Source organism: Oncorhynchus mykiss, chromosome 15 (genome assembly GCF_057628025.1).
Source record: "Oncorhynchus mykiss isolate SJ-2025 chromosome 15, ASM5762802v1, whole genome shotgun sequence".
NCBI lineage: Eukaryota > Metazoa > Chordata > Actinopteri > Salmoniformes > Salmonidae > Oncorhynchus > Oncorhynchus mykiss.
Window position 1 is genome coordinate 60,798,278 of NC_143036.1, and position 140,513 is coordinate 60,938,790.

Consider the following 140,513-nt stretch of genomic DNA (forward strand, 5'->3'; position numbering starts at 1 on the left):
TTCCCGTTGTTATTTTGTATTTGTGTTCAGTAATAAAACATCATGAACACATACCACGCTGCGCATTGGTCCGATATTTCATACTCGTCGTCAGAAGACGAAGACAACCGTTACAGTGAGGCTAGATTTAGATTTGACTATGTTTTACTAATGCAAAATACAATTATAATCTAGATGTTTTGTTGGTATTTGAACATATTGTGATAAAAAAGCTTGTTGGGCAATTTGATTAGTGAAGAGAAGTGGATTTTTAAGTTTGTAGTTAAAACATGTATAGTGACAGTGGAGGATTGTCAGAGTGTAAAAGTCTTCATAATGATGTTACACACTCACTCATGGATGTAACTGTCGACATTCTGACATAAAATATGTTTGATTAGTTTGACATCATTATTTTCACCCTCCAGCAAGAATGGTGAGATGGGGACACAAATCACAACAATGTAGAATTAAGTGCCCACTTCCAGGTGGCATGGTTCAGAGAACTGTAAAGAAGGAGACAGACAAACTCTCGTAGGTGCAACAGAATCCATGTTATGAAGATAATCAACGTTTGTATGTTCATTAGTTTTCCCTGGTGTGATGGTTTGTTGACTGTCAGCTATTACAGTCATAAACACTGACTCATGGATTGCTGGGGAGAGGTGTGGGGTTCTTGCCCTTATTCATGTAGTTGATGGCTGTTATACATTAATCAGTGAAGGTTCAAAAGATTTGACATTTCTTGAATGATGTAGTCATTTAGCATTTGTCCAAAGTGACAAAAAGACAGGGAAGTAAAACCATATACTAACTACTTGTAACACTAAACTCCAACTAAGTAAACTATCAGGAACTATGGGCTTTGGAAATACAGAAAATACAGAATTGCACTTTGTTAACACAATTGGGTATTAGGCTGCCATAGCCCTGCAGGTACCACAAATAAAACAGGACTTAATATACAATCACTGGAAGGTCTATGATACTCACGTATTCAAACAGCAAGTTTCTAGCTAAAGGCATAGACAGGGATAATTGTAATTATACTGCAGTATGCTATGCAGTATGCTCTTATTGTAGCATGTACAGGCTACTGAGGTCTACTTTTGATCAACTGACCTCTGATGTTGAACTCCCTCCTTCTAGTAAATAAAACTGATTGATTGGTCTGGCTGGGGCCCCAATGCTTTCCCTCACCTAGACGCTCTGAACACTGAGGTGTGTGTTATTGTAATGTAATATGTGGTTATCATATTGTTCAATATGTGTGTCCATGGCCTTAAAAGGCAAATGGCAATGGCCATGCATGCTTGATATGTTATTTAAAGTCACTAAAGGAAACCCAACCTAGTCAAGAGGGCCCAAAAAATAGTATACCTCTTCCAGAAAGACAGATTTAGGGTTAATACCATTATAGGGGAAGAACTGACATGAACATTTTCTACTGAGATTTACCCATTTCCCTAAGCGCAAAGTCTTGATTTCCCAATCAAATGAAGAGCAGAACATATCAGGTTATCTGAACTGAGTGGACAAATTATTAGGAACACCTTCCTAATATTGAGCTGCAGTTCTTGACACACTCAAACCGGTGTGCCTGGCACCTATTACCGTACCCCTTTCAAAGGCAATTAAATATTTTGTCTTGCCCATTCACCCTTTGAATGGCAGGCACACAATCCATGTCTCAACTGTCTCAATGCTTAAAAATCATTATGTAACCTGTCTCCTCCACTTTATCTACACTGATTGAAGTGGATTTACAAGTGACGTCAATAAGTGGATCATAGCTTTCACCTGGATTTACCTGGTCAGTCTATGTCATGGAAAGAGGAGGTGTTCCTAATGTTTTGTGCCCTCAGTGTATATCTCCTTGGGGATTGGAACTCTTGTCTTGGTCATATGCCAACCCAAAAATAAATTGTTATCTTCATGTAAATGTTGGAATTTTTCAAATGTTTTGGCTCCTACCAGAACTTAAAAATTGTATAAAGTGACACTAAAAATAAAAAATAAATCTATTACAGACTACAACATATTTATTAAATACAATTTACTCAATGTCCATAAGTGGAGTCTCCCTTTTAGGTCATTTGATTTACAATATAGGGACATTAACACAGTCTTGGTGGGTCCACTCTTTCTAGAAGGATCTTTCAGCAAGACAACAGGGAGGCTTGATGATGTTGACTGACACAAGGGTGTGTTCAAAGGAGGAGGAGAGCAGATCCTCTTCATAAATACTCCAGCTACAGTACTTCTCCACCTGTCTGCTCATCAAAACCAAACAAGCCTTGCAGAGAGAGAGAGGAGGAGCCATAGCGGTATGTTTAATTTTACTTTAACTAATGGGATATTACAAGCCCTTTCTCACTATAACATCTCACATCATGACCGATATTTTGGTGTCAAAAAGCATTATTTTAAAGTTGTTATCTAGTAAATATGCCTAGGTTGGATCACAGTGACTCTCATAATGGAATATTTATCAAGCAGAGAGTAAGTCAGAAAATGTGTTGTTTAAAAATAATTATGTAATGGCATGTAATACTGCAACAGCATGCCAGCTATAATTTTATCATATCACTTAACTTGATCAATGACATACGGTACTGTTTGTTTCTAATCTATATAGCTCAAGTAAAAAAAAAAAAAAGGATTCTGTCCGCAAAATGTATTGTTTTACTTAGATAGTTAACAGAGCATTAATTTATGATCCCTAGGGTAACGGCTGTTGGAAGGAGAGGACCAAGATGCAGCGTGGTAAGTGTCCATGTTAGATTTATTTGATAACTGAACACTGAAACACAAAGTAAACAAAAGAACAACCGAAACAGTCCTGTCTGGTAGAGACACAGAGACAGAAAACAACTACCCACAACTCAAGTGGGAAAAACAGGCTGCCTAACTTTGGTTCCCAATCAGAGACAACGATTGCCAGCTGCCTCTGATTGGGAACCATACCAGGCCAAACACATAGAAATAGAAAACATAGAACACAAGACATAGAATGCCCACCCCAACTCACGCCCTGACCAAACTAAAATAGAGACATAAAAAAGGAACTAAGGTCAGGACGTGACACCTAGCCAGCTTGGGTGGAATTGAACTCATATATCAGGGGTCAGCACTTAGTCCTACATAAAATTTGGCTCACACAGTCTGCAGCTAAACCCACTACAATGACACACAAGATTGTGTGTCACTTGATCAAATATTGGCATTAATAGATTGATGCCTCATTACCGAGGTAGAATTTGAGCAAAACAGACGTTTTCCTGTTAAAGGTGAAAGGCAAAGGTACAGTTACTCCTGATTTCACTCAAAATCATCCAAAACAGTACATTTTATGTCATAATATGAATATTTAAAAGCATCACAACACAACAAACGTTTCATATTTCTTGAGGACAGAAGGGGGAGGAGAAAGGTTGAATCAAGTCACTTTAGTCACTCTTTCCCTGTCAAATGAGTCAGAGTATCATACTCTATTTGCCTAGTTAAATCCACTGGCTATTTTACATACTGTAGTTTTTACATTCATCTCGTTCATCCAGAACCAAATCAGCTGCTCAATGTTCAGGCTGTCACGAGAGACTTCTCTTCCATAACAGTTTGCATTCGGCATCTCTTTTCTCTATCACAAAATCCTTATTTATCATCTTGTTTCTTTTACATATTTATAAAATATTTTCTAAAACAGACAAACACCTTCTTGCCCCTTTTACATCTTTTCAGTGGCTATGTGGCTCCCAACAGTGTTGGCAGTGTTTCTGGGTAAGAATTGTCTTCCCTTTTCTCCAACATCTTTAAACTAAAAACATCAGCGAGAACATGTACACTGACCACAGTATGCTGATATAGTTACCTTATTTGCTCTACTGTGATACATATCCATGTTTTTAGATCTCACTATCTATGTACAAGTTATACATGTGTAACAGATACAACATACACATTACTTTTTGTGATCTTTCTTGTTAAATTTACAGTGTGGGAATGTTTTCTTTGCCCAGGTGCAGCCCCTGACCTCTTCTTCAGCCAGCAGTCCTTGGATGAGTCCTTCAGTGACACAAGAGGAGTTGAACCATGTGAGTGAACATGCTAATATGCTTTATAAGATAAGACATATCCTTCATGGTTTAGTGTAAATCAATCTAAACTTGTAATATTGAGCATGGACAAAGCCATTTCTGTCTCTTTTGTGGTAGTCTTTTTTATTTACTTGTAATCTAATTGAAAACCATATTTGCCCCTATTCAACAGCTCACTGCTCACATGGATTCCTGGTTGACAAAGACTCTGGTGGGAACGACATTCTGATGGTGTATGAACGGGACCACCATCATTGCCAGCTTGCCTGCACTCAGAACCCTGGATGTTCCTACTTCAGCTACGTGGTTAAAGAGTAATCTATTTGAGTATTTGGGTTGCCTGTTTGGGTGGTGGTCGCACCACTTCTTTCCGTAAATAGTTGAAGGATAAATAGTTGAAGGCTAGAGAAATGTCACCTCTCTCATGGACTGACTATGCAAGAGATCAAAATGATAAACAGTATTTGTTTACAACTACATTGATTACAACTTTTTTTAAATGTAAAATAGAAATGACATAGGAAGTGCATCATTATTGTCTTTTACTTTCAAAACAGATTCCATTGCTATCAAAAGTATTCCTTCGGTCAACCAACTATGACAAACAATCCAGGAATCATATCTGGTTACACTAGGAAGGGCTGCAGTGAAGGTATGGACCAATATAACAAACTGTACACATATTACTTACAATACTTTAAACGTGTTTTCAGCATTCACATTGTCAAGGAGTTGTAAATTAGCTCTAAATTGAGATGATGGAGTGATCTAGCTCAACAACATTGGTATGAAATGAGGTTTATTGAGCTTCAAATAACTTCAGCTCCATTTTAAATCCAAAGTAGTTTTATATTAACATTGATGTCAGGTCATGGGTGATTCCTACCAAAACCCAAACAAAAGTTTCATCCATAGAGGTGTCCTTTGGAGGAAGGATTGTTGAATTGAACAGTATTTGGCATTTGTACATTGAAGCAGAGTTGAGAAGTATCTTACTGTAGTTTGAACATTTATGACATTTTGGCCTTACACTGACTTCCTTTAAGACTCCAAGTGGAATTATGTTTATCGACATTTTTTCAAATTAATATAAAATGAAAAGCTGTAATCTCTTGAGTCAATAAGTATTCAAACACTTTGTTATGGCAAGCCTGAATAAATTCAGGAGCAAAATGTCCTTAACAAGTCACATAATAAGTTACATGGACTCACTCTTTGTGCAATAATATTGTTTAACATGATTTTTGAATCCCATAACGCTAAAAGTAGCAGAGATCCCAGTCTGGAACTTTGATATGAACGTAGAGTATATTATGAGTTGCACCCCATTTTGCCCTCAGAACAGCCTCAATTCGTCCGTACAATTCGTTGGGGAATCTACAAGGTGTCGAAAGCGTTCCACAGGGATGCTGGCCCATGTTAACTCCAATGCTTCCCGTAGTTGTGTCAGGTTGGCTGGATGTCCTTTGGGTGATAAACATTGTTGATACACATGGAAACTGTTGAGCTTGAAAAACCCAGCAGCTTTCCTGTTCTTGACATACTCAAACAGGTGTGCCTGGCAACTACAACCATACCCTGTTCAAAGGCACTTCAATATTTTTTTTTGCCCATTCACCCACTAAATGGCACACATAAACAATCCATGTTGCAATTGTCTCAAGGCTTTAACATCCTTCTTTAACTTACTCCCCTTCATCTACACTGATTGAAGTGGATTTAACAGGTGATATCAATGAGGGAACATAGCTTCACCTGAATTCACCTGGTCAGTCTATGTCAACAATCCTTCCTCTAAAGGACCATTCTATGGATTATATTTAGTGATAATCCCCAAAAGTTCTGAACTTTTTTGGTTCAAGTTTGATTAGGAATCACCCCGTGCTTTGTCTGTCCACACAGGTCCAGCAGTAGAGATACCATTGTTTACTCTGGTTAGTGAGGGGAGGAGCATGGCAGAAGCCCAGAAGTTCTGCAGGGAGTACTACGAGGAACTGGCCACCATCTTCAATGCTGAGGACCAGATAGCAGCTCTGAGAGCAGTGTCAGCACAGAGCCTCACTGACGCTGTCAGGGTCCACTCCCAATACAATGCTTTTTGTCCCAGAGTGGGCTATTGGAATCCACCATATGCAAAGTGTGTTGTTCATGGACAAAGTGCAAAAGTATGGGGTTTGAGAGATTGCACAAATCCATGTCACTTTGTGTGCCAGAAAAGTAAGTTGATTTTGCATCCATTCTCTCCCTTGTTTGATATTTGTAAACTACTTCTCCAAAGTAATGTAAACACTTTACATGAAGGGGGTTATTAATTCAGAACACCTTGGTAAAGTACATAGTACATGTCAAATAATGTATCCTTTGACAACCGTTTAGGTACATTTATTTAACATCAATGTCCATGTCTTTCAGACATTTTTAGGACAATTGTGTATCTTCTGTCCTTAGGCACACAATCAAAAAATTCATCAGAGCTTAAATATTACATGGGTCAAGGTTCATTGACGTGGGAGGGGGCACAGACGGCTTGCCGAGCCAATGGAGATGACTTAGCGAGCATCCTCACCCAAGAGGATTACACAGCATTCCAAAGCATGACAGAAACACAGCAGGTTGATATGTGGATTGGACTCTACTGGAAGACTTCTACCAGAATGCGGCAGTGGTCCAATGGGGACCTCTTCCCATACTGTGTGTCTGAGCCTCAACTGGGTGCTAGTAACTGCTGCTCCCTGACCCGTCAGGGCCATGGACAGACTGAACACGCCTCCCTGGACAAGATAGACTGCTCTCTGAAGAGACCATTCCTTTGCACTGGAAGTAAGACTGACATCTTTTATTGAACAGATAGAGAGAGGAAAATACAGGCAGAGGTTGAGTCAAAGGGCACTAGACTGGATTCAAACCTTTTCTGACACCATAGACGTGTTCCAGAGGCTGTGGCATTACCACTAGACCAGACAGACCACAAGACTGCTATCTTATTGGGGACATTGGGGGTCATAATACAGGGACAGGGACGGCATGTTTGCCCCAGTAGGGTCCCACTGCAGTAAACACTGTCACATGGGACATTGAGATGCTCCATGTAGACTACTCCAGCCACCTCTCTCTTCCCACTCTCACTAGGAACAAATGCAAATGTGTGTTCATGTGGTTTCCAATATGATATGATAGTTCCATACTGGTAAAACATAGAACACAGAGGATTGCTACCACACAGATAAAGTAATTTACAGCCTTTAAAGAACAGTGGAAGAAAAGTTCATTATTTATTGACAAATAAGCTGAATCTCATTTGAGTGGCTTTCTCATCGTATCATTCCTATGTTCCTCTAGAAAAGAGAATCAAGCAGACCATTGTAAGGATGTCTCTGAAATCTAACACAGGAGCTGACCTCAATGACCCAGTGGTAAAGGAACAGATGTTGGAGCAGGTACAGTAGTCCTACATCTCCCACATCAGAAATCAATGTCATCCTCACTCATTTCACTCTTCTCATGATAAAACTGAATAAATAACTAATGAATAAAACTAAAATCACATAGAATTACATTTAGGATGCTGTATTAAAATGAGGGCTGCTGACATTATCTGGTTTGATCATATCTCACAGATCAGAAAGGAGTTTGCCAAGAACGGGAACTTCCTCAAAGACCTGCGCTGGAGAGAACTGCCTAACGGAGACGTTTTTCACAAAAGAGTTGAACTTGGAAGCCCTGAAGAAGGTAAACACTAAACACGAAAATGACCCTCCTTAAGATTAGTATGCTGTTCAGAGTCCCTTGTACAGTGTGTTAGGTGTTGCATCCCATTGACAGTATGAAAATCAAGCAAGGTGTTCATGAACTAATACCAGTGAGGGTCTTTGTACTGTTGTGTTTGTTTTCTTAGGTCAGTGTGGGTCTGGATGAAGAGGACCAGCCATGATGCTGCAGCAGGAAATGGATGGAAGGTCCAAGAAAACTAGGCTAGTTTTAAACTCTACAATGTTTTACAATTGTAAAATCGAATTAGAATCTATGACTTGTTGGTGTATGAATGTAATGTAATAATGTTTGTTGTACATAAGGTCAATTTGATTAATGAAGAGAAGTTTGTAGTTTAAACATGCATAGTAACACGTTTTAGTGAGGGATCTGCATTGTATAATTCTTCATAATGATGTTACACACTCACTCATGGATGTAACTGTTGACATAAAATATATATAAAATATAAAATATGTTTGATTAGTGACATCAGTATTACCATTATTTTCACCCTCCAGCAAGAATGGTGAGATGGGGACACAAATCACAACAATGTATAATTATGTGCCCACTTCCAGGTGGCATGGTTCAGAGAACTGTAAAGAAGGAGACAGAGAGAATGTTGTGGGTGTGACAGAATGACACTATCCATGTTATCAAGCTAACCAACGTTTGTATATCATAGTTTTCCCCTTTGTCATGGTTTGTTGACTGTGTCAGCTATTACAGTCATAAACACTGGCTCATGGATAGCAGGGGAGAGGTGTGGGGTTCTTGCCCTTATTCATGAAGTTGATGGCTGTTATACATTAATCACCTTGATAAAACAAATACCACAGATCAGTTAGTGAAGGTTCAAAGATTTGACACCCTACATTTAATTTATCATGTTGTTATTTAGCATTTATCTAAATTGACATAAAGACAGGGAAGCACATCCTAACTACTTATGACACTAAACTCCAACTAAATAGGATATCAAGAACTATAGGCTTTTGTACGTCCAGAATGACATTTCACTTTGTTAACACAATTGGGTATTAGGCTGCCATAGCTCTGCAGGTACCGCATAGAAAACAGGACTTTCCTTATGATCACTGGATACTATGATACTCCTATATTCAAACAGCATGTTTCTAGCCAAATGCATAGACAGGGGTAGTTGTAATTATACTGCAGTATACTATGTACAGGCTACTGCTGTCTCATTTTGAAATATCTTGATCAACTGACCTCTGATCTTGAACTCCCTCTCTTTTATAATCAAAATACTGGTAAATATTTTTCAGACCGAAGATATCTACTCTGATGCATGCTTCACCTCACCTAGCTTCTCTAAACACTGAGGTTTGAGTTATGATTGTAATGCAATATGTGGTTATCATATTGTTCAATATGAGTGTCTATGGTCTTAAAAGGCAAATGAAAATGGCTATGAATGCTTGCTAAGTTATTCAATAGAGTCACCAAAGGAAAATTAGCAAAGAGGGCCCACAAACAGTGTACCTCTCCCAGGAAGATAGGTTTAGGGTTAATTCCATTACAGGGGGAGAACTGGCATGAAAATTGTCAATTGAGATTTACCTATCATTTCCCTGAGCCAAAGCCTTGATTTACCAATCAAACGAGGAGCAGGACATATTGTTGTTGTCTACATTGAGTGTACAAAACATTTAGAAACAACTTTCTAATATTGATTTCCAACCCCCCCTTTTCCCCTCAGAACAGCCTCAACTCTACAAGGTGTTGAAAGCAGGGGATGCTGGCCCATGTTGACTCCAATGCTTCCCACAGTTGTGCCAAGTTGGCTGGATGTCCTCTGGGTGGTGGACCATTCTTGATACACACAGGAAACTGTTGAGCACGAAAAACCCAGCAGCGTGACAAATAATGACACAAAACGGCACGCCTTGCACCTACTGTTCAAAGACCCTTAAATGTTTTGCGCTGCATATTTACACACTGAATGCACACACATACAATCCATGTCTCAATTGTCTCAAGGCTTAAAAATCCTTCTGTAACCAGTCTTCTCCCCTTTATTTACACGGAAGTGGATTTAACAAGTGAGATCAATAAGGGCACATAGAATTCACCTGGATTCACCGCGTCAGTCTACAGTATGTCATGGAAATAGCAGGTGTTCCTATTGTTTTGTACACTCAGTGTATAACACCTTGGTGATTTGAACTCTAGTCTTGGTCATATTCCATCCAAAGAATAGCTAATTGTAATTTGATTATTCCAAGCATAAGTTGTTATGTTTATGTGTACAGTATTTGGGAAATGTTGATCTTAGGTTATGTTGATCCTACATGATCTTAACAATTTTTTTATAAGATATTATACCACCTAGAGCCCTGGTGCATGAAGTTAAGCAACATAATCAAAAAATCACCATCAAAATATGTCAGTTTAATTTAGAGATGTCTGTTTATTTATGTGTCACACACGCCTATGTCACACTTCCATATCTGTGGTGGAAAGTGGCAGAGCTACACCCCTGTTTGTCAGTCCAGGAGACATCCTGAAAATCGGTCTTCTCATGAAAAATATCTGTAGCATCTGAACGGTTAGGCCTACAACTAATATGACCGCAGATACGGAAGTGTGACATAGGCGGATGAGGTGGATTAAGATGCAGAACATGTAAATAAACAGATATCTCTAGCTGAAACTGACATATTTGAATGGGATTTTTTTATTATGTAGCTTAACTTGACGCACCTGTGCTCTAGGGGTATAATATATTATAAAATAATTGTTAAGATCCTATAGGATCAAAAGGTCCTAAGATCAACATTTACTAAATACTTCATAGAAAGGAGACATTCTCACAAACACAATGTTGTTTTGCTCTACAACCCACACAAGCCCCACAGGACCCGTCTGAAGTTGGCAATACTGATGTGCCAACTTTTGTCTGTACATTCCAAACCATTTGGGTTGCAATCTGCTAAACTGAAAAAGCGCAACATGCAACAATTTCAAAGATTTTACTGAGTTACAGTCCATACAAAGAAATCCATATAAAGAAATCACATGACTGGGAATACAGATATTCATCTGTTGTTCACAGATACCTTAAAAAAAAGGGCAAGGCATATGGATCATAAAACCAGTCAGTATCTGGTGTGACCACCATTTGCCTCATGCAGTGCCTGTGTTGCCTGTGGAATGTCGTCCCTACTCCTCTTTAATGGCTGTGCGTAGTTGCTGGATATTGGCGGGAATTGGAACACGTTGTCGTACACATCGAACCAGAGCATCCCAGTTTAGAACTCCCCCCTCTCCAACAGCTTAGATGCTTATGTCACGCCCTGACCATAGTTTACTTTGTATTTTCTATGTTTTGATTGGTCAGGGTGTGATCTGAGTGGGCATTCTATGTTTCATGTCTTGTTTGTCTATTTCTATGTTCAGCCTGATATGGTTCTCAGTCAGAGGCAGGTGTTCGTCATTGTCTCTGATTGGGAACCATATTTAGGTAGCCTGGGGTTCACTGTGTGTTTGTGGGTGATTGTTCCTGTCTATGTGTTTTCACCAGATAGGCTGTTTAGGTTTTCGTTACGTTCATCACGTTCTTTATTTTGTAGTGTTTGTATTGATTCGTGTTTTACGTTTGTTCATTAAAACATGGATCGCAATCTACACGCTGCATTTTGGTCCGGCTCCTTCTCACGAAGAAAACCGTTACAGAATCACCCACCACCAACGGACCAAGCAGCGTGTCAACAGGCAGCAGCAGCAGCGTAAAGAGGAATGGACATGGGAGGACGTTTTGGATGGCAAGGGCTGTTACACTTGGGAGGAGATACTGGCTGGAAGAGATCGCCTCCCATGGGAACAGGTGGAGGCACTTAGGAGAGCAGAGGCAGCCGGAGAGAGGAGCCGGCGATATGAGGGAACACGGCTGGCAAGGAAGCCCGAGAGGCAGCCCCAAAAATTTCTTGGGGGGGGGCTAACAGGGAGTATGGCTACGCCAGGTAGGAGACCTGGGCAGACTCCCTGTGCTTACCGGGGGGCTAGAGAGACCGGACAGGCACCGTGTTATGCAGTGGTGCGCACGGTGTCTCCAGTGCGGGTGCATAGCCCGGTGCGGTATATTCCAGCTCCGCGTGTCGGCCGGGCTAGATTGAGCGTCGAGCCTAATGCCATGAAGCCGGCTCTACGCAGCTGGTCCCCAGTGCGTCTCCTTGGGCCGGTTTACATGGCACCAGCCTTGCGCTCGGTTTCTCCGGTTCGCCTGCATAGTCCAGTGCGGGCTATTCCACCTCGCCGCACTGGCAGGGCGACCGTGAGCATTCAACCAGGTAAGGTTGGGCAGGCTTGGTGCTCAAGAGCTCCAGTGCACCTGCACGGTCCGGTTTTTCCAGTACCACCTCCACACCCCAGCCCTCCGGTAGCAGCTCCCCGCACCAGGCTTCCTGTGCGTGTCCTCGGCCCAGTACCACCAGTGCCAGCACCACGCATCAGGCCTACAGTGCGCCTCGCCTGTTTAGCGCTGTCGGAGCCTTCCTCCTCTCCAGCGCTGTCGGAGTCTCTCACCTGTTCAGCGCTGCCAGAGCCTTCCTCCTCTTCAGCGCTGTTGGAGTCTCCCGCCGGTTTAGCGCTGTCAGAGCTTTCCGCCTCTACAGCGTTGCCGGAGTCTCCCGCCTGTTCAGAACTGCCAGTTAGCATAGAGCTGCCAGTTAGCATAGAGCTGCCAGTTAGCATAGAGCTGCCAGTTAGCATAGAGCTGCCAGTCTGCAAGGAGCTGCCAGTCTGCAAGGAGCTGCCAGTCTGCAAGGAGCTGCCAGTCAGCAAGGAGCTGCCAGTCTGCAAGGAGCTGCCAGTCTGCAAGGAGCCGCCAGAGCTGCCTGTCTGCAGGATGCCGCCAAAGCTGCCAGTCTGCAAGGAGCTGCCAGTCAGCAAGGAGCCGCCAGAGCTGCCAGTCAGCATGGAGCAGCCAGGGCCGCCAGTCAGCATGGAGCAGCCAGGGCCGCCAGTCAGCATGGAGCAGCCAGGGCCGCCAGTCAGCATGGAGCAGCCAGTCAGCATGGAGCAGCCAGTCAGCATGGAGCAGTCAGTCAGCATGGAGCAGCCAGAGCAGCCAGAGCTGCCAGTCAGCATGGAGCAGCCAGTCAGCATGGAGCAGCCAGAGCTGCCAGTCATCATGGAGCAGCCAGTCAGCATGGAGCAGCCAGAGCAGCCAGGGCCGCCAGTCAGCATGGAGCAGCCAGAGCTGCCAGTCAGCATGGAGCAGCCAGAGCAGTCTGCCAGCATGGAGCAGCCAGAGCTGCCAGTCAGCATGGAGCAGCCAGTCTGTGTCGACCAGTCTCTTCCAGATCTGCCAGTCGTCCAGATTCTTCCAGATCTGCCAGTCGTCCAGACTCTTCCAGATCTGCCAGTCGTCCAGACTCTTCCAGATCTGCCAGTCGTCCAGACTCTTCCAGATCTGCCAGTCGTCCAGACTCTTCCAGATCTGCCAGTCGTCCAGACTCTTCCAGATCTGCCAGTCGTCCAGACTCTTCCAGATCTGCCAGTCGTCCAGACTCTTCCAGATCTGCCAGTCGACCAGACTCTTCCAGATCTGCCAGTCGACCAGACTCTTCCAGATCTGCCAGTCGACCAGACTCTTCCAGATCTGCCAGTCGACCAGACTCTTCCAGATCTGCCAGTCGACCAGACTCTCCCAGATCTGCCAGTCGACCAGACTCTCCCAGATCTGCCAGTCGACCAGACTCTCCCAGATCTGCCAGTCGACCAGATTCTCCCAGATCTGCCAGTCGTCCAGATTCTCCCAGATCTGCCAGTCGTCCAGATTCTCCCAGATCTGCCAGTCGTCCAGATTCTCCCAGATCTGCCAGTCGTCCAGATTCTCCCAGATCTGCCAGTCGTCCAGATTCTCCCAGAACCGCCAGCCAGCCAGGTTCTGGTAGTTTCTACTACCTGCCTGGGCTTCTTCTCAGTGCTGAGCTTCTTCTCAGTGCTGAGCTTCCTCTCAGTGCTGAGCTACCCATCTGTCCCGAGCTGTCCCTCTGTCCCATGTTATCATTGTGGTGGGTAACCTATTTAGGGGTCCACGTCCAGCGCCAGAGCCGCCACCGCGGACAGATGCCCACCCAGACCCTCCCCTATAGGTTCAGGTTTTGCGGCCGGAGTCCGCACCTTGGGGGGGGGGGGGTACTGTCACGCCCTGACCATAGTTTACTTTGTATTTTCTATGTTTTGATTGGTCAGGGTGTGATCTGAGTGGGCAGTCTATGTTTCATGTCTTGTTTGTCTATTTCTATGTTCAGCCTGATATGGTTCTCAGTCAGAGGCAGGTGTTCGTCATTGTCTCTGATTGGGAACCATATTTAGGTAGCCTGGGGTTCACTGTGTGTTTGTGGGTGATTGTTCCTGTCTATGTGTTTTCACCAGATAGGCTGTTTAGGTTTTCGTTACGTTCATCACGTTCTTTATTTTGTAGTGTTTGTATTGATTCGTGTTTTACGTTTGTTCATTAAAACATGGATCGCAATCTACACGCTGCATTTTGGTCCGACTCTCCTTCTCACGAAGAAAACCGTTACAGCTTAAGAATTTTAGACTAACAATATATCAAATTATTATAACTTACTATACTACAACACATTTATTTCATATCATTTACTCAATGTGGATAAGTGGTGTCTCCCTTTCAGGTTGTTTGATTTACAATATAGGGACATTAACACAGTCTTGGTGGGTCCACTCTTTCTAGAAGGATCTTTCAGCAAGACAACAGGCTTGATGATGTTGACTGACACAAGTGTGTGTTTAAAGGAGGAGGAGAGCAGATCCTCTTCATAAACACTCCAGCTACAGTACTTCTCCACCTGTATGCTCATCAAAACCAAACAAGCCTTGCAGAGAGAGGAGGAGCCATAGAGGTACAGTATGTTTTAATTTAATTTTACTAATGGGATATTTCAAGCCCTTTCTCACTGTATAACATCTCACATCATGACCGATATTTTGGTGTCAAAAAGCATTATTTGTTATCTAGTAAATATGTCTAGTTTGGATCACAGTAGCTCTCACAATGGGATATTAATCAAGAAAAAAAAACAAGTCAGAAAATGTGTTTTGTTGCAGCATATGTAAAGTGAATATGTATTGACATATAATACTGCAACAACATACCAGAAATCATCACTAATCACTTCAGTACAGTTTGTTTCTAATCTATATAGGTCAAGTAAAAAAAAGGAAATCTGCCTGCAAAATATATTGTTTTACTTAAATATTCAACAGAGCAGTCATTTCTGATCCTTAGCCAGGTTGGGTGGAGTTGAACTCATAAATCAGGGATCAGTCCTTAATCCTAAATAACTTTTGGTTCACACGGTCTGCAGCTAAACCCACTACAATGACACACAAGATGATGTATCACTGACATTAACAGATTATATAATTATATAATATTTGTTCCAGAGGATGCTGAGGAAGAATTTGAGCAAAAAAAATAGTTTTCCTGTTAAAGTTGATGTTACGGATACAGGTATCCTGTGTGTGTGTGTATCCTGTGTTCTTTTCTCTCCTTCTCCCCTCACAGGTGAAAATCATCACTCCCCAATCAGTCACCAATCCAATCATCAATCAGAAGACACACCTCCTCCTGTTTCCTACCCTATCACAGTTCCTTTCCCTTGGTTTAAAAACCCCATCAGTTGTTTGCTCTAGAGCTCAATCTCTTTGTAAATGCCATGTTTGTAGATCTGTTTTTCCCCACTCTCTTTGTGTATTGACCTCTCTTTTGTTTGAGCACCTCCATAGCACTTTGTCATCACCTGTGAGTATTGTTTTTGGTTATGGTGTTTGTTTGATTGCTGGTGGGAAAAGGTGGAACCAAGACAAGTCGCCCATGGGCATACACTACCCGTAGGTAGACTTTGTTAACTACACTAGTTAGAACTGGGTGGACCACCCACTGTATTTTTGGTTAGTTAGCTGTTGTTAAAGTAGGCTAGTCTACCTTAGGGTTTTTTTGAATACTTGTTTCTTTCCTTGGGTCCAGCTCATCCCCTTTTCCTGCTCCCTCCATTACCGTGTGTTTATTAATAAACCCTGAGTTTGACGGTAGATTTCAGTTGTCGTAGTTATTTCGTTCTCACTTAGTCACAATTAGAATTTGCATAAGTGATGTTACGGGTCTCATTACCATCCCCCCCCTAGACTGTCGGGCCAAACGGGATTCGTAACATAAGTGGGGGCTCATCTGGGATATGTCTTTACTGACACCCATGCCGCTCATGTAGATTGTTGTAGTGGTATAGTTCAGTGTTGACCGTTATAGCTGAGATAGCATTAGTGTTTGCTATTTTTGTTGGCTCTTGTGAAGTAGTTAAGATGGCTACTTTTGAGTTGAAGTCCTTTTTGGATGGCCCTTCGTGGGAGGTTTTTGACAAATGTCGTAGAGTTGCTTTAATGACCTTGGCTGACCATTATTCAATATTGATTCCGCAGAGTTTAGTTAAAGCGGAGGTTGAACAGCTGGTGTTGGGTGTATTGTTGGAAGAGCAGGTGCTTGTTACCGCTGCCTGAGCCTACTACCCCTGTAGCGGATGTTGCTGCTCCTGTAAGCCCATTGGTGTCTGATAATGAGGGTGAGGCTAAAACACCAGCCACATTGTCCCGTTTTGATCCACTCTCCCCACTATCAAACGGTGATGCCAGGAGGGATGTAGCACAGTTCCAACTGGAGGCGGAAGAGAGCCCAAATTAGGTGAGAGACTCTCCAGTTGGAGATGTGTAAAATTGAGGCAGAAAAAGAACGCGAACAGCGGCAGATCACATTAAAAATGCGCCAGATGGAACTGGAGGCAGAGACAGCGAGGCTAGCCTCCGGTCCTACTGTGCCTGTTTGTGAGCCGTCCTCACCAGCTGTGTCCTCAAACACGTTTGACATTAGTAGGCAGATTGCCTTAGTACCTTTGTTCAGAGAGTCAGAGGTTGACTCCTATTTTTGTATTTGCGTAGCTTTGAAATGGCCTGAAGAGGTATGGTGCCTATTGCTTCAGTGTAAATTAACTGGTAAAGCCCAAGAGGTTTTGTCAGCGCTACCTCTGGAGGACAGTTTGAATTATGAAGTGGTCAAAGCTACTGTTTTTCGTGCCTATGAGCTTGTGCCTGAGGCATACCGACAGAGATTTAGGTCTCATAGAAAGTCTTCTAGTAAGACTTGTGGAATTTGCTAGAGACAAGGGAAATCTTTGATAAATGGCATGCTGCTAGTAAGGTAACTGATTTCAACTCTCTCTGGGAGTTAATCTTGTTGGAAGAGTTTAAAAATTGCTTACCCGAACGCATTGTAGTTTACCTAAACAAACAGAAAGTATCCTCCCTGGCGTTAGACGTTAGTCGCGTCTGTTGGCAGACGAGTTTGTGTTGACGCACGAGTGTTTTCGGCTCATACTGAGAGTAGAGCCACTGAGTTTCCTACCTTTAGCCCTAGTCGGCCAGTGGTAGTATATCACGCATGCCAGAATGAGCGTCCCTGTTTCTATTGTCATAAAGTGGGACATATGATTAATGATTGCTTCATGCTTAAACGCAAACAAGGGATGCCTCTTCGTGCCAAGCCGCCAACAGGTGTTGGTCTAATTCGTACAGTTGTGAGGTCTGCAACAAAACAGGTGCCTCAGGGTAACTGCAGTTTGAAAGTCTCAGTCCCCGACCGCAGTTATGAACCATTCATTTGAGGGGTTTGTGTCCCTAACGAATGATGAAGAGTCTCAGCGTCCGGTTAAAGTCCTTAGAGATACTGGTGCGGCGCAGTCGTTTGTATTGTCTGTTGCACTTATCTGACGATACATACTGTGGTTCCAGTGTGTTAGTGCAGGGTATTGAAATGGGTTTTGTCCCAGTGCCATTGCACTTTGTGAAAGTACACTCTGAGATAATCAGTGGAATATTCAGAGTGGGGGTACGTCCTATGTTGCCAGTGAAAGGTGTGACCTTTATAATGGGTAACGATATTGCCGGAGGAAAGGTAGTACCCGTATTGGAAGTATTGGATAAAAGTGACCATTCTCTCTCAAATGAGTTGGCACAGAGTTATCCACATGTGTTCCCCGCTTGTGCTGTCACTCGTGCTCAGGCACGACCAGAGGGTGACGTGATAGATTTGTGGAACTCTGTTCAAAGAGGTTGATCAAGAGGATGGATTGTGTGATACCTCTGAGAAGCTGATCACCTCTGACAAACAGCCCAGGAAAGAATCAAAGAAGGTTGAACTTATTGCTGATGCAATACAGTTACCAGTCACTTGATTGCTAACCAAAAGGTTGACAACAAGCTTGCTAAATGTTTTTCTAGTGTTGTGTCCTTGGAAGATGTAAAGAAGAAGAACGTGGCTTACTTCATTGAAGGTAATCTCCTCATGCGTAAATGGAAATCCCATGTTGACGCGGATGGAGATTGGAATGCTGTTTACCAAATAGTGATTCCTACAGCCTTTCGACAAAATGTATTATCCCTTGCTCATGATCACCAGTGGTCTGGTCATTTAGGAATTACAAAGACTTATGATCGGATCCTTCGACATTTCTTTTGGCCGGGTTTAAAACAAGATGTAGCTCAGTTCTGTCGGACATGCCACACATATCAGATAACAGGAAAACCAAATCAGGTTATTCCTCCCGCTCCTCTTTGTCCCATACCTGTCATAGGTGAACCATTCAAGCATGTGGTGGTTGATTGTGTCGGACCATTACCGAAGACAAAATCGGGTAACCAGTTTTTGTTAACGATAATGTGTATGGCTACAAGATACCCCGAGGCCATTCCTCTGAGAAGGATTACAGCTCCGATAGTGAGTAAAGCCTTAATAAAATTATTCACGACATTCGGGTTACCTAAGGTGGTACAAAGCGATCAAGGTACCAATTTCCTATCCAAGCTCTTCAAGCAGGTGTTAAAATCCTTGTCAATTACGCACCGTGTGTCAAGCGCCTATCACCCAGAGTCTCAGGGTGCGCTTGAAAGATGGCATCAGACACTGAAGTCTATGCTACGTAAATATTGTTTGGAATCTGAGAAAGATTGGGATGAGGGAGTTCCTCTAGTTTTGTTTGCTGCTCGTGAAACGGTGCAGGAGTCCCTAGGTTTCAGCCCGGCTGAACTAGTGTTTGGTCACACAGTGAGAGGACCAATGAAAGTCCTTAAAGAACAGTTCTTGTCCCAAGAGTTGTGTACGGGAGACGAGAATGTGTTGGACTACGTTAGTCGCTTTCGTGAGCGCCTACACCAAGCTTGTGCTCTCGCAAAGGAAGCTCTGTCTTCCTCACAGAGGAGCATGAAAAGACACTATGATAAAGAGGCTGTTTCTCGTCCACTACAGCCAGGTGACCAAGTACTGGTGTTATTGCCTGTTCCAGGATCTTCACTGTCAGCTCGTTTCTCTGGTCCTTATTTCATTGAAAAGAAAATAAGTGAAACTGACTATGTGCTTCAAACTCCTGATAGACAACGCCAATCTCGTGTGTATCACATTAACATGTTGAAAGCTTACCACACCCGACCCATCACACAGTCAGAGAGTTCAAAAACAGAGGAAGGTACTACTGTCTCCTCTGCTACTACTGCTATCATAGTGGACTGTCATATTGATGATGTTGATGGATTGGAGTTGCACAATACTCAGCAGCAGTGTGTTAGATTGTCCAACTCAGAAATGCTGCTGTCTATCCAATCTGGTCTGGTTCATTTAACGGACGGACAGGCCGACGATATTGTTAGGCTACTACAGTTTTCCATGTCTCTTTAATGACGTTCCTACTCGCACAAACGTGTTGGAACATGACATTAATGTTGGAAATGCTACACCTATCAAGCAACCCCCATATCGTATCAACGCTTCCAAGAGAAAGATAATGAGGGATGAGGTGAAATATTTGTTGGAGAATGACCTGGCTACGCCAAGTTCCAGCCCTTGGAGTTCTCCTTGCATTCTGGTTCCTAAACCTGATGGTACGTCCAGATTATGTACGGATTATTGAAAGGTAAAATCTGTCACAATGCCAGATTCGTTCCCATTACCCAGACTGGACGACTGTATCGACACTATTGGTGCTGCTAAGTATGTAACTAAGTTGGACCTCTTAAAAGGTTACTGGCAGGTTCCGTTAACTTCACGTGCTTCTGAGATTTCTGCCTTTGTGACCCCAGACAACTTCCTACAGTACTCAGTCATGGCTTTTGGGATGTGAAATGCACCAGCCACTTTCCAACGACTGGTTAACTCCGTATTAGCTGGCGTTCCTAATTGTAGTGCATACCTTGATGACCTAGTGATTTATTCGTCTGAGTGGTCAGATCATGTTGACTCTCTAAGGGTAGAATGTGAACGGTTGGCAGCTGCTTCTCTAACCCTGAACTTGGCAAAGTGCGAGTTAGGTAACAGTAGCCTTCCCAATCTCGGTAAAGAGGTTGGCCATGGACAGGTGCGCCCTGTTGATGCCAAGGTCTTGGCTATAACTGCATTCCCTGCACCTACCACCAGACGAGAGCTACGCCGCTTTTTAGGGATGGTTGGCTACTACCGTAGCTTCTGTACACTGACTGATTTGCTTAGTCCGGCTAGATCATTTGTGTGGTCCCCTGATTGTAAGAGCTTTTGAATCTGCGCAAGCACTCTTATGTAGTACACCTGTACTTGCTGCTCCGGATTTTGAACAACCATTCAAACTTGAGGTAGATGCTAGTGCCAGAGGTGCTGGTGCTGTTCTACTGCAGCAGGACAAGAGTGGAGTGGATCATCCCGTTTGTTATTTTTCCTGTAAATTTAATAAATGTCAAACAAACTATGCGACAATAGAACAAGAAGCTCTTGCTTTGTTGTTGGCTCTGCAATACTTTGAAGTATACATTGGTTCCAGTGCCCTACCAGTGATTGTATATACTGACCATAACCCCTTAGTTTTTCTCCACCGAATGTACAACCAGAACCAGCGCCTTATGCGTTGGGCGCTGATTGTACAGAATTATAATTTGGAGATCCGCCACAAAAAGGGTTCTGATAATGTGTTTGCGGATGCTTTCTCGTGTGTAATTGTTGTAAGGTTGACTTTGTTGTTGTTCTTGTGAGTATTTATTGTAATACTGTGGTCGCAACCCCTAGGGTTGCTCTTTTAAGGGTGGGAGTGTTACGGATACAGGTATCCTGTGTGTATCCTGTGTTCTTTTCTCTCATTCTCCCCTCACAGGTGAAAATCATCACTCCCCAATCAGTCATCAATCAGAAGACACACCTCCTCCTGTTTCCTACCCTATCACAGTTCCTTTCCCTTGGTTTAAAAACCCCATCAGTTGTTTGCTCTAGAGCTCAATCTCTTTGTAAATGCCATGTTTGTAGATCTGTTTTTCCCCACTCTCTTTGTGTATTGACCTCTCTTTTGTTTGAGCACCTCCATAGCACTTTGTCATCACCTGTGAGTATTGTTTTTGGTTATGGTGTTTGTTTGATTGCTGGTGGGAAAAGGTGGAACCAAGACAAGTCGCCCATGGGCATACACTACCCGTAGGTAGACTTTGTTAACTACACTAGTTAGAACTGGGCGGACCACCCACTGTATTTTTGGTTAGCTGTTAAAGTAGGCTAGTCTAGCTTAGGGGGTTTTTGAATACTTATTGTTTCTTTCCTTGGGTCCAGCTCAGCCCCTTTTCCTGCTCCCTCCATTACCGTGTGTTCATTAATAAACCCTGAGTTTGACGGTAGATTTCAGTTGTCGTAGTTATTTCGTTCTCACTTTTACTTTGTCACAATTATAATTTGCATGAGTTATGTTACGGGTCTCATTACCATCCCCCCTAGACTGTCGGGCCAAAAGGGATTCGTAACAGGTCACAAGCAATGGTCAAGTTAGTCCTGAAATCACAGAAAATCATCCAAACCACTATTTTATACAATAACATTCATATTTATAAGCATGAAAAAGGTTTAATTCATCCACTTCAGTCACTCTTTCCCTGTCAAATGAGCCAGAATAACATCCTCTATTTGCCTAGTTAAATCCACCGGCTATTTTATGAAATATATTTTAAAAAATGTATTTATTGAATATTCGAAACATACAAAATACTTGCAGTGAAGCCGCTCAACAACTACATCATACCAGTCATCCAACAAATTCCCATTCATTGCGACACACAGAAGCATCCAGGGTCAATGCCCTGCTCAAGGGCATGATGACCGCTCTACCACCAGGCCAACAAAAGTAAACCCGATTTTTTTTTTTTTTTTTTTTTTTTTTTTTTTTCCTTCTCCCCCCACAGTTCCCCAATAGATGTCCCTCAATCATTCAAAACCCCTCCCACAGTCCCGTCCCCCCCCCCCCCCCGCCGGAAGAAAAATAAGAAATAAAAAATACAATTAATTCCATTCCCCACCCCAAGAACCCCCCCCCCCCAATGCGCTAACAACCAAGAGAATTAACTAAAGAGAAAAAAGGAAAAGACAGACGACAACGCATATATATAACACTGGCTATTTTACATACTGTAGCTTTTACATTAATTTCGGCACCCAGAACTAAATCAGCTGCTCAATGTTAAGGCTGTCACAAGACACTACTTTTCCATAACAGTTTGCATTCAGTATCTCTTTTCTCAATCACAAATTCCTAATATAATCTTATTACTTATACATCCTCATAAAATATTTTGAATTTCAAGGTCTTTAGAAATTGTAGAGAAAAAAATTAAATGAAATCCAGAAATATTTCATTTACATAGGAATTCACACCCTTGAGTCAATACTTTGGAGAAGAACTTTTGGCAGCGATTACAACTTTCTTTCTGGGTAAGTCTAAGAGCTTTCCACACCTGGACTGTGCAACACTTGCCCATTATTATTTTCAAAATTCTTCAACCTCTGTCACATTTCTTGTTGATCATTGTTAGAAAAACCAAGCAAACTGAACCAGGTTTTCCTCTAAGATTTTGCCCATGCTTAGCTCTATTCCATTTATTTTTTATTTGTAAAAACTCCTTAGTCTTTAATGATTACAAGTACACCCATAACATGAGGAAACGACCACTATGCTTGAAAATATGCATAGTGCTTCTCAGGAATGTGTTGTATTGGATTTGCCCCAAATATAACAATTTGTATTCAGGACCAAAAGTTAATTGCTTGCCACATTTCTTGCAGTATTACGTTAACACCTTGTTGCAAACTGGATGCATGTTTTGGAATATGTTTTATTCCGTGCAGGCATTATTCTTTCACTTCCCAATTAGGTTGGTATTGTGGAGTAACTACAATGTTGTTGATCCATCCATCAGTTTTCTCCGATCACAGCCATTGAACTCTGTAACTGCTTTAAAGTCACCATTGGCTTAATGGTGAAATCCCTGAGCAGTTTACTTCTGCTCTGTCACGCCCTGGCCATAGAGAGGCTTTTATTCTCTATTTTGGTTAGGCCAGGGTGTGACTAGGGTGGGCATTCTGTGTTGAATTTCTGTGTTTGGCCAGTGTGGTTCTCAGAGGCAGCTGTCTATCATTGTCTCTGAGAACCATACTTAGGTAGCCTTTTTCCACTGGTGTGGGTAGTTATTTTCTGTTTAGTGTGTTTTGCACCTGACGGCGCTGTTTCGGTTGTTCTTTTGTTACTTGTTGTATTTAGTGTTCAGTTTAATAAATAACATGAACACATACCACGCTGCACCTTGGTCCTCACCTTCTTCCACCAACGGCCGTTACAGAACTACCCACCACCAAAGGACCAAACAGCATGGTAAGGAGGAGCAGCGCTATCTGGAGAAATGGACATGGGAGGAGATACTGGAAGAAAAGGGACCCTGGGCACAGGCTGGGGAGCCGTCCACAGGAGGAACTGGAGGCAGCTAAGGCTGAGCGGCAACACTATGAGGAGTTGGCACAGCTGGCAAGGAAGCCTGAGAGGCAGCCCAAAAAAAAATATTGGGGGAGGCACATGGGGAGTGTGGAAGAGTCAGGATTTAGACCTGAGCCAACTCCCTGTGCTTAGCGTAAGGAGCCGAGGATGGAACCAGAGCCAGTCTGGGTGGAATTGGAGGTGAGCGACGGGAGCAAAGCAGAGACAGTGAAGGAGTTAATGGGGAGATTGGAGGAGAGTGTAATGAGGTAGTTGCTGTGTTGGTACATGAGGCACAGCATCCGCCCGATGGAGCGTGTCTGGGAATTGATGTCACCTGAGTCAGCTCTCCATACTCGTCCTGTGGTGCGTTTGGTGAAGACTGTGCAGCTCTCCAAGACATGCCTCCCATGGTGGGCAACGTACTGGTCAGGCACCGTGTTATGCGGTGGAGCACACAGTGTCTCCAGTATGCATTCTTATCCCAGTGCGCTACATCCCAGCTCCCCGCATCTGCCGGGCTAGGGAGATGATCCAGCCAGGATGGATTGTGCCAGCCCTGCTCTCCAGACCTCTAGTGCATCCCCTCGGGCCAGGATATCTCCCGTGTGTCTGCACAGCCCAGTGTGTCCTGTGCCTGCGCCCTGCACATGCCTGTCTAAAATCACCATCCAGCCAGGACGGGTTGTGCAAGCCCTTAGTTCGAGACCTCCAGTACGCCTCCACGGCCCGGTCTATCCTGTGCCTACAAGGACCAGGCTGTCTCTCCGTCTCCTCCCTCCAGAGTCGCCCGCCTGTCCGGTGCTGCCAGAGTCGCCCGCCTGTCCGGCGCTGCCAGAGACACTTTCTGAAGGCAATGTATGTACAAGTTATACATGTGTAACAGATACAAAAATTACTTTTTGGCGTCTTTCTTGTGAAATGTACACTATGGGAATGTTTAGACTTTTCTTTGCCCAGGTGCAGCCCCTGACTTCTTCAGCCAGCAGTCCTTGGATGAGTCCTTCAGTGAAACAAGAACAGTTGAACCATGTGAGTGTATATGCTATATCAAATCAAACTTTATTTGTCACCTATGAGGAATACAGCAAGTGTAGACCTTACTTACAAGCCCTTAACCAACAGTGCAGTTCAATAAGAGTTAAGAAAATATTTACCAAATAATCAAAATAACATGACAATAACGAGGCTACATACAGGGGGTACCGTTACTGAGTCAGTGTGCGGGGGCACAGGTTTGAGGTCATTTGTACATGTAGGTAGGGGTGAAGTGACTATGCTATACAGAAAATACCCGAGCTCTGAAGCAAGCTTCCAGAAAATTGGAACGGAAATGGCGCCACACCAAACTGGAAGTCTTCCGACTAGCTTGGAAAGACAGTACCGAAGAGCCCTGACTGCTGCTCGATCGTCCTATTTTTCCAACTTAATTGAGGAACAATAAGAACAATCCAAAATATATTTTTGATATTGTCGCAAAGCTAACTAAAAAGCAGCATTCCCCAAGTGAAGATGGCTTTCACTTCAGCAGTAATAAATTCATGAACTTCTGAGGAAAAGATCATGATTATTAGAAAGCAAATTATGGACTCTTTAAATCTGCGTATTCCTTCAAAGCTCAGTCCTGAGTCTGCACAACTCTGCCAGGACCTAGGATCAAGAGACAAAAGTTGTTTAGTACTATGTCACTTGACACAATGATGAAAATAAACATGGCCTCTAAACCTTCAAGCTGCATACTGGACCCTATTCCAATTAAACTACTGAAAGAGCTGCTTTCTATGCTTGGCCCTCCTATGTTCAACATGAATAGCTCTCTATCCACCGGCTGTGTACCAAGCTCACTAAAAGTGGCAGTAATAAAGCCTCTTGAAAAAGCCAAACCTTGACCCATAAAATATAAAAAACTATCGGCCTATATCGAATCTTCCATTCCTCTCAATTTTTAGAAAAGGCTGTTGCGCAGCAACTCCTGAAGACAAACAATGTATACGAAATGCTTCAGTCTGGTTTTAGACCCCATCATAGCACTGAGACTGCACTTGTGAAGGTGGTAAATTACCTTTTAATGGCATCAGACCGAGGCTCTGCATCTGTCCTCGTGCTCCTAGACCTTAGTGCTGCTTTTGATCGATCACCACATTCTTTTGGAGAGATTGGAAACCCAAATTGGTCTACACAGACAAGTTCTGGCCTGGTTTAGATCTTATCTGTCGGAAAGATATCAGTTTGTCTCTGTGAATGTCTTGTCTTCTGACAAATCAACTGTAAATGTGTGTTCCTCAAGGTTCCGTTTTAGGACCACTATTGTTTTCACTATATATTTTACCTCTTGGGGATGTCGTTCAAAAACATAATGTTAACTTTCACTGCTATGCGGATGAGACACAGCTGAACATTTCAATGAAACATGGTGAAGCCCCAAAATTGCCCTCGCTAGAAGCCTGTGTTTCAGACATAAGGAAGTGAATGGCTGCAAACTTTCTACTTTTAAACTCGGACAAAACAGAGATGCTTGTTCTAGGTCCCAAGAAACAAAGATCTTCTGTTGAATCTGACAATTAATCTTAATGGTTGTACAGTCTCAAATAAAACCGAAGGACCTCGGCGTTACTCTGGACCCTGATCTCTTTTGACGAACATATCAAGACTGTTTCAACGACAGCTTTTTTCCATCTACGTCACATTACAAAAATCTGAAATTTCTGTCCAAAAATGATGCAGAAAAATTAATCCATGCTTTTGTTACTTCTAGATTAGACTACTGCAATGCTCTACTTCCCAGCTACCCGGATAAAGCACTAAATAAACTTCAGTTAGTGCTAAATACGGCTGCTAGAATCCTGACTAGAACCAAAAAATGTGATCATATTATTCCAGTGCTAGCCTCCCTACACTGGCTTCCTGTCAAGGCAAGGGCTGATTTCAAGGTTTTACTGCTAACCTACAAAGCATTACATGGGCTTGCTCCTACCTCTCTTTCTGATTTGGTCCTGCCGTACAGACCTACACGTACGCTACGGTCACAAGACGCACGCCTCCTAATTGTCCCTAGAATTTCTAAGCAAACAGCTGGAGGCAGGGATTTCTCCTATAGAGCTCAATTTTTATGGAATGGTCTGCCTACCCATGTGAGAGACGCAGACTTGGTCTCAACCTTTAAGTCTTTACTGAAGACTCATCTCTTCAGTGGGTCATATGATTGAGTGTTGTCTGGCCCAGGAGTGTGAAGGTGAACGGAAAGGCTCTGGAGCAACGAACCGCCCTTGCTGTCTCTGCCTGGCCGGTTCCCCTCTTTCCACTGGGATTCTCTGCCTCTAACCCTATTACAGGGGCTGAGTCACTGGCTTACTGGTGCTCTTTCATGCCGTCCCCCCCCCCTTGGGCTGTGCCGTGGCGGAGATCTTTGTGGGCTATACTCGGACTTGTCTCAGGATGGTAAGTTGGTGGTTGAAGATCTCTCGCTCTCTCAGGACTACCTGGCATGATGACTCCTTGCTGTCCCCAGTCCACCTGGCCGTGCTACTGCTCCAGTTTCAACTCTTCTGCCTGCGGCTGTGGAATCCTGACCTGTTCACCGGATGTTGTATCTGTCCCAGACCTATTATTTGACCATGCTGGTCATTTATGAACATTATAACAGAACATGGCCAAGATGTTCAAATCTCCACCTGGCACAGCCAGAAGGACTGGCCACCCCTCATAGCCTGGTTCCTCTCGGTTTCTTCCTAGGTTTTTGGCCTTTCTAGGGAGTTTTTCCTAGCCACTGTGCTTCAACTCATGCATTGCTTGCTTTTTGGGGTTTTAGGCTGGGTTTCTATACAGCACTTTGAGATATCAGCTGATGTACGAAGGGCTATATAAATAGATTTGATTTATGCAGTATACAAAACAAATGGAGGAGGAGGGGGGTGTGTCAATGTAGTAGTCCGGTGGCCATTTGTGACGTATCCTTCATGGTTTAGTGTAAATCAATCTATTATTGTAATATTGAGCATGGCCAAAGCCATTTGTCACTTGTGGTAGTTTGTTTGTTATCCAAATTAACCACATGTGCCCCTATTCAACAGCTCACTGCTCACAGGGATTCCTGGTTGACAAAGACTCTGGTGGGAACGACATTCTGATGGCATATGAACGGGACCACCATCATTGCCAGCTTGCCTGCACTCAGAACCCTGGGTGTTCCTACTTCAGCTACGTGGTTAAAGAGTATAATCTGAGTATTTGGGTTGCCTGTTTGGGTGGTGGTCGCACCACTTCTTTCCGTAAATAGTTGAAGGATAAATAGTTGAAGGCTAGAGAAATGTCACCTCTCTCGTGCACCGACTATGCATGAGATCAAAATGATAAACAGTATTTGTTTACAATTATTGATTACAATTTTTTTATGTAAAATAGAAATGACATAGGAAGTGCATCAGTATTGTCTTTTACTTTCAAAACAGATTCCATTGCTATCAAAACTATTCCTTTGGTCAACCAACTATGACAAACAATCCAGGAATCATATCTGGTTACACTAGGAAGGGCTGCAGTGAAGGTATGGACAAATATAAAACTGTACAAATATTACTTACAATTGTTAAACATGTTTTCAGCATTCACGTTGTAAATTAGCTTTTTAGTTTTTGGGTTGCCTGTTTGGGTGGTCACCACTTGTTTTGGTAAATAGTTGATGGATGGGGCTAGAGAAATCACTTTATGGATTCAAGGACTGACTATCCATGAGACACAATTGTGTCAAATGGTCTGGATGTCCTTTTGGTGGTGGATCATTCTTGAAACACACAGGAAACTGTTGAGCTTGAGAAACCGTGCAGGGATGTAGCTCTTGACACAAACAAACAGATGTACCTGGCACCTACCATACCCTGTTCAAAGGCACTTTAAATATTTTGTCTTGACCATTCACCCTCTAAACGGCCCACATACGCAATTCATGTCTCAATTGTCTCAAGGCTTAAAAATCCTTATTTTACCTGTCTCCTCCCCTTCATCTACACTGATTTAAGTGTATTTAACAGGTGACATCAATAAGGGATCATATCTTTCACCTGATCAGTCTGTCATGGAAAAGGTAACTAATGTTTTGTATATTCAGTGTATTTCAACAATCCTTCCTCCAAATGACCATTCTATGGATTATATTTAGTGAACATCCAAATGAGTTCTGAACTTTTTGGGTTCTAGATTCATGAGGAATCACCCCTGTGCTTTGTCTGTCCACACAAGCCCATCAGTTGAGATACCAGTGTTTACTCTGGGTAGTGAGGGGAGGAGCCACCATCTTCAATGCTGAGGACCAGGTAGCAGCTCTGAGAACAGTGTCAGCACAGAGCCTCACTGACGCTGTCTGGGCCCACTGCCAATACTGGGCTATTTGAATACACCAAATGCAAAGTGTGTTGTTCAGGGACAAAGTGCAAAAGTATGGGTTTTGAGAGATTGCACAAGTTCATGGCACATTGTGTGCCAGAAAATTAAGTTGATTTTGCATCCATTCTCTCACTTGTCTGATTTTTGTAAACTACTACTCCGAAGTAATGAAAGCACTTTACTTGAAGAGGATTAGTAATTCTTAACACCTTGGTACAGTACATTTCAAATAATGTAATCCTTATCAGTTACAGTATCCTTTGACAACCGTCTAGATACATGTATTTAACATCAATGTCCGTGTCTTTCAGGACATTTTTAAGACAATTGTGTATCTTCTGTCCATAGGCACACAATCAAACTCGGAGCTTAAATGTTACATGGGTCGAGGTTCATTGACGTGGGAGGGGGCACTGGGAGCTTGCTGAGCCAATGGAGATGACTTAGCGAGCATCCTCACCCAAGAGGATTACACGGCATTCCAAAGCATAACAAAGACACAGCAGTTTGAAATGTGGATTGGACTCTACTGGAAGACTTCTACCAGAATGCGGCAGTGGTCCAATGGGGACTTATTCCCATACTGTGTGTCTGAGCCTCAACTGGGTGCTAGTAACTGCTGCTCCCTGACCCGTCAGGGCCATGGACAGACTGAACACGCCTCCCTGGACAAGATAGACTGCTCTCTGAAGAGACCATTTCTTTTGCACTGGACAAGAGGAATAGCTATGTAAAAATGCTGTTCATTGACTACAGTTCAGCATTGAACACCATATTAACCTCCAAACTCGTCAATAAGCTCGAGACCCTGGGTCTCGACCCAGCCCTTTGCAACTGAGTCCTGGACTTTCTGACTGGCCGCCCACCAGGTGGTCAAGGCAGGAAACAACATCTCCACCCCGCTGATCCTCAACACTGGGGCCTTAATTCTCTTTTCTAGGAGGACATGGGAAGAATAAGATCAGACAGCCACTCAAATGAGATGCAGCCCTCTCCTGTACTCCCTGTCCACCCATGAGTGCGTGGCCATGCACGCTTCCAACTCAATCATCAAGTTTGCAGACGACACTACAGTGGTAGGCCTGATTACCAACAAAGACAAGACGGCCTACAGGGTGGAGATGAGGGCCATTGGAGTGGTGTCAGGAAAATAACCTCCCACTCATCGTCAACAAAACAAAGGAGATTATCGTGGACTTCAGGAAACAGCAGAGGGAGCTGCCATCTTATTGGGGGATGTAATACAGGAACAGCATTTTACCCCCAACAGGGTCCCACTACAGCAAACACTGCCACATGTCAGACACAGAGATGCTACATGTAGCCTACTCCAGTCACATTTCTCTCCCCACCTTTCAGATATGTGGTCATGTGGTTTCTATTATGAGATAATAGTTCCATACTGGTAAACAGAACACAGAGTCTTGCAGCTACACAGTTCTAAAGTAATTTACAGCCTTTAAAGGACAGTGGAAGAAAAGTAACTTATTGTAAATAAGCTGAATCTCATTTGAGTGGCTGTCTGATCTTATCATTCCTATGTCCTTCTAGAAAAGAGAATCAAGCAGACCATTGAAAGGATGTCTCTGAAATCTAACACAGGAGCTGACCTCAATGACCCAGTGGTAAAGGAACAGATGTTGGAGCAGGTACAGTAGTCCGACATCTCCAACATCAGAAATCAACGTCATCCTCACTCATTTCAGTCTTCTCATATGATCTCAAGTTTATATTCCTATGAAATATAACATTTAACTCTGATGCTTGATTAAAATAGGATGGCTGCTGGCTTTATCTGGTTTGATCACATCTCACTGATCAGAAAGGAGTTTATGAAGAATGGGAACATAATCCAAACCCTACGCTGGAGAGAACTGCTGAAAGGAGACGTTTAATGCAAAACAGTTCAACCTCCTAGCCCTCTAAGCACTTTTTGTGTCAGTCATGAAAATGACCCTCCTAATGTTTAGTCTGTTCTTTAGATTCCCTTGTACAGTGTTAGGTTTTGCATCCCATTGACAGTATGGAAATGAAGTAGTGTGTTTTCTTACAGTAGGTCAGTGTATGCAGAGGACGAGCCATGAAAGTGCAACAGGACATGGATGGAAGTTCTAGGAATACTAAAATAGTCAAGCTTACTGTAAGTAACCCTAGTACCTCATAACATATAAATAACATTATTTTAGTTCACAGACAATGATTTTCAAATACAAGTTTTTGTTCCAAGGTTTTTTTTAAACATTGAATGATAATCTATGATTTGTTGGTGTATGAATGTAATAAAGTGTGTTGTACAGGGCAATTTGATTAGTGAAGAGAGGAGGAATAAAAGGGACATTTGTGATTTTTGAAGTTTAAACATGTATAGTAACACATTTTAGTGAGGGATTTGCAGAGTGTAAAATTCTTCATAATGAGAAATATGTTGCACACTTTTCATGGACTTGTAGGGTTAAAGTTGATTTTGGGTGTCTTCTAAAGGCCCCCACCATTGATTATGTTATTCATTTGCTTATGTGCCATTGTACTTATGCTCACTGTATCGCTGAATATTGAGGCCTCTCTCTGTGTCTAGCTCTCTGCCCGGTGTCTGTGAGAAAGGTGAGAAAAGGGACTGAGGGTGATAGCGAGAGACAGCTTCTGTTTTTCTCTGAAGCAAGGGCAGATTTGCATACCGCTGAGACAGGTTCTCAGAAACCTGTGTTAAGAATAACTTGTTCTTTAAGCTGCACATGCAGGGTTTGACATAGGATAAGGCGTGATCTCGGGTAGATAAGATGCTGTCTTTCTATTGTCCGGGGCAGAACTCAGGAGAGACATCAGTTGTATGTTGATATTTGACTTCTGTCTACAACTGTATTCTAATTAAAATATCTTCTTTTTTTTTTAGTCTTGGTCTTTGTACACTACAACTCTACTCTAACCTGGTCTTGCAAGCCACTTCATCAGTTTATTTCATTCACACTCACTTATGGATGTTACTGTCGACATTCTTAAATAAAATGTTTGATTAGTGACAACCGCATTACCATAATTTTCAGCCTCTAGCATGAATGGTGAGATGGAGGCACAAATCGAAACAATGTAGAACTATGTGCCCACATCATGGTGGTATGGTTCAGAGAACTGTAAAGATGGAGACTGTTGTAAACATCATTATAATAATTAGGTGGGTGCGTGCGATTGTCCTATTTCATACATGAATTGGAAATATGCTGTTTTTGCATATCCCATATTTTGAGACACCCTCAGAGAGTGGGGTCACAGCCGGAGATCAGCCATTATTGACAGTGACCCTGGTGTGCAATTAGGGTTAAGTACCTTGCTCAAGGGCACATTGACCGATTTTCACCAAGTTGGATTGGGGATTCAAAACAGCAACCTTTCAGTTACTGGCCCAACACTCTTAACCACTAGTATACCTGCCGTTATGGGTGTGACCGTTTAACAGATATGCATGTCATGAACCTAATCAAGATTTGGATATTATAATTTTCCCTGGTGTGATGGTTTGTTGACTGTGTCAGCTATTACAGCTAACACTGGCTCATGGATAGCAGGGGAGAGGTGTGGGGTTCTTGCCCTTATTCATGTAGTTGATGGCTGTTATACATTAATCAACTTGATAAACCAAGTCATGTTGGCCTAGTTATTTAGCAAATCCTTTTATCTAAATCAACAGAGACAAGGAAGTAAAACCACATCCTAACGACTTCTTCTCTAGCACTGAACTCCAATAAATAAGCTATCAGCATGGACTACAATGTGTCCAGATCAGGAACTATGGGCTCTTGTACATCCAGAATTACGTTGCACTTTGTTTACACCATCTGGGATTAGGCTGCCATAGCCCTGCAGGTACCACATAGAAAACAATACTTTATTTTCATTGGGCTGTAGGAAGGCGACCTGCTTTGCATGAAGCTGCGAGAATGCACTGACACGGGTTACAATTATATTTATGAATTTCTTTTTTTTTTAACCACATATCTTCATATCTCGTATATGAGGTCAGTGGATATTGTTCTGTACCAGACTCTTTAGTGAAGCACATGTCCAATGCAAATACAGTAACATTTGCTGGTTACCAAATGTACTGCAAATTATTGAGACAAATGTGAACTTGATACACTAACCAAAATGTACATTCGATCAGACAACGTAGATGTACTGTATTTCTAAAAAACAATGTCAACTAATGTAATAACGTAGTAAGTGCTGCTCTCTGACCCATGAGGGCCATGGACAGACTGAGCACTCCTCACTGGACAATAGAGCCTGCTCTCTGGAGAGATCATTCATTTACACTGGAAGTAAGACTATAATCTTTTTTTGTTTTACATTTATATTTTCTATAAAAAGATAGAAAGAGAGGATGACAGTAGAGAAAGATAGACAGAGGTTGCATCAAAGATCACTAGGCCAGATTCAAACCTTATCAACACCATAGACATGTGTTCCAGAGGCTGTGTCATTACCACTAGACCAGATAGACTACAAGACTGCCATCTTATTGGGGTTTGTATCTGTAAGACAGGTGCAGGGATGGCATTTTAGCACCAATAGGGTCCCACTTGAACAAGCACTGTCAAATGTTGGACAGGAATGCTTCATGTAGCCTAATCCACTTTCAGATGCCACCTCTCTCTCCCCATTCTCACTAGGGATTAAATAAAAATGTGTGCATGTGGTTTCTATTATGATATAATTCCATACTGGTAAACATAGAACACAGTCTTGCAGCTACACAGTTCAATATGAGGAAAATAAGCATGCAACATTTGGATATCATTAGAGTTTTCCCTGGTGTCATGGTTTGCTGACTGTAGCAGTTATTGCAATCAGAAACAAAGGCTCATGGATACCAGGGACACAAGGGGGAGGTTTTTGCCCTTGTTCATGTAGATGACTGCTGTTATGCATGAAACATCTTGATGAATCGACAACGAGTTTCTAGCTTCAGCATGTTTACTAGCCTAGTCTGCGCATGTAATATATAGGTATGGATTCCCACAAGGGCCATCCTATTGTCACGGCAGATTTCCTCCTCTTCCTCTGAAGAGGTGAAACAAGGATCGGACCAATATGCTGCGTGGTAAGTGTCCATATCGTTTTTAATAACAAAAACACAACACTATGAATACAAAAACAATAAACGTGAAACGAACGAAAACCGAAACCATTACCGTGTGGCGAACAAACACAGACACGGAAACAATCACCCACAAAATACCCAAAGAACACAGCTGCCTAAATATGGCTCCCAATCAGAGACAACGAATAGCACCTGCCTCTAATTGAGAACCAATCTAGGCAACCATAGACTTACATAAACACCTCGAAAGGAAACAGCCCCATAAACATACAAAACTCCTAGACAAGGCAAAAACACATACATCACCCATGTCACACCCTGACCTAACCAAAATAACAAGGAAAACAAAGAACACTAAGGTCAGGGTGTGACACGTATTACATCTTCCCCTCTCCAATGAACAAGAATTCAACATTCAGAACCACTGAAGCATAACTGAAATGCAATTTGGAAACCAGTATTATTCTCTTTAACATCCTACTTCACATCCTGAACCAGTATTGTTCTCTTTAAAATGCTACTTCACATCCTCAAACCAGTATTATTCTCTTTAAAATGCTACTTCACATCCTGAAACCAGTATTATTCTCACGGGGCTTGTGGCTCTGTGAGAATGCTTTTTGGACAAGCTTGTGACTCTGTGAGCATTCCTTCTCCTTCTTGCTCTTTTTGTGCGTTGTCTTTGGCCTCCTCAGCATGTGTGGCTGGTAGATCTGGAAGAGCTCTGGAGGTGTGTTTTGTTCCTCCGTGTCTCCTCTGCCTGAGCCCGTTTCCACCACATAGGAGCGTGGAGCATCCACTTTCCTCAGCACTACTATTGTTGTCTTTGAGTTTGTAATCCACACACCTTGACCTTCTGTCATCTCTGGCTTCCCCGTAGCACGATGTCTCCGATTAAAGTCTCCGGGTTTGTGTTTGTCTCAGCCGTTTGTCCCTCTCAGTGAAGGCCTTCCTGTTAGGCCATCGGGGTTTGAGCTGAGCTGGCAAGACAGGCAACGGGGAGCGTAGCCTCCTGCCCATCAGGAACTCGGCAGGCGACGGCCCATGATGATGTGGTGTAACTCTAAGCTAACAGAGATCTGTATGGATCCTTGTTCATTTTCAGCAGTCCCTTGACTGTTTTTACAGCTCTCTCTGCCTCACCGTTGCTCTGTGCAGTGTAGGGGCTTCTGGTCACATGTAAAGTCATATACTGCGGCAAAAGCAGAAAAGCAGCTTGCTGATAACTGGGGAGTGTTATCTGTAACCAGGACCTCAGCGACCACTTACCTGGAAAAAATTGACTTTAATCCATTGATAACACTAGCTGATGTGGTTATGGGTGTCTTTGCTATATCAATGTATCTTGAGTAGTAATCGACCACTAGCAAATAAGTGTCATTTTTCCAATAGAACATACAGTGCCTTGCGAAAGTATTCGGCCCCCTTGAACTTTGCGACCTTTTGCCACATTTCAGGCTTCAAACATAAAGATATAAAACTGTATTTTTTTGTGAAGAATCAACAACAAGTGGGACACAATCATGAAGTGGAACGACATTTATTGGATATTTCAAACTTTTTTAACAAATCAAAAACTGAAAAATTGGGCGTGCAAAATTATTCAGCCCCATTTAGCTTCAATTTCAGCTTCAATTTTTTTGTAAGTTGTGGAATATGCAATTTAAAAGAGGCCGTCATCAATTAAAATTCCAAGATATTTATGAGGTTACAACCTCAATCTCCTTTCCCTGACAGGTAGTAATGGGTAAAAGGTTCAGGGCATCTGTCAGAAGACCGAGCGGGCATCCAGCTTTGTGAAGACTTTTGAGCCATCCAACTGAGCCAGTAACTACTCCACTGATGTGTCTCTCTCTGCAGATTGCCTCAAGTTGGTCATGTCCAATGTACCCATTGGCTTTTGGGACCACCACTATCCCTGCACACCAGTCAGTGGGACTCTCTATTTTAGATACAGACCCAATTTCTTCCATCCTGCCGAATTCTTCCTTTACTTTGGCCAATAAAGGGATAGGCACACGGCGGGGGGGGTGGTAAGGGAATAGGGGACCACATCCTCTTTCAGGTGGATTTTCTAGTCACTTTTTAGCCTTCCTAGGCCAGAAAACACTTTTGGGAATGTCTTTTTAAAAACCTCCCTGGGTCCTCCAGTTCGCCCACTCTCTCTAGGAGTTGCAAAGCTTCAATTGCTGGTAGCCCCAGCAACGGTCTGACCAGAGAGTCTATGACAAAGACAGGCTGGATGGCACTTTTGTCTTTACTCTCCAGTTTACTCACCAACTGCCCTACCACTGGTAATATCTTATTACTGGGCCCGTACATTCTTTTGTTTGTAGAGAGCAAAGGGCCATCTCTACTATAGCTACACAGCCTAGTTGGTATTGCTGTCACTGCTGCCCCTGTGTCTAGTTTAAATGACACAACCTCCCCATTGAGATTAATGTCTGAGTGCCAGCCAGCATCGTTTTCCCTTACTGCTCCCTGAAAGATGCTGTCCTGCCGTAGCTGCTGTTCTTCCTCTGAGACCTCATGCATTTGCTTTGATCAACAGACAGCTGAAAAGTGTCCTCTCCTGTGACATGTCCTGCATTCCGCATCCTTTGCTGGGCAATCTTTCCAGCTGTGGAAAGGAGATTTCCCACATTTGCGACAAACACTTGAACTAGCTACTGGCGCTGTCTATGGTGGTTTTCTACACGTCTGTCTCTGTTCTGTGTTCCCCTGTTTTTTTTTAGCTCGGTATGAAAACACATTTGTTTCCTCACTTTCTTCGCTCTGCAAGGAGCTGCTGCGGCGCAGCATCGTCTGCTGTCTTTTTACTGAATCACTCTTCCTAATCTGGTTTACAGCTTTGGACAAGGTAGGCTGGGAAACTAACTAACTTTTCAGAAAGTGAGATATTTCTTATTCCCACTTCAATCCAATCTCGGATCAGCATTTCCCTGACATCGCCAAACTGACAATGTTCCGCTGGCTTGTGAACAGCTGTGATAAAACTGTTGTTGTTTTCACCCTGCTCCTGCTTGCGCACATTAAACCTAGCTCTCTCAAATATAATGAGGCCCCAATTTTATAAGCCATATATAATTATTATTTTGTGCAAAAAAAACTAAGTTAGACAGGCCCACTGGGCTAAAAAAATGGACCAGCACATCTGGCATTTGCCCAGAATTCCATTGCACCATTTCTGGGAATTAGAATGCCATATAGCAATGCAGGTAACACATAACAGTAGCCCTTCTACATTTTATTTGCATTGTGTTTTCAGAAGGCTACCTGCTTTGCATGAAGCTGGGAGAACGCACAGACACAGGTTACAAAGATATCTTTTGTGGTTTTCTTAGTTTTTTAATCACATATATTTAATTTCTCATGAATCAGACGTCAGTGGGTCATTTACTGTAGCAGTCTCTTTAGTGAAGCCCATGTCCAGTGCAAATACAATGAACTGGGTACCAAATCAAATGTACTGCAAATTATTGTTACAAATGTGAACTTAATATGCAAACAGACATGTACATTCAATCAAGCAACTTAGATGTACTGCATTTCTAAACTGCACTGTAGTAAGTCCACTAATACATTCGGCCTAATGCTCAATGTTTTTTTTAATGTAGAGGGAGATGTTGGAGCTGACGTTTTAGCATCACCTGGGTGTGTTCACCTGGTCAGCAGAGAGGGAGGAGAGAAATACACCTCTATAAACTCCTCTCTTTCCCCTGTCTCCCCATCCATCTCACCATAATCTGGGGAGGTAAGAAGACAGCTAACTGGGTAGGTGTGCCATCATTTCAAGTTGCATTATTTAAAAAAAATGTCCCGATATGTTGAAACACTGTGCTTTTCATTGAAGAGGTAATAATTCAGTATGTTTAGCACCTTTGTAACTTTTACTGTTCAAGATGGTATTTTGAAAACATGAAATGATTTTGCACTCTTCTTTTCTTTGAGGTACTTATTCACACATTATTAGCAACCCTTTGTAACTTTTTTTAAATGATTAGGATGGTGCTGTGTATTTAGAGGTCAAATCTAATATTAGATGAAAATGTGTGGGTTGTTTATATGATACTTCTTAAGCATATCATAGACAATGTGGAAACCAATAGATTGGGACACTCTGAGACATTTGTGTTGATCTCCATCAGATCATTTACTATAGAATAACTAGGTTGATTTCATATTTATGTTACATTTTCAAATTGCATTGTTAATCAAAGTGTATGCCATATAGCTGTTCCATAGAGTAACTGCAATGCTACTTTGGTAGTCAAATAATCATAACTTCCTTGTCGTTGTTTTGTTTACCTGGGAAGTTACTCTCGGAAGGAAATTGTGCACATTAGTTCAGACTTGAAATTAATCTCCAAGACACAGACAATACTTTCTTAGACATTTTCTTCACATGAAATCTCTGAAACATGTGGGAATTGGCAAATTGTTGTGCTTTTTTACAAAAATGATGTTTCTTTCTAAATAATGCTATAAAAAAAATCTTAACTTGAATGAAGCACTGATGGCTTGTGTTTTAAACAATTTGATATGTTGTTCACAGTGGCAATGATACAGGAAATACTTCTACTCCTGCTGCTGGGTAAGAGATCAGATGGGATGAATATTCCTCTCTAGGTGTTATCAAGTAGCCCCTCCATTGTTATGACTTTTGACAAAATAGTAGTTTGTCACTACTGTTAACATCCACTTACACACATGAGTCACATGAGTATGGCAATGAAACCTATAAGGCATTTTTTTTCTATCTTCATGTCACAGTATAATGTCTTGGTCAACACATAAATGCAATATAATTTCAATCCAAAAGCTACAGTATCTTCCAGTGTCTATAAACAGAATCAGTCTCCTTGTACTGTATGTGGACAACTGTGTCAGTGACACAATCTAAATGAAAACAGAGCCTTAATATCCAAGTAACAACATTTTCCTGATGTGACCTTTGACCCCACAGCAGTCAGGGCCTCACCAGTGTTGATGGCTGAGGTGTCAGTACTGGCGGGAAGCTCTGTGACCCTTCTCTGCGGATACTCTGTGAAGAATCACGGGTATGACACATGCTGGGGCAGAAACTGTTATTACAATTTATTGGGTGAATGTGGATGTTCTGAACCCAGAGTGATCAAGAAAGCTGCCATCTCACCTAATGACCCCAAAAAATACAGCCTCAGCAGGGAAAACCTCACCATTTCCAACCTTCAGTTGAAGGACAGGGGGAGTTACTGCTGTTGTGTGGATATCTCAAGTGTATTGTACCGAGACTATACAGAATATTACAATCTAAAGGTAGTAAAAGGCAAGTGTTCATGATTCATTGTCATTGCTTGGTGCATGTATTCTAATTGTGAGCAAAATTGAGGTTTATTTACATTAAATACTGTAAACTACACTGCAACATGCTGCATTGTTGATTAGACATTGGCATCCATTGTCCAGGTAGAACACCTGAATATACAGTGCCTTGCGAAAGTATTCGGCCCCCTTGAACTTTGCGACCTTTTGCCACATTTCAGGCTTCAAACATAAAGATATAAAACTTTATTTTTTTGTGAAGAATCAACAACAAGTGGGACACAATCATGAAGTGGAACGACATTTATTGGATATTTCAAACTTCTTTAACAAATCAAAAACTGAAAAATTGGGCGTGCAAAATTATTCAGCCTCTTTACTTTCAGTGCAGCAAACTCTCTCCAGAAGTTCTTGTGAGGATCTCTGAATGATCCAATGTTGACCTAAATGACTAATGATGATAAATACAATCCACCTGTGTGTAATCAAGTCTCCGTATAAATGATCCTGCACTGTGATAGTCTCAGAGGTCCGTTAAAAGCGCAAAGAGCATCATGAAGAACAAGGAACACACCAGGCAGGTCCGAGATACTGTTGTGAAGAAGTTTAAAGCCGGATTTGGATACAAAAAGATTTCCCAAGCTTTAAACATCCCAAGGAGTACTGTGCAAGCAATAATATTGAAATGGAAGGAGTATCAGACCACTGCAAATCTACCAAGACCTGGCCGTCCCTCTAAACTTTCAGCTCATACAAGGAAAAGACTGATCAGAGATGCAGCCAAGAGGCCCATGATCACTCTGGATGAACTGCAGAGATCTACAGCTGAGGTGGGAGACTCTGTCCATAGGACAACAATCAGTCGTATATTGCACAAATCTGGCCTTAATGGAAGAGTGGCAAGAAAGCCATTTCTTAAAGATATCCATAAAACGTGTAGTTTAAAGTTTGCCACAAGCCACCTGGGAGACACACCAAACATGTGGAAGAAGGTGCTCTGGTCAGATGAAACCAAAATTGAACTTTTTGGCAACAATGCAAAACGTTATGTTTGGCGTAAAAGCAACACAGCTCAACACACCATCCCCACTGTCAAACATGGTGGTGGCAGCATCATGGTTTGGGCCTGCTTTTCTTCAGCAGGGACAGGTAAGATGGTTAAAATTGATGGGAAGATGGATGGAGCCAAATACAGGACCAATCTGGAAGAACCTGATGGAGTCTGCAAAAGACTGGGACGGAGATTTGTCTTCCAACAAGACAATGATCCAAAACATAAAGCAAAATCTACAATGGAATGGTTCAAAAATAAACATCCAGGTGTTAGAATGGCCAAGTCAAAGTCCAGACCTGAATCCAATCGAGAACTGAAAACTGCTGTTCACAAATGCTCTCCATCCAACCTCACTGAGCTCGAGCTGTTTTGCAAGGAGGAATGGGAAAAAATGTCAGTCTCTCGATGTGCAAAACTGATAGAGACATACCCCAAGCGACTTACAGCTGTAATCGCAGCAAAAGGTGGCGCTACAAAGTATTAACTTAAGGGGGCTGAATAATTTTGCACGCCCAATTTTTCAGTTTTGATTTGTTAAAAAAGTTTGAAATATCCAATAAATGTCGTTCCACTTTATGATTGTGTCCCACTTGTTGTTGATTCTTCACAAAAAAAATACAGTTTTATATCTTTATGTTTGAAGCCTGAAATGTGGCAAAAGGTCGCAAAGTTCAAGGGGGCCGAATACTTTCGCAAGGCACTGTACCACTTGATACCTTGTCTCTCTAGTCCAGTATTGTTTATTCTGCGTTCTGTCCTTCTAGAGACTACTGTAGTGCTGATCACATATTTTTGGTTGCCTAGTTGACTTGAGTTGTGTCAACAACAAAAAAATCAAGCTGTGTCAAATGTAAAATGTCTCTGTTACACAGGTTGTGAGAGGAACCTAATGAAAGGAGTGGATTTTGGGATAAATAATATGGAACAATCGCCGCCATTCGTAACTAATGCAAGTCAGTGCAGGCAGAAATGCACCGAACATTACAATTGCCAGTACTTCACATTTGTTGGGAAAGAAGCAGGAATAAATAACCTAAATAACAGGTAGCCTACATGCTCAAAAAGCTTCTTTTTTTTTCTTCAATATGTGTTCGAGGCAGCTATAGAATTTTTAGATCAACACCATTCATGTTGTTCATTTCTGATAACTACTACCAGATTCTGTGTGATATTTATCCCACAGACACTGTTTTCTGATGACCTCAACTGATGATATGCCTGTCACAATACAATACCTTGAACATGCAACCTCAGGCTACTCCCTGAAAAACTGCAGTGGTATCAGTGAGTACACACGTATTTCGATTCATATAGTATATCTAATGAACAGAGGCAGATTTTGTTAATAGGCCCTAATTGTCACGCCCTGACCCTCATAAAACATTTTTAGAATGAGTTTGCATATTCTTTAATTTCTCCATGCCCCCGACACATGCTCTGTTGCTTTCCTCAATTACATCCATATCTCTATATTACTCTGCTATCAAACAGTATGTGTTGCCTGTATTTTACAATAGAAAGTGGTAACTAAAGATGGTAATGTTTGCCACTCAATACAACAAGCAGTCTGATAAGCATTTTCTCTATTTAAAACAGTCACCTACTCAGCCAAAAAGTACAGCCTCGTCCTTGAGGAGAAAAACTGGACTGAAGCACAAGAGTACTGCAGACAACACTACACAAACCTGTCCATCATACACACAGAAGAGGATTGGAAGGCAATTCAATCTTCTTTGGGTAATTTCATCGGTGATGTGTGGATTGGGCTCCATAGGTCTGGTTCAACTGAAAAGTGGAAGTGGTCTGATGGAGAGGACTTCATGTTCTTTAACTGGGAAAAGGGTTTTGGCGGCCATAACTGGGGTCATGACTGTGTCTTGTCTATTTCATCTCACTGGCAACCAGTCTCTTGTGCAACTCAAAGACAGTATATGTGTCAACGAGGTAAGGAATTAATCACTCACTGTCTCTTTTTATCAATGGAAAATCCAACTTGTCATTTAACAAATGGGATTGATTGACAACACCTACTCAAAACCTCTATTCTTCATCTAATCAGACCTCAAACACCTAATTAGATTATCATCTGTAACTTCCAAATTATTTCTTATTGTGTGAAGTCATTAATGGTCTCATGAAATCTGATGTGTCAGTTTCTTCTTCCCTCCTAGAAGTTCATCGTGGTAATGCAACAACAGAGAAGGTGTATGAGCTGATGCCTGGGACAAAGACGCAGCAGGATGCTCTGAAAGACTGCAAGAGCAAAGGCAGAGATCTGGCAAGTATCCTTAACCAGAAAGAACAGGAATCCTTTGATGAGGTGACTGAAGGGGACACCTGGATTGGACTTAAGCACAACAACAGCAACACAAAATGGGAATGGTCAAATGGAGAACCATTTCAGCAATGGGAAAACACCAGGGTAGATGGAAACTGTGTACAGCTGAACAGAAAATGGAGACCAAAAGATTGCTCTCGTCAAAGTGCTTTCCTTTGCTATGGAGGTAAGTTGAACCTTGTGAGATTGTTATCAAACTAAATGGTCATCATCCATGAATACGTTGTATGGAATCTACACAAAGAAAATCCTAGTTTTAATGTGATGAAATATTTTATAAAGATTAGGCCTACTTTGTTTTTGTGTCAATTATAAAAACAGGAAACTTCAAATGTGCTGAAATGTATTCTACTTCATTCTAACAGATGAACATCCACTTAACAACACCGGGGATTTAAACACTCCTGTTACACCTGAAACCACCAGCCCTACTTCAACTGGACCTCCGTCTACAGAAATTTTTACCACAACACCTACCACCTCACCAACTACCACTACTAAGGGACAGTCCACCACCTCACCAACTACCACTACTAAGGGACAGTCCACCACCTCACCAACTACCACTACTAAGGGACAGTCCACCACCTCACCAACTACCACTACTAAGGGACAGTCCACCACCTCACCAACTACCACTACTAAGGGACAGTCCACCACCTCACCAACTACCACTACTAAGGGACAGTCCACCACCTCACCACCTACCACTACTAAGGGACAGTCCACCACCTCACCAACTACCACTACTAAGGGACAGTCCACCACCTCACCAACTACCACTACTAAGGGACAGTCCACCACCTCACCAACTACCATTACTAAGGGACAGTCCACCACCTCACCAACTACCACTACTAATGGACAGTCCACCACCTCACCAACTACCACTACTAAGGGACAGTCCACCACCTCACCAACTACCACTACTAAGGGACAGTCCACCACCTCACCACCTACCACTACTTATGGACAGTCCACCACCTCACCAACTACCACTACTGAGGGAGAGTCCACCACCTCACCAACTACCACTACTAAGGGACAGTCCACCACCTCACCAACTACCACTACTAATGGACAGTCCACCACCTCACCACCTACCACTACTTATGGACAGTCCACCACCTCACCAATTACCACTAGTAAAGGACAGTCCACCACCTCACCAACTATCACTATTAATGGACAGTCCACCACCTCACCAACTACCACTACTGACAGACAGTCCACCACACTACCAACCTCAACTTCCAGTGGACAACTGACCTCATCAGGTTTCACCTCCCCAAACAATCAGCCAACATCCTCCCCCAGTAGTACAACTTCTCCACTCCATCCTAGTGAGTGTCAGACATGGTGCACAAGTGACAATTGGGTGCACAAGTGACAATTGTGAGCGTTTTAATGGCAAATAAGACCGAAAGTGTATGTGTATTTGTGGTTTTGTGTTTATTAACTTGCATTAACGTGTGCAGTTTCATGTGTGTTTGTCTTGTCCATGCAGATTACCTGCACTTCTTCAACGAGTCCAAGAGCTGGATCAATTCCCTGAAGTTCTGTAAAAGTCGTGGCTCCAAGTCTAACCTGGTGCAAATCACCAACCAGACTGTGCATGCTGACGTGACCCAGCTCCTGGCCAACGTGGAGCTGCAATGTGGGGAAGTGTGGATTGGTCTGGAGAGGTCCATCTTTGAGTGGAACGCCCCCTGGCTGTGGACCAGTAGTGATGTTGATAAGGTGGTGAAGTACAGTGAGTGGCACAGCTGCTTCCCCCTCAACCCCATCAATTACCATTGTGGTAAGATGGTCCGGGTTGGTAACGGAGAACTGAAATGGCTGGATGCTTCCTGTCATCAGGAATTACCCTTCATCTGTCAAGGTGCGTTGCTCAACTTTTAAGCTCCTATTTTGGGGCTTGTTCAGAGGGGTGGAACACTCAGAATGTTGCAGATAGACCAATGTTACATAGAACTGTCATGGTTTACTGCGGAATAGAGATTTACTGTCTTGACTCTCATGTCAGCTCTATGGAATGTATTACTTTATGCAATGCTTTGATTATACCTCCCTATTGAATAAGGCTCAACCTACATCCCAGAAACCCCCTCTCTACAGTTGGCTACTATCTGAATTGCTATTTTCTGCCTTTACTGTAGCCAATAGTATACTGTTGTTTAATAGTCTTGAATAAGCAAAAACAAAATAGCAAGGTCTAGTCATTAAAGATACATCAATGTCCTCTTATCCTGTATGTGATGTTTTAACAGATCTCCACTAGAGGGCTCTACATGGCAGCCTGGACAGTCTGCAGACACTCAGGGTCTGGAAAGGCCCTGCATTTCAATTCATTATATTATTAAACCACTATTACTATTATTACTATTAGAATTATTATTACTATTTTTACTATTACATTATATTACTTAATGATACTGTATGTTTACTCATAACCATGGATGGCTATGACTGTTATTAACTGTACTAATTTGATTGTTTAAAAGTAGAGTAGATAAAAGTAAAGAAAATATTATTCAAATTAAAATGTAGTATTTAGCTTTGTGTGATCACTGTAGTTTATTGGAGACAGCTACATAGTTATAATGACAATATTGGTATTTTTTATGTATGCATTTCATGCTATAACTGTGACTTCTGTGAAATTGACACGGCTGCATTGATGGCCATATTGATGCAACAAGGTGCCATAAACTCAAATCAACTGAACCATTGAGCTTTGCAAAAACATGCATTGGAGACATAATCCCATTTTCATAAAAAAAAAAAAAATGATAAGGTTTACATAGGCTATGGGTAACTATTATTTGCAGTAGCCTATCCTAATAGATTAATGAGATGAATCACTCCCCTATCTCATCCCCCCTTCCACTCAGCACCCCCCATGTCTGAGACATCGTGCTCAGAATCTATTACCAGCCCTATCTCTCTATTTACACTTCCCCCTTCACAGAAATATCGAGAGAGAGAAAGATACTTTTGTTTATTGTCTACTTCACTTGCTTTGGCAATTTTAATTTAATTTTAAAATAAAGCCCTTGAATTGAACTGAGCGAGAGAGAGAAAGAGAGAGAGACAGAAAGAGAGTCAGCAGCTCCCCTCTGTGCACTCATTCGGAGACAGTTACCGCGGATTGTGAAGACAGAGCAATCAGTCCAGTACTGAGAGCTCGTTTTATTTACGGTAAAAATGTCGGCCAGACCAGGCTACTATCGGCAGGAGCTGAACAAGACTGTATGGGAGGTTCCCGAGCGGTACCAGAACCTGACTCCCGTGGGCTCGGGGGCCTACGGTTCGGTATGGTGAGTAGGCTATATGAAAGAGGAAGGGGCGAGGCTGCAAAGAAGTCCAGAAACACAATACAATGCAGAGGGAAAACATAATTTATCCGTATGATTTGTATTATGAATATGCATTATTGGATAATATTGGAAAAACAATAGGCCTATGTATAGCCTATTCTCGTTACTATTGTGCAATTACCAGTCTATTGTTATTATTGAGGCAGTTATTAGGCTGATTTAATATAATTTGTTAATGTAGCGCAGTTAGTTGTTATGCACGAGAAAGTCATCAATGTTATTTTCATGTTTGTTCAATGTGGATTCACTAGACTACTCTATTTGTATCAATATGATGCTGTCATAAAGGCTTCGTTTTCCATTTTATTGGTTTATCTGTCGTTGACACCATTCCCAAATACTGGGCGTCATCACTCGAACAGCAGACTGTCTGCAGTTGTTGCCTCTCGGTGCGGAGGCATTAAACACCTCAAGCTTTGCATGTACAATAGCTGATTCGGTCTGCCCCATACGATTCCCATACCGAAAGAGGAGACAATTAGGAGTTATCGGCGCATCGCACCTGCAACCACGCGCTACCGGAGATCCTCTGAATCGTGACAGTTCTCAATAGGATACATTAGTTCCATAAGGTTTTGGGGGCTATTAATAACAGGGACAGCACTTCGGGGGGATCTGCACTGAACAACTGAAGGATGCATGACACATCTGTAAAGCCATGGGCATGTGTAGGGGGCACCTCAGTTGCAAATATCTTGAATTGTTTTGTTTTTTTCAGACATTTGTGCTGTTATGGACTTTTGTCTTTGATATGCATATGTTCACTTCAGACAGTGAAGAGGGGCCTCTTAGAATACATCTCAACATTGTATTCATGACTACCAGTCTTTTGACCGAATAACAGACTTCAATTTCACAACCTGATCTCCTCCCCATACAGTAAACGCTCTCTCTTTCTCTCACGCACACACACACACCGCTGTCTAGCCCAATGAGGTGGTTCTTATGGTCTACATTTCCACATGAACAAGTTCCTTTTTTCTCACAAGTGGGTTGGGCAATATTTCCTTGTTTTAATTTTGGATCACTCTTTGTCTGTTGCAGGAGAAGAGACACCGTTGCCATGGCGAGGTGTCATGGTGATGTGTGCACCTCGGCTTGAGTGTCATACAGGCAATACATATTGATCCATGCATGGGAAGGGAAATTAAGTGCTTTGCGGTTTCAATGTCTGCTTTTACTATAAAAGCACTGGTAGATAGATTAGATTAACATTGTGGGCACATCTCTCTTTGTTGTTTATATGCTGGTAAAACAGCCAACCATGGCCTGTCAAGCCAATGCTTTTGCATCTCCTAGGACAGAGGGAAGTGAGGATGTGATCGTCTGAGGATCAGCCCAGGGAGACAGACAACAGACATCTGTGATGCAGCAGACATGGAAGAGAAGGGAGGCACAGAAACTACATGTTAGCCCAAGCAATATCTAAGCCTTTATTGGTCAATTAGATTTAATGGAAGTTTAGCCTAGCTGGTTGATGGGAAGAACTGCAGTGTTTTACTACTCCACTGAGAAATCCTGGTGAAGTCGGCACAGTTATGTCTGTTTGATTTGATAAAGACCTTGGAAGCTGATAGATAGGTATACATGATAGCATAGCAACAATTCAAACAAAGACCATCCCTGTGTCTGCTTCTTTTGACTAATACAATTCTCTACAGTTAAAAACAAAACTCATTATTTATGTGGATTCACAAACACATTTAATACACCATCAACCAAGATGCAGAGCAATGCAGTCGTGTGATCTGCTACACCTACAAAATGGCACCACTGCTCATAGTACCAGTCTAGCCAGCAAGGACACTCACATTCTTGCACACAATCTCCCTCTCTCTTTCTCTCTCTCTCTGAGCCCTGCATTGTTCAGGCTGTGCTCCAGTCATTGTCACTGTTTTCTCCATGGCAGAGCTGATTGATTAGCAGAGGGGTGGGGGTTTGGGAATTGGGAAGGTATATTATAGGGGGTTGGGAGTTAAAAAGTAAGAAAAATATATACATGGAGCACCGGTACCGAGTCAATGTGCAGGGGTACGAGGTAGTTGAGGTAATACAGTATGTACATGTAGGTAAGGGTAAAGGTGACTAGGCAATCAGGATAGGTGATAAACAAAGTAGCAGCAGCGTATGTGATGAGTGTGAAAGTGTGTCTATCTGTAAGTGTATGTGTGTGTTTGGTGTGTGTGAGCGTGTTGGAGTGTCAGTGTAGTATGTGTGAGTGTGTGGGTATAGTCCAGTGAGTGGGCATAGAGCCAGTGCAACAGAGTCAGTACAAATAAAAAGGGGGTCAATGTAAATGGCAGTGGTGGAAAAAGTACCCAATTGTCATACTTTGAGTAAAAGTAAAAGATACCTTAATAGAAAATGACTGAAGTAAAAGTGAAAGTCATCCCGTAAAAAACTACTTGAGTAAAAGTCTAAATGTATTTGGTTTTAAATACACTTAAGTATCAAAAGTAAAATGTAGTTGCTAAAATATACTTAAGTATCAAAAGTAAAATGTAGTTGCTAAAATATACTTAAGTATCAAAAGTAAAATGTAGTTGCTAAAATATACTTAAGTATCAAAAGTAAAATGTAGTTGCTAAAATATACTTAAGTATCAAAAGTAAAATGTAGTTGCTAAAATATACTTAAGTATCAAAAGTAAAATTCATTATATTAAGCAAACCAGACGACACAATTGTCTTTTTTTAAATTTACGGATAGCCAGGGTCACACTCCAACAGACATAATTTACAAACAAAGCATTTGTGTTTAGTAGGAATGACCAGCGAGGTTCTCTTGATACGTGTGTGAATTGGACCATTTTCTGTCCTGCTTAGCATTCAAAATGTAACGAGCATTTTCGGGTGTCAGGGAAAATGTATGTAGTAAAGTAAAAGTTGTCAAATATAAACAGTAAAGTAAATTACAGATACCCCAAAAAAATACTTAAGTAGTACTTTAAAGTATTTTACACCCCTGGCAAATAGTCAGTGTAGCCATTTGATTAACTGTTCAGCAATCTTATGGCTTGGGGGTAGACGCTGTTCAGGAGCATTTTGGTCTTAGAATTTGGTGCTCCGGTACCGCCTGCCCTGTGGTAGCAGAGAGAACAGTCTATAACTTGGGTGGCAGGAGTCTTTGACAATTTTTAGGGCCTTCCTCCTACACCGCCTGGTATAGAGGTTCTGGATGGCAGGTTAGCTTGGCCCCAGTGATGTACTAAGCCATACACACTAATCTCTGTAGTGCCTTACGGTCGGATGCCAAGCAGCTGCCATACCAAGCGGTGATGCAGCCAGCCAAGCTGCCTGAATGGTGTAGCCACCAGACAGAGGTATTATTGTGCATGCACTAAAGCAGACTAATATCACACATTGACTGCATACCATGCAGAACATCACATATACACATGTATTAGTTTTCCATCATTATACCAGCAGGCATCAAAACTCATATCTGAATGAAAATGCACATTTAAAATGCATTGGAATGTCTGAGATTTTCACAAATGTGGTTGCTACTTTAAATAGAATTTATTCCAATAACTGGAAAGCTTTTCATAGACTGCAAAACACCAGTCACGCGTAATGAAAATATTTGTCAATCTTGAGACATCGTACTGCTACTTCCCTTCGCTTTCCCAAGTCGTATCATTTCTCATTTCCCGCTCAGCATGCAGACTGCAAACCCCTAATTCAATCTCAATGGTTACTTTTCCTTCCATCGGTCTCCTGAAAGGAAGTTGGAACGTCTTGGCCAATAATATAACTCTAATTCGTTCTGACTGATGGGTTTAGAACTTGTCCATGATACTGAACATATTCTTCACAATGTAACTGGGAAACTCTTTGTTGGTGTAACGTTATGTAACAGTAATATAGCGTTGTGCAAATGTTTGCGCTTGCATCATGAATGCTTAATTTAGTCAAAAGAACTCAATTCCATGTGCCCATTTCAACTGTTGCAGCAACACTATGCAAATCATGGCTACTGTGAGTGTGTGGTATTTGTAGGGGTTTGGCTGCTTAAAGAGCTATTATCATGTCGCTGCGGTGCCATTTAGCCGACACTGTTGTGCAGAGTTTGTTTACAACGTGAGAGGACAAGCGATGACCGCCGAAGCTCTCGGATGAACGCACACATGAAATATAATCTCAAGTACATGGAACTGTCTATCAGTGTTAACATGCTGTGGGGAGCAAGATGCTGGAGAATAAAAGCAAGCATCCTTCATTTTAAATTCTAGGTGCAAACAAGATGCTCTGGCAGATGCTTTCATGTATGCCCCACTATTTCCTTTGAATGATTGCATATGCTTAAGTCTAAAGTCAATATAGATAGCTAGATGAAGAGAGAGAAAGTGAGAGAGAAATCCAAATGACTTTGCATCAGATATTGCGCTGCATTACTGTAACGGCTGATAAAACGTTCTGAGATGGAAGACAGTCAGTTGTAGAAATCGATGCACAGCCTGCCTGTGGAGTTGTGGGCAGTGAGGTGGACAGCCATGTATGGAAGATGAGATGGCAGAGTGTGTGTGTGTGTGTGTGTGTGACTGAGAGGTCTGGCTTGTGTCATGGAAAGATGATGGTATGCTAGCTGCCTGTTTGGCTAACATTTAACAGGGGCATCTGGGGAAGCAGCAGGTGCTTCTGTGGCTGTGCATGAAATGAATGCACTTGGCCTTGTCTGAAGGCGATGCCTTCAGGTATGTGCATGGCCTTTTGTGTTGTACACGTGGCAGGCCGCAGGTAACAACATAGTAATGGTGTAGTGCTCCTCGCAGGCTGGTTAAAGGGGTTAAAGGTCAGGTTGATAATGACAGTGATTTACGTGGTTGTTTTAACTTCTCGTGCCGTTGTGGCTCTGTGCTGCCTCTCCTTCCTCTTTACTTCACAATTCCTCTTTCTCACCTCCTTTACTGCTTCTTCTTTCCTTCTGTCCAGTTTCTTTCGATTTCTCAAACACTTTTATTTCCTGTCTGGTACTTCCTGTCCCCTCCCTCATCTCTTGCTCTCCCTCAATCTCTCTCTGACCTTCTCTACTCCTTCTACAGTACACTCCTTTGTCTCTTCATTCCTCTATAATGTTATTGCTTAGTATCTTTTTCATTTCCCCTAACACTCCTTCTCTCTGTGCAACATCGGAATTGAGTAAGATGTTGCACCAAATGCTGCCGAAGTAGAAATAACACTGTCAACAACGAAGACGGCAGCGCAACACCAGTACACTACTCAGACATACATTTGCACTTCAAAGGAAACAATAATGATTCTAATCATTTAATGATCAACATGTTTAAAAGCAATGCATTTCATTTTGTAATCTGCTGTCGCTCATCTCCCCCCCACACACACACACAGCTCAGCATATGACGTGCGGCTACGACAGAAGGTGGCGGTGAAAAAGCTGTCTCGGCCTTTCCAGTCCCTTATCCACAGTAGGCGCTCGTACCGTGAGCTCCGGCTGCTCAAGCACATGAAACATGAGAACGTGAGTAAGGAGTGGTTGAAGCCCTCCCGTGTTGGCTAGTTGACCAAAATTGCCTTGATAATGCACAATAGAGTTGTAACTCTTTGGCATCAACCTTCTCCCTCAACAGGTAATAGGACTACTGGATGTATTCTCCCCTGCTGCATCGCTAGAGGACTTCCATGAAGTGTGAGTGACCACTGAAAGAGCACTAGGATGTCCAACATACCCCAAACAGTGATTATACTGTCATGGTTATTCTGATGATAACATGTTGCATTTAAATAGAGCTTTTCACCAGGATTCAAGGCATGTACTATCTAACTGAAATGGAACATCTCCACGCACTGTTCTAAAAGTCCCCTCCTCCTCCTCCCTCCTCCTCCTCTTTCCAGCTACCTGGTAACCAACTTGATGGGGGCAGACCTGAACAACATAGTCAAATTCCAGCGTCTCTCTGATGAGCATGTGCAGTTTCTTATTTACCAGCTGCTCAGAGGCCTCAAGGTAGTTGTATCATGTTTAGACATGTTTTTTTATACATACTATCCCATACACTGACAGTACAAAGCAACCTTCCCTGATAATAATTGTTTTAACTCAAAGGAAACTGTTAAGTATTTCAATGTGCCACAATTGAACCTCAAACACCATGATGATCATTTTTATACTATAAAACTACTGGCTATAATTTACTAGAAAATCCCTTAATTAACATCCTCTGAAATGGTATATATACTGCACCCTGACTTTTGATTATAAACTCGGATATACTGCTAAGTTTGAAAGCTACATTATGCCTGGCTCACTAGGTAGTACAGTTAACAGGGGACTGACCAGCCAGCCAAGTAACTAGCAAACCTAGTTACCAAGGAATTAACAAAAAATGTAGACCCTTTTAGACAGGGGCCAATGTTGGAATACACTGTTGACCTCTCTCTCTCTCTCCTTTCTTTCCTCTCTCCACCCACTCCTCCCCCAATCCCGCTACCATGTCCCTTTTCCGTCTCCCCCTGAACAGTACATCCATTCAGCAGGACTGATCCACAGAGTGAGTGGTGGCTTTCCTCTTCTCTTCTCTTCTTGCCCACTCTTTTCATTTTGTGCTTTGTTGGCTTTAAAAGGCATTCTGTATTTAAAATGTACCGGTATGTGTGAAAGTAGATCATATCATATTGTGTGAGTTTGTTAGAGAGAGATTGTTCTGTCTGTCTGTCTGTCTTTCTCCCTTTCTTTCTCCCTTTCTTTTCCCCTGTCCCTCAGACAGTCTTTGTGTTGAACGTTCTGTCTTTTCATGTGTCTGTCTCACAGGACCTAAAACCAAGTAACGTGGCAGTGAACGAGGACTGCGAGCTGAGGGTAAGACCAGTGGCCCAGCCACCCAACTCCTCAACGCCTCAGACAATCACAACCCCCCCCCCCCAACTCGGTAATGGCTATCACCATGACAACCTGTGTCTCTCTCTCCCCCAGATCCTTGACTTTGGATTGGCCAGACAGACGGATGATGAGATGACGGGGTACGTGGCGACTCGCTGGTATCGAGCGCCAGAAATCATGCTTAATTGGATGCACTACAATCAGACAGGTACAGATCCACACTCACACAACCCAAAAATGATCATAAAACCAAGATTCTCATTTCACACCACACATTACCAGACACCTTCTAATATAACAACCAAACACATACTCTATCATCATGCAGTTCTATCCAGAAAGAAAAATTAGCTAGCTATATCTGTGCCGTTATGGCTAATCGTAAAATCCTGTTGTTATGACGACTGAATGTTAACGCCTCTGTTACAGTGGATATCTGGTCAGTGGGATGCATCATGGGAGAGCTGCTGAAGGGGAAGGTCCTGTTTCCAGGCAACGACTGTATCTTTCACTAACACGGACATGGCTTGAGACTGAGTGCACTACACTCCACAACCACTCTCCAGCGCTGTTACCACCAATACTGCTCTATGGACACACATCAGCTCCTCCCATATTTGCATCACAATCCCATCTAGAGATATAGCCTTTCTGTCTGAAGGGGAAGTGTATTGAGAGTGACTGAAAGGAAAGGAAGTTCACAATGGACTGAATTGTATTGGCTGTCACTGTACAGAGTCTAAAGACTGAAACAAATAGGAATGTGATTTACTGCTTTGTATGTCTGTATTGGGTCCTCAAATGTAGGAGTATGCTGTGTGCATAAAACTAACACCAGAACACTGTTCTAGCAAAGTCAAGTATGCCTAACCTCGGTCAGTTGTTCTACCTAAAGAGTTGGTCCTGCCAACCAAATGACTTTTTCACGATCATGATGGCCCTTAATTAACCCCTCCTGATCTAAGATATCGACCAGCTGAAGAGGATTATGGAGGTGGTGGGCACCCCGACCCCTGACCTTCTACAGAAGATCTCTTCTGAACATGTGAGAAGATGGAGAAATAGAGGGAGAGATGGGAAAGTTGAATGGATCATTTAGCTATAGCAATGCTTTAATGATACTGATGATCCCCTGACATCCATTGATCGGTGTAATTGATTGACTAATTTGATGATAGATTATTCAATATTTTGCTTGTAGCATGATTGATTTCTCAATTGATGGATCAATTGGCCCTGCAATGTACTGTACACATTGTCACGTGTGTCGTTGTACATTGCTTCCTATTCATAGGCTCAGAAATATATCCAGTCTCTACCCTTCATGCCCCAGCAGGACTTAGAGAAGATATTCAGAGGAGCCAACCCAATGGGTGAGACTGAGTCATACCCGATAACTGAATTTGCTGGAGGCAAATTTTAAACCAAGGCTATGGATTACATAAGGCAGCTTTGCTAGTATTTTTCCCTTTGTGCCTGCATCTTAATCTCGGTCTCCATCTTTCTCTCTGCATCTCCATTCTTCTCTCTCCCTCCCTCTCCCTCTCTCCCTCAGCTGTGAATCTACTGAAGCGCATGCTGGTTCTGGACTGTGATGGGCGTATCTCTGCCAGTGAGGCTCTCTCCCACCCTTATTTCTCCCAGTACCACGACCCGGATGACGAACCAGAGGCCCTGCCCTACGACCAGACGCTGGAGAGCAAGGACCGCACACTAGAGGAGTGGAAAGGTGAGAGAGCGAGAGAGAGAGAGAGAGAGATGGAAGGTGGCTGGAGTGGAGGAGGTTAAGAGGGATTTTCCTTTTTAAAGATTCAACAGTTATTTTCTGCTGTGTTCTTGACCAGATATAAATGTTCTCTCTTCCTGCTCACCTTTTGTTCATCCCTCTTTCTTCACCGCATCTTCTTTCTCTCTCTCTTTCTCTCTCTCTCTCCATCCCCCTATACAGAGCTGGTGTTTGGGGAGATGAAAGGAATCAAAGCGCCTGTCAGCGAGACGAGTAGTCTACAGGTGGAACAGTGAAAGACAAACCCTGCCTCCTTCTGCTCGATCTGTCCCGTCAGCTGAGGAAGGACCGCCGTCTTGTCTCCGTCTGTCTGTCGGCGTTGGGGAGGCGGGAGGATCCGAAAGAAAGAGAGAAACAACGCTGTGTCCCCTAAAGGCATGACACCCCTCCCCTTGCTCACTGTGACTGGCTATTTGACTGCCTGTCTTGAGTTTTGTAAAAGGGGAGCAGGGAGAGGGGAGGTCTGGTTGAACTGAAAGTGATGAGAATACGCACATTACGATGATTACAGGGAGCATGCTTTGATAGGTAAATGTTTACAGTCTGTTGAAGAGAGGTAGGAGAGAGAGACAGACAGAGACAGAGAGAGAAAGTAGCACTAGGGTTTTCAAATCTACCTAAGGGTCCAACTGGTAAATGGTCATTGGCTATAGGTTACTGGAAATCTTTCGTCATGAAGACATTTTATAAGCAGTCATAACGGATGTCAGTTTAAGTCTGCTTATAACACCTGTTATGTCATAGTAATGACAGTTTTATGACATAGGGTTCTAGTGAATTTTTGTCAAGAATTTTCCACACATTTTATCATATTTCTATTTTAGTTGTAGCAAATATGTTATTTCACAGAAACTTACATAAGATGGTTCCTCCCTCGATATAGACCAATGAATGCCCTTTGTGCTGTTACTGCACAACATCCCCCAACCCTCACCAATATGCCACATCATGTACAACTATTGGCCAGATTCCCTAAGCATTTAGAATTGTTTTTACAGTTGTTTTTACAGTTTTTAACACCGGTGGTAGTGTTTTGTTTACGGAGACATAGCATTTGCAGCAATGCAGTTATGTAGATATGTCCCAATGTACAGGTAACTGCCAACATAAAGAATACATCAACATAAAGTGTTTTAACAGGGCATTGGGCAAAACACAAGCCAGAGCAGATTCAGTGCACCTTGGCAAAGTTTCTGGAACTCCATTGGTGGGATGCGACACCGTTCTTTCATGGGAAATTCCATCGTTTGGTGTTTTGATGGGGGTGGTGGAAAACGCTGTCTCAGGCGCCGCTCCAGAATCTCCCATAAGTGTTCAATTGGGTTGAGATCTGGTGACTGAGACAGCCATGGCATATGGTTTACATCGTTTTCATGCACGTCAAACCATTCAGTGACCATTCGTGCCCTGTCGATGGGAGCATTGTCATCCTGTGAGGGCATAGTCATCGTGGCCAAAATAATGGCCTGCCCAGCATTTTTATACATGACCCTAAACATGATGGGATGTTAATTGATTAATTAATTAACTCAGAAACCATACCTATGTGGAAGCACCTGTTTTCAATATGCTTTGTATCTCTTATTAACTCAAGTGTTTCCATTATTTTTGCAGTGACCTGCATGTAAGCATGTATGCATTTGTTGCTGGTATCACCCATTTCAAATTCCACTTGGCTCCAGTCCAACAGGTTTTACTAGTCCCTGGCACTGTTGAGAAACCCAACCCTATAGCTGAAGTTTACATCTGAACATTCAACAGATACTATTACCCACAGTGACTCCCACAGATACCATTACCCACAGTGACTCCCACAGATACCATTACCCACAGTGACTCCCACAGATACCATTACCCACAGTGACTCCCACAGATACCATTACCCACAGTGACTCCCACAGATACCATTACCCACAGTGACTCCCACAGATACCATTACCCACAGTGACTCCCACAGATACCATTACCCACAGTGACTCCCACAGATACCATTACCCACAGTGACTCCCACAGATACCATTATGCAGATTAAATTGGATTTACAATAGGTCTGAATGTTGTAGTTTCAGAGGTCTAATATTCAGCATGTTTTAAAGGGGCGTACTGAGGTGAACGAATTACAGGGGAGTAAAATAATTCAATTTTCAGTAAAAAACATGTTCTGGAACTGCAACATATACTACCCCAAGAACTTCAACATCAATCATATACACCATGCCTCAATTACAGTAGAGATAATCCAAAATACTCTTTCTCGATTGATGTTTGACTATTTACGGTCTTGTATGTGTCATGTACAAATGTTGATTTTGGAAACTTGGTGGATTTAAATAGAACTGCAAAAAAGATGAATGTATACAAAACTGTATGTTTAAAAAACAAGTGTCTTTTCATTCTATGGTGGCATGAATTTGAACTGTACAATTTCTGCCGTATGCATTTCCAATCAATAACCGAATGTCAACTCTGTGTCATAATGCCATGACAACTCATGACAGTTGATGTCAACCAACTCAACTCTATTACAACAGTTATAACACCATTATGCAGCATGAACAAGTAAACATTTGGTTACACATATTCAGAATAAATCAAATCGATCTATTCCCTGTCTTGGTAACGTCATGAATAACGAATGATGCGTGCATCAGTCCAGTCTTGTTTTCTCCCAAAAATGATTAAGTCTGTTGTTGATTGGACAAACTCCTTTATGTTTCCAAGTATCACGCAGCAGCCTATCAGCCGGTATGCAGCACTATGTCAGTGGTGAGAATCTGTCATGGGCATAGCATGTTGTGGCATTATGAAAGACCACTTTACCCCAGAGTTACGGCCTACTCATTCCTCCTCCACATGGCCAAAGTTCCATCAATACTCCCAGCCCACACAAACAGTAGCTTTCCAGTGCTTTATGGGTTCCAAGTCTGAGTATACATGGCCTTTTCTGTGTGTGTGTGTGTGTGTGTCAATTTGCCTTCAAGGTCCATTCTTGCATGTTTCCAACAAACATGCCTGCAGGCATCAAACTATGTCATAATCTCTCAGCCACAGAACAGAGACAGTATTATGAGAGACCATCATGACGACGCATGTATCCTCTTCTTCCTCGTCATCAATAAAAGCTAAATTCATCACCAGTTATCTTACTGTGTGTGTGTGTGTGTGTGTGGGGGGGGGGGGGTACATTTTTACTTCTGAGCCTGCATATAAACAGCAACAACACTATCAGCAAAGCAGAAAGGAAGGGAGGCCAGGGAAATACTAAAATAACTTTCATCCCTATCTTCAGGCTAGGCTAGCTCTCCGCTATCTCATGGCAACAGACAGCATTTTGGCAACATTCCTTATAACTTGATTGTAAGACAATAAGGAGCCAGGGCGGCAGGTAGCCTAGCTGTTAAGAGTGTTGCTGGTTCGAATCCCTGAGTCGACTAGGTGAAAAATATGCCCATGTGCTCTTGAGCAAGGCTCGTAACCTTAATCTGGATAAAGAGCATCTGATAAATTACTAAAATGTAAAAATGAGCCTGGACACAGACACACCCATCAATCGCACAGGGCGACTAGTGTTTACCTTTTTCTGACAAAATACAGAGGTCATGCCACCAGGCGATGGTGTGTTCACCAGTGATACCATTGAGGTTTTAAAAACAAGTGAGACCAGTCACTGGTTACGGTTCTTTATTCGTGTCACTGGAGACCACTGTCGGGCAACGGAATGCATTGCGCATTTCCCGAGTGCTAGAGTGTGTAGGTAAGGTGGTGGTGGCTGCATGAGAGCAAGTGAACGAAGTGTCTCATGCACAACAACGCCTCATTATCCCCGAATTAAGAGTTAGCTGGGGAAACATTGACCCCCAAATCGATTTGGATATGTCGGTCCGCACGCGGACAGGATTTTACCGTCAGGAGGTAAACAAAACGGCATGGGAGGTTCCAGAGCGATACCGTGAGCTAAAGCAGGTGGGGACTGGCGCGTATGGCACAGTATGGTGAGTTTTATACGAGTTTAATCATCAAACATGGGTAGGCTACTCTTCGTAAATGTCGAATTTGGAGTTAACAATAGCCTATGTTAAGGCAATACAAACCAAGCCACAACAAGACGTGACTCGTTCCTAAAATAAGCATCGTGTTTTTTTTTTTATCCGTTCATCTCATGCATTCTTCATGTGGTTATATCAAAAGGAAGTTTTTTGTGCAGTGGAGCGCTGGATTGTGTCCGAATTAAGTCATCAACAAACATCGCTGCTATTTGATGAATTACATTATGCGGTTTCTGTTTCATTCCTAAACATAGTTTACACGGCAGGGACTTTTTTTTGGCTTTGTGAAGTCGGGAAAAGCATAACAAAGAACCCCCACTGGCCTCATTGTTCGTTGGGTTTTAGTGAGCAGAAGATTTAGATTTAAGTGCATCGGCCTACATCTGTTCTGGGTCTTTGCGCAATGTTTCTTGGGATATAGGCCGAACAAATGTTTCTACATGAATTCCAGAAATTCCCAAGGATGTCTTTGAAGTAGGCCTAACCACTTGATTATAAAACATGATATTTGGATGTATATTATTTTAAATAAATAATTAATCAAGCATTCAATAAAAAATACAATAAGAGAGTTGGGTCCTTCTTCAGTAGGCTACCGCCAATGGCCTACATTGCTAAAATGTTTTCTTCCCTTTACCTACATGTCTTGCTGCAGCTCCGCCCAGGACCGCAGGACTGGGGTGAGGGTGGCCATCAAGAAGCTCCACAGACCCTTCCAGTCGAAGCTCTTTGCCAAGAGGGCCTACAGAGAGCTCCGGCTCCTCAAGCACATGAAGCACGAAAATGTGAGGGCCCTTCCTGAATACTGGTTAATTCTCATAAATAGAAAAGGTGTCTGTTTCACACCACTAATTAGGCCGTGTCTAAAAATGAAATGAACATGAAAAGGTAGAGTTTAATAATGGTACACAAGGAAAGGCTGAGAAGGAAGCCAATCCATGTTGCGGAAAAAAATGCCTCATAGCAACATCTACTTTAGTCAGTGGCTCACTCTAGAACGACAGAGACACACCCCGTATCACAATTGTGTGTGTGTGTAACTTCAAGTGGGAATCATTTCCTGATGCTGTAATTGAGATACATGATGCACAAAAAAAATTATCCAGTTAATCTATAATTGAGCTATTCTATTTATTTTCTGTTATTCTTTGATTGGCTTGGATTAGGTGATTGGACTGCTGGATGTGTTCACTTCTGAGATCTCATTGGACAGGTTTCATGACTTGTAAGTACCTCTTTGTCCAATACCCTTCCTGTTCATATATTGAATGTTTTTATTCACAATAAAGTATATATTTTTTCCTTTTCCCCTGTCATTCTCAGTTACCTGGTAATGCCACTCATGGGTACTGATCTGGGGAAACTGATGAAGATGGAGAGATTGTCACAGGAGAGGGTGCAATTCCTTGTCTATCAAATGCTGAGAGGACTCAAGGTTAGAGTTGCATACATGCACTCAAAAGAGCAATATATATATATACAATTCTAAGCAGTTTAAAAGATATACCTACAAATGCTAATTTTATCCCCAACATTCAAATATGATACAAAATAAAGGCAGTTTATACAGAAGGTTTAAATGTTTCCCAGAATATACTTGAATACCACCTTCTTTTTCTAATTTTAAGACTTTCTCTTTTCCTGGTCTTTTGTGTCTCCCCACAGTATATCCACTCTGCAGGGATCATCCACAGGGTGCGTAAACTCTGACCTTTCAACTATGTGCATTGGTGTTGGGGCCCTTGCTCTTTTTCACGCCCACTGCTATTCATGCCGTTTTCCATATCAGAAGCTCTTTGTGTGTGTGCTTGCGTGTGTTTGCGTCAATCTGGCAGCATGATAATGTAATTTTTCTAAATACCAACAGGATCTCAAACCTGGAAATTTATCTGTCAACGAAGACTGTGAGCTGAAGGTACTACATATATATCTATTGCTACCAGACCTGTGATAGGCACTGTGCTGTCCCTGTTCAGTCTCGCTCTCTTTCGATTTAAATGAAATACACTTTATTGAAGTGGAGGCTGCTGAGGGGAGGAGAGATCATAGTAATGGCTGGAACGGAGCAAATGGAATGGCATGGCATCAAACACCTGGAAACCATGTATTTGATACCATTGTACTATTCCACTCATGCCATTACCTCCGAGATCGCATAGCAGTTCAGACGTCTTTTGTCCTCGTCTTGTCGTGTCCTGTATATATATATATTTACAACTTTTTTTCACATACATTTTATTTTTATTTTCCATCAACTCATCTTCTAAACACTCTCCTGCAACCAGCCTCACCAATTTATATTTATAAAAAAAGTATTATTTACCTCAGATCTGTAATCCTCCAAGAAGCTAGCCAGAAACTCCAAGAAGCTAGCCAGAAACTAGCCAGAAGCTAGCCAGGAGCTAGCCCAGGAGCTAGCCCAGAAGCTAATCCAGAAGCTAATCAGAAGCTAGTTAGCTTCTTTACTGGCAAATCGTTAGTATTCAGCTAACCACGGTTTGTGGTCATCAGCTATCCTTTAGCTCGAAAATCTATCGCCAGTTTTGTACGGCGCAGCGCGGCTCGGAACGGAACATACCGGACCAATTTTTCTCTCCATGTCCCTGGATTTCAACTGCTCTCTGGACATTCATACCCGGATCTCACAGCTAGCTAGCTGCTATCCGTGTGACAGTCGGCTTTCGTCGATTCCGGAGCAAACATCGATTGTTCCGGTGCTAGCCAGCTCCGTCAATCACTCCTGAGTTCCATCATTCACTCCTGGGCTGCAGTCACCTATCCGGACCCGTTTCACTGCCTACGCGGAGCCCCACCGGGCCTTCACAACTGGACTGCCGACGTTATCTACCTGAATGAGATCCGGCTGGCTCCTCTGTCGCGACGTTACCTGAACGCCCATCTGCGGCCCGCTAACCGTTAGCTGTCTTACCGGCTGCTATCTGAATAGACAATCGGACAATTTATTTATTTTTATTATTATGTTTTCTTCTCGGGCCTCTATAACTATATCTATTGTTCTTATTTTTGTCGTTGTTGTGTGATTTGGATTAATCCCCTCTACCACACGGAACCCCACTAATCTACTGACCGAACGCAAGAGGTGGCTAACAACAGACTCCATCCTATGCTAGCTTGCTACCGGTTGGCCTGGCTAGCTGTCTAAATCGCCGTGACCCTCAACCAACCTCTCCACTCACTGGACCCTTTGATCACTCGACTAAGCATGCCTCTCCTTAATGTCAATATGTCTTGTCCATTGCTGTTCTGGTTAGTGTTTATTGGCTTATTTCACTGTAGAGCCTCTAGTCCTGCTCACTATACCTTATCCAACCTATTAGTTCCACCACCCACACATGCAATGACATCTCCTGGTTTCAATGATGTTTCTAGAGACAATATCTCTCTCTTCATCACTCAATACCTAGGTTTACCTCCACTGTATTCACATCCTACCTTACCTTTGTCTGTACATTATACCTTGATGCTATTTTATCGCCCCCAGAAACCTCCTTTTACTCTCTGTTCCAGACGTTCTAGACGACCAATTCTTATTGCTTTTAGTCGCACCCTTATTCTACTCCTCCTATGTTCCTCTGGCGATGTAGAGGTGAATCCAGGCCCTGCAGTGCCTAGCTCCACTCCTATTCCCCAGGCGCTCTCTTTTGACGACTTCTGTAACCGTAATAGCCTTGGTTTCATGCATGTTAACATTAGAAGCCTCCTCCCTAAGTTTGTTCTATTCACTGCTTTAGCACACTCTGCCAACCCGGATGTTCTAGCTGTGTCTGAATCCTGGCTTAGGAAGACCACCAAAAATTCAGACATTTTAATTCCAAACTACAACATTTTCAGACAAGATAGAACTGCCAAAGGGGGCGGTGTTGCAATCTACTGCAAAGATAGCCTGCAGAGTTCTGTCCTACTATCCAGGTCTGTACCCAAACAATTTGAACTTCTACTTTTAAAAATCCACCTCTCTAAAAACAAGTCTCTCACCGTTGCCGCCTGCTATAGACCACCCTCTGCCCCCAGCTGTGCTCTGGACACCATATGTGAACTGATTGCCCCCCATCTATCTTCAGAGCTCGTGCTGCTAGGCGACCTAAACTGGAACATGCTTAACACCCCAGCCATCCTACAATCTAAACTTGATGCCCTCAATCTCACACAAATTATCAATGAACCTACCAGGTACCTCCCCAAAGCCTTAAACACGGGCACCCTCATAGATATCATCCTAACCAACTTCCCCTCTAAATACACCTCTGCTGTCTTCAACCAAGATCTCAGCGATCACTGCCTCATTGCCTGCATCCGTAATGGGTCAGCGGTCAAACGACCTCCTCTCATCACTGTAAAACGCTCCCTGAAACACTTCAGCGAGCAGGCCTTTCTAATCGACCTGGCCGGGGTATCCTGGAAGGATATTGACCTCATCCCGTCAGTAGAGGATGCCTGGATATTTTTTTTAAATGCCTTCCTAACCATCTTAAATAAACATGCCCCATTCAAGAAATTTAGAACCAGGAACAGATATAGCCCTTGGTTCTCCCCAGACCTGACTGCCCTTAACCAACACAAAAACATCCTATGGCGTTCTGCATTAGCATCGAACAGCCCCGGTGATATGCAGCTGTTCAGGGAAGCTAGAAACCATTATACACAAGCAGTTAGAAAAGCCAAGGCTAGCTTTTTCAAGCAGAAATTTGCTTCTTGCAACACTAACTCAAAAAAGTTCTGGGACACTGTAAAGTCCATGGAGAATAAGAACACCTCCTCCCAGCTGCCCACTGCACTGAAGATAGGAAACACTGTCACCACTGATAAATCCACCATAATTGAAAATGTCAATAAGCATTTTTCTACTGCTGGCCATGCTTTCCACCTGGCTACTCCTACCCCTGTCAACAGCACTGCACCCCCAACAGCAACTCGCCCAAGCCTTCCCCATTTCTCCTTCTCCCAAATCCATTCAGCTGATGTTCTGAAAGAGCTGCAAAATCTGGACCCCTACAAATCAGCCGGGCTAGACAATCTGGACCCTTTCTTTCTAAAATTATCTGCCGAAATTGTTGCCACCCCTATTACTAGCCTGTTCAACCTCTCTTTCGTGTCGTCTGAGATTCCCAAAGATTGGAAAGCAGCTGCGGTCATCCCCCTCTTCAAAGGGGGGGACACTCTTGACCCAAACTGCTACAGACCTATATCTATCCTACCATGCCTTTCTAAGGTCTTCGAAAGCCAAGTCAACAAACAGATTACCGACCATTTTGAATCTCACCATACCTTCTCTGCTATGCAATCTGGTTTCAGAGCTGGTCATGGGTGCACCTCAGCCACGCTCAAGGTCCTAAACGATATCTTAACCGCCATCGATAAGAAACATTACTGTGCAGCCGTATTCATTGATCTGGCCAAGGCTTTCGACTCTGTCAATCACCACATCCTCATCGGCAGACTCAACAGCCTTGGTTTCTCAAATGATTGCCTCGCCTGGTTCACCAACTACTTCTCTGATAGAGTTCAGTGTGTCAAATCGGAGGGTCTGTTTTCCGGACCTCTGGCAGTCTCTATGGGGGTGCCACAGGGTTCAATTCTTGGACCGACTCTCTTCTCTGTATACATCAATGAGGTCGCTCTTGCTGCTGGTGAGTCTCTGATCCACCTCTACGCAGACGACACCATTCTGTATACTTCCGGCCCTTCTTTGGACACTGTGTTAACAACCCTCCAGGCAAGCTTCAATGCCATACAACTCTCCTTCCGTGGCCTCCAATTGCTCTTAAATACAAGTAAAACTAAATGCATGCTCTTCAACCGATCGCTACCTGCACCTACCCGCCTGTCCAACATCACTACTCTGGACGGCTCTGACTTAGAATACGTGGACAACTACAAATACTTAGGTGTCTGGTTAGACTGTAAACTCTCCTTCCAGACCCATATCAAACATCTCCAATCCAAAGTTAAATCTAGAATTGGCTTCCTATTTCGCAACAAAGCATCCTTCACTCATGCTGCCAAACATACCCTTGTAAAACTGACCATCCTACCAATCCTCGACTTTGGCGATGTAATTTACAAAATAGCCTCCAATACCCTACTCAACAAATTGGATGCAGTCTATCACAGTGCAATCCGTTTTGTCACCAAAGCCCCATATACTACCCACCATTGCGACCTGTACGCTCTCGTTGGCTGGCCCTCGCTTCATACTCGTCGCCAAACCCACTGGCTCCATGTCATCTACAAGACCCTGCTAGGTAAAGTCCCCCCTTATCTCAGCTCGCTGGTCACCATAGCATCTCCCACCTGTAGCACACGCTCCAGCAGGTATATCTCTCTAGTCACCCCCAAAACCAATTCTTTCTTTGGCCGCCTCTCTTTCCAGTTCTCTGCTGCCAATGACTGGAACGAACTACAAAAATCTCTGAAACTGGAAACACTTATCTCCCTCACTAGCTTTAAGCACCAACTGTCAGAACAGCTCCCAGATTACTGCACCTGTACATAGCCCACCTATAATTTAGCCCTATCAACTACCTCTTTCCCAACTGTATTTAATTTATTTATTTATTTTGCTCCTTTGCACCCCATTATTTTTATTTCTACTTTGCACATTCTTCCATTGCAAAGCTACCATTCCAGTGTTTTACTTGCTATATTGTATTTACCTTGCCACCAAGGCCTTTTTTTGCCTTTACCTCCCTTCTCACCTCATTTGCTCACATTGTATATAGACTTGTTTATACTTTATTATTGACTGTATGTTTGTTTTACTCCATGTGTAACTCTGTGTTGTTGTATCTGTCGAACTGCTTTGCTTTATCTTGGCCAGGTCGCAATTGTAAATGAGAACTTGTTCTCAACTTGCCTACCTGGTTAAATAAAGGTAAAATAAAATGTTTTAAAAAAAATTACCACAAGCCCGGCCTCCCCAATTAAGGTGCCATCAACCTCCTGTGCTTTATTGTCATAAAAGGGACAATCCAATGTAGCCAAAGCAATTCTCTCTGTCTGTCTCAGATCCTTGACTTCGGGCTGGCTCGGCAGACAGACACAGAGATGACGGGGTACGTCGTCACTCGCTGGTACAGAGCCCCCGAGGTAATCCTCAATTGGATGCACTATACCCAGACTGGTGAGTCTCTCTCAATCACTCATTCATGGCTGCCTTCTTTGTCCACAAGATGGCAGTGCTTTCTAATGTCAACATCTGTGTTATCACCATGATTAATCATGCTATTGTAACCAGAAAAATATCCTACAGTATGAGGTCCTATGGAGATCTATCTCTTTGTACAATTTGTGTACAATATCGCTGTAATTGAACCCACTGGTATGGTAGCAGTTTGGTAGCAATGTGGTACTGAAAGACCATTCAGTCCTATGTATGTCTTTGTCCTCCTCTATCGTCAGTGGATATCTGGTCGGTGGGCTGCATCATGGCGGAGATGCTGCTGGGGAAGCCGCTGTTCAAAGGAAATGACCGTATCCTTTTTCAGTATTTACTACTCTCTGTCTTCACCCCACACAACTATTGCAGAATGATATGTTATCAACCTGTCAAAGACTAGTTCTGTAAGCTTATTATGGCTAAGCATATATAGTATGAGCAGCATGTGAATGTGACTTCCTGTACCACATGAGCAATGACCCTTGACCTCTGGGTGAGCACAGACCTGGACCAACTGAAAGAGATCATGAAGATTACTGGTACACCCACTGCAGACTTTGTTACGAAGCTACAAAGCCAAGATGTAAGTCATGTGGGCACTCAAAATACATTCAGATAGTACACATTCAAAGCAAACACAGCCTACTAGAGTACATAGGAATAGAATACACATACACTCCCAGGTAAATCTGCTCCTCTTCCAACAGGCCAAAAACTACATACGGAGCCTTCCCAAAGTACTAAAGAAAGATTTGCACTTTCTTTTTTCCAAAGCTAGCTCAGACGGTGAGCAGACGTTCAATACAATGATGTGAACACGTAGTTAGTTGAATTTGACAGTCTATTACTAAAGGATCAAAAACGCTGGTTTACAAAACAGCAACTGTTTCTAACTATTGTCAGGAGTGTCCTTCTGACCATAACACCGCTAGAGATACTGTATACCTCTCTGTGTGGCAGCGGTTTGTGTGCTGGAGCGCATGCTGTTGCTGGACCCTGAGAGGCGGGTGAGTGCGTCGGAGGCGCTGGCCATGCCCTTTTTCAGCGAGTTCAGAGAACCAGAGGAGGAGACTGAGGCCCAGCCCTACGATCACTCCATGGACAACACAGACCTGCTCCTGGAGCAGTGGAAACGTGAGAGATGGTTGGAGGGAAGCTGAAGAAAGAGATGGAGAGCGGGGGGAGGGAGGAGGAAGATATGGGAGAGAGAGAGATATGCTGGGGAGGACAGAGGGATAGAGAAGAAGGAGATACAGGCAGAGTAAAAAAGGGGGAGAGATGGAGAATGAGGTGGCTGGTAGCCTAGAGGTAAAGACTGTTGGGCAGGTAACTGAAAGGTCGTTGGTTCAAATCCCCAAGCTGGCAAGGTAGAAAATTATGCAATTCTGCCCATGTGCAAGGCAACAACTGCTCCCTGGGTGCTGATGATGTGGATGTTAAATAAGGGTTAAATACAGAAGATGCTATTCGGTTGAACAGCATTCAGGAACTGATTAGTTATCTCTTTCCCTAGGAAGATAGCTTAAGGAAAAACATTCCTTTGGTCATTCCACATGATAGAAGGAGAGCAATGATGAGGGAGATGGATGTGTGATAACATGTTCAGCTTAAGAGGAAGAACAATCTATAGAGTGTACAGAGTAACTAATTAGTCATTTCTTGTGATATCTCCTACAGGTCACACATTCACAGAGATTCTGTCCTTCAGGCCTGCAGCAACAGAGACCAAGGACCCCAAAGAGACATCACTCTGAGAGTACACACATACCTCTCAATACCTGTCAATTATTATTATAAGGCATTGTTGTACAGATGTAATGTGAATACAATGTACAGAATGTAGTTTATTGATTATAAATTTATTTTTTGACAAACATTTTCGAAGATATTGTCAGTCTTGTGTAATTGTGGAACTACTGTAACAGCCAACCAATGAGCCCCTGGGAAAGAAATTATTACTTGCTTCCCCGTAAACCATGAGAATGACTGTAAGCGAAGACATCAAATGTTCATCAATAAAAGGCCACTCTAAAATGATCAGTTTTGTCACATAACAATGCCACAGATGTCTCAAGTTTTGAGGGAGTGTGCAATTGGCATGCTGACTGCAGGAATGTCCACCAGAGCTGTTTCTAGAGACTGTAATGTTAATTTCTCTACCATAAGCTGCCTCCAACTTCGTTTTAGAGAATTTAGCAGTATGTCCAACCGGCCTCACAATCGCAGACCACATGTAAGCACGCCAGCCCAGGACCTCCACATCCGGATCCTTCACCTGCCAGATAGTCTGACACCAGTCACCTGGACAGCTGATGAAACTGAGTATTTCTGTCTGTAATAAAGCCCTTTTGTGGTGAAAAACTCATTCTGATTGGCTTGGCCTGGCTCCCAAGTGGATGGGCCTACACCCTCCCAAGCCTACCCATGGCTGAGTCCCCCGCCCAATCATGTGAAATCCATAGATTAGGGCCTAATGGATTTCAATTGACTGATTTCCTTAACTGTAACTCAGTTGTTGAAATTGTTGCATGTTGCATGTTTGTTCAGTATAACATGAATTGACTGCAATATTTTTTAGACTGCAATACACCTGCTCAAACACTGGGATTACCATGTACGTGGCCTAAGGTCCAGCAAGGACAAAGATCACCTCTGTCTATAAATGGAGCACCAACCTTGCTGATTTTAATTTGGGCCCCTCAAAAGCCATGAAGAGAGCCAACGTCTTTATTCTGCTTCTTGCTGGTGTGTTGGTTAACGGAAAAGGTATGCTTTATGTTACATGTGAGTTTGTGGATTAAAGCCTGAGAATATGTGTAGCAGAGTAACTCAAAATGTGGACTTAATATTTCAATCAAATAGCAATGTGTGTGGTCAGAAATCTTTTAAAAAAGGAGAAGGAGGTGCCGATTACTACGGTAACGAATTACGTTTTTATTGTGCCCTTGTTTGTGTGTTGCAGACCCCTGCTGGCAGAACAGCTATGACCAGCCTTTAGATTTTAATTGCCCATCAGGACAATCCATCTCTCGCATAGTGAGGTGATTCCTTATGTTCCATACAACCAATCTTCTCCAAAACCTGAATTCTGCACTGACTCACAAGCACAGGTTTCCAAATCAGAGTGAGCATTTTGCTGCTGCGGTGCTGAGTTAACCCTAACCCTTTCTCAAACCCTAGCAAGCTGTTGCAGATCAACAGAGTTGCTGTTGATTCAGATTTGCAATTTTCCATTTTGAGAAATTAAACTGGTTTAACTCTGTATTTTGGATTTAGGTTATTGCAATTGCATTCCGGACAAAATATGTTGGGCAACAATAAAACCTACAACCTGCATAAATGTTTGTTTTCGTATAAATTCAACTATTAATTTGTGCATTGTAATGTATTTTTCCAATTTTAGTGAGCATCACAACATATATGAAGACCCTATGTGGGACTTTGGGTGCAAAGCCACGTTTGACTCAGCAACTAACTGCTTCACATCTTCCTACGTAAATGACCTCGACAAACCTTTCAACTACCAATGCCCAAGCCACCAGGTCATCACAGGGATGAACAGCTATCATGACAACAAGCATGAGGACAGAAGGTGAGATGTAAATGAATCACTATTCACATGAAATAAATACAAATCTTCAAGAAATGACTTTGTCAAATCAAACAGAATAACTAGGGCTTTACAATGATGGTAAAATGTAGAGACATTTGTGGATTAAATGGTGTAAAATCCTAAAAGTGACACAGGGTTGACGGAGGTACTGTTTTTGTTGAACAACCCTACTATAATGTGAATTACAAGGTCAATGCAAAACATATATCATAATTTAAACCTTATTTCCACCCTTATACAGATGGAAGTTCACCTGCTGTGGAACCTGCCAGCAACTTCTGTACTGATTCCTGCCAGTGGACCAACTACGTAAACTGGTTTGATGAGGCCTTCACTTTTAATGCCCCACCAAATTCCTACCTGATTGCAGCTGAAAGCTACCATGACAACAATTATGAGTGAGTATGATTATCCATTGGTACTGTATGCTAATGTATGCTAATATAATGGATTCCAAGTATTTTCTCTCTCTCTGTGTGTGTGTGTATCTACGGTATCTGTGTGTCATATTCTTGCTGTTGGAATAAACAAGCTTCAGGAAAGGATGAATTGACTACAAAACTAACAGGAACAAAATGTCTGTTTGTCTTGTGTACTTTCAGAGATCGTCGCTGGAAATACCAATACTGTACCAGAAGGTCATGCTGAATCTATAACTGATTCTTCCTATAATCAGATTATTTTATCCGTTGTTGTCTCTTGATAATCTTGAAAGAAATTCACGATTAAAGATACATGCATCGAATGATTGTGTTTCATTTCCCTGCACTAACGTTTAAATGATTGATTATGCTTGGTTTCTGGTCAAGATATAAACTCTATACAGTACTGTAATGGACGGCAAATGGTTATCTCAGACAATAATTACTAAAACATTGGGTCACACTTTATTTGGATAATCCCCTATAGATGATCTACAGCGGAACAAACCATCAACAGACTATCAACTGCAACTCTGTTGATATGCAACAGCTTGCTATGGTTACGTTTAGGGTTAGAGTTAGTCAAATCAAATTGTATTTGTCACATGCGCTGAATACAACAGGTGTAGTAGACCTTATAGTGAAATGCTTAACCAACAATGCAGTTTTAAGAAAATACACCAAAAAAAGTGTTGGGGTTAAAGGGAAAGTTCAGTATTTTACAACTTCATTTTAGATGGTTCCTGCTCCTGTAAGTAGTCTATGGATCAGGAGAAACTGTAATACATGGTTTGGTTTTTCTTCTAATAGCCACTACACACTTCAGCTAACTTTAGCCTCTGCTGGTTTAAAATCAATGGGAGTGGTGTGGGCATGCAGTGACTGTTAAAAAAGCCATAGACAAATTAACTGAATTATTTGGTTTGACGTAACTTTAAATGATTAGGCTTCTTAAATTCTTAAACATCTTAACCATGGATTACAGTTTCTCCTGGCCCATAGACAACCTTCAGGGGGAGGATCCATCTAACAAGAAGGTGTAAAATACTGAACTTATCCTTTAAGGCATTTACTGAGATACTGCTGTCGGGCTTCTACCCATTGAGAAAAGTGTATGCTGTTCTAGTCTGCCTAGTGGCCGTGTCCTCTTGAGCCTGCCTAACGGTCCTAAACTGACCTGATAACGTGATTTCCCCCCAGTTTGGTTGGTAATGTAAAAATGTATATCTGGGCAGATGGGCTTCAATTGCTCTGAAACCTTTCAGGTTGTTAGGAAAACATCTAATTCTGTTGATTCTTTTCACACAATCATATTTGGACCGATCTTGTGGGACTGTGATGTACATAATGTACATAATGTTTGTACCTTTGACTGCCAGGTTACACCCTGGGTCAACTACAGTACTGGGATGAGGCATTCACCGACAAAGCCACCAGTACCAACGATCTCCTTATTCCACATTTTGTTGTATTACAGCCTGAATTCAACATTGATTAAATTGATTGTTTTTCTCACCAATCTACACACAATATCCCATAATGACAAAGTGGAATTATGTTTAAAAAATAATAATAATTTCATAAAAAATGAAAAACAGAAATATCTCATTCATACAATGTCACACCCTGACCATAGTTTACTTTGTATATTTCTATGTTTTGGTTGGTCAGGGTGTGATCTGAGTGGGCATTCTATGTTACATGTCTAGTTTGTCCAGTTCTATGTTCAGCCTGATATGGTTCTCAATCAGAGGCAGGTGTTCGTCATTGTCTCTGATTGGGAACCATATTTAGGTAGCCTGGGTTTCACTGTGTGTTGGTGGGTGATTGTTCCTGTCTATGTGTTTTCACCAGATAGGGCTGTTTAGGTTTTCGTTACGTTCTTTATTTTGTAGTGTTTTGTATTGATTCGTGTTTTACGTTCGTTTATTAAAACATGGATAGCAATCTACACGCTGCATTTTGGTCCGATCCTTGTTCTACCTCTTCATCAGAGGAGGAGATAGAAGAAAACCGTTACAGAATCACCCACCACCAACGGACCAAGCAGCGTGTCAACAGGCAGGAGCAGCAGGAGAAGCAACAGCGGCAGCAGGAGATACGTAATAAGGAATTCTGGACATGGGAGGAAATCCTCGACGGGAGAGGACCCTGGGCTAAACCAGGGGAGTGTAGCCGCCCCAAGGAGCAGCCCAAAGAGGAGTACAGTATGGACTATACTTCTTGGGAGGAGATAGACAGGTGGGCGGTCGACCCAGGGAGAGTGCCGGAGCCCGCCTGGGATTCGATGGAGCAGTGCGCGGAAGGTTATCGGAGAATGAGGTTGGCGAAGCAAACACAGCGGCGCGGAAGGAAGCCCGAGAGTCAGCCCCAAAAATTTCTTGGGGGGGGGGGGGGGGGGGCTAACAGGGAGTATGGCTACGCCAGGTAGGAGACTTGAGCCAACTTCCTGTGCTTACCGGGGGGCTAGAGAGACCGGACAGGCACCGTGTTATGCAGTGGTGCGCACGGTGTCTCCAGTGCGGGTGCATAGCCCGGTGCGGTATATTCCAGCTCCGCGTGTCAGCCGGGCTAGATTGAGCGTCGAGCCTAATGCCATGAAGCCGGCTCTACGCAGCTGGTCCCCAGTGCGTCTCCTTGGGCCGGCTTACATGGCACCAGCCTTGCGCTCGGTGTCTCCGGTTCGCCTGCATAGCCCAGTGCGGGCTATTCCACCTCGCCGCACTGGCAGGGCGACCGTGAGCATTCAACCAGGTAAGGTTGGGCAGGCTCGGTGCTCAAGAGCTCCAGTGCGCCTGCACGGTCCGGTCTTTCCAGTACCACCTCCACACCCCAGCCCTCCGGTAGCAGCTCCCCGCACCAGGCTTCCTGTGCGTGTTCTCGGCCCAGTACCACCAGTGCCAGCACCACGCATCAGGCCTACAGTGCGCCTCGCCTGTCCAGCGCTGCCGGAGCCTTCCTCCTCTTCAGCGCTGTCGGAGTCTCCCGCCTGTTTAGCGCTGTCAGAGCTTTCCGCCTCTACAGCGCTGCCGGAGTCTCCCGCCTGTTCGGAACTGCCAGTCTGCAAGGAGCTGCCAGTCTGCAAGGAGCTGCCAGTCTGCAAGGAGCTGCCAGTCTGCAAGGAGCTGCCAGTCTGCATGGAGCTGCCAGTCTGCATGGAGCTGCCAGTCTGCAAGGAGCTGCCAGAGCTGCCAGTCTGCAAGGAGCTGCCAGAGCTGCCAGTCTGCAAGATGCCGCCAAAGCTGCCAGTCTGCAAGGAGCCGCCAGAGCTGCCAGTCTGCAAGGAGCCGCCAGAGCTGCCAGTCTGCAAGGAGCCGCCAGAGCTGCCAGTCTGCAAGGAGCCGCCAGAGCTGCCAGTCTGCAAGGAGCCGCCAGAGCTGCCAGTCTGCAAGGAGCCGCCAGAGCTGCCAGTCTGCAAGGAGCCGCCAGAGCTGCCAGTCTGCAAGGAGCCGCCAGTCTGCAAGGAGCCGCCAGAGCTGCCAGTCTGCAAGGAGCCGCCAGAGCTGCCAGTCTGCAAGGAGCCGCCAGAGCTGCCAGTCTGCAAGGAGCCGCCAGAGCTGCCAGTCTGCAAGGAGCCGCCAGAGCTGCCAGTCTGCAAGGAGCCGCCAGAGCTGCCAGTCTGCAAGGAGCCGCCAGAGCTGCCAGTCTGCAAGGAGCCGCCAGAGCTGCCAGTCTGCAAGGAGCCGCCAGGGCCGCCAGTCTGCAAGGAGCCGCCAGGGCCGCCAGTCAGCATGGAGCAGCCAGGGCCGCCAGTCAGCATGGAGCAGCCAGGGCCGCCAGTCAGCATGGAGCAGCCAGGGCCGCCAGTCAGCATGGAGCAGCCAGAGCAGCCAGTCAGCATGGAGCAGCCAGTCAGCATGGAGCAGCCAGAACTGCCAGTCAGCATGGAGCAGCCAGAGCTGCCAGTCAGCATGGAGCAGCCAGTCAGCATGGAGCAGCCAGAGCAGCCAGTCGACCAGATTCTTCCAGATCTGCCAGTCGACCAGACTCTTCCAGATCTGCCAGTCGACCAGACTCTTCCAGATCTGCCAGTCGACCAGACTCTTCCAGATCTGCCAGTCGACCAGACTCTTCCAGATCTGCCAGTCGACCAGACTCTTCCAGATCTGCCAGTCGACCAGACTCTTCCAGATCTGCCAGTCGACCAGACTCTTCCAGATCTGCCAGTCGACCAGACTCTTCCAGATTTTCCAGTCAGCCAGGATCTGCTAGATCCAACTACCTGCCTGGGCTTCCTCTCAGTGCTGAGCTTCCTCTCAGTGCTGAGCTACCCATCAGTCCCGAGCTACCTCTGTCCCGAGCTGCCCCTCTGTCCCGAGCGGTCATTAAGGAGGGTAACCTATCTAGGGACGCTAAGGAGGTGGACTAAGACTATTATGGAGTAAGGTCCACGTCCAGCGCCAGAGCCGCCACTGCGGACAGATGCCCACCCAGACCCTCCCCTATAGGTTCAGGTTTTGCGGCCGGAGTCCGCACCTTGGGGGGGGGGGGGGGGGTACTGTCACACCCTGACCATAGTTTACTTTGAATATTTCTATGTTTTGGTTGGTCAGGGTGTGATCTGAGTGGGAATTCTATGTTACATGTCTAGTTTGTCCAGTTCTATGTTCTGCCTGATATGGTTTTCAATCAGAGGCAGGTGTTCGTCATTGTCTCTGATTGGGAACCATATTTAGGTAGCCTGGGTTTCACTGTGTGTTGGTGGGTGATTGTTCCTGTCTATGTGTTTTCACCAGATAGGGCTGTTTAGGTTTTCGTTACGTTCTTTATTTTGTAGTGTTTTGTATTGATTCGTGTTTTACGTTCGTTTATTAAAACATGGATAGCAATCTACACGCTGCATTTTGGTCCGATCCTTGTTCTACCTCTTCATCAGAGGAGATAGAAGAAAGCCGTTACATACAAGTATTCACATCCTTGAGTCAATACTTTGTATGTTTGAAAATACCCTTGAGCATGGTGAAGTTATTAATTACATGTTGGATGGTGTATCAATACACCCATTCACTACAAAGATACAGGCATCCTTCCTAACTCAGTTGCCGGAGAGGAAGGAAACTGCTCAGTGATTTCACTATGAGGCCAATGGTGACTTTAAAACATTACAGAGTTTAGTGGCTGTGATAGGAGAACACTAAGGATGGATCAACAACATTATAGTTACTCCACAAAACTAACCTAAAGAAAAGAAGGAAGCCTGTACAGAATACAAATGTTCCAAAACATACATCCTGTTTGCAACAAGGCATTAAAGTACAATTGCAAGACATGTGGCAAAGCAATTAACTTGTTGTCCTGAATACAAAGTGTTATGGTTGGGACAAATCCAATATAATCTACAGAGTACCACTGGTGGCTGCATCATGTTAAAGGTATCCTTGTAAACGTTAAGGACTGGGGAGTTTTTCAGGATAAAAAGGAAATGGAATTGACCTAAACACAGTCAAAATCATAGAGGAAAATCCTAGTGGTTCAGTCTCCTTTCCTAAAGCTAAAGTTAAAAGTCTGTATTATACACAACCTTTTGAGGTTAAATGCAATTACATTATAAGAACTAAAGGTATGACATCAATGCAATGTATTTGACTTTTGATAAGAGATTCTGGTACAAGCCATGCACTGAAACCACGTTCTCGACACTCCTAAATTCGTCATACACTCATGTATTACACATATGGTCTCATATATTTCCCTCCAATTGGTTCTGTCTATTAAAAATAGTATATTAATTGACTTCAGCAACCCAGGAGCAGGGATGGAGAGTTGGAGACCATTTATTTTATTCCTCAGTACATTGCCCTCTACATGTTAGTTCATAGTAAAAGTTGCCAGTTCTGTTTCACCTTATTTAATGGTCACTACAGAAATAATGCATTTTTAATGGGCAGGTTTGAATGGGCAGGGCAGGTTCGCTCTCAGTCTGTTCTCTCTGATAAGGTGTGTTAACCTTCTCACTCTACTACTTGACTCTGTAACAGTCCCATATTCCTGGTATCGAATTCACCTCACTCCATCTCTGCGAGACAATGAAGGATACACACACCCTGCTTAATCTACTTCTGCTGCTAGTGTTCCTAGCAGGTAATATGATTTAAAAAATATATAACAACATTGTTTTATGTTAACATTTCTTTTTGAGGATAGCAAGTTGGTTTAACATCAGTCAGTAGGTCTGGACACTTCCTGTTAAGCTCTATAACTACATTTACTTTCAATGTCTACGGAGGTCCAGCTTTTGTTTGGGTGAAAATAGTGTTACATTATAATGTGTTGATTATAGCCTGTGGCTGTTTTGATGAACTTCCAGGATCAGCTTTGACCACTGATGGAGGGAGTGGCAGTATCAGTAAGTGAACCACATCACATAATAGCCAAGCCAAATTATTACAGGATGGAACACATCGCTGCATTGATGGGAATGTTGGGTACTTTGAATAATGACTGTGATCGTAGGGTAGTGCTATCAGCTAGCAGCTAACTACAGGCGTTTTATTGGATTATCGTTGTAGTAATTTATCACTGTTACAAGAATACATTTACACCCTGTATCCAATAAATCCTTTATTCTTAAACAGGTAGGCCTACATTGCCTGATTGTGCACTGTACTTTTCAGATGGTCCCTTGGAACTAACCATTGTGGGACCTGACTTTGTTAAAGTGGGTGTGCCACGCAGCTTTGACTGTGCTGCCCAGTGCTCTCCTTCCTGTAGCTACAGAATGAGTATCGACGGGCAGATTTGGCAAGGCAATGAGCTGTTGTTCACAGCTCGCCAATGGGAGGAGTCCCTAAACCTCACATGCACTGCAAGGAATGATGACTCTGGGAGGTCCTCTACAGTAACAAAGATACTGCAGGTTTTAGGTGCGTGGGTGGTTTGTTGTTTTTATAACACTTCACTTGAAATTAAAGGTGATGGTCTTTATGATATTAGGAATAGAGGGATAATTAAATGTGTTGTAATTTATTGACAACATGTCTGGATTACTGGATTAGTGCTAGATAAAATTATTTTTCTACTGTTTTTCACATTGGTCATAGGATCTAGACTATTATCTAAATGTCTATGTGTTCCTCCTTTTAGCTGGACCTACCAACATATCGATCACAGGCCCTGCCCTGATGACCCCAGGGGCCCCTCAAAGCTTCCAGTGTAACGCAGACTGCCGTCCCTCCTGCAACTACACCTGGAAGATAAAGGGCCGATGGCTCGGGGGGCAGGGGAACAAGATTACTGTAACTCCCGAAGAGTTGGCCACCTCTGCTACCCTGAACTGCAAGGCCATCAACAGTGTGTCTGGGCTCTATGCCATGGCAACCAGGACAATTCCTGTAACATGTAGGTTATTCTGAGATTTAGAGCTTCTAACAATTGTAGATTCCCTCTTGTTGTTAGTGTAATGCAATTGTCCATATCCACACAAATAGCTTCATCTATCAATATACATACATTCCCTTATATAGTATGTAATCTATATTTGTTGGGGTTTTGGTTGAAGTGATACTTGAACCATTTTTTTCCTCTAATTTTTGTCTCCTATCAGCTGGTCCATCAGAGGTCCACGTCATCGGCCCAGACTCTGTTGCAGTCGGCTTCAAGTCCATGTTTCAGTGCACTGCCAAATGCACTCCCGCTTGTGACTACCGCTGGACCATTGATGGTCACACTGTCCACGGTAGTGAGATGGAGATGACGGTCGAGCGAAATGTGAAGTCAGAGAAGATTATGTGCCACGCTCAGAATACGGTCTCAACTCATTTTGAGGTGGTCACCAAGTCCATACGGGTGGAAGGTACAGCAGAAATCTCATGATTCTACATTTTAGCAACTACCTTAACTTTTATGCTGTCATAAACATTATCTGACCTAATATCATGTTTTTTTTGTGTTCCTTTTGGAATGGTTTTGTGCGTGTTGCAGAAAATGACAAAAAGAAGATCCTCTCCAAAGAATATGGTTGTCAAGCTGTGTCCAGTTTGTGTTTGTCCAAGAAGACCATCTCTGGGAGGAAGCATCAGCATTGTACAGCAGCTGAAACCTGGTCCCGATTGAGTCCGAACATACCTTGCTGACAACAACACCAGGTTCCAGAACATTAAAGCTGTAAAACAGGAATATAGACTGAAAATAGACAAGACATTAAAACATTGAATACTAGCTACAGTGACTTCAGAAAGTATTCACACTCCCTGACTTCCACATGTTATGTTGGAGTCTGAATTTAAAATAGAATACATTTCAATTTTTTGTCACTGGCCTACACACAATACCCCATAATGTCAAAGTGGAATTATGTTTTTTATATATATACACTACCGTTCAAAAGTTTGGGGTCACTTAGGAATGTCTTTGTTTTTGAAAGAAAATCAAATTTTTTGTTCATTACAATAACATCAAATTGATCAGAAATACAGTGTAGACATTATTAATGTTGTAAATGACTATTGTAGCTGGAAACGACAGATTGTTTGTGGAATATCTACATAGGCATACAGAGGCCCATTATCAGCAACCATCACTCCTGTGTTCCAATGGCACGTTGTGTTAGCTAATCAAATAGTACCCGTAAAACACCAGTCTCAACATCAATAGTGAAGAGGCGACTCCGGGGTGTTCCTCTGTCCAGTGTCTGTGTTCTTTTGCCCATCTTAATCTTTTCTTTTCATTGGCCAATCTGAGAGATGGCTTTTTCTTTGCAACTATGCCTTGAAGACCAACATCCCGGAGTCGCCCCTTCACTGTTGACGTTGAGACTGGTGTTTTGCGGGTACTATTTAATGAAGCTGCCAGTTGAGGACTCTCAAACTAGACACTCTAATGTACTTGTCCTCTTGCTCAGTTGTGCACCGGGGCCTCCCACTCCTCTTTCTATTCTGGTTAGTGCCAGTTTGTGCTGTTCTGTGAAGGGAGTAGTACACAGCGTTGTAGGAGATCTTCAGTTTATTGGCAATTTCTCGCATGGAATAGCCTTTATTTCTCAGAACAAGAATAGACTGATGAGTTTCAGAAGAAATGTCTTTGTTATTGCCCATTTTGAGCCTGTAATCGAACCCACAAATGCTGATGCTCCAGATACTCAAATAGTCTAAAGAAGGCCAGTTTTATTGTGTCTTTAATCAGTACAACAGTTTTCAGCTGTGTTAACATAATTGCAAAAGGGTTTTCTAATGATCAATTAGCCTTTTAAATTGATAAACTTGGATTAGCTAACACAACGTGCCATTGGAACAGGAGGGATGGCTGCTGATAATGGGCCTCTGTATGCCTGTGTAGATATTCCACAAAAAATCTGCCATTTCAAGCTACTTTTATTTAACCAGGTAGGCAAGTTGAGAACAAGTTCTCATTTACAACTGCGACCTGGCCAAGATAAAGCAAAGCAGTTCGACACATACAACAACACAGAGTTACACATGGAGTAAAGAAACATACAGTCAATAATACAGTTGAAAATCAAGTCTGTAAACAATGTGAGCAAATGAGGTGAGATAAGGGAGGTAGGGCAATAAATAGGCCATGGTGGCGAAGTAAATAATTAAAACGCAATTAAAACGCTGGAATGGTAGATTTGCAGTAGATGAATGTGCAAAGTAGAAATACTGGGGTGCAAAGGAGCAAGATAAATAAATAAATAAAATAAATACAGTAGGGGATGAGGTAGTTGTTTGGGCTATTTATAGATGGGCTATGTACAGGTGCAGTGATCTGTGAGCTGCTCTGACAGCTGGTGCTTAACGCTAGTGAGGGAGATAAGTGTCTCCAGTTTCAGTCATTGGCAGCAGAGAACTGGAAGGAGAGGCAATACAATAGTCATTTACAACATTAACAATTCCTGCACTGTATTACTGATCACTTTGATGTTATTTTAATGGACAAAAAATGTGGTTATCTTTAAAAAACAAGGACATTTCTAAGTGACCCCAAACTTTTGAACGGTAGTGTATATATTTTTTTACTAATTAATTAAAAATGATAAGATGAAATGTCTTGAGTCCTTCCTAACTCAGTTGCTGGAGAGGAGTCAAACCGGTCACGGATTTCACCTCGAGGTCAATGGTGAATTTAAAACAGTTACAGAGTTGAATGGCTGTGATAGGAAAAAACTGAGGATGGATCAAAAACATTGTAAATAACAATACTAACCTAATTGACAGAGTGAAAAGAAGGAAGCCTTTACAAAATAAAAATATTCAAAAACATGCATCCTGTTTGCAACAAAGGCACTAACGTAATACTGCAAAATAAATTGGCAAAGCAATGAACTTTTTTTGTCCTGAATAGAAAGTCTTATACTTGGGGCAAATCCAATACAACACGTTACTGAGTAGCACTCTCCACATTTTCAAACGTAGTGGTGCTGGTGTCATGTCATGGGTATGCATGTAATTGTTGAGGACTGGGGAGTTTTTCAAGATAAAAAATAAACGGAATGGAGCTACAGTAAGCACAGGCAAAATCTTAGAGGAAAACCTGGTTCAGTCTGCTTTCCATCAGACACTGGGAGATGAATTCACCTTTCAGCAAGACAATAACCTAAAACACAAAGCCAAATCTAAACAGGAGTTGCTCACCAAGAAGACATTGAATGTTCCTAAGTGGCCTAGTTACAGTTATAACTTAAATCTGCTTGAAAATTAATGGCAAAACCTAAAAGTTCTTGTTTGGCAATGATCAACAACAAATTTGACCGAGCTTGAAGAATTGCGAAAAGAATAATGGGCACAATCCAGGTGTGGAAAGCTCTTAGAGATTTACACAGAAAGACACTCAGCTGTAATCACTGACTCAGGAGGTTGAATGCTTATCTAAATCAAGATATGTTAGTGTTTTATTTGTCTTTTTTTTTTATTTGACAAATTATAGATTATTTTTTCCGCTTTGACATTATAGATTATTTTGTGTAGATCGTTGACAGAAAATTACAATTAAATCAATCCCACTTTGTAACACAACAAAATGTTGAAAAAGTCAAGGGATGTGACTACTTTCTGAAGGCAGGGTATAACATAAATTGACCTCTGTTTTCATCTGATACAAATAAGATCATACAATGTAATGACAATGATAACTACTGGTCCAGCTTGATCTGTGGCAGAGGCCTGAATTACCGAGTCAGTTGATGTTGCTAGTCCTAACTTTCCACCAGTACTGTACTACACTGTACCGTCCTCCAGTCCAACCAGCGGTGGAATGTTGACCCCAATGTTGTATATAAACTGGATTGCTGATGCTATGTATTTACCATTGAGAGGCTATGAAGCCACTGGTTGGACATATTGCCACTCCCAAGTAGCAGTCCTCCATTTCAATTAAATGTTTCAAGGACAAAATTACATTTATTTAAGTTTCATTTTTGTAGTAGTGGGGACAGTAACATTAGTCATCTCTATAAATGATACATTAAGGATTATTATTTTTTTCCGTTATTTAACTAGGCAAGTCAGTTAAGAACAACTTCTTATTTACAATGACAGCCTTCCCCAGCCAAACCCGGACGACGCTGGGCCAATTGTGCGCCGCTTATGGGACTCCCAATCACGGCCGGATATGATTCGAACCAGGGACTGCAGTGACGTCTCTTGCGCTGCGCCACTCAGGAGCTCAATGTTTAGCCGTGTAATAGAACAATTTAGCAAAAACGAACGTACACATTAATAAATACGTTTCTATAGCTTCCAAAAATATTTTTTTACCATCATGACGGAGTGCCAAGATGGAGGCACAGTGGCTTCAACACATCCCCCCCTATTAGTCATCTAGTGTATATATAAATCATTGGTTGACCACTGTCACAGTGCTGTCCTTCACCACGGCAGCAATCTCTCACAAAGTGTTCACTCATCTTTCTGCTGAAAGACAAATTCCAGACCAAAAATGTGCTTAGTAAAATATGAGACTTACACAGACACACATGGCTAAGTTGATGGGTCATGTAAATGAGTTCAATAGAATGTTATACAGTGGGTCAATAACAAAAGTTTATCTCAATACTTTGTTATATACCCTTTGTTGGCAATGACAGAGGTCAAACGTTTTCTGTAAGTCTTCACAAGTTTTTCACACACTGTTGCTGGTATTTTGGCCCATTCCTCCATGCAGATCTCCTCTAGAGCAGTGATGTTTTGGGGCTGTTGCTAGGCAACACAGACTTTCAACTCCCTCCAAAGATTTTCTATGGGGTTGAGATCTGGAGACTGGCTAGGCCACTCCAGGACCTTGAAATGCTTCTTACGAAGCCACTCCTTCGTTGCTCGGGCGGTGTGTTTGGGATCATTGTCATGCTGAAACGTTTCATCTTCAATGCCCTTGCTGATCGAAGGAGGTTTTCACTAAAAATCTCACGATACATGGCCCCATTCATTCTTTCCTTTACACGGATCAGTCGTCCTGGTCCTTTGCAGAAAAACAGCCCCAAAGCATGATGTTTCCACCCCCATGCTTCACAGTAGGTATGGTGTTCTTTGGATGCAACTCAGCATTCTTTGTCCTCCAAACACGACAAGTTGATTTTTTATCAAAAAGTTATATTTTGGTTTCATCTGACATCCTCCCAATCTTCTTCTGGATCATCCAAATGCTCTCTAGCAAACTTCAGATGGGCCTGGACATGTACTGGCTTAAGCAGGGGGACACGTCTGGCACTGCAGGATTTGAGTCCCTGGCGGCGTAGTGTGTTACTGATGGTAGGCTTTGTTACTTTGGTCCCAGCTCTCTGCAGGTCATTCACTAGGTCCCCCCGTGTGGTTCTGAGATTTTTGCTCACCGTTCTTGTGATCATTTTGACCCCACGGGGTGAGATCTTGCGTGGAGCCCCAGATCGAGGGAGATTATCAGTGGTCTTGTATGTCTTCCATTTCCTAATAATTGCTCCCACATTTGATTTCTTCAAACCAAGCTGCTTACCTATTGCAGATTCAGTCTTCCCAGCCTGGTGCAGGTCTACAATTTTGTTTCTGGTGTCCTTTGACAGCTCTTTGGTCTTGGCCATAGTGGAGTTTGGAGTGTGACTGTTTGAGGTTGTGGACCGTGATACTGATAACAAGTTCAAACAGGTGCCATTAATACAGGGAACGAGTGGAGGACAGAGGAGCCTCTTAAAGAAGAAGTTACAGGTCTGTGAGAGCCAGAAATCTTGCTTGTTTGTAGGTGACCAAATACTTATTTTCCACCATAATTTGCAAATAAATTCATAAAAAATCCTTCAATGTGATTTTCTGGATTTTTTTTAATCATTTTGTCTATCATAGTTGAAGTGTACCTATGATGAAAATTACAGGCCTCTCTCATCTTTTTAAGTGGGAGAATTTGCTCAATTGGTGGCTGACTAAATAATGTTTTGCCACACTGCATACATAAATATATGGGGGGATACAACCATCCCAGCTCTGCCGATTTTTCTGTGAAGAGACAGAATCATTAGATCCTTTGTTTTGTACTGTCCATCTGTACTGTAGCTTGTTTTGGTCGCAGGTTCAGGAATGGCGGAAGAATTGCAACATTTACCTGGAGCTGACTCTGCAAATAGCACTGCTGGGTGATTTAAAAAGTCATAGTCAATCGATCAATAATATAAAAATGTTCTTAGCAAAAATGTTTATCTTTAATTTACAATCTGTAGAAACTGAGAATAGGAATGTTCAGAACTTTTTTTTTTTTTTTTTCACAGTTGAAAAATATATGGCAAACAGAAATCAAAACTAACAATGAAAGAAAGTTGAGTAAGTAAGTCTTTATAAAAATAATTGCCTCCACGTTTTTATGGTGGAATGTTGACTATAGGCTACTTTGAACCATGCAAGGTAAGATATAATATGTGTCACGCCCTATCTCTGTTTTCTTTATATTTTGGTTAGGTCAGGGTGTGACTAGGGTGGGTATGCTAGTTTTAGTATTGTCTAGGGTTTTTGTATGTCTAGAGTTTTTGTAAGTCTAGGTGAATTTGTTTGTCTATGGTGGCCTGATATGGTTCCCAATCAGAGGCAGCTGTTTATCGTTGTCTCTGATTGGGGATCATATTTAGGTAGCCATTTCCTTTTTGTGTTCGTGGGATCTTGTCTATGTGTAGTTGCCTGTCAGCACTCGTTTGTATAGTGGTTCGGTTTGTTATTTTGTTCAGTGTTCATTCTTTTAATAAATAAGAATGTACGCATACCACGCTGCGCATTGGTCCGATCCTTATAACGAACGTGACAATATGAAGTAAAATGTCCAGGTTTCAAAGAATAGTGATGGTAATGATAGGCCTAACAGTCTTTAGGTAGATGGAAAGGCTTTCCCAAAAACCTTCTCAATATAATGTTAACTCGCTACAATGCCTACTATTATCCAGTGGTGTAAAGTACTTAGGTAAAAATACTTTAAATACTACTTAAGTAGTTTTTTGGGGTATCTGTACTTTACATTACTATTTATATTTTTGGCAACTTTTACTTTTACTTCACTACATTCCGAAATAAAATAATGTACTTTTTACTCCATACATTTTCCGTGACACCCAAAAGTACTGGTTACATTTTGACAGGAAAATGGTACAATTCACACACTTATCAAGAGAACATCCCTGGTCATCCCTACTGCATCTGATTTGGTGGACTCACTAAACACAAATGCTTCGTCTATAAATTATGTCTGAGTGTTGGAGTGTGCCCCTGGAAATTTGTCAATAAAAAATAAGAAATGGTGCCACCTGGTTTGTTTAATATGAGGATTTTTAAATGATTTATACTTTTACTTTTGATACTTAAGTAAATTTGATTTTTAAAACCAAACTTTTAGACTTTTACTCAAGTAGTATTTTACTGGGTGACTTTCACTTGAGTCATTTTCTATTATGGAATCTTTACTTTTACTCAAGTATGACAATTTAATACTTTTTTCACCACTGCATTTACGCAAGTATTTAGACCCTTTACTCAGTACTTTGTTGAAACACCTTTGGCAGTGATTAAAGCCTTGAGTTTTCCTGGGTATGACACCACAAGTTTGGCACACCTGTATTTGGGGATTTTCTCCCATTCTTCTCTGCAGATCCTCTCAAGCTCTGTCAGGTTGGATGGGGAGCATCGCTGAACAGCTATGTTCGATCAGGTTCAAGTCCGGGCTCTGGCTGGGTCACTCAAGGACGTTCAGAGACTTGTCCCAAAGCCACTCCTTTGTTGTCTTGGCTGTGTGCTTAGGGTCGTTGTCCTGTTGGAAGGTGAACTTTCACCTCAGTCTGAGGTCCTGAGCGCTCTGGAGCAGGTTTTCATCAGGGATCTCTCTGTACTATGCTCCGTTCATCTTTCCCTCGATCCTGACTCATCTCCTAGTCCCTTCCGCTAAAAAACATCCCCACAGCATGACGCTGCCACCACCATGCTTCACCATAGAGATGGAGCCAGGTTTTTTCCAGACGTGACGCTTGGCATTCAGGCCAATTAATTCAATCTTGGTTTCACCAGACCAGAGAATCTTGTTTCTCATGGTCTGCGTCTTTTAGGTGCCTTTTGGCAAACTCCAAGTGGGCTGTCATGTGCCTTTTACTGGGGAGTGGCTTTCATCTGGCCACTCTACCAGAAAGGCCTGATTGGTGGAGTGCTGCAGATATGGTTGGCCTTCTGGAAGGTTCTTCCATCTCCACAGAGGAACTCTGAAGCTCTGTCAGAGTGACCATTGGGTTCATGGTCACTTCCCTGACCAAGGCCCTTCTCCCCCAATAGGAAGAGTCTTGGTGGTTCCAAACTACTTCCATTTAAGAATGATGGAGGCCACTGTGTTCTCGGGGACCTTCAATGCTGCAGACATTTTTTGGTACTCTTCCCCAGATCTATGCCTCGAAACAATCCTGTTTCAGAGCTCTATGGAAAATTCCTTTCGACCTCATGGTTTGGTTTTTGCTCTGACATGCACTGTCAACTGTGGGATCTTATATGGACAGTTGTGTGCCTGATGATGAATGGAAACAGGATGCACCTGAGCTCAATTTTGAGTCTCATAGCAAAGGGTCTGACTACTTATGTGAATAAGGTATTCCTGTTTTTTATTTAGAATAAATTTGCTAAACATTCTAAAAACCTGTTTTCACTTTGTCATTATGGGGTATTGTGTGTAGATTGATGAGGATTTGTATTTATTAAATCCATTTTAGAATAAGGCTGTAGCGTAACAAAATGTGGAAAAAGTTAATAGGTCTGAATACTTTCTGAAGGCACTGTATATTTTTGTTCAGTATAGTTAGACCCAGACCCGCATTAGACCACTGACAACCAGAATTAACCCTGATTAGGAAAAGGGGTGTAACAGGTGCGTGACGTCACTCCGACCCCTACCAAAACACAAATAATGACGGACAGTTTCTCTCACCTCGGATTTGAACCACTAGTAACCTCCAACTTCAATGACAGTCAATGCAAAATTAAAAGACAAATCTAGCATTCCAGTGCCCAAATTACATTACATCAGAGGAAGGCTTGCTAGTTAGCTCCAGTGTTTGACTCATATCAGTCATTTTCTTGTAAAACTGCCCAGCTAGCTATTGAAATGCTAATTTGCAATGCTAGCTAGACTGCTTATAGACTTGACTTATAGACTTAGCTCATGGGGCTTCAAGAGCCAGCGGGTTAGATGATTCCACCATCGGCAACAACAGCTAGCTACTAGTTTATATGCAGCTATATATAGCACCAGGGCTATAAGAACTAAACCGATGGACATGGGTCATGACATTGGGTATGTAAACTTTATGTATATGTCCTTAGAAACTGTGTGAATATAAATTCACTGCAACCTAGATGACTGCACCAGACCAGTTGGTGGCACCATATATATGTCATTGGCACCATATATATATGTCATTGGCACCAGTGGCACCATAGGATACTAGAGCAATAACTTTTGATCAAGGGAACTTTGTCTCATGCAAATTAATGTTAGATTTAAATTATACGGACAATGTGAAATATTGTGATTAGTAAATCTTTTTAATCACATATTGTTGCAATATTATGTGGTCTGAACGTAGTGAAAAGGGAATATTTTATTCTGGAAAATTGGAAACTGGAAGTCCTGCTACATTTTTTGTCATTTGGCAGACACTGTTATCCAGAGTGACTTATAGGAGCAATTGGGCTTAAGTGCCTTGCTAAAGGGCACATTGACATATTTTTCACTTAGTCGGCTCACAGATTCAAACCAGCAATCTTTTGGTTACTGGCCTAACACTCTTAAGCTACACCTAGGGATTGCTTATACAACGAATATTGTGACCTTGTCATACTGTAAACTCTGTTCATTGCTGCTCGTAGCTATATATTTTTTAAATATCAATGCCAAATGCAGTGCTAGAAAAAGTACCCAAATGTCATACTTGAGTAAAATTAACATACATTAATAGAAAATGACTCAATTAAAAGTGAAAGTCACCAAGTAAAATACTACTTGAGTAAATATAAAAGTATTTGGGTTTTTGTATCAAAAGTAAATGTAATTGCAAAATATACTTAAATATCAAAAGTAAGAATATAAACCATTTCAAATTGCTTATATTAAGAAAACCAGACAGCACAATTGTCTAGTTTTTATTTTATTTACAGATAGCCAGAGACACACTACAACACGCAGACATAATTTACAAATGAAGAATCAGAGGCAATATGGATGCCCAGGGATGTTCTCTTGATAAGTTTGTGAATTGGACCATTTCCCTGTCCTGCTAAGCATTCAAAATGTAACAAGTACTTTTGGGTTTCAGGGAAAATGTAAAAAGTACATTATGTTCAGTGGGAATGTAGTGAAGTAAAAGTAAAAGCTGTCAAATATATAAATAGTAAAATAAAGCACAGATACCCCAAAAAAACTACTTAAGTAGTACTTTAAAGTATTTTTACTTAAGTACTTTAAACCACTGGCCAAATGTAACAGGTAATGTCTTTGACCCTAAAAAGTGGATAGGCCATTGTGGAGTGGATTTACAAAGTATTTAAACACATCAAATCTGATTTCCTGATTTATCAATAATTCAGCTATCTCTTAACCAATACGTTAGCTTTTATCAAACTAAGTTAAGAGATGTACCAAGGGCATACATACTGAATTTTGTTTTATTCTGACTTTTTCAAAGGTTTTCAAAAATATTCAAGATGGAGGAAAATCTCTCTTGATGGACCTTATGGGTCCACATTTGTTCAGCATGAGGCAGGGCAAAGTTTCAAGTCTAGGACAAATGGAGCAGTGGATATGAGGGTTTAACCCCTCGATCACACCTACAACATCATTCCATTTTGGTACACCTGAAGTACCTTAATTTCCGATGGGAATGCCGCGTTTGCTTTGCAGCAGCATTGCATTGCAGAGGCAGTTGCAGTGTGTTCTGTGTGGTGCATACCTTGGATTTTTGTTGCACACATGTCCAGATGATGATGCTTACCATTTTGCTCAATGACAATTTTGTGTGACTGCCTCTGCGATGCAATGCTGCAAGGCAAACGCAGCGCTCCATTGGAAATGAATGTACTTCTGGCGTACCAAAATGCAATGATGCTGTAGGTGTGATTGTGATGTTAAACCCTCATATCCACCGCTCCAGTTGTCCTAGAGACTTCAAACTTTGTATGTAGGAGTCTTTCCTCATGCTGAACAAATTTGTCTCAAGCTCTCATAAGGTCCATCAGGATAGATTGTCAGACATGCATTTAGGTTATGTACCCAGTAGGTCCCTCAGGTCCTCTGGTACTGGCCTTTCAACTATCCTAAATCCTAGGACCAAGAGGCAAGGAGAGGCAGCCTTTAGGTATTATGCCCCCAGCCTCTGGAGTAGCCTGCCAGAGAACCTGAGGGAGGCCGAAACTGTGGACATATCTAAAAGAGATCTTAAAACACACCTTTTTAGATTAGCTTTTCTTTGAAGTGCTTTTTAGTCATTTTTATTGTTATTATTTAGTTTTTATCCTCTTATGTTTGTTGTGTAGTAAATATTTGTTTTTGTTTTTTCCTGTGAAGGACATTGGGTTGCATTCCATGTCTGAAATGTGCTGTATGAATAAAGTTTGATTTGATTTCACATTGTAGGTGTGATCATGGCATAGATTAAGTGAGACTGCTTATAACAGCACCACCTATAGGCCAATCAGTGCCATTCTGTTTGGCCAAGTTACTCATGGCATCTTGTTTCTGTGTGTCAAATTAGATGTATTTTTCTTACTAATGTATGCTTGACTTATTTGACCATGCTTCACTGTGAACCCCTAATTATTCTATAACCACAGCATGGGCACACACACATAGTCTATACCTGTAACATTATGTTAGACATATATTCTAAAATAAGCACTTAGAGGTTGTGTGATTAAAATGTCATTTTTGTAAACATATATAACGGTTTTAGACACACAAAATAAAGGAGTTTAGTGATATAATATGTAGACATCGAGTGTAGATGCATGAAGACACATTGACATTTAACATTATATATACACTGTGGAGCTCCAAGGACTCTGGGTTATTGCATCTAGATTCCGTGTTCAGCTAGTCAACTAGCAGTGGTGGGAAAAGTACCCAATTGTCATACTTGATAGAAAATGGCTCAAGTAAAAGTGAAAGTCACCCAGTAAAATACTACTTCAGTAAAGTCTAAAAGTATTTGATTTTAAACATACTTAAGTATAAAAAGAAAATGGAATTAAGTATCAAAAGTAAAAGTATAAATTAAAAGTATACATTTCAAATTCCTTATATTATGCAAACCAGACGGCAAAATGTTCTCCTTTTTTAAAATTGATGGATAACATGGGGCAAACTCCAACACTCAGACATACAGTAATTTAAAAACAAAGAATTTGTGTTTAGTGAGTCCGCCAGATCAGAAGCAGTAGGGATGACCAGGGATTTTCTCTTGATAAGTGTGTGAATTGTACCATTTTCCTGTCAAAATGTAATGAGTACTTTTGGGTGTCAGGGAAAATGTGTGGGGTAAAAAGTACATTATTTTCTTTATTAATGTAGTGAAGTAAAAGTTGTCAAAAATATAAATAGTAATGTAAAGCACAGATACCCAAAAAAAAAGAACTTAAGTAGTACTTTAAAGTATTTTTACTTGTGTACTTTACACCACTGTTAACTAGTATAACTTGTGATTGACTCTACAATGTGAAAAACATTACATGGATGATGGAATACAACTGAAAGAGATGGTTGTCTGAAATGTTTACGTGAAATTAACAAACGTTAGATCAGCTTTAATAGGATATGATGAAACAGAATGTAACATAAGGGGTTATAAATGGGAATTTAGATCATTTTACAGCATATGACATACATTTTACCCACACAGTATATAAAAATGTTCACTTCTGCATTTGCAAATATCTGTATCAGCAAAAAATACACTTTTTAAGAGTAATACTTAGTAATAGTTACTGTGTTTGTTTTTTATTCTGTTTGAGGTATTGATATTGAGGTTCAAACCAGAGTTTCTGACACTGTTGACACAACCAAGTCACGTGTGCCTAAAGCTAAAGTCAAAGTCTGTTTCATTCAGAACTTTTTGTACTTTTGATAAGAGATTCTGGTACAAGCCATGCACTGAAACCACGTTCTCGGCACTCCTAAATTCGTCATACACTCATGTGTTACACATATGGTCTCATATCTTTCCCTCCAATTGATTCTGTCTATTAAAAATAGTAAATGAATTGACTTCAGCTCCCCAGGAGCAGGGATGGAGAGTTGGAGACCACTTATTTTATTCCTCAGTACATTGCCCTCTACATGTTAGTTCATAGTAAATGTTGCCAGTTCTGTTTTGCCCTATTTAATGGTCACTACAGAAATAATGTATTTTTAATAGGCAGGTTTGAATGGGCAGGGCAGGTTCGCTCCCAGTCTGTTCTCTCTGATAAGGTGTGTTTGTTAACCTTCTCACTCTACTACTTGACTCTGTAACAGTCCCATATTCCTGGTATTCATTCACCTCACTCCATTGCTGCAAGACAATGAAGGATACACACACCCTGCTCAATCTGCTTCTGCTGTTTGTGTACCTTGCAGGTAATATGATATGGAAAAAACAACATTATTTTGAGATAATATTTTGTCAAAATCTATTTTTGAGGATGCCGAACGCGGTTTGACATCTGTCAGTAAGTCTGTATGTTCTGGAAACTTTCTGCTAAGCTGTTTTTATGAACTTCCAGGATCAACTGTGACCACTGATGGAGGGAAGGACAGTCCCAGTAGGTAAACCACAGACACATGACAAACTAGTCAACGTATTATAGTATGGCAACATTATTGGAGTGTTGGGTCCTCTGGATTGTACCTGTGGTAGGGCAGTATTGCTAACAGCTAGCAGATAACTACTGTACAGAAATGAGGGGTCAGTTGGAAATGCCATGACTTTTAATTTTATTATCATTGTAGCAATTTATCCCTATTACAAGTAAATTTACACCCTGTGTGCCAAAAATCCGGTAGGCCAACATTGCCTGATTGTGCACTGTAATTTTCAGATGGTCCCTTGGAACTAACCATTTTGGGACCTGACTTTGTGACTGTGGGCGTGCCATGCAGTTTTGACTGTTCCGCCCAGTGCTCTCCTTCCTGTAGCTACAGAATGAGTATCGACGGGCAGATTGGACAGGGGAACGAAGTGTTCTTCACAGCTCGCCAATGGGAGGAGTCCCTAAACCTCACATGCACGGCAAGGAATGATGACTCTGGGAGGTCCTCTACAGTAACAAAGATACTGCAGGTTTTAGGTGCGTGGGTGGTTTGTTGTTTTTATGACACTTCACTTGAAATTAGAGGTGATGGTCTTTATGATATTAGGAATGGAGGGATAATTCAATGTGTTGTAATTTACTGACAACATGTCTGGATTACTGGATTAGTGTTAGATTAAATAATTTTGCTCATGTTTTTCACATTGGTCATAGGATCTAGACTATTATCTAAATGTGTGTGTTCCTCCTTGTAGCTGGACCAAGCAATGTATTGATCACAAGCCCTGACTTGATGACCCCAGGGGCCCCACAAAGCTTCAAGTGTAACGCCGACTGTCGTCCCTCCTGCAACTACACTTGGGGGATAAAGGACCGATGGCTCGGGGGGCAGGGGAACGAGATTACCGTAACTCCCGAAAAGTTGGCCACCTCTGTTACCCTGAACTGCAAGGCCATCAACAGTGTGTCTGGGCTCTATGCCATGGCCACCAGGACAATACCTGTGACATGTAGGTTATTGGGAGATGTAGAGCTTCCTCTAACAATTGTAGATTATTTATTGTCATTAGTGTAATGCAATTGTTCATATCCATATCCAGGGCCGGATTAAGAAATCATAGGCCCCGGGGCTTTGTTTTGTTATAGGCCCCCTGGTTGGATATTTTTTGGGGCCTCTCAGACCCCATTCAGGCTTGGGCCCAGGACCTTTTCAATAGCTTGATCTAGCAATTAACACACTTCCCTTATCCAGTATACATTCTACATTTGATGATTAAAGAGTGATTTTGGGGTTTTGGTTGAAGTGATACTTGAACCAGCTTCTTCCTTTACTTTTTGTCTCCTATCAGCTGGTCCATCAGAGGTCCACGTCATTGGTCAAGACTCTGTTGCAGTTGGCTTCAAGTCCAAGTTTCTGTGCACTGCCAAATGCATTCCTACTTGTGACTACTGGTGGATCGTTGATGGTCACACTGTTTATGGCAGTGAGATGGAGATGACGGTCGAGCGACATGTAAAGTCAGAGAAGATTAAGTGCTACGCTCAGAATACGGTCTCAATGAATTTTGACGTGGCAACCAAGACCGTATGGGTGGGAGGTACAGCAGAAATCTCATGATTATACATTTGAGTAACTACAGACATAAAAAATGTCAGACAAATCAAATCCAAATCGAATGTATTTATAAAACCCTTTTTACATCAAGCAGATGCCACAAAGTGCTTATACAGAAACCCAGCCTAAAACTCCAAACAGCAAGCAATGCAGATGTAGAAGCATGGTGGCTAGGAAAAACTCCCTAGAAAGGCAGGAACCCTACTGTAGGAAGAAGCCTAGGGAGGAACCAGGCTCTGAGGGGTGGCCAGTCCTCTTCTAGCTGTGCCAGGTGGAGATTATAAGAGTACATGGCCATTAAGGCCAGATTGTTCTTCAAGATGTTCCAACATTCATAGATGACCAGCAGGTTCAAATAATAATCCCAGTGGTCGTAGAGGGTGTAGCAGGTCAGCACCTCAGGAGTAAATGTCAGTTGGCTTTTTGGTGTTCCTTTTGTAATGTTTTTGTTGTTGTTGTGTGTTACAGATGATGGAAAATCCATGGCCATACAGGCTAAACAGACTATAGACCTGCTTCTGTTTGCCTTTACACTCTCACTCTACACTGTAATATCACCATAATCCAGGAGAGGGACGTTTTGTACAAGGAAGTAAGCTGTTCTCCACACGCACATCTGAATAATTTGAAAACATGTCAGCATTATTACAAACAGTGCCTTCCATATCAGCATATTTGCTGATGATAAGTGGAGTGGAAAGACTTGGCTGAATCTTTCAATATTAAATCACTACGTGTGTGCAAGCATCATCACGTGTATACCCTATTTGGAATAAATATTTAATAAAGACAAATATACATTAATTTAGTAGCATGTCTTTTTTTGCAATGTGTAACTTTTTTCCAGACTTGAGATGGAGTTGAAACCTGCAAGCATGCCATCTTCATGGAAGGCACAGACTTTCAAGTGATGTATTTTAAATGGAGTGTTGAGGTGGACAGGCTCAAGACAAGTCAGGTCCAGCTCAACACGCCCTTTAAAATACATTACTTCAAAGTCTGTGCCTTTGGGGGGGAAAAATATGTAATATAGATGTTGTTTGCTCAAATCATTTACACTCCCAATATTTGTCTAGAAACTGCATAACTGCAACAAAATACATGACAAACTGTTTTTGAAATGTTTTGTGTTTTCTCAAATAAGTTCTGAAACAATTATCTCAATCAATTGCCATCATACTGAATTAAATATTGGAAATGTGAAATAGTTTGGTACTGTTAGTTGAAGTGCTATTTTCACACATCGTCTGACTGATGATTAGCATTAACTTCACAACAGATGAGGGGCCCACCCTGCATCTACATCTACATTTTGATCTGGAATGTAATCAACATGCATGAATATTAAAACACACTTGATCACGGAGTGCGATTAGTCCGCTTTTGATTACCACTGATTATATATCAGGCGTTTATTTTATGGTACATAAGTACAATCAATGTTCCAGAGAGGCAATGGTATCACCTACACACACACCCTCTCTATCTTTTCAAGCTTTTCCATGCATAACCCTTTTGTCATCTTGAATTATAGTTCAATTGGTTAAGTTAATTAATGCATTTTAAATGGAAAAATAATAAGTGTCCTTTACTAATATAAATATTATACCAACAACCACTGTATAAGAGCTATTCGACATAATAGGATGAACAGATTAAAACATGTTTGCACACTTTCTTTTGTCTGTAACGTCACCTGTCTGAATGGACGAGAAGAAAACAAAGTGAACGCTCCCTCGCTCAGAGACATGTCACTTGGCAGTATCAAAAGGCTCGGTCGCAGTAGATCAACGCCTACGAACACAAGGAACTAGCGCGCACGCCCTAACCAGAACACAATGCCGTGGAGCTGATTACCCACATAAAGGTCCAAAAGCTAGCGGCGCTTTGCCGGCACTGTTGGATAATGTCTTGTTTTTGAATTGGTTCCTGATAAGATTGTCAGACAGTTTTTTTCCGGAGGTATAAGGGGAGAAGAGCTCTTGAGTGGACATTTCAGCCCCTTTGTCGCCCGGATCTCGGCAGCAGAACCATGGTTCTCCTCTGCACATGCTGCTCACCTGCCTGGCAGGTAAGATACCACATTCAACTGAACCTGTTAGTGTTGAGGTCAAATCTACTTCAAGTCAGGAATGACATTTTCTCATGCAAATTTGTAATGGAAAAAAAAATCCGAATTTTTCTGAATTGTCAAAGTAGCGAATAAGAAATAGTTTTGTAATGAAAATCCAAATGTTTTAAACAGAGAAGTGCCTGCATGTAATGTGTATCAAGGGCCTAGGCCATATACATGTGTTATTAATGCTTTATAAGATAGTTCATTTAAAGTGAACCATTGTGATGGCATGGGATTCTTTTTCTTTCCGTGTTTCTGTAGGAACACTTGCCAGTGAGAGAGAGCAGGGCAGGACATCGGAGGAAACCACACCATGTAAGATACATTAGGTTTCTGGCATCATTTCTAAGTATACAAAATAAATGTATGCCAAAAGGCTATATGCATTAATCACCCATTGTTTATCCTTACACTAACATTATAACATTATGGTGAACAATAAAAAATGTAAATCCACTTCGTCCTAATTTTTTACCATTACGTTTATGACTCAGGGGCTTGTTTTCCGTTCTGTCAGATGGGCCGTCCTTTGTGGAGATCAGTGGGGTGAACACAGTGACGGTGGAGGTTCCCTATGGCTTCCAGTGTTCAGCCAATTGCTTCCCAACTTGCACCTTCACCTGGACCAGAGGAGGGCTCACCACCCAGGGCCCACAGCTCAACCTCCAGCTGAAGGAGCAGGTTCCACCACAGGTCCTGATCTGTATGGCTACAAACCCCGCCACTGGGAAGTCAGTGACAGTCAGCAAAACAGGCTACTTATAATCAGTTTTTATCAATCTAAACGAATATTTAGAAATCATACTATGCCAACAGATGTTATGCTTTTGTGTCTCTGTACTGCATATCCAAAGGTTGTGGAGCTCTGTTCTACACTCTCCAACCTAATTCAACCGACAATTATTACACGACAATTATTTATTTTCTAGCTGGACCGTCCAATATAAAGATCACAGGTCCTGATACACTGTCCAGTGGAGTGACGTCCAACTTTTCCTGCTCTGCTGATTGCTACCCGTCCTGCTCCTACACCTGGACAATTAGTTCTGAAGCACAAAGCACAGTGACCACCAAACACGGTCAAACCATCTCCGTCACACCTGACTCCTGGGAGATTGCAGAGGAATTGATCTGTGATGCTCAGGACACTGTCTCACTCCTCTACATCTCAACCTATGTCACACCTTACGTGGCCCGTGAGTGGAATTTTTGTCATTTTTTTCAACTTTGGAGTGATCCATTGAAGTCGCATTGGATAATTATTACTATATTATGTTAGTCATATATTCCGTGTACACTGCATTTTTAGAAACTTCTAAGAGTTTATAATCAATTAAACACATAATCAAGTGTTTACTTCCACCTCTTCCCAGGTGGACCGGGGGCCATTTTGATCACGGGTGCCAGCTCAGTGACAGTAGGAGACACTTACAACTTTGTGTGCTTTGTTGACTGCACCCCCTCCTGTAACTTTACCTGGACATTCAATGGAAAGATCTTCAATGGTGACGAGATCCAGTTGCCAATCTTCCATAAGGGTGATAAGCCCATGGTTGGCAGTAAACTGGTGGTTACTGTTGATGATTACAGGCACAATGAGGCACTGACGTGTGAGGCCAAGAATGTTGCCTCAGGGGTCACTGCTGTTAGCGCCAGGATCCTCAGCGTCACTGGTAAAGTCCGAGTTTTTATGACAAAAGATTTGTCACAAGTCAATATTTAGAATCTGATGTTTGGAGGTGACAGTCCAACATTTTGTAAAAGCCAACTCAAAGTATTTATCTTGGTATCTCTCTGAAAATAAAATGTTCCTCGTTCTTTCTGTCCTCTTCACCTCTTTTCCACTCCCGTCTTCCAGATCCTATCTCTGTACAGCCGGTGTCCCAGGACAAGCCCTTGGCACACCAGCCCTTCTCACTGCAGTGTGTGGGCTCTCAGAATCCAGCCTCCATTTTGTGGTTAAAAAATGGCCTCCCTGTTGCTGTGTCCAGCAGGGTCAGTCTCTCCCCCAACAATATCACTATGTCTTTTAGTCCTCCGCTCCAGTCGGATGGTGGGCTGTACCAATGCATTGTTTCTCAGGGGGGAGCACCCATCAAAGGGGTTGGGTACCAACTGAATGTAAATTGTGAGTATGCAGAGATAAATTCTATTTATACAGCCATTTTTGCTCACCATACACCAGTATTTCAAGAAAGATCATAAAAGAGATAGTTATTTACAGGAGCAATTAGGGGTTAAGTGCCTAGCTCAAAGGCACATCAACAGAACCCTTAGGCTACTTGCCACCCCTATGGGTGTGTGTGTCTGTATGTGTGTGTGTGTGTGTGTGTGTGTGTGTGTGTGTGTATATATATATATATATATATATATATATATATATATATATATATATATATATATATGTGTGTGTGTGTTTACAAGCTATAAATAAAGACATTTCATGACATTTTCCAGATGGACCACTTCAAGCTGTTATCATCCAATCTGGCAAAGGCCCAGTAGGTAAAGTCCTGTATCTCCTGCCTGGATCAAAGACAGCCCTTCAGTGTTCGGCCCTGTGCTACCCCACCTGTACCTACACCTGGATATACAAGGGGAGGCTGGCAGAGATGAACGCCTCCTTCTCCCTCACACCTGAGACAACCATGGACGGAGGACCCCTCAGCTGTGTGGCTTACAACTCAGTGACCAATGACAACAGCACTGCCAATACCTCAGTTGTGTTACTTGGTGAGCAGCAGTTAGATTGTATTTGTCAAAACATATTTCTATGCAGACCTTGAAACTGAGTGATCTTGTCACTGTCGTATGAAGCATAAAAAGAGGTAGTTCAGAACGAACAAGCCTTTCTTTCAGATGGACCATCTAATGTGACCATCTCAGGACCAGGTGCCCTGGAGGTAGGGGTCAAGGCCAGTTTCAAGTGTATTGCCCAGTGCTCTCCCTCTTGCAGCTACACCTGGAGTGTGTATAGTCGGACCATGCACGGCAGCGTGGTTGATATAACCGTCAACCGTTACGTAGCCACTGAGTCTTTCAGCTGCGAGGCACACAACACGATCACCGGGAAGACAGCAACAGCCAATGAGACACTCAGTGTCACAGGTATGGTCAAACTACTATGATCCATCAATTTAATTGTTGGTCTTATAACACTTCCTACTACTCCATTCAACTGGGGACGGCATCTTCGGTAATAATTGTCATGCAACCGGCCAGTTATTGCCATCATTTTAATTTTAGTATAAGCTTGTAATTTATCATTATGCACATTTGAAAATTAGCTACACCAAACCTAGTGAATACAACACAGCTTTGGTGAAACCCGCATCTCAATAAAGTTGACCGCTTGGAACTTTTGAAAATGAAGCTTCTCTCGACCGTGTCGTCATGCTTGTAAAATGATTACCAACTTCACCAAATTCATGAAAAACTGCTATTGGGTAAACTGTTAACTGAGAAAAAAGTTGAATTGCCTGTGCTAAAATATAGGTATTAAGACAACTGACACGTTGCTTATAGCTCACGGTTATTCTCAGTTACATGCTAATACAATTATTGTGCAAGCCTAACATGTGTAATAGACATGCCACAAAGTTCAGTCAGCTATTAACATTTCTCCACTTATTCCCAAAGATTCTCACTGGTGTGGATGTTGAGAACAGTCAAGACAAGAATTCCATTCAATGGCGATGGGGCAACAATGCAATCTAACAGTGTCTTTATTATCTTGTACTGCTGTCTGGAAAATGTGTGCTTTGTTAATGCAGTTTGACAGACTTCCTGTAATTTGTTTATTTTCCACATATGTATACTTTGCCAACTTCTTAGTCCATGTGTAGATGACACCAAAAACCTATATTTAAGTTAGGTTAACAGTTAACATGTGAAAACGCTATTTGCTGAAAAGTATCTTCTCCATATCTGCACTTTCAGTGAACATCGATAAAGGTTGTCAATTTATTAGGTATTCACTCATTCACTGCAATTAATGTCTTGGAGATGTACGGTCCCGGACAGAAGAATTGAAAATAACAAATGTTTTGCCTTTATTCATATTTCAGTTCTCATGGCTTTCTAAGAGTAGCAGATGAATATTTGAACAATTACCCATATGGTTCTTTTGGGCCGCAGTCAGATAGAACATTCTTGTTTTGGCCATGCAGAGTAACTACTGTTCTCATAAGGATGAAACTTATACATGTTGAGCCATAGGGAAAAAAAATACAAAATAAAACAGTATTACATCAAAATGTTACAGACCTTCCAACATGGCAGCCGAAATTAAGTGATGCATTGTTGCGTACATACAGCAATGTTTGGATTAGTAACATGGACTAGAGCATTGGAAAAACTCCTTCAAGCGATTGCTTGCTGAAGTAAAAAACAATTTTGCTCTCCGTGGCGATGCCCATTTTTAGGGTTCTGCACTCACGTCACACTCCATACTTCTTTTGCAGGGCTACTACTGAAACGTCCTCAAGTCCAGCTTGACGAAGAAAGTCAAACAATTCTTGTAGAACTAGAAAAAAAAAAAAAAAAAAGTTTGCCGTTATTAATGTCATAATTTTGCATTGGGGTTAAATAATGTATCGCAAACTGGGCCAGGTCACCAACCAAATCGGTACCTTTCTTCTCAGGGTTGGACATGAACATGACAGCCATATCGAACCGCCTCACACCGGCCAGATTCCTGAGGATCTCCAGTATGACAGGTGGCTCTTCCTTCCTTCATTTGATAAGGACAATGTGACAGTCACATTTCTTGTAAGAGCCATAACATTCGTAATGGCATGGTATTTGTACAGTACTTACTTGATGTAGAAGCTTTGTAACGTCCTTAGAATCTGATTGAGCATGTCTGGTTCAAGAGAGCTCTGGAAGATCTTTGCATAAGCCTGAGGCTGGATTTGCTAAAACATCACAAACATACAAACATCAGTCCTTGGTGGCATCTACATGTTTTTCTCAGCAGAAAAGACAAATCTCATTGTATGGTGATTTGTTAGTGTACAAATAGAACCCCAAACAAGAGATGAGGTCTCTGCTGAAGAATAGATGATCACAACAAGACAGGCATCCAAGATAAGATATAGCCTATTAGTAGGTCACATCATTAGCAACCATTTTGTATAGGCTATAACTAAAATGTTAAATAAAAAAGGACATTAATAACCCATATTGTTTATTTATTTTCTCCTTTGAACTTGAACTATTTGCCCATATGACATTTGAGAAGTCTATTCTTTTGGATGTGTAATATTGTGTTTTTCATCATATTTTAATTCCACACCCACCTTCAAATACTTGTAGATGACTTCAGGGCCATTTCCAATCTTCCTTAGGTCTGCCTCTAGCTGGAAGCTGTTGGTGGGGGCAGGAGGTACGAGCTCAGTTGATGGTGTAGCAGGCGGTTCTGTTGGTTCACTGACAGTTGCCTCCCTGTGCTGCTGTGTCTGTGCTCTCACAGCATACCCCACAGGCCCTCTGAAATAAGAAAACAGCCTCATCAGTGGTGTTAAAGTCTAACTATTGACAAATGTTCTATTCAAAACTAACTAAAAACATGCATTAACAAAATCCTCAAGCCGTTCAGCAATTAAACAATATCTCTTACTTGACAGGGGAATGTGAGGGGAGGTTTGATGTTTCTTCAATCTTCGGGATCTTAGCACTGGGGGAGGTAGAGGGGGGTGAGGCCTGACCCTCTCTCACGGTGTATGCAATGGAAGTGGTCTTCTGGTGCCTAACATGGGGGGCTGTGGTTGAAGTCAACACAGCCGGGGACTCCTCCTGGACCAGGATCTTTCCACAAACCTCTTCAATGTCCACTCTACTCAATGGCTTCTGGGATAAGGAAATCAAATCGGAACATTGTCGTGTGTCAATCTTTCAAGCCAAGTTTAGAAACAGCCTACCGAAAATATTTTCCTGTTTTATCTGAGAGACTCACGGTTGACTGCAGGTCAGGTGGTTTGTTAATTGGCTGTACTGTTCTCCGCTGTGCATGCTCCTCTGTTGCCAGCAGACCACTGGTGTCCATGTCCTAAGAGCAGAGAGAGGCTATGTCAATGATTTGTCAACAAAGACAACAGGTGTAAGAACATTAACACAAAAACCATAGTGAGCATGGAACCACATACGTACAATTGCAATCTTCTTCATCTCATAAAATACCTGCTTGTTTCCTGGTTCTAGCTTCAGGACCTCCTCAAAATCTATAATAAAACATAACATAATAAACAGTTCCATGACTACTGCTACCATTCACACAAAGACTTCAACCTGCTCAAGGTAGTTACATAGAAACATGCCTAGCCTATACAAAATGGTTGCCTACTAATAAGATAGGCTGTGTCTACTGTACCTTCTTTAGCTTGTTTGAGCAGTCCCAGAGCAGCCCTGGCTGTCCCTCTGCAGGCAAAGGCCTTTGAATAGGTGCCATCCAGGGCTATTGCTTTACTACAGTCCTCCTCAGCCTCTTTATATCTAAGGAGAGACTTAAGCTTAATCAATGCACAGCTTTGACAAAATTTACACTTATCCAATACTCTCTTATCCTGCCTTCCCTGCTGCTTACCTCTGCAGCTTTAAGTAAGCCATGGCCCGGTTGGCAGGCAGGAGGACGTTGGTGCTGTCCGCTTCCATGCCCTTGGTGTAGTACTCTACTGCAGCCTCGTACTTCCCCTCTTTGAAGTATGCATTCCCCTGAAAGAGTCAAGGTTTAGTTTCGTGGTAACGATTTAGAAAGCAATGCACTTAAAAACAGGCAAATAGCATGCTGTAGTACACCTGTGGTATGTCTTCAGCACTGCAGTGTCTCAGAGTCACTGGGTAACTGGTACCCAATATGTAGCGGGCCTACTCTAACAGCAAAATATAAGTGTAGCTGGTGGCTCTACCCTGTCTTTCTGCACCACCGCCTCCTGTCTCCTCTGCTGATCCTCCATGAACTGCTGTTGCTTGACGTCCACCACAGGTGGCGTCACCACTGCAGCCTCTGGGCTTTCTGCCTTTCCACCCAGTTTAGCAATGACCTACCGATAGAGGAGAGGTTAGAGTGGATCAGGGAGGGGGATACAGAGGTACAGTAATAGATCCAACACCAGATAATGTCTCACCTCTTTGCATTTCATCACTTCCTTATGTGCCTCCAGGTTTCCAGGATCCAGCTTGAGAACCATTACATAATCTAGTTATGTAGAGGAAGGAAGCAGAAATAGTTTTTAAGTGACCTATTCTAAGATAATACAGCATATAAAAACTATACATCCTCTGCTGGCATTCTACCCATTTGAAAACATGTTTTGTTGTGTTACTATTACTCCTCACCTTCTAGGGCAGATTCATAATGTTGCAGGGCGAATCGAGACGCTCCTCTTCGTGCAAATGCTTTGAAGTAGTTACTGTCCAAAGCGATGGACAAGTTGCAGTCAGACTCGGCAACAGCAAACCTGACAGACAGAAATATGAATTCTCACATTAATGTTGTCATTTAAAATGTTTGTTTGTTTATATATATATATGTCTTATTTCCTTACATGTTGCTTACTTTTTGAGTCTGAAGAAGCAGGCAGCTCGGTTTGTAGGCAGAACGGGGTTATAAGGGTCTGCGCACATGCCTCTGGTGTAACACTCAATGGCATCCTCATACTTCCCTTCTTTGAACAGCTGACTGCCCTGAAAAGCAATTGTCAAACTCAGTACAGAAAATATAAGATTTTGCAATCTATTCATACAATACAAGTAGTAACATTTACTGACTACCGACTGAGTATTATTGACTACTACCATCAATGACTGGTGATAGTTGCTAGAGGCCCCGATGGCGGTATACTCTTTGGGTAATTGTCTAGGATTTCAGAGGCAACTTTCTAGTCCTACAGACATCTAAATCACAGCATACTGCAAACAAATGCCCAGTGTGCAAGTCTGTTCCTTGAATTGACCTTCAATGGTGGTCATTGTGTCATCATAAAAATAATAAGTCATATTTTAAAATGACAACATTTACATGAGAAATCGTATTTCTGTATGAGTCAGGTTTGCTGTGGCTGAGTCTGACTACAATACTATGAGTGTGAAGTCGTACTTTCTCCTTCTCTGCAAGCACCTTGTCTTGGTCAGTAGCAGGAACCCCAGAATCCTCAGACTCAGAGTCATTGGATTCAGCAGGGCTGTCCTCTTTATCCATGGACTCCAATACCTTGTCCTACCAGAAGACAAAAAAAAAACACCCCAAGAAATGTTTAGTGTAACAGCAAGCAGTACATTCTGTTTAGCATGGTGCACTACTGCCATTCAGTTTAAAACCATATACTTAGTTAAAACTCACTATTGAAATCAAAGGAGAAACAGGCCAGATCCACCTAATCCATTACCACATCAAATTTGTCCCATGACTGATAGTCATGAGACTTTATCCTGGGTGCTTGTTTTGGTTCAGTCTTTGCATTGTTGTCTGATGCCTTATTTTTCTCTCTCTTCTTTTTGTAGTCATTGTTTCGCACTGGTGGCAGGCTTTTCTAAGGCAGGAATACATAGGTCAGGATCTTTCTAACATAGCACAATCTCAACGGCAAATATAAAATATACACATTTTCAAGTGTTACATACTTGAGACTCGCTAAAGCTCCCAGTTCTTAGTTGCTCATCCTTCCTCTTTATGTCAGTTTCCCAGCTGTCAAGATCTTTCATGAAGTTATGCAGGTCCTCTGCATTTTGTCGCATTTGCAGTTGGAGTTCAATGGCTTTGTTTTCAGACATGCCTACCTGTCAAATACATTGAATATACTAGGTTGACAAAACAGGAGATAGGATCACTTTCATTTAATATGTTAGTAAGCTAGCTACATCAAGTCAACGGGGACAGAAACAATAAAACACTAACTTTATTGACGTTACTCAAACTGTGGAGCTAGTAACATCACGCTACTGTTGACTAACTACTATAACACCAAGGAGCTAGCTACAGTTGAGACATTAGATAGTCACGACTGTCTCGCAAAAGCAGCTGGTAGCTAGCTAGTTGCCTAAGCGAACGCAACGCTTTTAACGAGTTTCGACCTGGATATAAGAGCTGATTACATTATAATATTTGAGTACCTGTTCCTTGCGTCCCAAATTGATTGTAATTTATCAGTTTAAGTTTAAACGAGGCTTATTAGCATTTAACGTTCACTACAAACTATCACCATACTGTCGTTTTCTGTTTGTGTTCGGCGCCATGACAGCATGTCCTCTTCTTCGATGGGGTTTAATTGCGGTTGGCAACCAATACATTTTGCATTACTGCCACCTACTAGACTGGAATACTCCCCTATACTTTGCTTATTAAAAAATTAACAAACAACACTCACAAAAAAGTAAAAGCACGCTACTCCAGTATTTAAATCTATTTAGTTCTTCCTCAGGCCAACAACCTGAAAGGATTGGACACCACCACTTAACACACCCCGTAACTCGCCTGATGTCAAGTCTCGCACACCCAAATACCTCTCAGCAGCTGCCACCACAACCTACATCTTCTGCGACTTACGTTCCATCCCTGCAGTACAGTTGATAACCATTGCTATAAATGCTAAAAATCTAAATCGTACTGAAAAATGTGTAACTTGTTGGCCTATCCTCCTGTACTGGTACAGATCTGCTACTCACACCACTTCTCTCAGGATCTGTCCCCCTTGACCCATCTTCCTATACTTTCTTTACTGCCTCAGCATATGACAACTTTTCCACAGGACACTTCTGATCCACAGCCCCATGGGCACCCCTACAATTAACACATACCACTACTTTCCCCAATGCTACACATTCCTTTGACTCATCTGTAACATAATGCATTTGTCACAAAAGCCAGTACAGGATAACGTATATACCCTAACATCACTGTCGGGCAGACTCAAAATCAGAACTCAAAAGAACCGACAATGACGCTTCTATTTAAACCACTCACGACACCCTGTCTGTCGCACCAAACGACGAGCATCACAAACATTGGGAATCTTCCCGTTCAGCGGGTCAACCTTTTACTGCTACTCCAGTAATTACTCCTTTCAATGGCACCCATTTCTTGAGAGCAAAACAATTTACATTTCTTGGCCCCATTCCTTTTAACGCGGAGCGCCTTCTCCCTCTGACCAGCAGAAACAAACGAAGACCACGTCTGGTTACCTTCAAAGATTCCACAGCACCCAGCTCTGTTTTCACCCACCCTGAAACCACAAATGGATCAGCGAAAAGGCACGGGTCCCCTTTTTCCAAAATGTCCACTCCTACTGTCAGACATCTTTATCCCGGTGTCCACATTTCTCGGGCTGGTTGAATTGGAGGGGGCGATGCCAGATCAATAGCAAAGGCGGTAGTTGAGTTTCTTGGGAAGTGTAACCTTAAAAAAGAGAATCTTCAGGGTATTGGCACTGATAATGCGTCCGTGATGACTGGGGTGCACAAGATTTTAAAGGAAAAATGTGCATTGCCCAATTTGGTACTCATCTGCTGTGTGTGCCAGTGTTCACAATTGGCTGTCTGTGCAGAATACAAAGAAACCATCCCTAGGAGTGTTGAGTACTTAATCAGGGAAACCTACAACTGGTTTTCGATTTCCACAAAACGGCGTGAGGCGTTAATTGTGGCCAGAAACCCCTGCAGATCACCAAAGTGTGTGCCACACGTTGGCTATCGATTGAGCCTGCGGTAACTCATATATTGAGCCAGTGGGAAGAACTGAAACTCCACTTTGAGTTGACCAATGCCAGTGAGCGTTGCTACATGGCTGATGTGCTCCACGCCATGTACATGGACAAGACCAACTATGTCTACCTGATATTCTTTAAATCAATCCTGTCCGACGTACAAGTTGCAGTGAAGTCATTTGAGGGTGAGCAAACAGATCCTGTCAAGCTTTTGGACAATCTGGTACACCTTTTAACATCAATTTGCAGCAAAGTAGTCAACCCTATGGCAAAAATGGATGTCCTGAAGGATGCCATACCTTCGGTACCTTTTCTAGCGCATGGTGTACCAACTCAGTCTTGCGCCAGAGGACAAAAAGGTCATTCGGAGACAGTGCATCAACTACATTGTTGCTTTAAGCAAGGAGCTGCAAGCAAGGCTCCCAGACAACCTAGAAGTCTTGCGAAACATGGCCTTGTTCAGTGTTAAGGAAACACTAAAGCACAATAAAGGCACCACTGAAATTATTAAAGTAGCTGGGCTACTGGGATACCAGCCCCAAACAATTGATCAAATTGTTTCCAATGGAGAAACATCCATCTGTTTAGGTGGGACTCAACTGAAAATACAGTCGAGTTTTGAAGTGAAGTCAATAACTACAACTGACTCTTCCGTGTCAAATCCATTTGAAGAACTGTGCAAAGCTGCACTCACTGTCCTCTCCTTACCACACTCAAATGCGGAGGTTGAACGGCTGTTCAGCCAAACGAGTGTGGTCAAATCAAAGTTAAGAAATAGAATGTCACTTCACACTCTCAGCTCCATACTCCTGGTGCGGTATGGACTGAAGCTGGCTGGTGATACCTGTTACCAGCATAAACTACCAGGTGAAGTTCTGCAGCAGTTTGGCACCACAGCAGCGTACAGATTTAAGGCCACTCCATCCTCTACTGCTGGTTCCAGCTCCCTGACAATGCAGGTGGACAGTGAAGATGAAGAGGATTGCCAATCTATGATTCATCGTATTTACAGTACGTACGCAAGGAGTGGACTTTCTGGAACTGGCAGAGACACACAACTGATGGTGGTAGTGTGTACTGCAGTGTGTGTGAGAACAGTGGCAATATCTGGAGGAGACCATTGAGCAGCTAGCCAGCCAAGCACCACAACAACCTGGAGAGAGCTGAAGAGAGTTGCCTAGCACATACCTCATTATTTGTTCAATGAGATAGCATATATACCTTGGTATTAGCCTGTACCTATAAATGTTGATCAGTTAGGTAACATGTTAACTAACTACCAATACACTGCTTAAAACTTTAATTGTTCAGAATGTGTAGGTTCACTAGTTAAAAAGATAATAAATACAATTTAATTGTTCAATAATTCAATGTGTTGTGTTTAAAAATAAAAATGTGATCATATAAAATGTGTTGTGTTTATATTACTTTTCCAAATAAAAATATATGATAATAAATAAACAAATCTAAACTAACAAATGTGAAATCATGTTTTTCGCCGAGATGGCCAGTCAATTTGAGTAACGTTATTGTGTATTCTGTGTAATGACGCAGTTTTACGTTACTACGTCGCAATGACATCCCAACGTCATTTAGCAACTTTTAGCAACAAATCGACCTGCCTCTAGCAACTTTCACTGAAAGCTAGTTGGCAACACTGTACCGAACGTGCACGCAGTTAATGTCACTTGCCAATGCATAGAGTAATGTGTTTCAATAAACCTAGTTTGTAATTATTTTAGAAAAAGCAAATGTATTTTCTATAACTAGCTAACAACAATGTTGTCGCAGACATTAATTTAATCTTTCACCTCTGGTTTACAAGGTAAAATTAGTTTTATACTGGATATTCTGTTTTCTCTTGTCAATAGTTATTGATCCAAGCATGCCTTGACTATGAAAATTGTATATTCTGAATCAGCATGGATGGATAGAAAAATGTTTGTGGATTTTTCTCCATACATCTCTTTCTCTCATATATATATATATATATATTATATTATATTATATTATTTTAAAAATACAGTATATCATTATCATAGTCATGGCCCACCGTGTAAGAGCTATTGATGATTGAAAAACGAATATCTAATATCAAACTACTTTTACCTCGGTCTGGTTTACCACGTGATTTGAAAAACAGAACGACCTCTCGTTGCTAGGCTGTAAGTAGCTATTTTAGGAACTATTTTCATGCAATGGATCAAACTGAACAGCAAGAAGAGGACTATGGATATAACCTATTCCCGGAGAGGAATTCGGGAAAGTTCCAAAAGGGATCGATAGCAGAAAGCTTGTTCACTTTCAATCACAAATGTCAGGTCATGCTACAATTCGCAATGGAAACAAGTAAGCTAACAGGCTAGCAAGCTGATATGTCTGTCATCCTCAAATAAATCGCATGGCAATAGTTAGCTAGATGACCGTGTAACCATTGATGCCATGTTTACATTTGTCATATACGTCATAGCCATGTTTCTAGCAAGCTTAGCTAGCCAACTAGCTAGCAATCGTTGAATAGTAAAGAGACTGTCATGAGTAAGCCAGTTAGCTATAAGCTAGTTGTTGAATGACCTGATTGCTGTCATGGTGCATAACCGATTAGGCCTAATCTCATTCTATCTCCCTTTCAGGTCCATATGCAAAGCTTCTCCTTGGAGCCATGAAAAGCTCAGGATGGTAAGTGTCAGCCAGCCACTAGCATCATCAATCACAACTCAACAAGGCTGTCAGCTGCCATAATTCTTCTTCTTCCTCCTATTAGTTACCAGCAGACTAGACACTGTAATGCGTATTGCTGCCTTTCTCAGGCTGGAGAGTGAAAAACACACTTCATTATATAAATAGCCTAGGTGCAAGCAGATGGAATGAAGAAACCACAACAGCTTCCTTTCTATTTTGCTCCGCCTGTCATTTGAGCCCAAAATAGTTACAAGCGAAAATGTGGTTACACCCAATTTAGTCAGCTCACAGAAAAATATCCTCCTATTCTCAGCATACTGTCTGCTATAACAGAACATGCGTCACAGTAGTACAGTCTCTACCACCCCACATTCCTCAGACTTGCCATCTGAGTGTTTCTCCACTAACAATAACTCACTTCCCAATCCACAATGCCCCAACCTCAGCCTCATCAACAGAACCCCATCCCTCCTTTCTCTCCCCAGATACCTACTACCCTTCCTCTTAGAATTCTGGACAGACAAAAACTTCCTACCCCGCTCCTCTCTCGCCCACTCCTACATTCCATCCCCCCTAATGGGACCACCACATCTCCCTCCTGAAAGCGGCCTTTGCCACCATATCGGCTGCCTCATTTCCTCCTACCCCAACATGAGTTGGGACCCACAGAAAACCTACCTTGCAGCCTTTCTGCCCCACCTTATAAAAATCCATCATCAGCTCTATTATCAGGTCTGGGTGTGCCTTTGACTTCCCTTCTCTCAGCGCAACGAGGCTGGCAGCAGAGTCTGAACACAAAACACAGTTTTAGGGCCCACTTATTTGACCCATCCCAATGGTCACACTAGTAGTAGCATTTCAGCAGAGAAGACTGAAACTCCATCAGACAGCTGCCTCCCCTGATGTATCTGAAACTGGGAACATGTATCCCAAACTCTGCTCTCCCACTGCCTGGTTTCTTCGATCCATCTGTTAATATGTGTAAGTAGGGAACCCCAGGCTCACGGCAGATGGGCCTCAACCACCGGAGAAGGCTCTCTACAGTCCTTAGTCCTTATTACATCAAGAATGTTCATGTCAACATCAGGCTCTGGCAACAGCCTCCGTGGAACACACAGCCAGCAGACAGGGACCCCCACTTCCAGACCTACCATTCCTGACTCCACCCCCCATTAGTGCACTTGGGTCAGATAGCTTGGCCTACCTCTTCTCACTCCAGTTCCCTCTCCCCATTCCCATGCCTCCCCTAACAGACACCTTGCAGGGTGAGATGATACATGCCCCTGCACTTTCATCCCATAGTGCAATGCCAGCTTAGCTAGTTGTAGCCTCAACGGAACCTCCTCCATTTCAGTCAACAACGCAGGGATAGGGGTAGTTTGAAATGCCCCACAGCACAACCGCAGCGCAATGCTTAAATTCTAAATCCCCACTTATCTGCCCAATCCACCACCTTTTCCATTGCCTCTTGCACCTTCTGGACCACAAACAGGATATTCCTTCCTCTTTTCCAGAGCGCCCCATAATCGGAAAACAGGGAAAGGCCCAAACCAGGCCCAACATCCTGGAACATGGCATTCACCATTTATGTTAAATAAAACTGGACTAATTACACTTACCTGCGGTGTCCCATTCTCTATCCCCACTAACTCAGAATAAGCTCCACCAACTTCGACCTGTGTGGTCCGGTTCTTGAAGAAATCCTGGATCCAATTAAACAGCAACCACTCACCCCAGCAGAATATAGCTCCAGCAGCAGTCCCCCTTTACAGAGCATGTCGTATGCCATTTCAATGTCCAGAAACAACACCACCACTCCCTCCTTGTTGGCCAGCACCTTCTTTATATCACAGTCCAGTACTAGCACTGAGTCCATAGTACACCTTCCTAACCTAAAACCACTCTGGTACGAGGAAAACATACATTTACTCTCAAACATATGTACTAATCTGTCTGTGACCATTCTTTCCATTACTTAACACAGTACAGAGGTCAACGCTATGGGTCTGTATGAACCCGGGTCTTTTCACGGTTTTACAGTTGGTACCACTAAGGCATGTTTCCACAGTGCTGGTAATGCCCCTTCTTCTCCTACTGTTAACGCCAGTACCTCCTCCAGTAACAAATCATCCAGGTGTTTAAGTTGCTCATAGCATAGCCCATCCAATCCCAGGACTGTGTTTCCTCCTTGTATCACCCGGCGCAGCTCATTCATTGCAAAAAACACGTTACTCGGGTCTAGCTGCCATGACACTGATTTATTGTACACTGAACAAAAATATAAACGTAACATGTAACAATTTCAGATTTTGCTGAGTTACAGGAAATCAGTCAATTTAAATGAATTCATTAAGCCCTAATCTACAAATTTCACATGACTGGGAATACAGATATGCGTGCATCTGTTGGTCACAGATACCTTTAAAAAAAAAAGGTAGAGGCGTGGATAAGGAAACCAGTCAGTATCTGGTGTGACCACCATTTGCCTCGTGAGGCGTGACACATGTCCTTTGCATAGAGTTGATCAGGCTGTAGATTGTGGCCTGTGGAATGTTGTCCCACTCCTCTTCAATGGCTGTGCGAAGTTGCTGGATATAGACGAGAACTGGAGCACGCTTTTGTACACGTCGATCCAGAGCATTCCAAACATGCTCAATAGGCTTCATGTCTGGTGAGTATGCAGGCCGTGGAAGAACTAGGACATTTTCAGATTCCAGGAATTGTTTACAGATCCTTGGGACACAGCATTATCATGCTGAAACATGAGGTGATGGCAGCGGATTAATTGCTTGACAATGGGCCTCAGAATCTCGTCAAGGTATCTCTGTGCATTCAAATTGCCATCGATAAAATGCAATTGTGTTCATTGTCCATAGTTTATGCCTGCCCATACCATAACCCCACTGACACCATGGGGCACTCTGTTCACAACGTTGACATCAGCAAACCAGTCGCAAACCACACGGCACTACACACGCTGTCTGCCATCTGCCCGGGAACAGTTGAAACTGGGATTCGTCTGTGAAGAGCACACTTCTCCAGCTTGCCAGTGACCATCGAGGTGAGCATTTTCCCATTGAAGTCAGTTATGACACTGAACTTCAAAACCCCGGTGAGGACGACGAGCATGCAGATGAGCTTCCCTGAGATGGTTTCTGACAGTTTGTGCAGAAATTCTTCGGTTGTGCAAAACCCATGTTTCGTCAGCTGTCCAGGTGGCTGGTCTCTGACGATCCCGCAGGTGAAGAAGCCGGATGTGGAGGGCCTGGGCTGATGTGTTTACACATGGTCTATGATTGTGAGGCCAGTTGGACGTACTGCCAAATTCTCTAAAATGACATTCGAGGCAACTTATGGTAGAGAAATTAAAATTGTATTCTCTGGCAACAGCTCTGGTTGACATTCCTGCAGTCAACATGGCATTTGCACGCTCCCTCAACTTGAGACATGTGTGGCATTGTATTTTGTGACAAAACTGCACATTTTAGTGGCCTTTTATTGTCCCCAACACAAGGTGCACCTGTGTAATGATCATGCTGTTTAATCAGCTTCTTGATATGCCACACCTGTAAGGTGGATGGATTTTCACTAGTGCTCACTAACAGGGATGTAAACAAATTTGTGCACACATGTTGAGAGAAATAAGCATCTGTGCTTATGGAAAATTTCCAGGATCTTTTTTTCAGCTCATGAAACAGGGTACAAACATATTACATGTTGCGTTTATATTTTTGTTCAGTATAATTGTAAGACAGACATTACAATTAGAATAAGACATATTGTAAGGCTTTAGTCACATGAACAGAAGTCAAGCTCTAACCACAGGGTAGCCTAGTGGTTAGAGCGTTGGACTAGTAACCGGAAGGTTGCAAGTTCAAACCCCTGAGCTGACAAGGTACAAATCTGTCTTTTTTGCCCCTGAACAGGCAGTTAACCCACTGTTCCTAGGCCGTCATTGAAAATAAGAATTTGTTCTTAACTGACTTGCCTAGTTAAAAAGGTAAAATAAATAAAATTATAATATATCATCACAGTTTTGCTACATTATCTATTATATTATACACTGAGTGTACAAAACATTAGGAACACCTTCCTAATATTGAGTTGCACCCCCTTTTGCCCTCAGTACAGCCTCAATTAGTTGGGGCATGGACTCTACAAGGTGTCAAGTGTTCCACAGGGATGCTTGCCCATGTTGACTTCCAATGCTTCCCAAAGTCGTCAAGTTGGCTGGATGTCCTTTGGGTGGTGGACCATTGTTAATACACACGGAAACTGTTGAGCTTGAAAAACCCAGCAGCGACGCCAGTGCAGTTCCCTAGTGGGGTCGCGACCCCGACTTTAAATCCCACTGATCTACATTGACGTGGATTTAACAAGTGACATCAATAAGGGATCATAGCTTTCACCTGGCCAGTTTGTCATGGAAAGAGCAGGTGTCCTAATGTTTTTTTTTTTTCTCTTCTATTGTGTTATTTACTGTACGCTTGTTTATTCCATGTGTAACTCTGTTGTTGTTTGTGTCGCACTGCATTGTTTTATCTTGGCCAGGTCGCAGTTGTAAATGAGAACATGTTCTCAACTAGCTTACCTGGTTAAATAAAGGTGAAAGGGAAAAATAACAAAAAAACAACTATGTTTTGTACAGTCACTGTAGGTAACACAGGATGGTCAATCTAAATATACCGGGGACCGAGTGTCTTTTTTTTTCTTTCTTTTTTTTCCCTTTTGATTAAGACCTAGACAACCAGGTGAGGAGAGTTCCTTACTAATTACTGACCTTAATTCATCAGTCATGTACAGGGGTGGAGCGAAAACCCGCAGACACTCTGCCCTCTGTGGAATGAGTTTGACACGTGATGTAATAGATATATCATGCCGTTTTTTTTCTTCTTTTTCTTCCATGCTAATGTACATTTGACATCATTATGCCACCCCTTTGTCAATTATTATTTTGTCTCTTCAGTGCAGTGTACAAAGATAGACATTTCTCCTGTGAAGACTGTGATGGGACTGTCAGTGGCGGTTTTGATGCAACATCATCACAAGTAAGACAGCTAGAACCGTTACCTTTGTGTACAGGTTCACATGCTACATTGTGTACTTTGTATCATATCTGTAAGATACCAATTGTTTTTCCCCCCTTCCCATTTCTAGATTGTTTTGTGTCAGAATAATATTCACCAGCAGTCCCACATGAACCGGGTGGTTACACATGAGCTCATCCATGCCTTTGACCACTGCCGGGCGCATGTGGATTGGTTTAACAACTTCAAGCACTTGGCCTGCTCAGAGGTGAGACCAAGAGATAAACATGCATGTTATGGGGAAATGAATTGTGTTTGTAATCAGTTTTAATTGTGTTTTTAAAGGAAGTCATGTTAATTGTTCGACTCTTTTTTAAAAAAAAAATTTAGATTCGAGCAGCCAATCTCAGTGGGGATTGCTCTTTCCATAATGAAGTATCCAGGTTCAACTTTGGCCTCAAGAAGCACCATCAGGTAATATCTGGAGATCATGTGAATTCACTGCAAACAAAATTATTCTTACTTGTATGTATTTCAGTCAAAACTGCTATCCTTCATGGTATAGCAAAACATTATTTTTTTTCCCCAACCCGTGGAATGTTATGTTTGAATTGACAACCTGTTTAGTTGAAACTGTAGTACAATGTAATAACAAGTATAGCACTGCCTTTTTCAGTGCTTAGCGATTAACAAGAAGTGCTAATGCTGGCCAATATTCACATGAAGAACTTCCTACCTAACCCATTCACTACTACCTATCAGGAATGTGTTCGGGGACGTGCCTTGCGTTCCATCCTTGCTGTTAGGAAGGTGAGCCGAGAGGAGGCAGAGAAAGTGGTGGACGAGGTATTCGACACCTGCTTCAATGACCACGCCCCTTTCGGCCGCATCCCACATGACAAGAAGGACGCCAAGTTTGCCTACAGAGATTTTGAGAACCGAGATCGGTATTCCGCAAACCTTTAATGTGTTATTATGTGTACAAATGAATTGTAATTTAATTTCCATGGGTGCTATTGTGAGGATCCTTGCAGAAACCTGGGCAACCTACCTACCACTGCCCTTAGCAGAATGACTGTGTCAAAAATTGTATGAAATTACCTCCTGAAGGGAAATATATGTTTTTATGGCACACTTTTGTGGACTCTAATGCTAAAGAATGTGATGGAGTGGTTTCCTTTTGGATATTGATAAATTTGGCGAATATTTTTTGGTCGTACTTTTACAGCTGTTCCAAAGTTGGTGTTTGTGAAGGGTATATGATGCCTGTAAAACTTATTTCAAGACTGAAGGGTGGGAACACATTTCCAAGGGGGACTGTCCACCCCTCTACTCTGCCATGTGGACATACAATGACTGAGAACTGTGAGTTCACTGTTAATAGATTTTATTGTACTGTACTGAATAAGTCAACTTGTTGAAATAAATATTTGATTATTATGAATGATATTGAGCCTTGATTATTATCGCATTAGCATTTATGAATTGGCAAAAGTTTAAAAAAACGAATTCTACAAAGTACTCAGTTAATACCCAAGTTACATTAAACAGACACCGCATTCCCTGAAGACAGTATGAAATCTAAATAAGCATGTTTCATGTTATCAAGAAGTATGCATTAATTCATGTCAGCGTCATTCCTTTATCCATCAGATGAGCAAATCATTTATCCATCAGATGACCGAATCATTTATCCATTAGATGAGCAAATAATTTCTTGAACAAGTTGTACAAGTGATGTTACTTCTCAAGGCCATATACAGCGCCTTCTGAAAGTATACACACCCTTTGACTTGTTCTACATTTTGTTGTGTTACAAAGTGGGATTAAAATCTAAAAAATAAAACACCTTCATTACATATGTATTTATTAACCCCTGAGTCAATACATGTTAGAATCACCTTTAGCAGCGATGAAAGCTGTGAGTCTTTCTGGGTGAAAACGCTGCATGTTCAATCTGACATCTGCATTGGCCGTGCAGCATTTATGGTGATATGGCTTCCGCAGAAATCATAGCATTCATACTTCTTGCGCTTCGCCGAGCAGCTCAGAGTTGTTGTAAAGGAAATGAGTTTGTGTTTATGCAGGACCTCCTGCTCTCACCTACCGTCAACCAGTCATGTCTATACGGAGCCCTCCATATTGTTAAAACATTTGAGAGACGCACGCCGATGCGGTAGAGCTCAATTTTGGCTCCGCAATTGAGTCACACAAGCCAAACTGCGCCTACGACCACATCTTTGGATGAAGCATAAATTGTCTCCAAATCTCGAATAAGAGTTTTGCATACCTGGATAACACAATGTTTGCACATCATTCTTTTTTAAATTCTTCAAGCTCTGTCAAGTTGGTTGTTCATCATTGCTACACAGCCATTTTTAAGTCTTGACATAGATTTTCAAGCCAATTTATTAAGTCAACACTTTATAGTAGGCCACTTAGGAACATTCAATGTCGTCTTGGCAAGCAACTCCGGTGTCTGTTGGAAAGCTGATGGTACCAGATTTTCCTCTTGGGTTTTGCCTCTTCTTATCTTTATTCAGTTTTCTTCATTTATTTATTTTTACTCTCAAATCCTTGCAGATGACAAGTATGCCCATAACACGATGCAGCCACCACCATGCTTGAAAATAGGAAGAGTGGTACTCAGTGATGTGTTGTGTTGGATTTGCCCCAAACATAACACTTTGTATTCAGGACATACATTTTTATGAAATTCACTGTGGAGGATGATCCTCCCCTTCCTCCTCTGAGGAGCCTCCACTGATTCTCACCTATATTTTAAGGTACACTGTTGTCCTCTGAATGTCAGTGCAGCTGAGGCCTCTCTTTTTCAGTGTGTGGGGGGAAAGTAAAAACAAAAAACGTATTCCCCAGACAGATGATGGCAAACACGACCTCTACATCTTATAAACTTCCTACTGTAAAATGTAACTGGGGACATTTTTATAGGACATTAGCATTTTGAGAATCCGTTATCCTTCTTTGGATTAATGAGGAACGGTTACGCGGGGATTAGCCTCATAATCTTCCCACACCATATACTGCATATGGTGACTCTCAGGCTATCGCAAAGAGTCCAGACATCGACTACGACATTTGAATTGTAATTAGAAATAGTGTGGTGAAAGTTACACTGTACTTGTCTTTAATGTATACTCCACCAACAGGCACTACAGAGGGCATATATTTTACATGGGATCAAACAACAAGAAGAGTTGGTTGAATAAGACAAAGAAAAGAAGATTAGGTTCATTTGTGTAGTTTGCAAAAAAATGACACCCTCATAGGCAAGCAGGGGATTAGTGTTAACTGCATAATAACTAGTAAACAACAGCAGTTAGAGGATATTATCCAAAGGACTATGGGAATACCACACAATAAAATATACTGCCATTCATATAAAACAATACAATTACTTGTAGAATTATTAACTGAACTATGTTAATTGCCATATTGAACAACACTGTGCTTTGTGACATGATCCTTTTTGTTCCATACATACACCTGAGTATGTGGATTTATGACTTTTATACTTGTTTGAATGGCTGGTGTAATTTGTAATCTAATTCAATAGGTCCTTCCTTTATGGTATTTTCCCCAAATCTGCCTCCTGTAAAACAACTTTAGCAACATGATTTTGGAATTGGAACTGACTGACTTGGTTCACATAGGACCAAGCAGTTGACTCCTGTACATAATGGGTGATTTCATACATCTCAGTTGAAGTGCAGAACCAATGTCGAATATATAAATGCTACGCACATCTGCATGCTCAATTTTGATCCTTGCATTCAAGACCTATGACACACCAGCAGTCATCTTATCTGTAGTACCATCATTGTCCTTAGGATGGCAGTCTTGATGTATCAAACTTCAGGCTACAGTGGTCGATTGGACTCCATAAAGAAGACAGAAGAAAGTGCAATCACAGTTTTAGTGATACAGATGATTTAATCCATGTCAATGAGCCCTGGTTCAGGTGAATGCCAGGCCTTTGTAGGGTAAAATACAGCATGGTGATTAAGTTACCACTGAGAGAATGACTCATCTCATTACTCCATCCATTTAAACAGGCAGCTCCCACTGAGTTCTAATTAGAATGTTCCAGCATCATTTAAGCCCCCTGCCAACTCTAATCTACTCTAGGACAACACATTAACCCAGACCTCACTGATGAACTAATGTGTTCAATCTGAATAATTCCAGATTTAGTTGTGAGGAGTAACACTAAAAGCATGAACTTGTGTTTGGTATAATGTTTTTGGAAGTCATCTTTAAACTTGAAAAACAGAAGGAATACGGTTTGTGCCAAATTCCACGAGTAGGTTCCCAGCATTTTGAAAGCATGGCTCGTTAGTAATGTTGCCCACTGAATTGTTCTTGACATTTTTGGCAGGGACAGCCCACGGTACAGTTTTGAAGAGGCAGGTGTGAAACCAAGCTTATTACGCCAGGACTGGAGCAGGTACTCGTTCTATTTGGATGGCTCTTTCTGTCCAGAGAGTGAGCTAAGTAGCATGCTGTAGTGTAATACACTGAAGTGTAAACATGAAACATGGGTAAAAACCAGCTGGAGAGAGACTAGTCCAGTAGAATTTACAGTATAGGGATCTTGCCAATGTTATCTGTCTTTCAAAACACCCTGGCATGTGTCCACCATTATGTTAAAGGTGTATTTTAGCCAGTTATTGCCTGTTTCTCCATATCTGTTGTGTATGGTGATTACCATAACAATTAAAACGACAGTACATTGTCACACTTTTTTTGGATGTTTAATGAGGTTTCATTTAAGTCCAAATTAAGAGTTCTGAGGAGTGATATAAAAGGTTAGGTCATTTGTTTTGCTAAGATGGTCATGCACTGCCCTATCTCCCTCACTCTTTTGTAATGCCCTAACAAAATAAGAATATTGAGTCCATCAGTGCCTGTTCTTTAGCCTGAAGTGGACAATGACTTTCAGCTTATCGAGGACAAGGTTGCTTCTCTAAAGATGGATTCCTGAATCACTTAATGTCCTTGCAAACCACTCAATACATCAAAATAATAATAATCATGATGCACTAAAACTTAACAAATATCAGCTGGTTTTCTACCGCCTTTAGGGATGCTAAATGATCACTTATGTTATGAATGATAAAAATGAAATATATGTGATATGTAGGCATATTGTAAATTAAGAAGTGCCCACATTGTGGTATTATGGGTATTAATATGATTAGGAAAACTGTTATCAGCTCACTCTGACGGAATTGAAACGACTTGCTATCATTATAATTCACAGCACAAAGCCACCTCAGGCTAAGTATCTAACCTGACGATTAACTTGCCCAGCAGGTAACTGCTGTAAGAGGTGCTCAGCATGGCGGTTGGAAATCAATTAATTATCTGTGTAGGGAATTTAATTAAGAAGGTGTTTATAGCTTGGCACAGACCCAATGGCCATCATCATCTTCTTTATATATATTTTAAAATGTAATGGATTGGTACTGAGTCTCGGGCTAGTTTTAAAGGCGAACTGCACATATTAGCAAATCAATTACCTGGCCAAACAGTTCTTATGTGAACACATAGTTCACTCAAAATGCTGTGATCAATTTATAATTTAAAACACCTATATATTCAACCTCCCCCACAGAAAAATGTGTTCATTACCAAGCTTCTGCAATGAATGATCCAATGAAACACTGTAGGCTTAGTATTCTTGCGAAACAATTTTAATGAGTGAAAAATATAATTAGGCTAGTCCCCTCTCAATTTAGAGTCCCTACTTTGGCTTGATCACTATGAAGTCCTCACTGTATCTACATCACCACAGTATAATACATGTGTAACTGTGTAACATATTCAACAACAATTGTTTAAATCTCTGCTCTCAGACATACATAGCATGTAAGGTCAGGGCAGAACAACAGGTGGTTTAGTGATACGAAGCATCTTCATTGTGTCTGCTAGATGACAGAGATGAAACGGAATGTTCATAAATGACTCTTGGCAGATTGTTAGCATTCATGGCAGAAATGCTCGACAAGTTCTTCAGCGGTAATTAATGTCTGCTGGCATTTGAATCTTAATTTTCCACTAATGATATGCGTGGTATTAATTAAGTGTTTAGCATAACAACCATTGGACAATGTCTTGGGGGAAGAGCAGGGGGGCTGCTTTTACTCTCTGTGAGCCATGTGCTCATTAATGAATCCTTTCAGCTAACTCCAATAACCTTAACAAACTTTCCTCCACAAACATAGTGTTTTTGTCATTAATATTGGCTAATTCATTAATATTCTCTTTCCGTGAATCAGGAGGCAGATTTGATGTGCCTCACTCCTCCACCTTGAGGCAACACTCAAACACATAATTGCAAAACAATACAGTTTGGCCTCGAATTACTGATGTTATTGATTAAAAATGCATTTGAATGAAAGCAAGGTTTTTCAAGCATCAATGAAGATGGAATTTTGTTCATCATTATGTGTATGTGTGCAGTGTCAAAAGGAAGACGATGATTCAATCCATGTACGTTCAAGGCAAGGGGAAATTACTCAATGCCTTTTCATATTTAACAAATGTTCAAATATAGACATCAACAGCAGGAGCAAGAATTAGGTAGAGTTACAGTGGAGGAAGGGGAGTGTAATCCATATTTACTATGTAGACTAATATGCCACAAGGATCAACATTCTGAGAAACTGAGAAAAATATCATCGGCGTTTGCTCCCCTCTGCTGTGCACAACATGACTGTCCCAGAGCTCCACTGAGGAGGCATTGCACCCCAGTAACCACCACAGCCCACGGCTCTGCTTTGTCTCACTGCTCTGAGAGAGCGGGAGGGAGAGATCCCCCCCTGATACTGGGAGGCAATTAGTTTGAAGTTTGTGCAGCAGAACCTTTGCATACACTTGACTCTGAAACAGTGAAGAAAACTTTCTCCCTGATCCTGCTGTGTAGTGTCTGTGAGTAAGATGCAAGACAACAAAGTCACTATGACCATGGCTTTGATAGCCTGAGGTCAGAGCTTACTCTAGTGGCTATGATGTGAAATATCTTGAAACGTACTGTCAATATGAAGGCCAAACCTACCATCAAACTTGATATAAGATAACAGTATGGTGGTGTTAAACACTCCCTGACTTTGAGCTCTTTGTCAGTCTCTGCTCCAAGGACACAGAGGAGAATCACTCCCTTCTTCTAGCTCCCGCTCCATTTGCAAGACACCGGTCAGCCTTCTTAGTGCCACAGAGTGGCCAGGGGCGTTACACATCATTGAAGAGAGGAGCAGGACTCAGATTGCCTTGAGGTTGTGGACAGATCTCTCTCGTGAGCCAATTTAGAGTGACCTTGAGTTGTCCCCTGCGTTTGGAAGTCCTGATAAGTGTCCCCTCAATCTGGGGGCTTTGTCACACCCCTGTGCGTGTGGTCCTGCAGCAATGAGAAGGAAGTGAACCCGAAAAACTCTGACCAACAGGGATTTACCTTGACTTCACTGAGCCGCAGAGCTAGGGAAACAGATAAGATAGGGAGACTCTGTTTCACGCCCAAATTTTCAGTTTTTGATTTGTTAAAAAAGTTTGAAATATCCAATAAATGTCGTTCCATTTCATGATTGTGTCCCACTTGTTGTTGATTCTTCACAAAAAAATACAGTTTTATATCTTTATGTTTGAAGCCTGAAATGTGGCAAAAGGTCGCAAAGTTCAAGGGGGCCGAATACTTTCGCAAGGCACTGTAAATAAGCATCAACCAGTGGGTCTTGTGACGGGTATACAGAGATGACCAATTTACAGAGGGGTATAGAGTGCAGTGATGTGTCCTATAAGGAGCATTGGTGTCAAATCTGATGGCAGAATGGTAAAGCACATCTAGCCACTCGAGAGCACCCTTACCTGCCGATTTATAAATTATATCTCCGCAATCTAGCTTGGGTGGATGGTCATCTGAATCAGGGTGAGTTTGGCAGCTGGGGTGAAAGAAGAACAATTACGATAGAGGAAACCAAGTCTAGATTTAGCTTTAGCCTGCAGCTTTGATATGTGCTGAGAGAAGAACAGTCTAGCCATACTCCCAAGTACTTGTTTGAGGTGACTACCTCAAGCTCTAAACCCTTAGAGGTAGTAATCACTTCTGTGGGGGAGAGGGGCATTCTTCTTACCAAACCACATGACCTTTGTTTTGGAGATGTTCAGAACAAGGTTAAGGATGGAGAAAGCTTGTTGGACACTAAGAAAGCTTTGTTGTAGAGCATTTAACACAAATTGAGTGCACACCGAGCAGGAGGCCACATAAACCCTCACGTCCTTGGCTAAAATGGACCACCAGTACTTCCCACGAAGACATCGCACCGTCCTACCGATCCCCGGGTAGGGGATGGGGAGGGGGACGTGTGAGCCCACCAAATTAACCTGTCTCTAACTTCCAGCGGAACGTACACCCATCCCGCTGGACACTGTGGTGGAGTAGGCTCAACACGCGACGCTCGCTCGATGTCTGCGTCCACCTCCCACCTCACAGATGCCACTAGACAAGAAGCCGGGAGGATGGGCGCAGGATCGATGGCCGCTCCTCCGTATCATATAGTCGGGACAGTGCATCTGCCTTAGTGTTCTGGGAGCCTGGTCTATAGGAGATGGTAAACCTAAATCGGGTGAAAAACATGGCCCACCTTGCCTGACGAGGGTTCAGTCTCCTCGCTGCCCGAATGTACTCTAGATTACGGTGGTCAGTCCAGATGAGAAAAGGGTGTTGAGCCTCCTCAAGCCAATGTCTCCACACCTTCAGGGCCCTGACAACAGCCAGCAGCTCCCGATCCCCCACGTCATAGTTTCGCTCCGCCGGGCTGAGCTTCTGAGAAAAGAAAGCACAGGGGCGGAGCTTCGGTGGCGTACCCGAGCGCTGGGAGAGCACGGCTCCAACCCCAGCATCGGACGCGTCCACCTCCACTATGAATGCCAAAGAGGGGTTCGGATGCGCCAGCACGGGAGCCGTGGTAAAAAGAGCCTTCAGGCGACCAAAAGCCCTGTCCGCTTCAGCCGACCATCCCAGACGCACCGCCCCCCCCCTTCAGCAGGGATTTAATGGGAGCAGCCACCTGCCCAAAACCCCGGATAAACCTCCGGTAGTAATTGGCAAACCCTAAGAACAGCTGCACCTCCTTTACCGTGGTTGGAGTCGGCCAATTACGCACGGCTGCAATGCTGTCACACTCCATCACCAACCCCAATGTGGAAATGCGATGACGTACAGGTCATGCTCCAACAGTCGCCCAAGTACCTTGCGCACCAGAGACACCGTGTAGCGGAATAGACCAGAATATCATTGATGTAAACCACCACACCCTGCCTGTGCAGGTCCCTGAGAATCTCGTCTACAAAAGATTGGAAGACTGCTGGAGCATTCTTCAACCCGTCTTCCACTCACAATCGCCGTGGCAATGAGAGGTAGCGGGTAACTATACCCCACAGTGATGGAATTTAGACCTCTATAGTCAATGCACGGACGCAGACCTCCCTCCCTTTTCTTCACAAAAAAGAAACTCGAGAAGGCAGGTGAGATGGAGGGCCGAATGTACCCCTGCCCCAGAGATTCAGATATGCATGTCTCCATAGCCACCGTCTCCTCCTGGGACAGGGGATACACGTGACTCCTGGGAAGTGCAGCGCCTACCAGGAGATGTATCGCACAATCCCCTTGTCGATGAGGTGGTAAATGGGTCGCCCTCTTTTTACAGAAGGCGATAGCCAAATCGGCATATTCTGAGGGAATGCGCATGGTGGAGACTTGGTCTGGACTCTCCACCGTTGTAGCACCAATGGAAACTCCTACACACCTGCCTGAGCACTCCTCTGACCACCCCTGTAGAGCCCTCTGTTGCCACGAAATCCTGGGGTTGTGACGGGGATCCCCAGCACCACCGGAAATGCAGGAGAATCAATGGGGAAGAGACTAATTCTCTCCTCATGACCCTCCTGCATGACCATGCCCAGTGGAGCCGTGGCTTCCCTGACTAGCCCTGACCCTAATGGTCGGCTATCTAAGGCGTGCACTGGGAAGGGTTTGTCAAGCTGAACAAGGGGGATCCCTAACCTGTGCGCTAAACCGCGGTCAATAATATTCCCCGCTGCGCCTGAATCTACTAGCGCCTTATGCCGGGAAAGAGGGGAAAATTCAGGAAAAACAATCGATACATACATGTGACCAACAGGGGGCTCTGGGTGAGCCTGGTGCCGACTCACCTGAGGTGCTCGGCCTGGCGAATCGACTCCCTGGAGGACCCCCCCAGCTCCTGTCAGCAGTGTGCCCTCTGCGACCACAGCTTGTGGGATTGGTAATAATCTGAGTGTCGCATGTGCTCCCTCTCTGGCCTTTAGGTCACCAGGCTGCTCATTAGGGCGCACACCTGCTCACACCTGTCATCAGCGTTAGGCACATAATGACATTCACCTGGACTCACCTCCTTGATTACCTGCCCTATATATGTCACTCCTTTTGGTTTCTTCCCCAGTCGTCATTGTTTCTGTTCCATGTCAGTGTGCTGTTTGTGTTACGTGTTTGTTTCATTTATTTATTAAATGTATTCACTCCCTGAACTTGCTTCCAGACTCTCAGCGTACATGGTTAGAATGGGATGGGAAGCCAAAAGTCTGTGTAACCAATAGAGAGTCAGAGTCCCGAGTGTGGGAACAAACATAGTGTGTCCCACAGTTGGGTAAAGAAAGTTCAAAGTCAACAAAGCATGCAGGAGTTATGAGGCAAATAGCAAAATGCACAAGGAAAAAAATAAAATATATAACGACTTCAGAGTCAGAGTCACTCGCACCAACAGTGCCTGTGTGCTGGAGGAGAGAGGAATGGGTGGGTGGGGGGTGTGGTTGGGGTACCTGTACCAGACAGGGGGAGACAACCAGGGCAGATGGTGAACAGATCGCCAGGTGGAATCCAAGCAGCAGTGCAGCAGGCAATGGGCGTAGGTGTTATACCCACCTGGGAGAAGCTTTAATTTATGGAGGCAGATTTCTTGTAGAAAATGCCCGTGGATGGCCCTGAACATCAGGATGAGACTTCAAGGCCTCTGGATTTGGGTGGGGTAGCCTGCCATTTGTTGGGCTCAAAGGCTTCGACACCTCTCGCTTCACACGTCAGTGCTAATTGAAGTTATGTCTCTTTGTCCTAGCAAGCTTGGTAGCCTAAGCATTCAGTCCATAAAATAAAACATATCATGGTAATGTATTTTTCTTCTTGGCTTTTGAAAGTAAAAAAAATAGCTTCAGACTAAGCATTACTCACTCAGTTTTTGGTTGGACGGTGTTTTGTTTGTTTGTTTGCCATAATAATCATTGGGTGTAGGAAGCATTCCAGGTAATTCCGTCCAAAATCAAGGTTGTAGGTTTGCAGTTTTGATTTGGAGTGAAGATGATGTTGTTTATGGTAGCATCCTGTATATATATCCCTGCCAAAACAATCAAAGTTCTAAATATACAGTATATATTTTTTTAAAACATGCTGAAAAACATGGGAGCTCATCTGACCTCTCTCTCTCTCTCACTCTCTCTTGAATCTAAATAAGATCTGGAAAACCAAAAACATCTCACTTTAAACAAAATGGAAAATCTTCAACTAAAATGTGAAATCCATTCTTCTGTACGGATCTGAAACATAGAGAACCACCACTAATGTACTGAATATATTACAACAACCACTGTCTCAGACGCCTTCTGGGAGTCCACTGGTCAGATACCAACAGCAACATCAAGCTGTGGGAAACAACTAAACAATAACCATTAGAAGAACAACTCAAGAGGAGAGTGAAGTTGGACAGGTCACACTCTGAAGAAACAATAATTAAATCACAAAACAGGCCCTAACATGGAACCCACAAGGCAAACGCATAAGAGGAAGACCTAGAACAACCTGGAGACAAAGCACGGAGCAGGAGATGAAGGCTGAGGGTCTGACATGGCAACGCCTGGAGCGGAGGGCAAAAGACCGAAAGGGATGGAAGCGATTCATCGATGGACTATGTTCCGCAAGGAATGCAAAGTTTTAAGTAAGGACATCATAAAAAACACACAAAAACAATCACAACTCTCTCGCCCATCCAACCAAACCAAACAACCATCCAATGTTTTGATCCAAAGTCAAAGCAGAAAGACTTCTCACCCACATCAACCTCTTTAGGGTGCCCCGGTCAAACAAGTCTCTAATTGCACTTTGCATCTTCGTTAACCTGCGCTGGCCCACAATCCACAGGGGGTTCATTATCCGGGTGGATGGACCTCCACGGTACGTCTCTGACCCAGTCTTTGACCTGGCCCACGTCGACGTTGCTTCTCACTCTCATTAGTAACAGCTAGGCGAGCGAGGCAGCCGAGCCACGAGCCCAGTTACAATGCAACCCACTGTTATTGATCAGCCTTTGTATTAAATGTTGTGGTCGCCCCGAGGCAGTGAGCAATTAAAAAGCAAAAAGCTGTGTAACTATACACACTTAGCATGACATAATGAATGCATGCTAATTATTTATTTTGAGAGTAGGAAAGAAACTCTGTGCACTCTCAGACAGTGGTGTTGAGGAGAAAGAGTGAAAACAAAGTACAGATGTAGTATCTTAATTTGATCACTCTTTTGTTGCTGAGAATCTTCCTGTGCTGCAGAAAATACAGATGACCTTTGTGATATACATTTTAAAAAATGAGTTACAGTTCACATACTGAAATCAGTCAATTGGAATAAATTCATTAGGCCCTAATCTATGGATTTTACATGACTGGGCAGGGGCCCACCAACTTGGGAGCCAGACCTACACACTGGGGAGACAGATCCAGCCAATCAGAATTTGTTTTTCTCCTCTAAAGGGCTTTATTACAGACTGAAATACTCCTCAGTTTCATCAGCTGTCCAGGTGGCTGGTCTCAGACGATTCCGCAGGTGTGGATGTGGAGGTCCTGGGCTGGTGTGGTTACACGTGGTCTGCGGTTGTGAGGCAGGTTGGGCGTACTGCCAAATTCTCTAAAGTGATGTTGGAAGTGGTTTATGGTAGAGAAATGAACATTCAATTTTCTGGCAACACATTCCTGCAGTCAGCATGCCAAATGCACACTTCCTCAAAACTTGAGACATCTGTGGCATTGTGTTGTGTGAAAAAATTGCACAAATTTAAAGTGGCCTTTTATTGTCCCCAGCTCAAGGTGCACCTGTGTAATGATCATGCTGTTTAATCAGCTTCTTGATATGCCACACCTGTCAGGTGGATGGATTATCTTGGCAGAGGAGAAATACTCACTAACAGGGATGTAAACAAATTTGTGCACATTTCACATCTTTTATTTCAGGTCATGAAACATGGGGCTAACACTTTACATGTTGGGTTTATATTTTTATTCAGTATATATTACCAGTATTGTATTTTTCATGTAGCTTACTTTTGTCCAGCTCACCACTGATCAAGCAACATTAAGGACTAAACAGTCAAATCCTGGTGCTGCAGGATTATTTTTCTGCGACAATACTGGTCAAATTAAGATCCTACATATGTATGTAATCAATATAGCAAGTCTTGAAGAAAGTGAATCAAATATTTCCAGTGTAAATGATAACCATGTTATGATAAAATCAGACAGATATTCTCAAACCAAAGATGAGATTAATTTTGTCTTGAAAAAGGTTCTGGCAGTAGTTTTCTCAAAGCCACCAAACGTTGCTATGGTGACACTTTACCTGCAGTGGTAAAGCGTCCTCACATCTTGTCCTCAAAGCAACACAACCTTTCACTGTAAAGACCGACGCTGGAGTAGAGAAGCAGGTACTGGGAGTCAAGATTTAATAAGGAGCAGACATGGACCAGCGTCAGCACACGGGTAACACAACAACATACAACATAGTTCATGCTGAAGCGGGGGAACAGACAGATATAGGGGAGGTGATTACATCCAGGTGAGTCCAATAATCGCTGATGCATGTGATGGGAGAAGGCAGGTGTGCGTAATGCTGGGCAGCCTGGGCCCTCGAGCGCCAGGGGGAAAGAGCGGGAGAAGGCGTGACATTCAGTGTCATGATTGTTCTCACTTTTACCCATAGTAACTGACTTTGTTCCTTAGACCTCCTAAATTTTATTCCATTGTATGACCAAGTGCAGTAATTATACAATCATTATGGTCAACCGTACTGTCTATCAAAGAGGTTCTGAATGGCAAAGGCACTGAGGAATTGTGAATATTCAGAGGTGAGGGAATTACATTTATGCCAAAGAGGAGACCTTTCTCAACCTGCAAATGTCTTGTTTGACACTTCCATTTTCTAGAAAGTTCACAGAATTGACAATGGCGATTCGTGTTTATTTTCTACCAGCCAATAAGATTGGGAGAGAATTAGAAGACCAGGTGCTGTTGGGAATAGTCCAATGCACAAAACACACTGCATTAACAAGTAATATGTTCATTTAAGAGAGTGGGGAAAGTCTTCCAGCTGTAAAATGAAAAACAGAGAGATTGGATGTATGAGCAAGTTATGAGAGTCCTTCCCTGAATACTGACCTACCTAGTATTGTACCTCCTTGCATAAGTTCATGCCAGAGGTTGCTGGTGGGAGGAGTTTTAGAAGGACGGGCTCATTGTACAGACTGGAATGGAATATATGGAATGGTATCAAACACATCAAACATATGGAAACCAAATGTTTGACTCCGTTCCATTGATTCCATTACAGTCTTTAAAATGAGCCCGCCCTCCAATAGCTCCTCCCACCATTCTCCCCTGATTCCTGCCTACCTATTAGTTTTTTCTACCTTTATTTAACTAGGCAAATATTATTTACAATGACGGCCTACACCGGCCAAACCCGGACGACACTGGGCCAATTGGATGGTATATGCCAGGATCAGTTCATAGAGATTGGCTACCTGAATGGTGGTCAGGATTCACAATCCTACCTACCTACCTACATGTCTTTTCGCATGTCTGCCCATCCATCCGTCCATCTGTGTCTGTCTGTCATAGAATTTGTATTCTAACATGTTTCACCAAGGCTATGTTTTGCTGATAAGGGAAGGCAGGAACCATGCAGCTGACCAACCGCCACATGTTTTCTCACTTAAACTCTCTAGACTTCTCTGGCTTTCATCTACACCCCTTCCTCCCATTCTCCTTATTCCCTCGCTCCCCTCCGCCTCCGAAAGAAAAAAACACTTTCTAACCACTTCTAATGGAAAATGCAGCTGTTTGCAAGTTTTCTCTGTGAGAGTGCATGGAGCACTGTACAAGAGGGTGGAGAGAACGGGGGGGAGAGAAGAGGGTTGAAGGAACATACACAAGGGCACAGACCTGCGGTTGGCCATGGGGTTGTGAGTCATTGACCAGAAACATGACTCTTCTCACATAGAATGGTGGGGTGTATCAACCCAAGATATTGCTGGATACAAAATAATAGTTAAAGAGGTGTGTTGCTATCTACCCAGGGGTACATGAGAGTTTCAATCAGACAATATATAACACTCATTATCAGGATTTGTGTCAAAGTAACACAATAGGAGTCAAGTTGCTTGAAGAAAAAGTGAATTGAGTGAAATTAATTTGAGCTAAAAACCCTTTCTTGTGGTGAAATCAGCTGCTAGTCTGGGAATGAATTCTCCCCCCAAGCAGTATTTGCCACAAAAAGTGAGAGAACAAAAACTAAATGTTCTATGTGGTGAATAACAACAGGGTTACATGTTGTTTATCCAAGGCCAGACAAGTTCATAACAACACGACCACTGATCTGAAGAACTGTGAACTTGGTGGATATGATCTGGTTATGCGGCCTACACAGAAATGAACTGTGTCACCTTCTCTGGTTATAGATCTTAAAAACATTTCATGCCAGATATACAACACAGTTCCCCTCTCTTTCTTTTCTTATCTCAAAAGATACATTTGAACCACGTTGTGGGTGTCAGAATGATCATTGCAACCGTGGCAAAGTGATTAAACTCGGACGTTCTTCTTTGATTGATTGATGCAATATGGCCCACATATGTGCTCTTGCACTCTGGTAATTACAACACTTTGAAAGCCGTGGAATTCGCCTTTTGATGTGAGTCCGTCTGCGCTGACTTTGAAGAGTCCAACTAAAGGCCATCTGGGTTTGAAAAGAAAGATGATCGTCAGGAAAAGAAAGGGAAAAAAGCCACCCAGTGACATTCATGTCTGAAAACGCAGTGCAACAAGTCGTTTGAACAGAGCCAAGAGTTCTCGGCTCTTGACTTCGGAGAGAGCTGTGACGTGTCCAGCATTTACATGACGTAGAGGACCATATGGTGGTTTTTAAGACTCATGGGTAGTTTGAGGCGGCTAGAGGGAGGTTTTCATGTGGGTTATATGGAGCGTGGAGGTTTAAAGGGATCAGTACATGCCGGTATAGTGCATGGTTGGAACATAAGTAGTATGTCTATGTGGAAATGGTAGGGCTGTTTCCCTATAACCACATAAATGTGTGATTTAGTTGTAGTACACAGAAGTCTGGATGAAGCAAGATACCAAGTCAGTTATACAACTGAATGCATTCAACTGAAATGTGTCTTCCGCATTTAACCCAACCCCTCTGAATCAGACAGGCGCAGGGGGCTGCCTTAATCGACATCCACCGTCAATGGCGCCCAGGGAACAGTGGGTTAACTGCCTTGCTCAGGGGCAGAACGATAGATTTTTACCTTGTCAGCTTGGGGATTCGACGCTCCTACCCACCAGGCTACAGATGAGGGATGTCACTTTACGCCAAGAGTGCGTGTCTTCCCACTTGATTTTAGTAGGGAGTAGGAAGGACATTGATCAAAAGTCTATTAGCAGTACTTTTCAGCCTTTATTGTACAAAGGAACGGCATGCCCAAATGCTATCAGAACTGAGTGCTGTTGTGGTGTCTGCTAGCTAACCGAGGGGGCATATCAAAGACAATAGTGCTGGGCAATGGAGGGAGGTTGGAAAACAGTTTCATACACACGGGGTACATAACCTAGAATAATTGTAGGATATAACAGTAGGGATGGAAAGGAACAAACAGTACAAGGAAAGGATCTCCTCAGGGAGATAATCAGACAATTCTGCCACCAAACTGTGCATGTTTTCTCCCCAGCTACCTCCTCCATTGTGGACATGATTAGTTTAACTGCAGCGAAGCAAGTTCCACCCACTACCATGGAAAGTAATGCTGTTTTTCTCTGTAGGGAGTAATTTGTCCACCTGCACTTCTGAACACCAGGTTTGGTAACAATTACTGGCCCCAGGAGAGAAAACATTACAGAGCCATTACAATAATGATAGTAATTCAAGCCAGGATTGATGGAGGGCTCTGCCGGCTTTCTCTCTACCTCCGTCCCTCCACCACTCTCTCTCTCTTTCTTTCTCCCTCTTGTCCGTTCACTTTTTCTCTCCCTCCTGTCCACTTTTAATTCCTTTGTCTGTGTTTCACTTTGTCTCCCAATACTTCTCACTCACTGTGAACAAACACATTGGCATCTGAAATAGCACAGGTTAGTCCCACTCAAAAGCTGACTGAGGCCTTTGACTGAAGTGAATTCATCTGAATGCAGAACTGGAATCAAAGCAGGGTATTCACACCACATATTGCATGAATACAATCTGAGAAAAGCCTGAGGGATCAAATGTTATTTTTACATGTGCATTGAGTTTTCCAGCAGGGGGCACAAGGCAGCAGAAACAGAGAGCTGCTGGACTCATTCTGCCATCACCACAACCATCTTTTATAATAATCGTATTTATGTTTCAGAAAGCTAGCAGTGCCAGGACATTATCTAACACACTGATGGAGCCACCACAGTGCTTGCTGCCGCTGCTTTTCCCCCCTTCGCTGGTCTGGAAAACATTAGAAAGTCTTTGTTATGAAAAGCGTGTGATGCTCACCAAAATGAACTGCACGTTTGAGCTCTCATGCCTCAGTCTTCATGTTGTAGAGAGTCTTGAGGAAGAAAAAGAAAAAAATCTCTATTTCCATTTGGATCGTACTAAATTGATGTGGGGAGGAGGGGGTAATGTATACAAGACTTTGGCACCATACCCAGAAAGTCAACCTATGGAGAGGAGGGTTGTGTAACTTAATAAACATTTATTGTAATATTCTTCTGGGTGGGCTTGGAGATGTACATCTCAGAAGATGTCTCCAGGGGCTTAACTGTACTTCTCCTTCAATTTGGGGTGAGAGAGAGCCATCAGCTACAAAAAGACCCTGGCTAAGGTAGACCGATCCATCAACGGAGAGCCCCTCTGGACAAATCCACCTGATATGGAAACTCTTCATCTATCAACTGGAGTTGGTGTTATGTCTTAAAACAGAACCAACAGACTGCTAGCCAAATGGCACACTATTCCCAATTTAGTGCACTACGTTTGACCAGGATCCATAGCACTCTGGTCCCAGGGCCCTTGGGGCACTGGTGAAAAGTAGTGCACTACTTAGGGAATAGGGTGCCATTTGGAATGTACAAATCTGGGCTGGGAAAGTGGGAAATCCCCCTCTCTCTGTCTCCACTGTGGGCCTTGTTGCTACTCATGTCCAGTGTCATAATTCAGTGCTATAACCCAAAACCAAACAATAAATATTAGACAGTTTAGTTGTTTTAAAAGCAGCTGTGTTTCTACAACAGTGCATGCCTGAACATGTTCGCTTTATGGCGATGTGGAGGCTTTTTCTATTGTCAACCACCAGCCTCAAAACATACTGTAGCCTACTATACACAACCCAAATGAGGTTTCACACACAGGCTCTTACGTAACTTCATTGCAAGTTCTCCAACAGCACAGATCTGTCTGTATTTTTACATATAATATTTTATCAGTTCAATAGTCTTCAGGCACATGGTATATGTCAAGTGTGTACATTTTCAGATTGACTGCACATATTATGATTAGCCTGGAAAACACACAAGTTATATGTTTCAATTGGCTTTTTTGATGGCAGCAGTGCATCAGGGCTCCCCAGACAGCACCAGTAGAGCACGAGGCAAACAAATACACCATGGAGCCAAGAGTGGGTTCTTTGCATGTGAAGGGATCGAACAGATTGTTTCCATTAATCACTGGCAAAACCCAGAAAAACACAATAATTGCCTTAACATACCAGCCAAGACTTGAAATCAACATATCTGCAGCGCTCTCTGATGCTCCACAGAGAAACTCTTGGAGCTGAGTACTTATAATACTGTATATGGGAATATAGAAGTGCTCCCTATAATGAAAAGTCTCCGGCACATTCAGGTAATCTCCATAGCACAGTCCTGGCTAGCTATCTTCCCCACACTGTATGTAGCCATATTACTCCCCAATGTCATTCCTGGTCCACCTTCTGTTTGGCCGAGTCATTTGGAGTATTCTAAAACAGCAGCCATTTGGTGGCTTTGTCTCTCAGTAAACAGTGGATTGGTTACCGTGGTAGAAGACCAACCCAAACACCCCCGCTACTCTAAACCTCTTCCCCTGTTTGTTTTCTGTCATCAGATCTGGTTTCTACGTAGAGCACTTTAAATCAATGAATGAGTCATTTTGGGGGGTGAGGGGTCGATGTCTGTGTGCCCTCCTCCTGACTTCCTCCCTCTTCCTCCCCCTCATCATTCAGGTGTTGTTTGAGCTGATGACAGGGGGCTTGGCTTCACATTACAGGCCTTTGGTGTTCGCTTGCTCATAGTAAACAAAAGGGCCTATTCCATCCATTTATGGAGGAGCATCACTCACACCTTTTCAAAGCACATCCATTGACTTGTCCCAGGCCATCCATTGCAGTGCCGTAGGTAGACTCCCAATGGTGGAATTGAAGATATGTCATGTCATCGCTTGACAAGGACTCATCTGCACCTCAGTTCCAGGACAGCATCTTCAATGCCTTTAAAGGATAGCTATCTTTATTTAAGAAATTAAGCAAATAAGTGAAAGACCCTTGAGGTCAGGTCTTTGCCCATTTTTGTGTGTGGTTTGAGTGTGTGTGTGTATGGTGAGGTTCTCCTGAGTTGTTGTGTCAGCATGTTTGACCCTGGAGTGTCTGAAGTGGCAGTGCTCCAACAGGTCAAGGGTCAGATCAGTCAATACCTCGTGTGGGAGTGTCACCATCGCCTACATGATCAGACACTGTGTGGCACCCTGAGTTTTGCTCCATTTCACCTGTCAGTTACTCCAAGGATGTATGACTTAATAACCCCCTCTCAACCTCTCTTTGAGCAAATCTTCTATTTGCATTGATCTACGATACCATCTCAATTTCGAGCATGTGCCTCAAGTTAGCATTAATCTTTAGGTTTCTTGTAATTGTAAATAAATTATGAAATTCTTGAATCGGACAATTAATTAGCATGGCACTTCAACGCAGACTCAGACGCATTATTCGCTTCACTATGGAAAGATTGGGGGGGGGGGGGGGGGGTATCTTACATGGAATAGCCTTGGGGTCAAGCCAATCAGGCCCTTCTCAAGAGTGAATGACCCTCTCTCCATCGTCAAGCGTGCAAGGCAGATCCCCTATAGATAAGAGAATTGGCCCTCTGGCCAGTCACACATTTTTAAGGGGGGTACTAGCCACATGATCTTAGAAGTTTCATGTGGCTGGTGAAAGCACCACAAAAAGGCAATATTCATGCCTAAACTTTGCTGTTTTCTACAGCTTTAATACGGAACATTGTAATACTGAATATATTGTTTTAATATGAAGATGTAATAAGAAGGCGGTGGAAGAACTATCAGTGCCAAGGGGCATCTTCTATCTACAGAGAGCATGGGGCACCCTTGATTGATTGATATTTGTGGCAGTGCCCTCCAAGGTCGTTCACTAAGTGAAGTTAGCCATGAAACGTGGGTTTGTGTCAATGACCGATAATGTCATAGTTGCCAGGTCAAAGAGGTTAACTCATGACACAATCTACCAGGCTTGACAAATAGCATGATGTAGCTGTAAAAAACGTTATGTTCTCACCTGCCTTGCTAAGACTGTCATTGCCATCATCGTGGCATCACGGAATCGTGGCTGAATGATGAATGATGACATGGATATTCAGTTAGCAGGATAAACGCTGCACCGGCAAGATAGAACAGCACACTCCGGTAAGACGAGGGGAGGGCGGTCTGTGCATATTTGTAAACAACAGCTGGTGCACAAAATCTAAGGAAGTCTCTAGACTTTGCTCGCCTGAAGTAGAGTATCTTGTGATAAATTACAGACCACACAACTTGCCTAGAGAGTGTTCAGCTATACTTTTCGTGGCTGTTTATTTACCACCACAGACGGATGCTGGCACTAAGACCGCACTCAGTCAGCTGTATAAGGAAATAAGCAAACAGGAAACCGCTCACCTAGAGGCAGCGCTCCTAGAGACCGGAGACTTTAATGCAGGGAAACTTAAATCAGTTCTACCTAATTTATATCAACATGTTAATAACCTGTTGAATCTAGGGTCACTATTTTCATTTTTGGAAAAATAACGTTCCCAAAGTAAACGGGCTATTTTGTCAGGACAAGATGCTAGAATATGCATATAATTGACAGCTTAGGATAGAAAACACTCTAAAGTTTCCAAAACTGTAAAAATATTGTCTGTGAGTATAACAGAACTGATATTGCAGGCGAAAGCTTGAGAAAAATCCAATCAGGAAGTGACTCGTGTTTTGAAAGCTCTGCGTTCCGATGCGTCCCAATTGAGCAGGGAATGGGCTATCAACCAGATTCCCTTTTCTACTTATTCCCCAAGGTGTCTACAGCATTTTGACATAGTTTCACGCCTTTATGTTGAAGAATGAGCGTAAGCAACTACATTGGGTAAGTGTCCGACTGAAAGTCAATACATAAAAAAAACCTTGAAAAAAATAAAAAAAGTTCTTAACAGGGCGTGTTTTTTTTTTTACCCACGCAGGTGTTGTCTCCTTCAGACATGAGCTCTCCAGAGGTAGTTATTTTTCCTCCCGGTCTTACTGAAAATACAGCTGTCCCGGTGGATATATTATCGAATATATATTTGAAAAACACCTTGAGGATTGATTATAAACAACGTTTGCGTTGTTTCTGTCGATATTATGGAGCTAATTTGGAATATTTTTCGGCGTTGTCGTGACCGCAATTTCCAGTCGAATTCTCAGCCAAACCTGAAGAACTAACAGAGTTATTTCGGCTACAAAAATAATATTTTTGGAAAAAAGGAACATTTGCTATCTAACTGAGAGTCTCGTGAGTGATAACATCCGAAGCTCATCAAAGGTAAACAATTTAATTTGATTGCTTTTCTGATTTTCGTGACCAGGTTGCCTGCTGCTAGCTAGGCATAATGCTATGCTAGGCTATCAATAAACTTACACAAATGCTTGTCTTGCTTTGGCTGTAAAGCATAATTTCAAAATCTGAGATGACAGGGTGATAAACAAAAGGCTAAGCTGTGTTTCACTATATTTCATGAATATGAATATTTTCTACAAAATATTTTTTTGTCTGTTTTTTGTCTGTTGCGTTATGCTAATTACTGTAGTTGATGACAATGCTCCCGGATCCGGGATGGGTAGTTACAAAAATTAAATGTGCAACCAGAGAGAAAACATTTCTAGATCACCTGTACTCCACACACAGAGACACGTACAAAGCTCTCCCTCGCGCTCCATTTGGTAAATCCAACCACAATTCTATCCTCCTGATTTCTGTTTACAAGCAAAAATTTAAGCAGGAAGCACCAGTGAAGTGAGGAAGTGATCAGATGAAGCAGATGCTAAACTACAGGACTGTTTTGCTATCACAGACTAGAACATGTTCCAGTATTCTTCCAATGGCATTGAGAAGTACACTACATCAGTCACTGGCTTTGTCAATAAGTGCATCGAGGACGTCGTCCCCACAGTGACTGTACGTACATACCCCAACCAGAAGTCATGGATTACAGGCAACATTCGCACTGAGCTAAAGGGTAGAGCTGCCTCTTAAATGGTGCGGGACTCTAACCCGGAAGCTTATAAGAAATCCTGCTATGCCCTACGCCGGCAAACCATCAAACAGGCAAAGTATCAATACAGGGCTAAGATTGAATCATACTACATCGGCTCTGAGGCTCGTCTTATGTGGCAGGGCTTGCAAAATATTCCAGACTACAAAGCGAAGCATAGCCGCAAGCTTCCCAGTGACACGAGCCTACCAGACAAGCTAAATCACTTCTATGCTCGCTTCGAGGCAAGCAACATCGAGGCATGTATGAGAGCATCAGCTGTTCCGGACGACTGCGGGATTACGCTTTCCGTAGCCGACGTGAGTAAGACCTTTAAACAGATCAACATTCACATGGCCGCTGGGCCTGACGGATTAACAGGACGTGTGCTCCGGGCATGTGCTGACCAACTGACAGGTGTCTTCACTGACATTTTCAACATGTCCCTGATTGAGTCTGTAATACCAACATGTTTCAAGCAGACCACCATAGTCCCTGTGCCCAAGAACACGAAGGCAACCTGCCTAAATGACTACAGACCCGTAGCACTCACATCCGTAGCAATGAAGTGTTTTGAAAGGCTAGTAAGGGCTCACATCAACACCATTATCCCAGAAACCTTAGACCCACTCCAATTTGCATACCGCCCAAACAGATCCACAGATGATGCAATCTCTATTGCACTCCACACTGCCCTTTCCCACCTGGACAAAAGGAACACCTACGTGAGAATGCTATTCATTGACTACAGCTCAGCATTCAACACCATAGTACCCTCAAAGCTCATCACTAAGCTAAGGATCCTGGGGCTAAACAGCTCCCTCTGCAACTGGATCCTGGACAGGCCTGATCACCATCAACAACGAGACAGCCTACAGGGAGGAGGTCAGATACCTGGCCGGGTGGTGCCAGAATAACAACCTATCCCTCAAAGTAACCATGACTAAGGAGATTATTGTGGACTACAGGAAAAGGAGGACCGAGCACGCCCCCATTCTCCTCAACGGGGGTGTAGTGGAGCAGGTTGAGAGCTTCAAGTTCCTTGGTGTCCACATCACGAACAAACTAGAATGGTCCAAACACACAAAGACAGTCGTGAAGAGAGCACGACAAAGCCTATTCCCCCTCAGGAAACTAAAAGATTTGGCATGGGTCCTCGGATCCTCAAAAGGTTTTACAGCTGCAACATCGAGAGCATGGTTGCATCACTGCATGGTACCGCAAATGCTCGGCCTCCAACCGCAAGGCACTACAGAGGGTAGTGCGTACGGCCCATCACATCACTGGGGCCAAGCTTCCTGCCATCCAGGACCTCTACACCAGGCGGTGTCAGAGGAAGGCCCTAAAAATTGTCAGACTCCAGCCACCCCAGTCATAGACTGTTCTCTCTACTACCGCATGGCAAGCGGTACCGGAGTCTAGGACAAAAAGTATTCTCAACAGATTTTACCCGCAAGCCATAAGATTCCTGAACAGGTAATCAAATTGCTACCCAGACTATTTGCATTGTGTGCCCCCACCCCAACCCCTCTTTTACGCTGCTGTTATTCTCGATTTATCATATATGCATAGTCACTTTAACTATACATTCATGTACATACTACCTCAATTGGCCCGACCAACCAGTACAACCGCACATTGGCTAACTGGGCTATCTGCATTGTGTTCCGCCACCCACTACCCGCCAACCCCTCTTTTACGCTACTGCTACTCACTGTTTATCATATATGCATAGTCACTTTAACCATATCTACATGTACATACTACCTCAATCATCCCGACTAACCGGTGCCTGTATGTAGCCTCGCTACTGTACGCTACTGTTTTTTTCGCTGTCCTTTTACCTCTTTTGCACTGTTGGTTAAACCCTGTAAGTAAGCATTTCATTGTAAGCATTTCACCAAGGAACTACACCTGTTCTATTCAGTGCACGTGACAAATCAACTTTGATTTGATTTGAATAATGGTTCATTGTCTGCTCGGGTATTGCCACTCTGAAATCTGTTGATTATGCTGAAATTAAACCTGTAAATACAAAAAGGTTCATACATTTTTTGTGGTTGTAGTTTGTAAGTTTGACTTATTCTTCCTCTAAATCTACAAACACATGTCCCCCTCTCCATCTCACAATATGAGTTTCTTCACAACAAAATTACTTTTAACAAGAATTTTAACACAGAATTTCCATTTTTCACACAGTTTATTTTAAGGCTTCAAGAGGGATCAGACGAGCCCAAACAAATGAATATGATAATGATAGCCTGCCAATTACAGTGCCCACTGGGCACAAAGAGCATTGTTTGCTCCCTGCAGTGGCTCTTTGCATACAGTGAAAGAATGCAAAGAGGCTGGAACGTCGATTGTGTTGACAGAACGAGCAGAAACCACCTGGACTTAAATTAAACAGGCAAGGTCACCTTTCTTTAAAATATATATATATATATATATATATATATATATATATATACATATATATATATCTCCGCTCACAAAAGATGCCCCGAAGACATACACTCAACCAGTCTGTGTTAATCCAGGGCTATAATTTCAGTCAGGCTAAACACAGACAACATTTAGCTCTTTATTGGCCATTTGTTAAGGGATTATTTCTGGAGTGTTTGACACCACCAATATTGTAACACTATGTTTAGATCCATTAGCTACTGTTATTTAATTGATACACTAACTGTTCTATTCTTGTTTTTACTATGATAATGACTATCCCTTTCCAGCAAAACAAAGTAACGAATCCTTCTTTTGTTACTCTAGGGGAATATGCCATGGAATTAATATAACTGTTCTCTCTGACAACACAAACAAATTGACTGAAACGTACTACTTCTGAAACAAGAAAGGACTCCTTGCAGTCAGTCTTCAAAGCAGCTGTAAACCAAAACAAAAACCTTAATAAGGTCTGAGGTAACCCTGTTTCAGGCGAGACTGATGGTCTCTAGTGGGTTGCTGTCACCATCACCTCCATAAATCCTGACACTTAGCCTCTCGTCGCTGTACTCCCCCATTCTTCTCTCACCCCTATCCCTCACTACACTACTCCCCCAGTCCACTACACTCAGAGCAAAATGTCACAAACCCCTATTACAAGGTCAGGAAATGGAGAATGAAAGGGGACACACCACTATGAGTTAGTTAGACTATGTTTCACCTGCAGGGTTTGTGTCAACTATAATGGGGGCATGTAACTGTACACTAAAGCACAGAAAGGTTAAACAATGATGAATAAGACACATCTTGCTTTAATTGATGGGGAGAACTGGAATGTAAATCCATATAGAGTTTGAAGGTCTGAAGAAAATATTGTTTTCCTGTATCTTAGTCTAATTAACAGTAGATTAGTTGGCTAGACAGTATAGTGGTAGTCACTATTCTTGTATTTGTGTCAAAATAGCAAGATATCTCCTCCCCTGGTTATAAACATAAAATCCTCTGGGACCCTGTCCTAATCCACCATTATCAGTGTGAAATGCAATGGGATGGGAGTAGACAGTAGTGTGGCTTTGAGGCTATGGTGAGAGAGCATCTTTTTCGAAGCTGTCAAGGGACTGATTCATGGCCTTGGCCGTCACCTCAGCCATTAATGCTTTTTTATGGGGTGGGGATATTAGCTAACACCATCCGTGGAGGCTTAGGCAGTCTGGCTGGTTCAGCCGCCATCATTTTGTGTGGAATTAGTCACAGTATAGACTGCATTGGAGACAAGGGAGTTTAAGATCGTAGCCTCCATGGTGAAAATAAACTAGTGTGAGAGAATGAGAAAGCCGGCTGTGGGCGTTGTTTCCTTCCTTTATGGTTCCTTCAGGTTTTCACCTGTGCTGACATGGCTGGGAGTTTACAATTGTCCCGAAAGATTTACAAGCAACCTGGCAGAAATTCCAGACTTTTTTCTTCAAATAGTTTTTACGGGAACGGTGGGGTGGGGGGCTTAGTTATTGTGGAACATTTGTCAGACATCCAGTTGCCTAGGCAAGGCCAACTAGTGATTTATTACAACATCTGCAAGATTGAAAAATGCTTATATCTGCTTTTAATCATATGAGCCCCTATGGTTCAATGGGAGAGCCAAATGAGAGCTTTTTAGTTGCGGAGAGGGTGGGATTCACTGATGGTTAACTTAAAGAGACGTTCCGGAACTTTGGCGA

The 140,513-nt window shown here is 42.5% G+C and overlaps 9 protein-coding genes and 1 long non-coding RNA gene across 37 annotated transcripts; 9 read left to right on the forward strand and 1 right to left on the reverse strand.

Moving 5' to 3' along the window:
- The first annotated feature begins 31,101 nt into the window (after positions 1-31,101).
- LOC110490391 (uncharacterized) lies at positions 31,102-39,453 on the forward strand. The gene is made up of 4 exons (XR_005036321.2): positions 31,102-31,190; positions 37,763-37,919; positions 38,701-38,739; positions 39,112-39,453. It is a non-coding gene; the product is annotated as an uncharacterized LOC110490391 (long non-coding RNA).
- Positions 39,454-41,379: 1,926 nt separating this feature from the next.
- LOC118938896 (uncharacterized) lies at positions 41,380-45,729 on the forward strand. The gene is made up of 7 exons (XM_090200560.1): positions 41,380-41,547; positions 41,687-41,787; positions 42,100-42,447; positions 42,675-43,007; positions 43,207-44,184; positions 44,349-44,723; positions 45,112-45,729. Exons 1-7 carry the CDS (start codon positions 41,393-41,395, stop codon positions 45,120-45,122), a joined length of 2,301 nt encoding a protein of 766 aa, XP_090056686.1. The 5' UTR covers positions 41,380-41,392; the 3' UTR covers positions 45,123-45,729.
- LOC110490762 (mitogen-activated protein kinase 11) lies at positions 45,713-57,995 on the forward strand. Its single transcript, XM_036944760.2, has 12 exons — positions 45,713-46,161; positions 51,573-51,702; positions 51,812-51,870; positions 52,077-52,188; positions 52,703-52,732; positions 52,993-53,040; positions 53,155-53,269; positions 53,491-53,562; positions 54,027-54,106; positions 54,356-54,434; positions 54,617-54,790; positions 55,010-57,995. The coding sequence occupies exons 1-12, from the start codon at positions 46,049-46,051 to the stop codon at positions 55,081-55,083; spliced, it is 1,086 nt and encodes a 361-aa protein (XP_036800655.1). The 5' UTR covers positions 45,713-46,048; the 3' UTR covers positions 55,084-57,995.
- Positions 57,996-58,386: 391 nt separating this feature from the next.
- Positions 58,387-67,960, forward strand: LOC110490392 (mitogen-activated protein kinase 12). Of its 2 annotated transcripts, XM_021563763.3 has the most exons (12): positions 58,387-58,839; positions 59,549-59,678; positions 60,060-60,118; positions 60,217-60,328; positions 60,559-60,588; positions 60,761-60,808; positions 65,920-66,034; positions 66,313-66,384; positions 66,574-66,653; positions 66,778-66,856; positions 67,031-67,204; positions 67,748-67,960. In XM_021563763.3, exons 1-12 carry the CDS (start codon positions 58,721-58,723, stop codon positions 67,822-67,824), a joined length of 1,095 nt encoding a protein of 364 aa, XP_021419438.1. In that variant the 5' UTR covers positions 58,387-58,720; the 3' UTR covers positions 67,825-67,960. The 2 variants fall into 2 exon arrangements, with proteins under 2 accessions (XP_021419438.1, XP_090056687.1); XM_090200561.1 differs by lacking the exons at positions 66,778-66,856; positions 67,031-67,204 and having other exon boundaries at positions 58,486-58,839.
- A 733-nt stretch (positions 67,961-68,693) lies between these two features.
- LOC110490393 (dermatopontin) lies at positions 68,694-70,428 on the forward strand. The gene is given in 6 exon segments (XM_021563764.3): positions 68,694-68,836; positions 69,033-69,111; positions 69,474-69,662; positions 69,925-69,946; positions 69,948-70,081; positions 70,286-70,428. Coding segments are annotated over 6 exon segments (528 nt in total). The 5' UTR covers positions 68,694-68,778; the 3' UTR covers positions 70,332-70,428.
- A 5,551-nt stretch (positions 70,429-75,979) lies between these two features.
- Positions 75,980-84,260, forward strand: LOC110490394 (cell adhesion molecule CEACAM5). The gene is made up of 6 exons (XM_021563766.3): positions 75,980-76,186; positions 76,413-76,451; positions 76,720-76,968; positions 77,189-77,443; positions 77,649-77,897; positions 78,026-84,260. Exons 1-6 carry the CDS (start codon positions 76,132-76,134, stop codon positions 78,175-78,177), a joined length of 999 nt encoding a protein of 332 aa, XP_021419441.3. The 5' UTR covers positions 75,980-76,131; the 3' UTR covers positions 78,178-84,260.
- A 6,448-nt stretch (positions 84,261-90,708) lies between these two features.
- On the forward strand, positions 90,709-93,722 carry LOC110490396 (uncharacterized). Of its 2 annotated transcripts, none has more exons than XM_021563769.3 (6): positions 90,709-91,126; positions 91,273-91,311; positions 91,588-91,836; positions 92,055-92,309; positions 92,649-92,897; positions 93,383-93,722. In XM_021563769.3, exons 1-6 carry the CDS (start codon positions 91,072-91,074, stop codon positions 93,475-93,477), a joined length of 942 nt encoding a protein of 313 aa, XP_021419444.3. In that variant the 5' UTR covers positions 90,709-91,071; the 3' UTR covers positions 93,478-93,722. The 2 variants fall into 2 exon arrangements, with proteins under 2 accessions (XP_021419444.3, XP_021419445.3); XM_021563770.3 differs by having other exon boundaries at positions 90,961-91,126; positions 91,273-91,315.
- Positions 93,723-94,963: 1,241 nt separating this feature from the next.
- Positions 94,964-99,000, forward strand: LOC110490397 (hemicentin-1). The gene is made up of 9 exons (XM_090199037.1): positions 94,964-94,985; positions 95,292-95,345; positions 95,548-95,784; positions 95,948-96,226; positions 96,404-96,703; positions 96,889-97,158; positions 97,488-97,763; positions 97,890-98,138; positions 98,670-99,000. The coding sequence occupies exons 1-9, from the start codon at positions 94,964-94,966 to the stop codon at positions 98,690-98,692; spliced, it is 1,710 nt and encodes a 569-aa protein (XP_090055163.1). The 3' UTR covers positions 98,693-99,000.
- LOC110490395 (RNA polymerase II-associated protein 3) lies at positions 98,736-104,524 on the reverse strand. Of its 26 annotated transcripts, none has more exons than XM_036944761.2 (17): positions 104,139-104,507; positions 103,650-103,805; positions 103,415-103,558; positions 103,126-103,245; positions 102,586-102,713; positions 102,366-102,487; positions 102,155-102,225; positions 101,936-102,070; positions 101,614-101,741; positions 101,401-101,522; positions 101,181-101,251; positions 100,987-101,079; positions 100,651-100,880; positions 100,331-100,520; positions 99,849-99,946; positions 99,662-99,762; positions 98,736-99,555 (listed from the first exon to the last, which is right to left on the reverse strand). In XM_036944761.2, the coding sequence occupies exons 2-17, from the start codon at positions 103,797-103,799 to the stop codon at positions 99,470-99,472; spliced, it is 1,989 nt and encodes a 662-aa protein (XP_036800656.2). In that variant the 5' UTR covers positions 103,800-103,805; positions 104,139-104,507; the 3' UTR covers positions 98,736-99,469. The 26 variants fall into 26 exon arrangements, with proteins under 26 accessions (XP_036800656.2, XP_036800660.2, XP_090056688.1 ...); XM_036944765.2 differs by having other exon boundaries at positions 103,147-103,245; positions 104,139-104,497; XM_090200562.1 differs by having other exon boundaries at positions 99,651-99,762; positions 103,147-103,245; positions 104,139-104,497.
- Positions 104,525-107,823: 3,299 nt separating this feature from the next.
- LOC110490398 (mitochondrial inner membrane protease ATP23 homolog) lies at positions 107,824-114,880 on the forward strand. The gene is made up of 6 exons (XM_090200579.1): positions 107,824-108,076; positions 108,361-108,406; positions 113,376-113,457; positions 113,567-113,704; positions 113,827-113,910; positions 114,199-114,880. Exons 1-6 carry the CDS (start codon positions 107,926-107,928, stop codon positions 114,400-114,402), a joined length of 705 nt encoding a protein of 234 aa, XP_090056705.1. The 5' UTR covers positions 107,824-107,925; the 3' UTR covers positions 114,403-114,880.
- Positions 114,881-140,513: the final 25,633 nt, after the last annotated feature.

Coding starts and splice junctions, on each gene's coding strand:
- LOC118938896 (XM_090200560.1), top strand. CDS start 41,393: ATGAAAGGAGTGGATTTTGGGATAAATAATATGGAACAATCGCCGCCA. Junction 42,448..42,674: donor ACAGTATATGTGTCAACGAG/GTAAGGAATTAA, acceptor CTTCCCTCCTAG/AAGTTCATCGTGGTAATGCA. Junction 43,008..43,206: donor TGCTTTCCTTTGCTATGGAG/GTAAGTTGAACC, acceptor TCATTCTAACAG/ATGAACATCCACTTAACAAC.
- LOC110490762 (XM_036944760.2), top strand. CDS start 46,049: ATGTCGGCCAGACCAGGCTACTATCGGCAGGAGCTGAACAAGACTGTA. Junction 53,270..53,490: donor GATGCACTACAATCAGACAG/GTACAGATCCAC, acceptor CCTCTGTTACAG/TGGATATCTGGTCAGTGGGA. Junction 54,107..54,355: donor AGAAGATCTCTTCTGAACAT/GTGAGAAGATGG, acceptor TCCTATTCATAG/GCTCAGAAATATATCCAGTC.
- LOC110490392 (XM_021563763.3), top strand. CDS start 58,721: ATGTCGGTCCGCACGCGGACAGGATTTTACCGTCAGGAGGTAAACAAA. Junction 59,679..60,059: donor AGCACATGAAGCACGAAAAT/GTGAGGGCCCTT, acceptor GGCTTGGATTAG/GTGATTGGACTGCTGGATGT. Junction 60,119..60,216: donor TTGGACAGGTTTCATGACTT/GTAAGTACCTCT, acceptor TGTCATTCTCAG/TTACCTGGTAATGCCACTCA.
- LOC110490394 (XM_021563766.3), top strand. CDS start 76,132: ATGAAGGATACACACACCCTGCTTAATCTACTTCTGCTGCTAGTGTTC. Junction 76,187..76,412: donor GCTGCTAGTGTTCCTAGCAG/GTAATATGATTT, acceptor ATGAACTTCCAG/GATCAGCTTTGACCACTGAT. Junction 76,452..76,719: donor TGGAGGGAGTGGCAGTATCA/GTAAGTGAACCA, acceptor TGTACTTTTCAG/ATGGTCCCTTGGAACTAACC.
- LOC110490396 (XM_021563769.3), top strand. CDS start 91,072: ATGAAGGATACACACACCCTGCTCAATCTGCTTCTGCTGTTTGTGTAC. Junction 91,127..91,272: donor GCTGTTTGTGTACCTTGCAG/GTAATATGATAT, acceptor ATGAACTTCCAG/GATCAACTGTGACCACTGAT. Junction 92,310..92,648: donor CAGGACAATACCTGTGACAT/GTAGGTTATTGG, acceptor GTCTCCTATCAG/CTGGTCCATCAGAGGTCCAC.
- LOC110490397 (XM_090199037.1), top strand. CDS start 94,964: ATGCTGCTCACCTGCCTGGCAG. Junction 95,346..95,547: donor ATCGGAGGAAACCACACCAT/GTAAGATACATT, acceptor CCGTTCTGTCAG/ATGGGCCGTCCTTTGTGGAG. Junction 96,227..96,403: donor TGTCACACCTTACGTGGCCC/GTGAGTGGAATT, acceptor ACCTCTTCCCAG/GTGGACCGGGGGCCATTTTG.
- LOC110490395 (XM_036944761.2), bottom strand. CDS start 103,799: ATGTCTGAAAACAAAGCCATTGAACTCCAACTGCAAATGCGACAAAAT. Junction 102,488..102,585: donor TGCTTCTTCAGACTCAAAAA/GTAAGCAACATG, acceptor TCTGTCTGTCAG/GTTTGCTGTTGCCGAGTCTG. Junction 100,521..100,650: donor CCCTCACATTCCCCTGTCAA/GTAAGAGATATT, acceptor TTCTTATTTCAG/AGGGCCTGTGGGGTATGCTG.
- LOC110490398 (XM_090200579.1), top strand. CDS start 107,926: ATGGATCAAACTGAACAGCAAGAAGAGGACTATGGATATAACCTATTC. Junction 108,077..108,360: donor ACAATTCGCAATGGAAACAA/GTAAGCTAACAG, acceptor TCTCCCTTTCAG/GTCCATATGCAAAGCTTCTC. Junction 113,911..114,198: donor GCCTCAAGAAGCACCATCAG/GTAATATCTGGA, acceptor ACTACCTATCAG/GAATGTGTTCGGGGACGTGC.